This window comes from Pelodiscus sinensis, chromosome 1 (genome assembly GCF_052426305.1).
Source record: "Pelodiscus sinensis isolate ZL-2025 chromosome 1, ASM5242630v1, whole genome shotgun sequence".
NCBI classification, from domain to species: Eukaryota; Metazoa; Chordata; order Testudines; family Trionychidae; genus Pelodiscus; species Pelodiscus sinensis.
The window spans coordinates 134541856-134684832 of NC_143052.1; the positions used below are offsets into that span (position 1 = coordinate 134541856).

Below are 142977 nucleotides of genomic sequence, written 5' to 3' on the forward strand. Positions count from 1 at the left end.
CAATTGCAGTACTATGCCTGTGCAATTATCCTATTCTTTCCTGAAAACCCCTTACATTATTTACAGTTAATTTAGGTCTGACTATTAATCAGGTCACAATCCCAGCAAGCCGACTCTGGGGTCTGTTCTCTTTCAGCGTTACTGACCTTTTCCTTCAGTTTCTTCTTCAACACAGTTCCTCTTTTTTACATACTTCCTCACCAACTTGTACTCTTCACAACTTTGACTTGTCCCGAGGCCAACGTGAGTAACTGTAAAAGATGAGTGAGAGAGAGAGAGAGAGAGAGGAGTGGTTAGAATATTTCTCTCCTTCTTGCCATCTCTTCTGTACATCGTGACTTCCTCCGGTGTTAACCAGAGACAGCTTCTCCATTGCTTCCTTTAATGTCACAAATGCCATCAGAAACCTCCCCAAGGAATAGGATAGGACAGCTCTCGGGTTCTGTTATCCTGGATGCACAAGTGCATGCAGCTTAGGACTGGGCTGCAGACAAATTCTATGTCTAGACTGCAGAGTTTTTCCGGGATTTCAGAGATATCCTGGAAAAGCTCTGCCACATGCAGGGAATGCGTCTGCTTTTTTGGAACAGTTTCTGAAAAAACAGGCACATTCTTTCAGCATCCCTGTATTCCTCTCGGTGAGAAGAATAAGGGATGTTCTGAAAGAGGAGGTTTTTCTGAAAATTGGACCCATTCAGATGGGCCAAATTTTGGAAAAGCCTCTTAAAAAAAAAAGCAGAAAAAGATATGCAAATTTCGAACCTCAATTTGCGTATCTTTTTCCGATAAAACTTTGCAGTCTAGACATAGCCTAATTCACTCATGTATTAATAGAAATCAAAGAAATATAAAAAAATATTGCAGTGTAATCAGGCCAATTCACTTTGGCTACGTCTAGACTGGCCACATAAGATGGAATAGTCATGCAAAGCAGGCAAGTCAGAATAGGGAAATCCGCGGGGGATTTAAATATCCCCCGCGGGATTTAAATAAACATGTCCGCCGCTTTTTTTCCGGCTTGGGGAAAAGCCGGAAAAGAGCATCCAAACTGGCGCAATCCTCCGGAATAAAGCCCTTTTCCGGAGGATCTCTTATTCCTACTTGCAAGACTGATGTAGTGATCCAGGAGTTCACATTTATTACTGGCTTGGTAAAATTGAAATATAGATTATACCACTAGTTTGGAGTGCCTGCTTTGTTTTCTGAAGGCCTGACCTGGAACTGGCCCTTACCAATGTGTACCACACCAGACAGTATGACATAGGGAAAACTGTGAACTTACAGCTTGTCCAACCCACCCCCTATCCCTCCCTCGCCAGCCCCATGCAGGACTATTCCTTTCAGTATTAGCTCCAGATTTGTCCAGATCCGGGGGATTGGGTTCCCTCTTCTCTTCTTTCAGAAGACTCTTCCACAGCCTTAAGCTTTGTCTACACTTGCAGCATTTAACACAACAGTGCTCTCCTAGTGCTTTAGGAAAACCACCTGCATGAGGTAGCTCCTAATACTTGGGGCCTGTCTAGAGTTCCAAAGGACCACTGGAACGTGATTCTTCATACCCCTGAGCCAGAAAGTGTCAGCTCAGTAACTTGTCAGTGTAGACAAGTCCTAACTGGCCTCCTCACTGTTAGGAATGTTTCCTGGTCCCCAGCCTCCACTGATCATCTTTTCTGTCTAGTTGTTCCCCATCCTCTTTGAATAATCAGTCCATTTGAACTTACCAACCAGGGCAATGAGAAGAGAGACAGCCAGCAACAGCAACAGTGCAGCAATCAACCATGGGAGCCACCGGTTGGGCTTTTGGGGAGTGCTCTTCACTGGGTGTGCTAAGGGTGAAGAAATCCCATCCCAGAACAGTTAGATCTACTCATATCAGCTCCTGACTCTTAGGGTTTTGCAACTGCCTGAAGATTTTACTAAAGTGTGGACAAGCCTAGACAATCATAAATAACTACTGCTGTTGTTGCCCTCTATTGACCCTTATTGAGAAGTTTAACATGCTGTTAGAGATGAGAATACTTTGGAACACTGGGTCCCACTTCTGACATCTGCAGATCAGATTTAGAGCCAAACGCTCTATCTCCAGCCCATCTAATGAGCAAATATGCAGACCTCAAGTGTCAGAGCATGAGAATTAAAGAAAGTGTGAGGTAATGGGCTCACATCTCATCAGAGCAAGCCTGGTGCTGCTAAAGGTCATGTTAGAACATAAGAACAGTCATACTCGGTCAGACTAAAGGTCTATCCAGTGCAGTATCCTGTCTGCCAACAGTGGCCAATGCCAGCTGCCCCCGAGGGAGTGAACCAAATAGGTAATGATCCTGCCATCCATCTCCACTCTCTGACAAACAGAGGCTAGGGACATCATTCCTTATCAATCCCTGCTAATGGTCTTAACCTCCATAAATCTATCAAGTTCTCTTTTAAACCCTGTTATAGTCCTAGCCTTTACAACCTTCTCAGGCAAGGAGTTCCACAGGTTGACTGTGCACTGTGTGAAGAAGAACTTCTTTTTATTTGTTTTAAACCTGCTGCCCATTAATTTCATTTGGTGGCCCCTAGTTCTTATATTATGGGAACAAGTAAATAACTTTTTCTTATTTACTTTCTCCACACCACTCATGATTTTATAGACCACTATCATATTCCTCCTTAGTCTCCTCTTTTCCAAGCTGAAAAGTCCTAGTCTTTTTAGTCTCTCCTCATATGGGACTCGTTCCAAACTCCTAATCATTTTAGTTGCCCTTCTCTGAAACTTTTCTAATGTGAGTATATCTTTTTTGAGATGAGGAGACCACATCTGTATGCAGTATTCAAGATGTGGGTGTACCATGGATTTATATAAGGGCAATAAGATATTTTCCATCTTATTCTCTATGGCTGTGTCTAGACTGCATCCCTTTTCCGTAAAAGGGATGCAAAATTAGACATATCGCAATTGCAAATGAAGCAGGGATTTAAATCCCCCCCGCTTCATTAGCATAAAAATGGCTGCTGCTTTTTTCCGGCTTGGAGCTTTGCCAGAAAAAAGCGCCAGTCTAGACGTGAATCTTTCAGAAAATAAAGCCTTTTCCGAAAGATCCCTTAAAATGAGGGATAAGGGATCTTTTGGAAAAGGCTTTATTTTCCGAAAGATCCGCGTCTAGACTGGCGCTTTTTTCTGGCAAAGCTCCGAACCAGAAAAAAGCGGCAGCCATTTTTATGCTAATGAAGCAGGGGGGATTTAAATCCCCACTTCATTTGCAATTGCGATATGTCTAATTTGCATCCCTTTTACGGAAAAGAGATGCAGTCTAGACACAGCCTATGGGTATGTCTACACTGCCACCCTAGTTCGAACTAGGGTGGCTAATGTAGTCATTCAAACTTGCAAATGAAGCCCAAGATTTAAATATCCCGAGCTTTATTTGCATGTTCTCGGGCGCCGCCATTTTTAAATGTCCCATAGTTCGAACTACCTGCCTGCGGCTACACACGGCATGGGCTAGGTAGTTCGAATTAAAGCTCCTAATTTGTACTACCATTACTCCTCATTGCAGGAGGAGTAAAGGTAGTTTGAATTAGGAGTTTTAATTCGAACTATCTAGTCCGTGCCGCGTGTAGCTGCGGGCAGGTAATTCGAACTACGGGGCATTTAAAAATGGCAGCGCTTGGGAACATGCAGATAGAGCCCGGGATATTTAAATCCCGGGCTTCATTTGCAAGTTCGAATGACTACATTAGCCACCCTAGTTCGAACTAGGGTGGCAGTGTAGACATACCCTATCTCTTTTTAAATGATTCCTAACATCCTGTTTGCTTTTTTGACTGCTGCTGCACACTGTGTGGACATCTTCAGAGAACTATCCAAGATGATGCCAAGATCTCTTTCCTGTTTAGTTGTAGCTAAATTAGCCCCCATCATATTGTATGTATAGTTGGGGTTATTTTTTCCAATGTGCATTACTTTACATTTATCCACATTAAATTTCATTTGCCATTTTGTTCCTCAATCACTTAGTTTGATGAGATCTTTTTGAAGTTCTTCCCAGTCGGCTTTGGTCTTAACTATCTTGAGCAGTTTAGTATTGTCTGCAAACTTTGCCACCTCACTATTTACCTCTTTCTCCAGATCATTTATGAATAGGTTGAACAGGATTGGTCCTAGGACTGACCCTTGGGGAACACTACTAGTTACTTCTCTCCATTCTGAAAAATTACAATTTAGGCCCCACAGTCATGAGAAGGGCAAGCGAGGAGGTGGGAGAGTGGATCTCACACTAAAAAGGAAGGATGGGAGGACATTCCCTGAGGGGCTGGCTGCTCCTGGTGGCAATAAGCAGGAACACTTTAGGAATATGAAAGTGTGGGTGAAAAGGGAGGGCACATTAGGCAAGGCAGTTGTGCTAGTTACAGGTTCAGGAGAGGGGTAAAGGGAGTAGAGTTCTGCTGCTGAGGGAAGGTTCCTGGATGGCTATAATTATTATTAGAACCACAAAGACACAATTTCCACCTGAAGGCTGAAAGGCTCTGGAGCACAGTCCCTGATCCTGCTGAGCTAGTCAGTGCCTCTGACTTGGGACTGCATGGGAACCAGTGTCACATAGCCCATCCCCCAAATTCCTTGAGCCCATTCCCTTAAATAGCTTGTTATTTACCTGTGGCCTCTGCAGGTGGTGGTGCATTCTTAAACTTCACGTCGGCATAGATGATCTCTGATGCCATTCCGACCGTGTGGACTGAGTTCTTTATATATTTTAAAACCTGTCCTTTTAATTCCTTAGAGCCAACGGGTGATACTTTCCAGTCACAAGTTCTTCCTCAGGAAACTGTGCCACCCCCCTCACAGCATTGAGGGGAAAGAGAGGCTGGGAATGGAAAACCTCTGAGCCAGGGAAACACACTGGACAGCTTACTGGCTTCTGCCACTAGAAACCCAGCCTGAGGTTTCCAAAAACAAAACAGGGAAGCTAGTGGCTAAAAAGGAAGTTGCATCTGTGATGCTCCCCCACCCCTACCTTATAAGAATTGGCTTGTGAATATGAATATGCATGACTCAAAGATGCTCTATGCAATAACAGATTCTGTAACATATCCATTTTACAGTTAGTCTGCTGAATCTGTATAGCTATTTTTGTGCATCTATCGTTCTTGTATGTGAAAGAAATATAGAGGGTGGATCTGTTTATAGTTCTTAATGTGTTAATGAGGGCCATTATTGGCACCCCAAAAATGTAGTGATCATATTTACAATCTGTAAATGGTCTTGTTTGTCCTGTAAACTCAAACCATGGTTGGTCCTAGGAAGACATCTGATCATCCCACCTAGTCCTGGAATCTGTTCTGAACTTGGTATTTTTCTATGGGAATGGGGATGCCAAATAAAGAGTTCCTACTCTGGGGCAAAGTTTATTTAAGCAACAGGAAGTGATCAGTCTTTGGTCTTCAGCTGGCTTTTGAAACTGGTTGGCACACGCACACAGGAAACAAAGAAGAAACTGTAGAGCCAAATCAGTGTAAAAAATCAGGTCTGATTTGAAGTTATTTTACCTGCGATAAGAACAGCTGTTTAGGGTAAGAGTTAGCATGTAACAAGTTTCTAAGTGGATTAGAATTAAGTAAGCGTTTTTGTTCATTTTATTTGGATAACTTACTTTGATCTTACTGTTTTCACTTGCAACCACATAAACCATTCTTGTTAGATTTAATACAAACTCTTTTGTTTATTATTAAGTCCTGTGAAAATAATTGTTACTGGGGGAACAACCATTGTGCATAGCTCTCTTTCACTGATGAAGAGGGCTGTCCATATGAGCTTTCCCTGTGTAAAATATTACAAAGAGCAAGATAGATTTATTTGGAGTTTTGATCCTTTTGAGGGATTTGTTTCCTGGATGCTAAGCCCTTATAGCAGAGCCCTCTTGGAATTGAACTGGTTCAGCATCTGTGTTGCTCTGCAGGGGGCTGTAACCCAACTCTGGACCTTGTCTGTGGAAGACCAGAGGACCTGGCCCAGCAGAAAAAGGTGATGGGGAGCCCCAGAGAGCAGAAAGGCATGTGTCACTGGCATGATCAGCACACCAGGAGGACAGCCCAAAAGGACTTCCATGATTGCACCCCATGACAGCATCCTCACCTGTAATAAAAATAATGAGCTGTCTTGTGGGACCTTTGAGGCTAGCAAATTTATTAGGCCACGAGCTTTTGTCAGTAAAACCTACTTCATCAGATGTACCATATGTCATAATCTTGAGTGCAGCCATGGACAAGCAGTCAGCTCTGGCTGAGACACTATGGTTAAGACCTTCCACTAAGACAAAGGGCAAGAACCCATTATACCCTAAGGCTATGTCTACACTGGCATGATTTTCCAGAAATGCTTTTAATGGAAAAGTTTTCCGTTAAAAGCATTTTCGGAAAAGTGTGTCTAGATTGGCAGGACGCTTTTCCGCAAAAGCACTTTTTGCGGAAAAGCATCCGTGACCAATCTAGATGCGCTTATCCACAAAAAAGCCCCGATCGCCATTTTCGCAATCGGGGCTTTTTTGCGGAAAACAAATCTCTGTTGACTACACTGGCCCTTTTGTGCAAAAGTTTTTCGGCAAAAGACTTTTGCCCGAATGGGAGCAGCATAGTATTTCTGCAAAAGCACTGACAATCTTACATGAGATCGTCAGTGCTTTTGCAGAAATTCAAGCGGCTAGTGTAGACAGCTGGCAAGTTTTTCTGCAAAAGCAGATGATTTTGCGGAAAATCTTGCCAGTCTAGACACAGCCTAAGGGTACGTCTACACAGCAGCATTATTTTGGAATAACTGACATTATTCTGCAATAACATAGTGCATGTCTACACTATCAGCCTTTATTTTGAAATAATGTTGAGCTGGAGGACTTTTTACTCTGATTCCTAGTAACCCTCATTTCTCAAGGAGTAAGTGAAGTTGAAGGAAGAGTGTTTTTCCTTTGACATCCAGCTGTTTAGACAGCACCAAAAGCCGAATTAATCTATTTCAACTTAAGCTACGCAGTTGACGTCGCTGAAGTTGCATAGCTTACTTTGACTTTTGCTCTGCTGTGTAGATGTACCCTTATTCTGGGCTAAGGGTAAGATTTTGTTGTTGTTGTTTGTTATGCTTAGCCCTCTTAGGCTATATCTACACTGCACTCTAAACACAAAATGAGATAAGCAATTTGCACTATGCAAATTGTGTACTTATTTTGAGTTTATTTTGAAATAAAGTGCTATTTTGAGCCAGCCCCTAACCCTCATGGAACGAGGGTTGCTAGGATGCCGAAATAATGCATCTGCTATATTTCAGAATAGTGGCCACATTTGTGACGGTCTGGGCCGGGTCTGGGCACTGCTGAGGGCATCCGCTCAGGGCGAATTGCTCAAACTAGGGGCTCCTTACAGCCCCCAGACTAGAGACTGTTGGGATTTTGTGGTTCCCAGAGAGTCAGGTGCTAGGCAGAATCAAGGGTCTTCGATACTTCAATTCAATTCAATTCAATTCAATTCAATTCAATTCAACAAGACTTTATTCAATGTGCACAAAGGGAGAGCCCCTGGTATTAAAATCAGCCAGAGCCCCTCGAGCAAGAAGCCCCTCCCCTTTCTGTTTTATAGCACATGGCAGTTACATAACAGGTTACATAAGTTATATAACACAAACCTCTAAACCAATCAGATTCAACCTTTCCAATATGGCTTTGTTTGTCATATGCTTGTACTTCTCCACTCTACATGTTGAGTTCACCCCCCTCCCCCTTGGCCTTTTCTAGACTGTTTCTAGGGTGGTGAGCCACAGCATACTTCTTTATGCATAACTACTTTCCAAACCACATTTTGTTTAAAATGAACACATGCATACTCTTCAAGACCTTCCCAAATAAGTCACAAACCAGTCCCACAGAGCACTTCAGTTGCCTGCCTGGCCAGCTTGAAGCCTCATGAGCAAAACCCCTCTGACACCCAAGCTCTCTCTGTGCCCCAAATAGCCCCGGGCCTGCCCACAGGTGAGGGGTTTTAAAACCCAATCTCACCTACCCCGAACAAGTTCTGTCCGGTTCCAAGAAACCAGACACAGATCCCAGGTCAATTTACCCTCTGGATCTTACCCACAAGACCACGCTGAGCCAATCCTTTAGAATCTAACATCTAAAGGTTTATTACTACCAGAAAGACACGCACGAGAGTAAGGTTGTTGAAGTATCATACATTATATGCATCAAATCTCCCAGTTCTCGATGCAGCAGAGATGTTATAAGTGCTGATTTAAAAGTCTTCGGTGTACATCCTATGTCAGGATGGGTCCACAGTTCATTCCAGCTCCTCAATCCCTGCACTCTTGCCTCTCGGATGAAGAGCTGAGCTGAGCACCAAGATGGAATCGGCCACATGGCATATTTATATCCCCTCCTGGCTTCTTCCAAGCTGGGGACAGTCACATGGCCAGAGGCCAGGTGTGTCTTTGGCCTCCAAAGGTCCATTGTTCCCTGGAGCTTTGCTCATTAGCATGGCAAACATTCCCAGCCCATTGCTCTGCCTCAGACAGAGAATCCTTCAGCATCAACACAGAGTACATATTTATAACTTCACACACAGACATTATGCAATTACATGACTAGCATATATAGAATCAGAAGAAAGTAAGCTTTCAGTTGACACCTCCCATGGCCCCCTTTGTACCAACTTTTGGGGCAAACACCCCCCTCCCATGGGTACAGCAGTGATCTGGCTGCTCCCCTCAAAATCCAGTAATGTGACAACATTCAAAAAACATGGGGTAGATATTTTGGGATACTTCTGGTATCCCGAAATAGCTCTGATGTATAGACATACCCTTACAAAATGACATATGCTAAGTTAGAGAAAGATTCTCTTAAATCAGAATAAGAGTGTTCCCAAAGGGAATTATACCATTGTAAAACACTTTAAATTCATATTGTATCTGATTCTGGTATAATTTACAACAGAGACAAGCCCTCACTTGAAAAATCTGTCCTTTCTCTGTGCTTCTCATATCCAAGTATTTGAGTCTCTAACGCAAGGGACCTGAGTCTTTTTTCCTTTCTCTTCTGGTAAGTATGTCTTTCAGCTAGCATGAGACAGTGGCCATAATTGTAATAGTCTGTGGTTTTACAGCAGCCCCTACTGCTCACACAGCACTTGTGAATATGTATCCTGAACAATAATTATGAGAGTTATAAGGCAATAATTATTCCATAATATCTATCTGATGTACTGCTTAACCCTTATCTACACTCCAGGTATCACCAAGCTAGAAGGGCCAGTCATAATAGCAACATCTCCCAGCACTGTTTCTGCAGGGCTGCATCTTTTTTATTTTAATTGTGTGCTTGTCTCCATAAGAAAACTGTGCTGAATTAAATAAATGGGGTTTAGACGCCAATTGAGTTAACTTGGGGCAGCCCCCTTGATGCAGACACTTTTATTTCTATAGAAAAGTGTCTCACTAGTTTAGCTTAGGGCAGTTTTTTACTGACTTACATGCCATTGACTGAAGGCTGGTGTCATAAAGAACAATAAAAGCCTCTGCACAAGGGGGTTGTACCAATTTAATGGCTCCTGCGCAAGAGGGGTTTTTTGCGCAAGAAGGAGCAGTGTAGATAGTTCCTTCTTGCGCAAAACCCCCTACCAGAAAAATGGTGGCTCACTAGGTATGCAAATGAGGCACAGTGATATTCATCCCCGTCCTCATTTGCATATCTTCTTGCACAACAATGTGCAGTATAGAGGTAGCCAGAGTTACTCTAGCACTTCATGTGGTCCTTGCTAAGGCTGGGGGACTCTATAGGCAGGGCAGCTTGGGAGAGACTATGGAATGGAGAGGCTACGTCTACACTATGAGTCTCTTCCACAAGAGGAAATGCAGATGGAGTGCTCATTTGCATATGACGCATTCTCATTTACATTTCCTCCTCATATCATTTTTTTTGAGGAAGAATAGCTCTTGCGCAAGAGGGGGGGTTTGCACAAAAAGGAGATGTCTACACAGTGCTTTTTTGCACAAAAACCTCTTGCACAAAAGGGATCCTAGGAGGAAATGCAAATGAGAGCATGGTGTATGCAAATGAGCACTCCATTTGCATTTCCTCTTGCGGAAGAGGCTTGTAGTGTAGACATAGCGAACTTCAGCCCTGAGGTGAGGGGGAAGAGGAAGAGGCTAGGTGGGAAAAGGGCCAGAGAATTGCAGCAGCAACTATGAAAGGAACCTACACATGGCTGCTATTTGTAGGGACCCTGAGTTGAGGGCCTGGGTTCCCCGACTGGCAGCGTGACCAAAGCTCGGAGAAGGGGATAAGTTTTGTGTGGCAGGTCAAGCATAAGGCTGGAATTGAAAGGGCTTTAGGTTGGTGCTGAAAGCCAAACTCATTTAACTATGTTTCCCTGGGGACTGAAGTGAATGAATGACTTGGCTAGAGCCTCAGGACTGCTAAAAGCAGAGGCCTCAGGGAAAAAGCTGGGGAGAACTGTTCCATACCAGGTCAGGGAGAATTTCCAGTTAGCCTAGAAGGTACAAAGCCCAAACCCAGGACTGTGGATACCAGCCAAAAGCCAGTGATAGGCCCCATTGGACTTCCATTGCCAGGAAAGGGATTCCTTTATATGTGTGTGACTGGGCCCACCTGATGAGGTGAACAGCCAACAAAGAGCCCTGGGAGTAGAAAGAGTAAGGGTGTGAACTTGCACACAATTGACAGGTGGAATTGATGAGAGTTGAATGCATCTTATCACAGTGGTAAAGAACATGGGACTCCACCATGCCCTTTTACAGCACAGTCCCAAGAGGAGGGAAGGAGAGGGAGGCCCATTGTTATTGACAGTAGTGTGTAGTATCACAATATGTAGCTTTTACCTAATTTCCTATTTTCTTTGCAGGGTAGCAGGCTGAGAGTGTGATCCAATTAGATCTCACCGGGGGGGGGGGGGGGGGGGGTAGATGAGGTTATTAGTAAGATAGGAGACTGTCAAGGAAGAACCAAGCTGCTGCAATGAATGCTGTGGGTGGATCCATAGCTCTTCCTGACTATGTCTAGACTGCAGAGTTAAATTGGAATAGGATACACAATTTGCAGTACGCAAATTGCATATCTTTTTTTGATGTTCTTTCGAAAGAAACTTTCCCGAAATTTGATGCATCTACACAGCACCAAATTTTGAAAAAAAACCTGCTCTTTTGACAAATCCTTTATGCCTCATAGAATGAGGTTTACAGGAATATAAAAGAGTGTGTCTGCTTTTTCAAAAAAAAAATTCGGAAAAGCAGACACGTTCCTTGGACATCTGCAGTCTAGATGTAGCCCCTGTGTTAGTACTGATGTCAGTGCTTCTGTGTGAGTCAGAAGGTGGATTGTACTGAAGAATGACTAATGACTACATGTAAGTGGGATCTACTAGAATCATAGAATACTAGAACTGGAAGGGACCTCGAGAGATTGAATCCAGTCCCCTGCCCTCACGGCAGGACCAAGCACCATGTAGATCATCTCTGATAGATGTCTATCCAACCTGCTCCTAAATATCTCCAGTGATGGAGATTTCACAACCTCCCTACGCCATTTATTCCAGTTTTTCCTAATGTCCAAGCAAAACCTCCTTTGCTGCAGTTTAAGCCCATTGCTTCTTGTCCTATCAGCAGAGGTCAAGGAGAACAATTTTTCTCTCTCCTCTTTGTAACACCCTTTTAGATACTTGAAAACCACTATCATGTCCCCTCCTGGTCTTCTCTTTTCTAAACTAAATAAGCCCAATTTTTTAGGCTCACATTCCCTAGACCTTTAATCATTTTTGTTGCTCTTCTCTGGACCCTCTCCAATTTCTCCATCTTTCCTGAAATGTAGTGCTCAGAACTGGACACAATACTCCAATTGAGGCCTACTTACACAGAGTAAAGCAGAAGAATGACTTCTCATGTCTTGCTTACAACACTCCTGTTAATGCATCGCAGAATCATGTTTGCTTTTTCTGCAACAGCATCACACTGCTGACTCATATTTAGCTTGTGGTCCACTATGACTTCTAAATCTCTTTCTGCCGTACTCCTTCCTAGACTTTTGCTTCCCATTCTGTATGTGTGAAATGGATTGTTCCCTCCTACGTGGAGTACTTTCTGTTTGCCCTTATTAAATCTCATCCTATTTACCTAAGAACATTTCTCCAGTTTGTCCAGATCATGTTGAATTATGACCCTATCCTCCAAAGCAGTTGCAACCCCTCCCACCTTGGTATCATCTGCAAACTTAAGAAGTGTACTTTCTATGCCAATATCTAAATTGTTGATGAAGATATTGAACAAACTGATCCCAAAACAGACCGCTGAGGAACCCCACTTGTTATGCCCTTCCAGCATGACTGTGTACCGTTAATAACTACTCTCTGAGAATGTTATCCAGCCAGGTATGCACTCACCTTATAGTAGCCCCATCTAGGTTGTATTTCCCTAGTTTATTGATAAGAAGGTAATGTGAAGTTATATCAAATGCTTTACTACAAGGCTACTCAACTTTGGAAGCCCCGGAGGCCACAATGATACTCACAGCACATGCTGAGGGCTGCAACTTAAGTGTGGTTACATATACATGCAAATATATATGTAAATATATACAAAAATAGCTTCTTTCACACTGATGGGCAAGAATGTAAAGCACTTCCCACAATGCCCCGGTGCTCCTGGCACTTCCTTCCTGGGGGACTAGAAATGCCGACATCCTGTACCCGTCTGTTCCAGCCAGCCTGTCCGCTTGCATCTTTCAATGCTCACCCCATCTGGGAGATGCATCGCCATTGTGGAGCTTGTTCCCAGTGGAGGCCATGTTTAGAGGATCCCACCCACGTGCCACATGTTGAGCCTCACATAAACCCAAACTGCACAGCGGGCCGCAAACAAATGGCCCACGGGCCGCATGTTGAATAGCCTTGTTTTACTAAAATCTAGTTATACCACATCCACCTCTTCTCCCTTAACCACAAGGCTCATTATCCTATCAAAGAAAGCTATCAGATTGGTTTGACATAATTTGTTCTTTACATATCCATGCTGGCTGTTCCCTTTCACCTTATTATCTTCCAAATGTTTGCAGATGAATTCCTTAATTATTTGCTCCATTATCTTCCTTAAGCTTACTGTTTTATAGTTTCCTGGGTTGTTCTTATTTCCCTTTTTATAGATGGGCACTATATTTGCCCTTTTCTAGTCTTCAGGAATCTCTCCCGACTTCCCAAAGATGATGGCTAATGGTTCAGATACCATTACCTCCTTTATCAGCTCCTTGAGTATTCTAGGAGTATTCTAGCATTTCATAAGGCCCTGGTGACTTGAAGACATCTAACTTCTCTAAGTAATTTTTAACTTGTTCTTTTCCCATTTTAACTTCTAAACCTACCCCATTTCCACTAGCATTCACTAGATTAATCATCCAGTCACCACCAATTTTCTTGGTGAAAACCAAAACAAAGAAGTCATTAAGTACCTCTGCCATTTCCATGTTTTGTTATTGTTTCTCCCTCTTCATTGAGCAATAGGTGTACCCTGTCCTTAGTCTTCCTCTTGCTTCTAATATATTTGTAGAATGTTTTCTTGTTACCCTTTATGTCTGTAGCTAGATTGAGCTTGTTTTGTACCTTCGCCTTTCTAATCTTGCCCTTACATGCTTGTGTTATTTGCTTCTATTCATCCTTTGTAATTTGACTTAGTTTCTACTTTTTATATTACTCCTTTTTGATATTTAGATCATGTAAGATCTCCTGGTTAAGCCAAGAAAAGGCTTATGACAGGGCACCACTAGGACTTGAACCTAGGATCTCCTGTTTACTGGGCAGGCACTTTAGCCAGCTAAGCCATGGTACCCTCCTCACATAACAAAAACCAGTGCTCCAAGTGAGGCTACAGGGAGCTCTGGTCCACTGGCCATTGGGAAGAGTACCATGCACAAGTCCCCTCCCTACTTAATCCACTTGCTTCCTTCCTGTCTCCTAGGAAGCACCAGGAATATAATTCCATGTGACAAACAGCCAATCTAGTCCCTTGAACTCCAATCTCTTTCCCTCCGTCTCCAGGCATTGGTATGACTTCCCCTGGGGGTTCACAACTAAGCCTAGGATGTAGTTTAAGCTCTCACAAAATTTTCCCATTGACATTAAAGAGGAGTTGGACTGGATTTTGTTCAGCTTTTCTGTCTAAATCCCAAACCTAATGACACCTGCTGCTTCCCAGTACAGCCTGAAGTGATTTGAAGCTGACCACCAACATGGGCAAGAGTAAGGCTCTCTTGTAGCCCGACTAGCTGAGGGAGCCCATCTTTGCCCTTATGCTGGGTGTGTGGCATACACAATGGCTACGTCTAGACTGGCATGATTTTCCGGAAATGCTTTTAACAGAAAAGTTTTCCGTTAAAAGCATTTTCGGAAAAGCGCGTCAAGATTGGCAGGACGCTTTTCCGCAAAAGCACTTTTTGCGGAAAAGCGTCCGTAGCCAATCTAGACGCGGTTTTGCGCAAAAAAGTCCCGATCATTTTAGCCATCGGGGCTTTTTGTGCAAAACAGTACTGTGCTGCGTACACTGGCCCTCTTGCGCAAATGATTTGTGCAAGAGGGCTTTTTCCCGAATGGGAGCAGCACAGTATTTCTGCAAGAACACTGACGATCTTACATGAGATCGTCAGTGTTCTTGCGGAAATTCAAGCGGCCAGTGTAGACAGCTGGCAAGTTTTTCCGCAAAAGCAGATGATTTTGTGGAAAAACTTGCCAGTCTAGACACAGCCAATGAGTGTTACTGAGAACATACAAAAGGTTATGACTTTTTGCACTTGGTACATGCATGACATGATTCCAATGCTCTTCTGTGCTAGCTAGCTAATCTATAAAGAAATGCAGTGAGGACTGGAGAGAAGCACACCATGTGTAAGGAATGGCGTGCACTTGTCAAGGTGTAAGGAACTCATGGACTGGACTAGCAGTCTGTGCTGCAGGTCAGGAATGAGGCACATCAGCAGAGCTGTGAGGGGGATTCCAGGACTGGAATAGTGGGGAGATGACTATGTAAGAGTTAGATGTAATGGCAAAGCAAGGATCAAGTACATGGGAACAGTGAGCGAGAGCAGTGCTTTCTGTATGAATGAGAAGATCTATTTCATGCAAGATTTCATCACAGCATACTGAAGTTCTCTGTGTTCATGAGAAATTAGGTCTTGGTGCTTGAGAATTAACTGTATACTTCCCATTCCATGTGCAGGGCCAGGTAGCAGGCAGAGCTTCAGAGTCTCAAAGCATGAATAAGATGACAGTGTAGAGAGGAGGGGGTTAGATTTATTAGGAACTGGGAAAACTTTTGGGATGAGGGGAGCCTATATAGGAAGGATGGGCTCCACCTAAACCAAAATGGAACCAGACTGCTGGCACTTAACATTAAAAAGGTCGTAGAGCAGTTTTTAAACTAAGGGCTGGGGGAAAACCGATGAGGTGTGAAGAAGCACATGGATCAGACACAGACATCTCTTAGGGGAGGTCTATTAATAGAGATGCTCTATGTTCGAGTCAGGAGGAGAGGAGGGAAATATGGGTCAGATAAGATGAGACAATAAAATGAAAAAGGGTCTTAACACATCAGGAAATGGTAGACAGAGAAACAGTGACAAATTATTGAAGTGCTTATACACTTTATGCTAGAAGTCTAAATAGCAAACTGTGAACTAGAGTGCCTAGTTTTAAAGGAGGATATTGATATAATAGGCATCACGAAAATTTGGTGGAATGAGGACAATCAATGGGACACAGTCATACCAGGTTACAAAATATATCGGAAGGACAGAACAGGTCATGCTGGTGGGGAAGTGGCCCTATACATGAAAGAAAATGTAGAATCAAATAAAGTTAAAATCTTAAATGTGCCAAAATGTTCCATAGAATCTCTATGGATAGTACAGGCAGTCCCCGACTTACGCGGATCCGACTTATGTCGGATCCGCACTTACGAACGGGGCTCTCTTGCCCCGGAGCTCACAGGCAGCGGTCAGCCACCTCGACCTCCGGGGCGAGAAAAGCTGCTCCCGGTGCCCCTGGTCTGCTGGGGACCGTCTCCAGCAGACCAGGGGCATCGGGAGTAAAGCCACAGCCCCGGCAGGTTTGCTCGCGGTGCCCCTGGTCTGCTGGAGATGGTCCCCAGCAGACCAGGGGCACCGTGAGCAAACCCGCAGCAGCGGCGGGGTCCCGCGCTTCTGAGGCTTTGCTCTAGCAAAGCCTCAGATGCGCGGGGACCCCGCCGCGGCTGCGGATTTGCTCCCGGTGCCCCTGGTCTGCTGGGGACCGTCTCCAGCAAACAAGGGGCACCGGGAGCAAAGCGGTCCCGCACCAGAGCAAAGCCTCAGAGGCGAGGCACCCCCCGCTGCCGCTTTGCTCCCTGTGTCCCTGGTCTGCTGGGGGGGGGGCACAGCTAGTGTGCCCCCCCAGCAGACCAGGCTTTTGTTGTGGACCCTGGGGCAGAGCAGCTGGGGCGCTGCCGGTCGGTCCCGCAGCGCCGCTCTGGGCACTACTGGACCAACCCGGCAGCACCCCAGCTGCTCTGCCCCAGGCGTCCTGATTCAGCCGCTGCTGGTCAGTTTCAGCAGCAGCTGAATCAGGACTCCTGGGGCAGAGCAGCTGGGGTGCTGCTGGGTTGGTCCAGTAGCGCCGAGGAGCGGTGCTACTGGAGCAATCCAGCAGCACCCCAGCTGCTCTGCCGCAGACGTCCCCAAGTCAGCCGTTGCTGAAACTGACCAGTGCTGACTACAGGAAGCCCAAGGCAGAGTTGCTCTGCCCCGGGCTTCCTGGAATCAGCTGCTGATCAGTTTCAGCAGCAGCTGACTTGGGGTTCTTAAGTTGAATCTGTATGTAAGTCAGAACTGGCGGTCAGTTTCAGCAGCGGCTGAATCTGGACGCCAGTTCCGACTTACATACAGATTCAACTTAAGAACAAACCTACAGTCCCTATCTTGTACGTAACCTGGGGACTGCCCGTAATTCCATGCTCTAACAATAAGAGTATACCAGTAGGGATATATTATTGACCACCTGAAATCCTTTGACAAGGTCCTTCAAAGTCCTTTTAAGTAAAGTAAGTTGTCATGGGATAAGAAGGAAGGTCCTTTCATGGATTGATAACTGGTTAAAAGACAGGAAACAAAGGGTAGGAATAAATGGTAATTTTTCAGAGTGGAGAGAAGTAACTAGTGGCGTCCCCCAAGGGTCTGTCCTAGGACCAATCCTATTCAACTTATTTATAAATGATCTAGAGAAAGGAGTATGGCCATTCCTATGTTCTTAGCTGTACAGCTGGGTCAGTAGATAAGGGTAATCACAGAACATTTATAATCCTTGTGATTAATCTTGATGATAGTGGTAGACCAATGAACCATATTTAATATCAGAGCACAGTAAATGTACATAAATCTGAAATTTTTGTAGTCCTTGCAGTGCCATCTGGTGGGTAAATATAACAGGTGCAGTTTTCCTACAAATATTTATCCCTTGTTGCTGGCCCAGATCCTCAAAGGTATTTAAGGTATTTAAAAATTAATAGGATTTAGGTGCTTAAATACTTGAGAATCTGTGCCACTGAGCCTATATTCAGCCCTGTAGCAACAAAGAATGCTCTGAAGACAAAGGGGTGATTAATAGTGCAATTTGAACTCATATAAGCCCATAACAAAGAGGAGGAGCAGCTACGTCAGAGCACAGGACTAGAAGTCCAGAGATTTGCCTTCTCCTAGATCTACCATTAATTCGCTTGGTTTAGTCACTTCCTCTGTCTCACTTTTTCTATGTATAAAATGGGGTAATGATACTTACTTCCCTCACAGGGTGGAGATTGAGTCTAAAGGAATTAATATTTGTAAAACACTGTAAAATCGTTGGATGGGAAGTGCCGATGAAATGCCAAGGATCATTCTTATAGCAGGCCACAGTATAATTTGGGCTCCCCTAACATTACCCTGCTCCCCCATTCACTTCCACAAAAAATCACATTTTTTTCCTCTATGAATCCAAACTTCATGGACTGCCCCATCACTGTAATTGACTGTAATCTCTGAGGTAGGGTATGGATTTGGTCCAAGAAGGGATGTGGTAGCAGTAGGCAACCATGATCAGTGTTCCCTCTAATTTTTTCCATCCATGTGTGGAATAATTTTATGTGCACCAAGGCATGTGCAGATGTGCATCACCAATAGAAACACAAAACCTAGTGTTGGCACTCAGCTAATTAGCTGGGTGGCATTTGAATTTCTCCTGAGTGGCCACACAACTGCACAGCTTATAGGGGGCAATAAGGTCCTGAATGATTGGAAAAAGGCAAATGTAGTGCCCATCTTTTAAAAGGGGAAGAAAGAGACTCCTGGGAACTACAGACTGGTCAGGCTTACCTCTATCCCTGGAAAAATCATGGAGGGAATACTCGAGGAACCCATTTTGAAGCACTTGGAACAGAGAAAAGTGATCTGAAATAGTCAACATGGAAATACCAAGGGCAAGTCATGCCTGGCCAACCTGATTGCCTTCTACGAGGAGGTAACTGGCGCTGTGGACATGGGGAAGGCAGTGGACGTGATACACCTTGATTTTAGCAAAGCTTTTGCTATGATCTCCCACAGTATTCTTGCCTGTAAGTTAAGAAAATATGGATTGGCTAACTGGACTGTAAGGTGGGGAGAAAGCTGGCTAGATTGTCGGGCCCAATGGGTAGTGATCAATGGCTCAATATCTGGTTGGCAGTCAGTATCAAGCAGAGTGCCCCAAGAGTTGGCACTGGGGCCAGTTTTGTTCAACATCTTTATTAACGACCTGGATGAGGGGATGGTTTGCACTCTCAGCAAGTTGGCAGATGACAATAAGCTAGGAGGAGAGATTGATACGTTGGAGGATAGGGATATGGTCCAGAGTGACAAACAAATTGGAGGATTGGTCCAAAAGATATCTGATGAGGTTCAACAAGGACAAGCGCAGAAGCCCCTGAAGAAAGCAGTGCCAGATGAACATTTTGCACGGTCCCAAGATGCCCTGCTCTCAGTTCCAAGGCCTAGAACACCTAGCAGCAGATGGTGTCACCAGACACTGTAGGATACATACCCACAATGCATTCCTCCCACTGTCGACATGAGAGTTTAACCATGGACACAATCTGTGTAGATGGAGGGAGCAAGTGTAAACACGCGTTGAGGAGGTTTTTTGGGCAACTTCTGCACGTCAACATTAGCTTCCTCAACAAAACTTGGTACTATGAACTACCCTCAGAGTAACTTCTTCCCACATAACCTCTCTTCCTACATTTTCTTCTGGAAAGACAGAAACTCTGCAGGCCAGTGTGGTTTGCATATAGGAGGAAGGTTAGTCTGAGTGGAGTTTCTGAGGTTGTGTACCGTGTAACAGTGTTTTGCTTGCTGGCTTTGAATGCCCATTTCTTATCAAATTAGGGGTGTCGTGCCCTATTTGTATTCTGACTAGTGAGAGAGAATGACGCAGCATATACCTCGCCCAAAGACAGACATAAAATGAAGTGGCTCCCTGTCTCCTCAGCAATGCCACCCCAGCTTTTGTCACACCGTCAAAAAAGAGGAACCGAAACAAGCACACGACAATGTTTCATAAAAATCGAGAATTTGGGATGCTATGGGTTTCATATGATTGAGGGAGAAAGGAGGGATGGCTCTCCTGAAAGGTTGTTCAGATTAAGGATGTTAATTAGCGTTTAATTTACTAGTTGAGTATTTCCATTTTCCGCTCCTTGACTAGTCGACAGGCACTTCCGCGTTCCGCCTTTGAGATGTAAAAGGGCCCCAGTGGGGGCTCTTGTGCATTTCAAAGTAGGAACACCATGTGGCGCCCAGGGCCAGTGGGAAGTCCCGCTGACCCCGGGCTCCATGTAGGTGCTTCCACTTTCAAATGCACAAGAGCCCCAGTGAGGGCTCTTGTGCATTTCAAAGCTGGCACTCTGCATGGAGCCCAGGGTCAGCTAGGGACTCCTCAGCTGATCCTGGGCTCTGTGCAAAAGCAGCAGCACCACTTAGAGCCAGGATCAGCTTGGGACTCCCCAGCTGACCCCAGAATCCATGTGGCACTCCCACTTTTAAGTACCCTCCCCTCTTTTCCCCCTCCCATGCCACCTCTATCTGATAGAGGCAGCAAGCGGGGGAGTGACCTGTCGACTATCCAGTGGTGCTCAATCTTTTATAATTCGCAACCCCCAGGGCCAGTAGAATTTTGGTTGAGGGGAAAAAAAAAAAAAAAAAGCCACCAACATTTTTTTGTGGCTCCTTTAAGTGCATATATTAGGCACGAACTGGGAAAACAAAATGACAGCTGGCCCAGCGCTGCAACCGCCCAGGAAGACAGCTATGACCCCCTTGCACATGAGTTATGCACCATGGACTATCCAATAAGCATTTGCTTATCGGATAGTTGACTAGTCTTTTACATCCCTAGCTCAGATACATGTTCCCAATTCTGCGTGAGATGTTCCATCTTCTTTTTCTCTGTAATGCGCACTTCAATTCCTCATCTCTACCCTCACACATGCTCTTTTGTACCCCAATTATCCTCTTCCTCCGATGTCTAATCTTTGTACTTTTCCTGTTCCACTCACATCCTTCCTCTCAGGGTACATCTACACTGCAGCGTTTTTCTGGAATAATGGCCATTATTCCAGAAAAACAATACTTGCATCCACACTGCTACTGTGTTCTTCCGACAAAAAGTCAAAAGAATGGAAAGGTTTATCCAATGGTGGTAAAACTCTTTACACAAGGAAGAACGCCTTTTCCGAAAAAGCTTTTTCGGAAAAAGATGTGTGTGGATGTGGAAGTAGAAGCCTGGCAGATGGCAGCTGTGTGTGGCTGCTCAAAGGCCCTTCCCTCCTGGTTAGCCTCTGCCCTGCACCCTGGTAAGAAGGCCTCCCCCTTGCTCTCCAAAATGTTGTGGAGGACACAACACGCAGAGACCACCTCAGGAATGTTGTGCTCCCCCTCCCCCCCCGACGAGGCAGGTCAGGAGGCACCTGAATCCTGCCTTCAGCACTCAAAGGCGCATTCCACCTCCACATGGGCCCTGTCCAGGTGGGCACTGAATCAGTCCTTGCTAGGGTCCAGGTGGATGGTGTATGGCTTCATGAGCAACGGCATGAGTGGGTAGGCTGCATCCCCTATGATGCACAGTGGCATCTGCATGTCCCCACCCCAAAAGTCACACTAGGGGAAGAACATGCCAGCTTCCGGTAGAGGCTGGAGTTTCTGAAGATGCGGGCATCATGCGCCTTCCCTGACCACCTGACAAAAATATCTGTGAACTGTTTGCAATGGTCAACCAGGGCATGCAGCACCATCGAGAAATAGCCCTTCCTATTGATGTTCTGGGCAGCTTGATGTTCTGGGGCCTGGGTGGGGATATGGGTTCCGTCTATGGCCCCTCCACAGTTAGGGAACCCCAGGGCAGCAACTCTAGCCACAATGGGGTCCAGGTATCCCAGCTGGATGACTCTGTGCAGCAGGACAGAGTTGATGGCCTTCACCACCTGCAGGAGACAAACAAGCACACAAAAAACAGTACTCTTCCCCTCCCTCCCAGGGACTGCAGCCCGAGAGTGCCTTACCTCCAGGAGGAGGGCCCCAACAGTGGACATCCCCAAGCTGACCTGCTTGCCCACAGACCGGTAACTGTCTAAGGTGGTTACCTTCCAGAAGGCGATTGCAACCTGCTTCTCTGGGGGGGGGGGGGGGGGTGGCGGGTCACATCTGGGTATCCCGTCGGAGGAGGACAGGGGTGAGCCAGGCACACAGCTCCATGAAGGTGGCCTTCCTCATGAAGAAGTTTTGGAGCCAGTGCTGGTCATCCCAGCACTCCATAGATCAGCTGGTTCCACCAGTTGGAACTGGTGTAGAGTCTCAAAAACTGTCTTTCCACCGTGGGGTGTGGCTACAAGGGCCTTGCTCCTGCACACAGGGAGAGAGTCTCAAGGATGAGCTCAGTGTCAAGCTCCTGCAGGAGCATGAAGGCAGCCTGCACAAAGTGCTGCAGAAACTGCAGCATGGTAGTGTGAGGTCATCGCATGCCCAGAGGCAGCCCCACCTCCATGGCTAGGAGTATGCTATGGAATCCAAAAGCTGGGCAACCAGAGCAGGCACTGCTAAAGCTTTGATGTCCCTTGGAGATGTAGGCAAGCAAGCAGCAGATGCTGAGAAACGGCTGTCCAGAGGGGTCCCTTTAAAATGTGTCTCAGTTAGCCTTAGGCAACAGCACCCGGAAGCGACTGCTGACCTAATGCTCTACCTGAACTGGGTCCAGGTGGCTTTAAATGCGAGATAGTGTCCACAATGACTGGACGCTATCTTTCAAAAAAAGATCTCTTTTTCGTTGCACTTTTGCTGCGTGGATGCACTCTTTCGAAATAAGCTTTTCCAGAAGATCTCTTCTGGAAAAGCTTCTGCTGAAAAAAGCCTGCAGTCTAATCATATCCTCACTCATGACTCTCACCTGCCCCAAGTTTCCCCCGTACCTGAAACCCAACACAATATATCCCCTGAAACAAGGCCTCTTCCTTTCCCCCTGGAGCCAGTCTCTGATATTCCCTCCTGAACAAATTCTCATGATTCTCTTTCTCGTGCTCCATTAAATTCCCTGACTCAGTTATTTTCCTCCTTGTTGCAAACTCCTTCTCTATGACTCAATGAATTTCAATTCTCCCTTTACCGCTAAATATACACACAAAGAAAGAAACAATATGCCCCTACTCAGAGTTTGCAGCATCACTGTTATTAGTATTAAGTGGTTTGTGGTAGTAACTCCTACTGGCTCCAGTCTCTATTGCTGAAAATTGAACCAACAGAGAATAGCACAGGGGCCTTTAACAGAGGGAAGATCAGAGAGAAGGGAGCTGCTTTTTGCCGCTTTTGCACAAAAACTTGCCAGCTGTCTACACTGGCCGCTTGAATTTGCACAAGAGCACTGACTTTGTAATGTACAAAAATCAGTGCTTCTTGTGCAAATACTTCCATGCTCCCGCTCAGGAAAAAGCCCTCTTGCGCAAGAGGGCCAGTGTAGACAGGGAAGAATTGTTTTGCGCAAAAAAGCCCTGATGGCTAAAATGGCGATCGGGGCTTTCTTGCACAAAATCGCGTCTAGACTGGCCTCGGATGCTTTTGCGCAAAAGCACTTTTTGCGCAAAACCATCCTTTCCAATCTGGATGCTCTTTTGTGGAAATACTTTTAACGGAAAGACTTTTCCATTAAAAGTATTTCCGCAAAATCATGCCAGTCTAGACATAGCCCCAATGTCCGAGCCGGCCCTGAACACAGCTTGAGCTTGGCTGCACTTAAGTTTAAGCCATATTTAGTGCAGAGTCAGTTGCATCTGTGAAATGTAATTAGATCCCCATCAACCAGTGTAAGAATTTTATGACAAGAGCCAGGCCATTTGCACAGAAGACTGACCAAAAAAAAAAAAAAAAAAAAAAAAAAAAAAATACAGCCCCTTCGGTTGCCAGTAAATAAAAACTTTGATTCCAACATTAGTGTTAATATGTCTATCTTTAAACAAAGTTATAATTAAATATGAATACCTGTGTGGGGGGCAATCTTTAATGGGAAAGGTGATAGCAGTAACCTATAGCCAGCTTTGTGAAGTGTAATTTGTTGGAGGGGCAAGGTGAATGCTGATTGTGGTTGGTGGGGTTTTTTTTATAATACTTATATTTACAGAGGAAGGTTGATATGAACATCATTAAAAGCTAGATGGCCAGATCTGGCTATACTGAAACTGATCAGCAGATTGAGTCCAGAAATCACAAAATCCCACTTCTCTCAATTTTGCCTTCAGGATATTTTCAGTGGCATTTTAGAGCCAGTCTACTAGGTCAGTGTTTCTCAACTTTATAACAAAATAAATAAATAAGTAAATAAATAAAATATATAAGTAGCCCCAGTACCTACAGTTTTCAAACACAGAGGCTGCGTCTAGACTGGCATGATTTTGCGCAAAATCTTGCTGCCTGTCTACACTGGCCGCGCGTATTTGCGCAAGAACACTGACTTTGTAGTGTACAAAATTAGTGTTTCTTGCACAAATATTCCAACACTCCTGTTCAGGGATAAGCCCTCTTGCGCAAGTGTTCTTACGCAAGAGGGCCAGTGTAGACCACCACGTTAATTTCTTGCGCAAGAAAGCCCAATGGCTAAAATGGCCATCGGAGCTTTCTTGCACAAGACAGCGTCTACACTGGCATGGATACTTTTGCACAAAAGCACATACCAGTATAGACATTCTCTTGTGCAAATGCTTTTAACAGAAAAACTTTTCCGTTAAAAGTATTTGCACAAAATCATGCCAGTCTAGACGCAGCCACAAATTTTTTTTCCTACCATTGCAGCACATTTGTTTAAACAACTTAATTGTAGCTGATTAAATTTTTGGGTATGAAGTACAAAAATAAACAAAAATTCATTTTTCTCCAGCACAACTGAAATTTGATGTACCCTCCACCCCCAACTTCTTTCAAGTAGCCTCTCAGGGTACTCGTACCACTCGTTGAGAAACACTGCACCAGGTCAATGCCGGCAGCCACAAACAACGACACACACTGTTGAAGACTGCAAAATGACACAGCTTCCTGGAGGACTTTGTGCCTCCAACATCACTGATAAGAATGCTGTAGCTTGACTTGATTGAATTGCAGATGGTGCAGATTTCTAATAGTATTAAGCACAAACATTTTTCCTTGAAAATTTCACCATCATAAAAGTCTAACAGTGACAGCTTGGCAGTGTCACTTAAATTGCTCGATTCATTCACTGCAAGAGATGTACATTTGGCATTTTTAAAAACAGGAATGCATTACTCACAAGCAATCTTCAAATTCCTCCAGTCTTCATACAGATGTGGAATCAGACAGGTGACCTTGTTTCATGTGGTTCACAGTGTGATCGTTCTTTTTATGTCCAGGAAAAAGCTCCTCCAGTATGCTCTTTTCACCAGCTCGGCATGCTGGAACAGCCACTTCTTTTTAGCTAGTACCACCATTACCCCCAAAAGAAACAGCTGCTGCTTTCCCTGGTCCTGTCCCTGCTGTTTGAGAATGACATTTGAAGTGTGTCACAAAGACTTCAGCTTTTCACTTCTGTCACATATTGCAATTGTAACAATCCCAGGAAGACAGACCTTGAAGTTACTATGCTTTGATTTAAAGTGGCGCCTGCTCCCACTGATGATCTGACAACTGGATACAGTAGTTTGGCATACTGAGTGCAAACGTTTTGCGTTTAAGTGAGGTGGCATGATTAAAAGAAAATCCACTGTCCCATTTGGGTGAAAAGTTCAGTTTTCACTTTTGAATTTGTGACATTTACTCACTCATTCATTTCCGGCTCCATTTCCATACTAATGAAAAAATGGGCAGTCTCCTAGTTCAAGTGCGCAGTGCTTATTTTGTGCTAGGCCTGCCAGGGCTGAGTCTCCACACCTCTAGGCTTGGCAGTTCAAAGCCCTGGCACCTCTGTGTGCCTGGCCAGCAGCCATTGCTCTCCAGTCACCCAGCACAAAAGTAAGAGTAGCAATACCATACCATGGCATCCTGCCTTCTGCCCTGCTGTTGACAGGGGCACCTTAAGAGCTGGGTGCCTTGCTGAAGTTTATTTTTACGGACAGTATAGAACAAAATACAACCAGACTTTTTACAGACACTTTCTTACGTGATACACAGATGGCTCCAAGGACAAGAGTGAACGATATTCAACAGTTTTATTCACCCATCACAACAGCCACACCATTATGCTAGTTTAACCTGCTTCCTAGCCACAGCAATGTCCATACACTGTAGCAGCCACACTGTCAACCATTGCTTTAGTAGTTTTGCCTGGTCCATTTGATAGTCAATTATCCTTTCTACCTGCACAGGAGTGGACAGTTTATTTCTTCTGTTTATGTGACTGCCCCCCTGTGATTTACTGGTGGGAAGCCTGTGGGAGACTGCTGTATCCTCCTCCCACCATCAACCAACAGGAGCCAGCAGGGCCGTACGCTGCACACACGCCCCCCCCCCCTAAAGTTGCTGCTGTGCAGCTATTAGCAATGCCAAAGAGGAGTTCAAAGCAGGAGGCAGAGAAGAGCAGTCTTTGCAGGTCAGAGAGCCCTATGAGAACGCCCCTCTCCACCCCTGCCCTGGGAAACAGACTCTCTGGAACTCCCCCCATGGCCTAGGGGGAAGATACCAGGGACATTAAAAATCATTGAAAATAGTAACCATATACCCGCTACAAATCTTAGCGATTACAAGGTTACACGTGCTCCAGGCTCTACAGTAGAAAGCTGAGCTTAATACTGCAGAGTTCATAGCAAGGCTCTGCTTTGGCAGCAGGAGCTGACTGAGTTTAACTGATACCATTAACTGACAAGCTGATGCAGATCAGTTAATCGCTTAATTTATCATCCTTAGGAGAGACTGCTCAGCTCCACTGCACAACTCAGTGTGTTTTTTTTTGTTTTTGTTTTGTTTTGTTTTTTTTACTGTCTGATTAAAAAAAAGATTGTATGGACAGGTCCTATTTTAGGTCTTTTAAAACGGCCTGTCTGAATTTGACAGCTGGCAACCAGGCCTCCATAGAACATGTGCAGAATAGCAGGATGACATTATCAGCCACTTCTGATTACATGCTTCACACCAAGACTAAGGGATAGTCACTGCCCCGTACCTGCAGCCGTTCTTAGCCTCCAGGGCCAATTCCTGAAGTCTCTGTCATGAGTAACACTGGAGAAATGAGCAGCAAATGCTGTTTGTGGTATGGACATCTCTCCCACAGATCACTGAAATCCAAACAAACACTTTTCTCCAATCAGCAACTAGTTAACTAACCGATTAGCATAAGCTGATTGGATAGTCAACTAGTCCCTCAACTAGTTGCTTCTCCCCCACCTTGCTGCCTCTATCAGCAGCAGGAGCTGGTACTGGCTTAAAAGCTAGTTCCCTCCAGCACTGTCTCCATGGGGGGCAGGGGAAGCAGAGGGGTAGCAGGGACTGGCTCTTAATACATTTAAAAGGCTGGTGCACAGCAGGAGGGGGAACGAGACCAGTGCGAGCCAGGAATTAGCTGTCCTGGCTTGTGCAGGGTCTCCCCTCCTGCGCACCAACGTTTTAAATGTATTAAGAACCTACTGGCACTGGCCATTTTCAGAGACAGGATGCTGGACTTGATGAAGCAGCATGTGACCAAGTATGGCAGTTCTTAGATACAAACACAGGCCTTCAGACAACAGGACTACAGCCCAAGCACAAAATTCACTTTGTTTAGAGAAACAGAGTTCATTTTCCAGTTTTTCTTGTTTAATTACCATTATTGCACCAGTACATTTTATGCTTTATATACATATATCTTTAATGTATGCTTCTTCAGCTTTTCAAATACATAATATATTAGCTCCAGAATACTAGCTAAGAGACTACACAGAGGGAGAGGCTCCTGGTTAGTTGCTAACTTCCTTAGTTTTGAAATGACTGGACCTACCACTGATATGGAAGATTTGAGCCAATCACCAGGGCACGTGGCCTGGTGTACAGAACACTGGGAGAGGAAGGGGTTAATGATTTGCACCCATCCACGTAACAAATGCATAGGAAAAAGGGAAGCCTCCGAGACAGGAAGCTCAAAACAACGAGGTTCAGGAGCAAATATCAAGAAGGGAAAATATAGTGGAGGGGGGGAAGGGGACCGGAATAGGCAGCTAATTCAAATACATCCAACCAAGCCAGCAGTCTGGTCCCCACTGCCATGAGTGGAACTGCAGCAGCTTTAGAAAGATATGGCATTCCCACAAGTGCTGTCAAAATAATTGCTGCTTCCCAGAGAGATGCTCCAAGTGCAAATTGGCCTCTCAATGCCCATGGTACCAGCAAACCTGCAGAGGTAGTCTACAATCACAACAGGAGAGAGGAAAAAAGAGTGGAGACTAACTGGAAGTACAAAGTGTCCAATTAGCTGCTCCCTTTTTAAGAGTGCTAGCCCTGGTACTTTAAGGGTGGAGGGCAGAAACTCTACTATTCAGTTTTAATGCTTCCAGGGTTAAGTCCAAGCCTAGTGTTCTAGAAAGTGGATCCCAGGTACAGGAGGGTTGAGGAGACTGGCTACACTGCTAGGGACCCCACTGAAGCCCATACAAAAGAAGCAGGTAGGAGAGCCAGGATTCCCTGGGTTTTTCCTTGTTAAACTATATTGCCACGAGAGTCTACTTGCTTTCACAAGGAAATACTGCTGGGGAGTAGTTACAAAAGCAAGAGGCTTAAAGAGCCTCCCACACAGAACAAGGGATGAGGTACAAGATCTTTGCCTCAGCAATTTTGTATGCCCTGAAGAAGGGCTTGGGTGACACAGGGGAGTTCAAAGACATTAAATCATCATGGCAACTAAATCCCACCAGGTAGAAGGCTACAGGGAGGGAGCAGCCAGGCCCCAAAGGGCCCAACTGTTGTAGTCCAAATGTCATGTAAGACCAGACCCTAGTCAGGGTCCAGCCAGCTTCCCACCTGTAATCCAACAGAGTGTGGGGTGTCCAATGGGATCTGCCCCTTCCACACTGTCCCCCAGTGCAGCTTGAGCTATGTATGGGCACAGAGAAATTGTTGTAATTGCAAATGATTTCAGCACACATCACCAGCACTGCCAGATACAGGTGTTTCACCAGGACACATCCCAACTGAGGCTAGGGAGATGGGCAGGAAGATGAAGTGCTGATGGAGGTGGAATAATCCAGTTGCTAACCAGCCACACACTAGCATGACTGTACAGTTATAAAAACAGGCATTTATACACCCTTCCAGTTAAAACCGCTCAAAGGCATGTTGAGAGCTCAGTGGGGGAGGGGAGCAGGAGAGTGCTCTGGAGGGTAAGAAGCAAAGCAGCACCAAGATCAGCTTCTAAAAGAACAAACCAAGTAAGGGAACATCATAAATCATGAAGTGCCAGTCTGTGGCCTCCAGGCAGGTTGGTCTATCCATGGACTTGTCTCCTCTCCCAAAGCCACAGCAAACACCCTTCAAGATCTGCATATCAGAGCAAGGAGAAAGCACATGGAGGTGGTTATGGCTCAGCCACAGACATGCAGAAGGCAGACCACTCCAATCTCCTCGCTGTTCCTATGTTAGGGCTGTAGCAAATCCATCAATATAACCAGAGCACAAACACAGCTGCATGACATACTAAGAGCCTTCAGTCCTTCCAGCCAAGCTGTAGTGATTTGGATCTTTACTGTACAATACCTGTGGAAGGTTTTTAACAGTGGGAGGAAGCTGGCCCTAGCCAGAGGAAGCGTTTAAAAGCTCTTAGACACCTTCACCCCCTCCTCACATACCCCTCATTATGGATTCTTGATTTTCCTATACTGACAGCTCAGAAACAAGAAACGGGATGCACTGCTCAATAGCCAGGCATGTAGAGGATCTGTAACTCCCTTCCTCCCCCTGGCTATCACATAGCAAATTTTGAGATGTTCCCTCGATGTCTGGCAGTTTGACTGCGAGATCAAAACTCAGTCCCAACTGAAGTGGAAACTTTAGAAGGAAAGATTGTCCAGGATTTTTGACAGAAGTCTGAGAGGCTGGGATACTTCCCATCCCATTTGATGCCCTTAGACCCTCTTGGTCACTTGTTGGTTCCCACTCCACTGCCTTGGCCATTCAGAACTGGACCCAGTTGGACTGCTGAGGAGCCTGATTTGGAACAGCGCTGAAAGGACAAAAAGGCCATCAGAGGGGACAGTTCCAGTCCTGGGATTGCTCTCTCACCTATGCAGCTCTGCCAGTGCCCCCCAGTTCTGCTCCGCAGCCCCCTGCTATCCCACCCCTGGGCTCCCCTCACAGTCCTGCCAGTGCCCATCAGTCCTGCAGCCCCCTGCTATTCCAGCCCTAGACTCCCCTCACAGCCCTGTCAGTGCCCCTCAGTCCTGTCCTGCAGCCCCCTCCTATTCCAGCCCTGGGCTTCCCACACAGCCCTGCCAGTGCCCCTCAGCCCTGCCCTGCAGCCCCCTGCTATTCCAGCCCTGGGCTCCCCTCACAGCCCTGCCAGTGCCCCTCAGTCCTGCCCTGCAGCCCCTTGCTATTCCAGCCCTGGGCTTCCCACACAGCCCTGCCCTCAAATGCTCCCTTCCTTCTCATGTACTTGATGTTCTATCCACTTCCCTGCTTGTTACCTGGATGCAGTGCTGAAGTCCCCCCAGAGGTCTGTTGTGGCTGAAACAGCAGCAGGTGCCTTAGAGATGGATGCAGGAGAGTCCAAATCTAACAGGATATCTGAGGGCAGGAAAAGATAAATACACTCAAATACTATTAATAAAAGGAATTTACAGTCATGGAGTATTTAAATTCCATTATCTGCAAGGTCACTGCTATTGAAAGACACTAAGCATGTGTAGAAGCAATTGTCTCCAGAAGTTATATCAAAGTTCCAGCACTATATCACTAGGGCTACGTCTAGACTGCAAGCCTCTTTCAAAAAAGAGCATCTAGACTGCAAGCAGTACTTTCGAAAAAGCAAGCCGCAGTTCTCTTTCGAAAAAGCCCTGTTTGCATTCAAGAACGCCTTTTTTCGAAAGAACACTTTTGAAAAAAGGCGTTCTTCCTCGTGAAATGAGGAGTACCGCTGTTGAAAGAAAAGCCGCGTTCTTTCGATTTAATTTCGAAAGAACGCGGCTGTAGTCTAGACGCAGGTGATGTTTTTTCAAAAAAGTCTACTTTTTTCTAAAAAACCCTGCAGTCTAGACACAGCCTAGCTATTCTTGCTTGGTCTCCACCATGTTTCCAGCTGAGCTTTGCTGCAAGCATCTCAGGGTTGTGCCATCTTCGTGTCGCATTCAATCCTTATGCACCATCACAACTCTCAGCCTCATTATGGAGATTTAGGCCAAGAACATTAGCTTCATGGCACAGAACTGAGACCCCCACTTGTTGCATGTGTGACACCGAACCGAAGGGAACTACTTTAGATTAGGTGCGGATCAGGGCTGGCCTCAAACCAGTGACCAAATGGGCAACCGAGAGGGCTGGAGAGACTCACTAATTCCCAGGTCAGAATGGAGCATGGTTCAGCTAACCCACCCCCTTATGTAACAGAGGCCAGAGCGCTTCCCTAGGGGAATTCCTGTTTGAACTAGAATAAGTTGCCACAGGCTGGTGATCCCACCTGTCCATGCTCGGCACTTACCAGCATTACCCATGTTGCTGGATTTCAACACTGGTGGCGGCGTCACATGGTTGGAAATGGCTGTCGAAGATGGGGGAGGGACCAGAGGGACAGTGATTTTGCCACCTGGAGGAGGCGGGAGCAGGTTCAGCCCCCCCAGTCCAACTGCACGGGGTTTGAGTGCCCCTCCTTTCTTTGTGGGCATGTTCTGCAATGACAGAGAAATGGGCTGGAAGAGGGTTCTCTAGCAGAATATATGGTTTGGCACAGAGTTGGCTGGGCTGGGGAGATCCTTACCCCAATGCTTAGTTTGATGGTCTGTCCTTCTTTGAACCCTAGGTCCAGCTTGGGGCGTGTGTCAGTTTCCTGGAACTCCTTGGAAATTTCCGTCTCCTGCTTCACCCATCTGGATTCAAGGAAGGAACAGTTGAGAGTCCTTAACAAGTGGGGGCCTTAAAGGGGCCATCGGAAATTTGCTGCTGGGAACCATCTTGTTTGGCTTTACCCCTACCACTATCTTGAAGTGTCAGCACTACAGATGGGGAGCAAAATTCAGGCTACCATGTCCCCAAAAGGACAGACCTTTTAATACTACAGTACATCCCAACCGTCTCATCCTGCCCTGCTGTACAGCAATTGGGAGACTGCCACATCAGAGACTAGACAAGGAGTGGGGAATCTAAGGCTCAGGGGCCAGAGCTGGCCCCTAGCTTGTCTGGATCCAGCCCCTGAGGCTCTCTCTCCCCCCCCCCCCCACCAGCTTTGGCGAGCCCACACTGGTGCTTCAGCCCTCACAGAGCTCAAGTGCCAGTGCCAGCTGCCTGTTGAAGGGGAAGGAACCCTGAGCCTCATGGGCTAGTCAGGAAAGCCAGAGCCAGATCGGATCCACAGGCTCCACCTGACAGGGGAGGAAATGGCTCCATGCACTGCCCTTTCCCCTCCCCTTGGCTGGTGCAGTGAAGTGCTGCCTGGAGGCATTTCCACCACAAAATCCACTAGCCTGGGTCCTCCTACGCTCTGCTATACAAGGAGAACGTGTGGGGGGGGAGGGGAAATGTCTTTCTGCTTCTCAGCCAGGGGCCATAGCAGTGAGGGGTTTTTGTTTGTTTTTGCTTCTCACTTGTGCACGGCCCCCAACTGATTTTTCTGTGGGTCAGCAGTCCCTGACCCAAAAAAGGTTCCCCACCCCTGGGCTAGACCAACTCCATGACCCAGGTTAACTCTGAGCTCTTCCTTGAGAGACAGTGTCCTCAAGTGCAGGGCGGGCTACCCAAGGGAATCCTGCCCCCACAGCACCATGGGTGAGCACCCATGACATACTGAATATCAGTAGGTAGAGAAACAATGCCCATGGGGAGGTGGGACTCACTTGAAGTGATCCTGCAGGGAGACATTGAAGTCAAAAGCATCACCCCGGTCTGAGAAGCCGATGCCAATGAAAGCGCTTCGCCCTGGTAGGAAATAGCTGTCAGCAGCAGAGAAGAAGCCTTGCCAATTCCTTATTGGCCCAATGTATCAATTCCCTCTTTGCCTAGACATCACATACCCTCGCTTGCCAATGCGCCAACCCTGCACGGCCTACTGCAACCCCCCAAGTCTCATCCATGAGCATATAGCCCAGCCACCTCACCATTCCAAACACACACAACTCAGAGCAGCTAGCACCCATGTAATTCAGTTATCAAGCTATAGCCAGATCACACCTATAGTTCAGGGCAAAGGAGGACTCCTTCGGTGCTCCAACCCTGAATAGGGTTGCCAGGTGTCCAGTATTTTTGCCTCCTGTCTGGTAAAAATGTCCAGTATTTTGGTTTTTTCCCCCTGCCAGGAAGCAAAAATACTGGACACCTGGCAACCCTACGACACACTCAGCAACTGGGCCAAGCCCACGCCCCTCCCGCCTCGAACCCCTTGCTTACCTGGTTCCGCAGGGAAGCTCTCTTCTGGCTCAACCAAGAAAACAAGATGGTCGCCAGCAAAAAGCCTAAAGACCAGAGCAAGGGGAAGCAATGCCTTCCCTGGATCTTAGTGCTCAACCTCTCCTCTTCCTATCCCTATCCCGACTCTGCATGAACTTAAAGGGGCCATGCTGTTTTAATACTGTTTTGTTTTATTTATTTATTTTTGCTTACTAACTCTTGGGGATCTTTTGTTTTTGCTCAACAATTTTGGTCTTGCCCCCTTCCCCCCGTCCCACCCCCCCCCCCCCCAGATGGACGGTGGGGGGGGTGTTCTGTATTTTTGGTTAAACCATCTGGCAACCCTAGCCCTGAAGCACCTACAAGAAAAATAGCGGCACCCACCAGTGGCTAAATTCTCTCCAGGCGGCATGCCTGCGCAGGAGCACACAAAGAAATTTAATCCCATCCACCACCTCAGCAGAACTGCGGAGCAGCATTCACCTTCCTTGGACGTGGCGGGTAAGTGGTAGCCGTGGGCTGGGTGGGGGAGTGGGGGACCAAGGCCACATAGTGGTTGCTCAGCTGCTTCTGGGACAGGCTGCATGGCAGCCGGGCTGCGGTGCGACTGCTCCAGGGGCCAAGGTCGGGGTGTCCCATGTCCCCTGTCCCAACCCTTGGTGTATCCACACTGCAGTTCAGGCTCTAGCTCCTGCAACCACCACACAGAAAGGCTGAAGTTGGGGCCAGGGCTGCATGGTGGCTGCCCAGCTGCTCCTGGGGCAGGACTGTGAGGCAGGTGGCTGCCCTGTGTGCTGGGGCTGGAGCCAGGGCTGCAGCCCGGGCTGCAGCCCAGCTCCGGCAGCCCCTCAACTAGCTCTTCATGTCTCTGGTGGACAGGCCTCAGTGCCCATGCTTTGGGGGAATGCTTCTGTACTTAATGCTAGTTTTTGAATGCTCTCATCTTGACCTTTGGCATAAATCTTCTGAAAGTTCAAATTTTCTTCTTCTCTCTCTCTGTCTTTTGCTGCTCCCTTCTCCCACTTTGCTTTCTCTTCCCATATCTACCCTTACCTTTTAAAAAAAATCTCTTCTGTTTTCCTCTCTGGACACTCTTTCCTAACACATCTTCATTAACTGGTTGGTTGGCCTCAAACACTTATGACAACACTTCTTGTCCATTCACAGGTCTGTCTTCCATACGATATACCTCCTTGCTCTTGTCTTGTACCCTGTTCCATCACACTAAACATGAGGCCTCAGTGTACACACGACACTCCTACCTTGTTACACTGCAGCCCTGGCCCCAGGAGCAGCTGCACCATAGCCTGGCTCCAGCTCTGGGAGGAGCTGGGCAGTCACTATGTGGCCCTAGCCACAGCTCCAGCCCTGGGGAAGGGCTCTCACAGCTGAATGGACTAAACAGAGGTACTGAATCTTTAACAAAGAAATCCCTTTCCCAAAACGTTCATCATTAATTTTTTAAAACAATGTAATTAAAAATTAAACACCACAAAGAGCAAGATTTTCAGCCTCTTATTCTCATACTTGAAAAGTCTTGACTGTTTAAATGAAATAGCTGGAAAGGGACCTTCATTTTCTGTTCAGATCCTGTGGATGTTTAATTTATGCTTGGGGAAAGGTATGAGCTGGTTCTCAGACCAAGAAGTTGCAATTACCATGATTTATAACGAGGCCTGCCAAACAGGGAACAGATTTTTCTAAAAGTGGTTGGGTAGCTCCATACTGGGAACTAAGGCTACCTAGTAATGCGAGTGGCCATTGCAGCTTGGTTTCAGATACCCATCTGGCGGTCAAGGGGAAAAGGGGTTAGTATGAAAGCTAGAATATCATAGACATGAGTCATGTTAAAGGAAATAGGATTGTTCAAATAAAGAGGAAGAAAGGTAATGTGTTTTTTAGGTAAAGCTTACAGAAAAAGAACAGGAGACAAAAGCAAACAAATAAGTTAGGCACAGGTTAAAAACCAAAGGAAAAATTAGGTAGGGCTATCAAGCAAACACAAACACTAGGCAAGAGTCCAAAGGAAACTAAACAAAGATTCATGCACACAAGGGGAAATTAAATAGTAGGGAAGAAATTGCATATGGCATCTCTCCATGCCCTGTACAATGTCAGGTTAGATCCAACTCTTCGGTGCAGGAGACTGAGCTGACATGTGTAAAGTACACGAGACCACCACACACACACACACACACACACACACACACACACACACACACACACACACACCCCCCCCCCCCCCAAAGATTTATTGATATTTCTCCAACTCATCTGATGAAGTGGATCATACCCACGAAAGCTCAGAATCCTAAAATTCTGTTAGTCTTTAAGGTACCACAGGACTACTTGTTGATTTCGGATATGGTTAATCAATTTGTTATATTCAACTAAGGATGTTAAGTGGCATGTAATTCACAAATCAAATAGATGCATTTTTGCACTGACTATTCAATTAGTCGATGGGCAGTGCTGCCCCTTTGAAATGCAGACACTGAAAGGGGGTACTGGGTATGCACAGTCCTGGGCTTCGTGTGGCTCTACCCCTTTGAAGTACCCCCCTTTCCCCTGCCTCCGATAGTTGACTATCCAATAAGCATTTACTAGTTGACTAGTCCTTAATACCCCTATATGCAATGCAGCAGTAACTTGCTGAGCAAGTGATTTGCTCAAGTCATTGATTTGAAGCTTCTGTAGAACAGTACACGTCCCCATGCACAGATATGAGGCTTATAACAAAAGATGTACTGTAAAGCTGCCTAATTCATAAAAGCAATCTAACAAAAAAGTCATATGACACTTGCAAATTTCAATGGCTCCAATCCAAGCAAGAGCTGCCAGTCCTTATAGATGATTTTCAAGAAATGCAAGTCAGACATACAGGAAACACAGAGATGGAAACATTGTGTAATATAACCAAAGAGAAACCAAAACTAAACTAAAAATCTTCAAGGAATAACTCTCTCAGCACTAATTAGTAATAAATGCATTATATCACAGGATGAAACAGAACTGAGTAGAAACTTGGTGGCTCAAGAAGCATATTTGACCAGTTATGAATTTAAAAAACAGATCAAACTGTTACAACATTTTACAGAGTTCAACATTAACCTATCCTATCCAACTGAGTTCAGTCTCGCTCTGATATAGGAAGTGTGGGCTCCGGCCATTCTACAGATATGCAAAAGGTGAAGAACCACCAACTGATAGTCAAAACACATACTTAATAGAGCTGCGGCCAGGGCTGCGGCCAGGGCTGCATGGTGGTTGCTCCGTTGCTCCTGGGGTACCACATTGGCCACTAAAAATTCTCAAGTATTAGTTTTATTTTTACAAGCACACAAGACAAAACTCACTCCGCTCGCAGATGGAAAGTCTTAGGAGGGAACATTGACCAGCAGCCCTGTGGATCGCACCTCCTACCTGCTGATGGGCCTCTTACCCACCATGATCGGCTTCCTCAGCAGCAGTCCGGAGGAGGGATGTAATACTATAGGGCTACATCTACACTGGCACCCTTTTCCGGAAATGCTTAAAACGGAACAGTTTTCCGTTATAAGTATTTCCAGAAAAAGCGCGTCTACATCGGCAGGATGCTTTTCCGGAAAAGCAGTATTTCCGGAAAAGCGTCTGTGGCCAATGTAGACGTGCTTTTCCGGAAAAAAGCCCCGATCATAATTTTCACAATCAGGGCTTTTTTGCGGAAAAGACTACTGTGCTGTCTACACTGGCCCTTTTCCGGAACAGTTTTTCTGGAAAAGGACTTTTGCCCGAACGGGAGCAGCATAGTTTTTCCGGAAAAAACACTGACAATTTTACAGTAGATCATCATTGCTTTTCCGGAAAAGCAAGCGGCCAGTGTAGACAGCTGGCAAGTTATTCCAGAAAAGCGGCTGCTTTTCCGGAATAAGTGGCCCAGTGTAGACACAGCCTAGTCGATTAACCAATAGGCAAAAGCTTATAGGTTAATGCTACAGACTACACGCATTTCTCCCTATCCCTTGACAATAAATTTTTTAGCTAGCTGGCCAGCAGTCCAGCTCAATTCTGGCTCACACTGGGTCCTAGACCTACCCCACTGTGGCTCTGCATTTAAAGCGTATTAGAAGCCAGGTGGGCAGGCAGCCTGGCTCAGTTCTGGCTCGTGCCAGGTCCAGGAGCTCAGACCTCTCCCTCCTGGACAGGGGCTGCCTAGGGACTATAGAATAGTCAACTAACCGATAAGAATTCATGAGGTTAATCGATTATTCAATTAACTGATATTTAACATCCCTAGTCTGGAGGCATTGAGGGGGCGAGGGTTGTGTGAGGGTGGGGCATGCTTAGTGTAGAGGGCAAGAAGAGATGTGGTAAGAGTCAGAGGAGGGGCAAGGCCTTGGAAGAAGAGGAGGCCTAGGCCAAAGCAAGGGTCAAGGACCCCGGAGAAATAAATGTGTCTGGGCCCTGACCTACCTAATTTGTATTCACCTTTCCATAACACACCCTCTGCTGCACCACATGGCATCTTCTCTTTCTACTCACCATTCCCATCCTGAATTCGGATGACAAAGTACCGGCTGGAATCTGTCACAGTCTCCACTGCAATGCCAGGGAACTGGTCTATTGGAGCTTGAGCAAAGAGCTCCCCTGGGGGGAAAAGGGCAGGGAGTTAAGGAAAGGAACTCCATATAGTCTTTCCCATCAAGAAAAGTGCTATGCTGAGCTATTAACAAGCGTGCCCCAGCAGGGTAATTCAGAAGGGGCAGCCATAACTTCACACCCTCACCTTGCCTTACCTGAAACTTTATCCTCTAGCTTTATGTATGCTATTTTGCCTTTTGATGTGACACGGAGACGTCCTGTCCAGTCTGGTTGGTCAAGTTTCCAGTCAGATGCCCTAGAAGGAGAAATGAACAACTTAGAGAAGGAAACCACACTATAATCACAATTTACCCCATTCTGTTCCAGGAAAACAATGAGGCCCTCTGACATTAAACAGAGTATGATTAAAATGAACAGAAAGCCACACTTTCACATACTGTATAATTAACCTATGGATCTCTCTGCTGCAGGATGTTACTAAAGCAAACCAATTAAGGGATTTTAGAGAATGGATTACCGTATTTTCCGGCGTATAAGGCGACTGGGCGTATAAGACGACCCCCTAATTTTCTAGTTAAAACATAGGTTTTCGCCTATACTCGCCGTATAAGACTACCCCCCCTTAAGAGGCCAACCGGCAGCAACCCAGCTGCTCTGCCCCAGGGTCCACAACAAAAGCCTGGTCTGCGGGGGGGGGGGGGCGGAGAGCACACTAGCTGCGCCCCCCCCCCCCCGAAGCAGACCAGGGACACAGGGAGCAAAGCCGCAGCGGCAGCGGGGTGCCACGCCTCTGTGGCTTTGCTCCCGGTGCCCCTGGTCTGCTGGGGACCGTCCCTAGCAGACCAGGGGCACCGGGAGCAAAGCCGCAGCCGCAGTGGGGTCCTGCGCCTCTGAGGCTTTGCCAGAGCAAAGCCTCAGAAGCGCGGCACCCCTCCGCCTCCCCGGCTTTGCTCCCGGTGTCCCTGGTCTGCTGGAGACGGTCCCCAGCAGACATGGGGCACCAGGAGCCAAGCCTCTGAGGACGCCGGCAGCGGGACAGCCATGGCGCGTCTGGGCTGTCCCGCTGCCGGCTTCCCCTGAGACTTTGCAAAGCCGCGGAGGGGCTCGGGCAGCGGGGCAGCCCAGGTGCGCCTGGGCTGCCCCGCTGCCGGAGCCCCTCCGCGGCTTTGCTCCGCGGCTTCCTGGTCTGCAGACCAGGGAGACGCGGAGCAGCTTTTCTTGCCCCGGAGTACACGGGCGGCAGGACCGCGAGGTCCCGCAGTCCATGTCCTCCGGGGCGAGAAAAGCCCCGTTCGTACCTGCAAGTCAGGGACTGCCTGTATGTTTATACCCAGCGTATAAGACGACCCCCGATTTTTGGGGGATGTTTTTTAGTATAAAAAGTCGTCTTATACACCGGAAAATACGGTAGATATTTATATGGCCAGGAATAGCATCTGCAGTGACAGTTAAGATAAAAATTACTAGGGCTATCAAAACTTACACTTCATAGTGTAAGCCAGTCACACCAGTGACTTTAAGAAAATGGAGTTTGATAAATCATATCCTGCAATTCCAGATGATATAAGGTCCATCTATAGGTAAAGAGAAAGATTTGCTAACCAAGAATGTTAGATATTGATTATTCAACTAATCGTGTAAATGCATCAAAACCTAGTGGTTATTCAATACTCTCCAGGGGGTAGGGCCAGCAGCCAGTGCACTCCCAGCCCCACTCGTGGGAAGCCCCGTGCCATTCTGCACTGCTGCTTCTGTTTAAAGACTAGCTCCCCATACAGAGCGGCTCTCCCACCTGCCACCCGGTGCAGCTGCATCTGATTCCCCATGGACAGAGGTTGTGCCAGCGTCCCACAGAGCTCCACAGCAGCCTCCCCTACACACTGATAGAGAAGCAGCAGCACGGGGGGCGGGGGCTGGGTGATAAGCGGTTCTCTGGAAGTTGATACATGCGGGGAGCTGGCTTAAATGCCAGCTTTCCATGTGTACCGGCTCCCGCCTGCCCCCCTCACCCTCTGCACTGCTACCTCTCTATCAGAGGCAGAGGCATGGGAGGGTGGGGGAACAGGGGCTGTGCAGGATCTGGTGATAATGGGGAAGCAGACTTAAAAGTTGGCTCCCACCCACCCCCCTTTCTGCCTCTTGTATAGAGGCAGCGGGGGGAGAGGTGTGTCCATGTGGTCGATAGGATTTATCAATAAGCCCCAGCATATCATTTTATCGTGTAATTGTCTACACATGGACATCTCTATTGCTAACTACTAGCCATGGAAATTCATCCCAGGATGTGAGGTTCAAGATGAATTCCTTCTGGCTCATACACCACTATGAAAAGGCTCTGTGCAGGCGAAGCTCCGCTTTTAGCTAAAGTCCATTCTCTCTTGCTGTCAGAAGTTGTGCAGGTGTAACTGAGGACAGGAGTCAGGCTGGGAATTGAAATTATTTATTTTGAATCAAAACAATCTGTATAAGTTAATCCCCAAACTTCTGCAACAGGGAAAGAAGATTTTCCTCCATAAAAAAAAACAACAATGAAGCACATGAGGCAGGTTTCAGTTCTGATGCTCAGAGAAGCACAGCATCCACTACCCCAGCAGAAGCCAACAAAGATGCAAGTGCTCAGCATCCCTCAGCCAGACTCCACTGACTTGCTCAAAGAGGGTCGGTGGGAGGGCAGGTATTGTACATAGGAGCATTTGCTCTCCAGCCCTCTGCTTATCCAGGCTGAGCAAGTGGCTCTGACTCCAAACAATCCTGTGACAGCTCAAGAGCCCAGCTCCCTCTTCCATGGCCACCCCGCATCTGCCGGGATAATGGGAGGTAAAACACAGATGCCACTCAAGAGAGCAGGTACCGCATGACTCAGGGGCGCGCACAGCAGGACTGGTGAATACGGGGCCATTTTCCCTTCCCTTCCCTTGCAGCATCAGCCCCCCGATCCGCGCAGCGCCTGGACTCGGGCTGAGGCTGCGACACGGCCCGGCGTGCGGGCAGTGAAACTAGCCGGGCGGACGGGGAGGGGCAAAACGGCATCGCCGGAGCGGCCTCTGCTCCGCTGCCCATGTTGAGACTCTGAGGCGGGGGGAGAAACACGCGTCTCGCAGGGCCCCCCGCCCGACTCGCTTGCCGGGACCGGCCCCGCGCAGGCGGAGAACAAGGGCAGCGGCAGCCTGGCCCGCGTCTGCCAAAGGCGCCCGGGTGTCGGGCGGGCGGGAGGCGGCGGTTCACTTGCCTGGCGCCGCGGGGAGAAGGGGGGGGGGGCAGAGCGGCCCCCAGCCCCTGCGGCTCCGCGCCGCGCTTCCCCAGAGCGGAGCCCGGGCGATAGGGCGGCGGGGCTGCCCAGCAGGTGCCATGGCGGGGCCTGGCCGCCGCGCTCGGGGCAGCAGCAAGCGGGTGACGCTGCCCCATCCCGGGACAGGACGGGCGCGCCGGGCCGCTACCTGTATCCCCGGTTGGAGGCCCGCGGCGGGATGCGGTAGACGCTGATATCGGGCTTCACGCACAGGATGGACTCGTACTCCGCCTCGGCCGCCGCCATCTCGGATCTGAGACCCCGGCGGGCGGAGCGAACGGGGGGCGGGGGGTCTAGTAACCGGGGCTGCGTCTCGCCGCCATTTTTGTTAAAGGCAAAGGAAGCTCAATGGCAGATGCGGCCATGATGGAATCAGGCCCGTTGAAGTCGTGAGGAGCCATTTTACATCCGGGCAGCTTCACACTGGGAGCGGGCGTCCGTGTTGGAAATCGGTCTGGTGAAGCGCTGGCGGGCGCCATTTTGGATACTGGCAGCGCTGTTGCCTCCTCCCTCCCCTCCTGTAGGTGGGCACAGTGGAAACGGGCTGATGGGGCTGGGACAGTCACCATCTTTAATCTTGGCACCTCGGTCTTTTCGTCTTCCATTTTGGAATCGGGCAGCCTGGAGCAATCACAGGAGGCCATCTTGACTGCTGGCAGTACTGGCCTGGCCCTGTCTTTCTGGGGTAACCTCAGTGTCATGAGGGTGGCTGGTGCTGGCCCAAGGGCTAAAGGGGCTGGGAGATTTAAGGGGGCAGCGTTGAGGGGGAAGTTGTTGATAGAGATCAGGGGTGCAGGGAAGCATAGGGGTCTGCCTGGGGGCTTGGTGGGTCAGAAAGGGAGGCTGAGGTGCTGGTGTCCTAACCTGGCATGGGAAACTGGCTCCCACAAGGTGTCAGCTGCTCCTTGCCCCAGTGCCCAGTCTGAGGGCAGCACTGGCCCCCTAGTGATACTGAAAACAAGAGTGTAGTGCCCACACTGCCAACCCGAGTGCTCAAAATGTCCAGGCTGCCCCAGAAACCATGAGATTTTTCTTTTTAAAATAATTCTTTGGGGTTGTTGGTGTCCGCGCCTTTAGAGTGCACTGGCTTCATGTTTTCAGGCTTTACTCAGTAGCCCCAAGGGCTAGACACTACTGTTTGAAATTAAAGCCTGAATTCTGTTGTAATCATAAGAATCTAGGTGTCTTTCAGAAAACTCCCAGTGCAAGACAAGAGGTGAAAGTAAGGCTGGGCTGGGCCACTTGGGATGCTTCCATTCTGCTGCAGGCTGTGCTGGTGACAGCAGCCAGGTGGCGTAGGCAGCAGGCTAAAGGGGCCAGCAGACCAGGGACCTGTGGCAGAGCAGCTGGGGAAGGAATGCCCCACCCCCAGCCTAAAACTAGCCCACCCTCCAACTGGCTGGACTCACTGGGCCTTAGCTCGGACTGTGCTACAGTCAGTGCAGACCCTACCTGGCTCCTGTCGCAGCAGCCCAGCCTGATCCAGCTGCAGGGGGCTAACCCGATCCAGCTGCAGGGGGCTAGCCCCGGCCCCCAGCCAGCCTCAATCCAGGCACAGCCTGACTCTGGCGGTGCTCCTGTCGTCACAGTAAGGGAGGGGGAATTGGCCCGCATCCAGCCACAGCAGCCTGTCACCAGCTCCGATCCTGGAGTGGGAGGGCCTGGCGGTGGCCCCCATCTAGCTGTGGCAGCCTGACACAGTCCCAGTCCTGCCATGGCAGGGGGAGCAGAATTTGCGAAACTGGCCTGGCCTCCAGCCAGCCACCATGGTCTCGATCCTGGGGTAGACCCTGGGCCTGGCCCCATCTGCAGCAGGAGAGAAAGGCAGGGGCCCCCCATCTGGCCCCATCAGCCTGGCCTCAGCCCCAATTCTTTAGGAGATACCAACATCCCAGCCTCTATCCGGCCACAGTAGTGCTCCCATATAGCTCTAAGTTGTGGCCATGGCAGAGTCAGTAAACAGGAGCATTGAGGCAGGTACACCAGACAGGTAAGGTAACTGAGCCCAGGTCCCCCTTATCTACTTCCCCCCACTCCCACCCCCCTGCCATGACTTCTGCACCCCCCCCCCCCCACACACACTCCAACCCTCGGCCCAGAGCTCCTCATACATTCTACCCTGACTCTTACACCCTCTCACACTCCAACCCATCTTGAGCCTTTCCTCATCCCAGCTCTGATTCTAGCATCCTCCATGTTCCCTGACCTTTGCCCTGATTCCTGCACCACCCAATCCTCAGCCCTGAGCCTCTCAAGCATGCAACCCTAACTCCTGCATCTCCTCCCATGTCTGCAGCACCCTTCCCTGAGACCCCTTCACACTTACATTTTTTACAAGTACTATCATATTGCAAGCCCCCTGGACTTCCCTGAGCCCCAACCTCAAGGGGGGATGGATTGTGATAGGACAGTACCTATAAGAAATTTAAGTTATTTTCACCTCTGCACAAGACTCAATAAAAGTTGCAAGATTTGGCAACACTGATCAATCACAAAGAACCTGAGAGGAAATGGCCTGCTTCTTCTCCTTGACAATTGCCACCTGTCACTGTGATGAAGATGATGCATCCCAAAATGAACAAATCCAGACCATTTCTGCCCTGCAAATCTCTGCTACAAAAATCACCCCAATGCCTCCATAAAATGTGACTATCAGCTGCATTTCATACTATAGTCCTATTCTTCCTTACCCCAATCTTAGTCAGGGATCAGCTGAAGTCTTTCTGTTGTACCCTGCAGCCCCCTGCTATTCCTGCCCTGGGCTCCTCACACAGCTCTGCCAGTGCCCCTCAACCCTGCCCTGCAGATCATCTGCTTCTACACAGTTGGTCTCCTCACATATAAGGAAATAAAATGTTCATGCCGATTTCCACTGATTATTTCAGAACAGAAAACTACATAATTGAAAACAAATGCAGATTTATTTGCTTCCGAGCAGAGGTGGTGGGGTGGGGCATATGGGGACATGTACCTCCCTCGGTTAGCTGCTTGGTATGTACTGAGCACACTCAGCTGAAGCCAGCTGCCCTCACTCTGCCCTTCCTTCCTCAGCAGGAATAGTCACCCCAGCTTCCAAGCAATGGGTACAGAGCTTTATAAAATTAATTATATTTTCCTTTCCTCTTTTATATAATTTATTTCTTATGATAGGCAGGTCTTGACAAACCCTGGCGAGAGCTACTCACCAGCCCTGCACCGCGCATGCACGAAGCGCCGGTGAATGGGGCGCATGGAGCGACTGGCTGAAATCTACTCACCATGGGCAAGTAGATGCAACGGTTTGTTGAGCCCTGATGATAGGGAGGTATCTTTTAGGAAATTATACATTTTTATCCACAAAGATGGAAATGAGAGTGCATTGTGGTGATATGGGGAGAGCCCCTCATTTTTCATTTTCCTCAAAACGTGTTAAGACAAGCATTTCACTTCCCCTTGGTTGGCAGTCAAGATTCTGCTCTGACTTGAATGAAAGTCACTTGAAGATGTTAAAGGTATTTTTCGTGTGCTGTTTTCATTAGAACCTCATATGCTATGGACTTATAGATAGACAGATAGACAACAGAAATGCCACTGAGTTGAGTGAAAGTTTGTGCACAGAGAAATGCTGTTGAGCTGAGTATAAATCCCCACTTTGCTTAGCCAATTAATATATGTAACTTGCTGCATGATATTATTGAGGTAAAAAACAGAGTAAAAGTAATGAGATTTAACACCTACATGAATCTGAATGCTTCAGTGATGCTACCTGTGGGAAAAATAACTAAGGCTATCAATCCTCCTGCTTCAAGGTGAAATCTGATCATCAGTTGGGGGCTGGGATACACCTTTGCAGTGAGGATTTTGTGTCTTTTTGAGGTATCTGGCACTGGCCTCTGTTTGATCTCATTTGTGTATATCCCAACCTCAGATTAGATGTAGTTGGGATATAAAATTAGATGAATCCAAAATGCAGGAGATAGGAGACTAGTATGGATCAATAGTCAGATCTGCTACAGCAGAAAGTGGGATACCTGACAAAACAGACCAGTGAAGTGATGTGGTCCAGCAGGCTATGGGCTACTGAAATAGATGTAGTTGATCTGTGTTAGCAGGGCAAACAGTAGTGAATTTACCCTTGGGCCAATTGTTTCATAGGATCAGGCCCAAGCTCAGAAGGCCCCCCTGTATCTCTCTGTTCCTTCCAGCTACAGTGTGCAGTGGGAACCTGTAGGGCCTGATGGGAAGAGGGCTAAGAGAGCCCAAGGTACCCTGGGAGCTGTAGTTCCTTGGCCAGCTCTCTGCCTGGAGCAGAGAAGGGATTACATTCCCCTGCATTCCTGTGGCTGCTAGCAACAGGAACTCTGTGAAAGCCTTGCACAGCACTTACTGTGAAAGGTGAGCTAGCTGCTGGGGGGAGGAGGGTGCTGTGAGTAGGGAACATTTGTGCATTGGGGAGTAGTTCTGGCCCAGTTATCAACCTCAAAAGCGTTCCCCAGACTGGCTTAGGGATGCTAGTAACCTTGGTTCTCCGCCCCCAAAAAAGGAATTGGGGGAACTGAGTGGACAAATGCACCTCTATCTGAAGCTTAGCCAGGGAGGTACGTGGACCCCACCAGGAGAGGTTAATATGCTAAGTAAGGGAGGGAAGGCTCAAGTAGAGGGCCCGGGCAGCTTTAGGTACAATTCCTGGCATGCAGGAGGATTTGACTCTATTTTCACAGCAATGGAAGCAGAAATGAGCTTTTTTTTCAGATTTATCTGATACTCAGAAAGGGAATGTAGCACCTGCCTTCCAGATTTGGACAGGAGTGTTCAAGTATTATTTGGGCTGCTATTACATCATTTCTCCAAAACCAAATACTGATCTAGTGTCATTTGTTGTAGAAAAAGTAAGATAAAATTGGGCAACAGATGCTGGCATCTTCCCAGTGCTAACTGGGACTGGAGTTGCTATTTTCAATCACCATTACCAAGGTTTTTTTGTTTGGTTGGTTTTTATTTTTTAGTTTTCTTCTTTTAAAAATAAAACAGCAATATTGCATTGGTGATTTCCTCACAGAGTCCCACTGGTTCTGCACTCCCTGCGGGGCTTCTGCTTTTGAAAAGCCAGGGCTCTTGTACATCCCTACATCTCGGCTTGACAAAGCCCTGGTTGGGTTAATTTAGTTGAGACTGGTCCTGCCTGGGGCAGAGGGCTGGACTTTATGACCTCCTGGAGGTCTCTTCCAGCTCTATGATTCCAAAAGCAGAAGCCCCGCAGGGAATGGAGGCCAGCTGGGGAGGCCCCCTGGTCATGCATACTCTGCCAGGCTTCCTTTTGACATATACAAGAGGGCTCTTGTACATTTCAAAGGCTCAGGGGCCACAGGGAGCGTGGGGAGGCCCCCACTGGCCCTGCGTTCCTTGCGGGGCTTCCGCTTTTGAACTGTAGCAAGAGGCACAGTTCAACAGTTTTGACTTGTTCAAAGGTGGAGGTGCCCTTCTAGACTAATTGAATAGTTGATGGAAATCCCATCAACTATTTGATTATTTAATTAATCTGAATTTAACATCTTTAGGGTGACCTCCGCTGTCTTCTAGGGCCCCAGTCCCACAGCAGAGGGAGGTGGTGTGAACTTGTTGCAAAGCTGCTGCCCAGGGATAGGAACCTCCTGACACCACAGCCTCCAAAATCATTCAGGCTGCTCTTTCTTCATAGCTGTTTGCTAGCGGAGGGGTGCATAGGTATTGGGGGCCTCTGCTGCAAGTGACGGGTATCTCAGGTACTTAAAGCCATGGTCAGAGGGAAGCACTGACCTGCAGAGGCTACAGCAATTTAGAGCCAGCACTGAGGATGTAGAATCCCAAGTGCTGACATTGCAAGGTTCAAGCCTGCTCAGCCTTGGAATTGCCACTCCCCCTGGGGCAGTAGCTGCAGCTGTCTAAGGCAATTAGCAATTGGCCCCATGGCTGTAGCCAGAGAAGCTGCAGGTGGCTCTGTGACAACTAGGGCCATTAAGCTAGGTGCAGACAAAGAAAGTGGAGTTAACTTCAAGGAACAGTGATCACCCGTAGGAAAGAAATATCCAGGGCAGTGATGCCATTTAAGGGTGATTGCAGCCCCCCCGGCCAAGTTTCCTACTATGGCAGGACACTTTCTCCAGTTTCCCCTCTACCCAGGAGTGAGAGCAATGCAGGCAGCTTTTTGTTTACTCCTCTCCCCCTCTTGCTCACTGGAGTGAAAGGAATGCAGGCTCATCAAACACAACAAAAGGCCAAGCCTGGGTCTTTTGTTGTGCTTGATGAGCCTTGCCTAGCCAATACAAAGGGCTGCTTGGTCCTAGCTGAAATCAGGAGCAGCTGGGTTAGAATCAGGGATCCTGGTGCCATTATTCCATTACTGGCAAGAATAGAACAGCAGCAAAAGACAAGGGTGAGCAGTCAGCATGCTGCTTGCTTGCCTACTTTGCATCCTCTTCTCTCCTCACCAGCCAGCCAACAGCAACATAGTCTGTAGATTTTCCTCTGCAGGCTCTCACCCCATCTCCCAGGCTTAGCCACTCTGATTGAAAAGCTCTCCCTCGCCATCCTCCTTATTGACTATTCTTTGTGGAGTATCTGGCAGATTGAAGAGCAGGGCTGCGTTCTGCAGAACTATTTACAAATTCATTGAGGCAAGCAGGTTGAAGGAGGGGTGGGTGGGTGAGGAAGGAAGCTCAGAGGATGTTGACTGCAGATTTCATGATCTGCCCTCATCCTCATGAGTTACTATGTTAAAAAGGCTGGAAGGAAGAAGCCCTTTGTGACACCAGTAGCCACAGAGCTGCTCAGGCAGGGGAGGAGACTGCTGCTTCAGGCACATTCAAGTTAACTCAATTTTGGATGTTTCAGTGCGGCACTGCTAGAGTGGCAGAACTAAAGAATGACCATTAGGGATCTTTCCCTGCTGTCAAAAACAAACATGAGCTGTCGCACCACAAACATTGCTTCAACTACACTTCAAACTTTCCTATTTTCCCAACTCTCCAATTTTGGGGGAAGTGGGAATTGGCAGTGTCCCAGGGTGGCCACCTGTTCTTCCATTTAGTCCCACTTGTCTGTGAGCATCTTTCCTTGACTCCAATGGGTTTTGGGTCAGGTTACCAGGTAGGGCCATACAGGCTGTTACACATAAATGGCGATTCCTCGGGAGGGTTCCAATTGAACTTTTTAATTCTTTCTCAGAACGTCTTTTAAGGAGCTGCTGGTATTTTTACATGTACAGATTCAAACAAATGCTGCCCTAAGCAGCCAGCCAACTATGCATCTGCTGTGCTATGTGTCCTTCTCTTCCAACTGATAAGTCATTTTAGGTTTAGCTCATGTTTACTCGCTCTTTACTACAGTATTTCTGAAGGTGGCCCAGTCTCATGAACTTGAGTGCCTTCAGTGAACATCATAGAGGTGATCTTTATACTCTCAAATCCTTAGAGTAACACACTAGGAATCTCCTTCCAATCTGAAGTGTGGTTTGTTTCTCAGTAATATATTTACTTTTAGACACTCCTGGAAGAAATTAACTCTCTCATTCTCTTCACAATTTGGACCATAAGACATTTAAAGAATAACATTAATTGCTAGGCTAAGCAGTTTTTAAGAACATTTTCGTTATCGCTACAAAAGACAGTGTGCAAAGTATCAAACTTGTGTTATGGATCCAAAATTGGAAATATCTTGCTGTTGATTGTTCTAAATTTTAAATATGGCTTTAATTGGTATATATTTTTTCTTTATATAAGAATTAGGAACACTGGTCCTGCCAGTTAATTTCTAAGTTATCGTGTGCAAAAAAACCCCCAGGGATATGTCTACACTGCCCCGGTTTTGCGTAAAAAATATGCAAATGAGGTAAAATGTGGAATATCGGCATGCCTCATTTGCATAAGTAATGAGGCTCTGTTTTTGCACAAGAGGCTTTTGCGCAAAAAGAAGCTGTCTACATGGCTCCTTTTTGTGCAAAACCCCCCTCTTGTGCAAGAGCCGTTCTTCCACATTTTTTTCAGGAAGAACGGCTCTTTCACAAGAGGGGGGTTTTGCACAAAAACAGAGCCTAGTTAATTATGCAAATGAGGCACAGAGATAGTCCACACTTTGCCTCATTTGCATTTTTTTTTTTTTTTTTTTTGCACAAAATAGGGGCAGTGTAGACATAGCCCAGGAGTTTTCAGGTGCCTAAGTAGCCTGTGGAATGAAATCATGGTTAAAGCTGCCCCTCATTGCCCCAGAATCAGAAATGGCATTGCTGGTCAAGGGGAGAAGGGGAAGAGGAAGCAAGTCAGGCCTACAGGCTTACAGGGAGAGAAAAGCCCCAGCAGGCAGGAGAGCATACCCAAGGTAGAAGGAAAACAAGCCTGCAGAGAGGTGGTGGTGACCAGGTACTAGACCGGCACGTTGATGGGAACTGAAGGAGGAAAGTGGGTGAGTTCAGGTTGCCGGGTCTAGGTGCTCACTTTGGGAAATGGTGTTTACAAGTAGCTGACTCAAATGGCAGGATGGTGCTGGGGTAGGGATTTGTCAGAACTGATCAGGTGGCTGAGAAACTTTGTTGAGCTGAGACCAGGCCCACATACAGTGACTGGTAAAATCAGGTGGTCTTGGAGACATGGCTGTAGAATGTCTGGAGGAGGAAGGAGAGAAATCTGTGCAGAGTTTCCCTGGTCACTATGAAATCTGCTCACCATGGACACTGGTAAACCCACCTAGGTGTATGGCTCAATGAGAAAACTAGAGGCTGAGGAAGCTGTGAGCCTGTGTATGGCAGTACATACGATCTTGCCGAGATTTGTGATCAAAAGAAAGAATGCCTCTGAGATTCAGTACAGGCAGTCCCTGACTTACGCGGATCCAACTTATGTCGGATCCGCACTTACGAACGGGGCTTTTCTCGCCCCGGAGCTCGCGGGCGACAGGACCACCCAGAGCGCAGCGGTCCCGCCACGGCGTCCTCCGGGGCGAGAAAAGCTGCTCCGGGTCTCCCTGGTGTGCTGGGGGGGGACTCCCTAGCACAGCAGGGAGACCCGAGCAAAGCCGCACAGGCGGCGGGACCCTGCTGCCCGTGCGGCTTTGCTCCTTTGCCCCGGAGCAAAGCCGCACAGGTGGCGGGGTCCCCCGCCTCTGCGGCTTTGCTCCTGTCTCCCTGCTGTGCTGGGGGGGACTCCCCCCGAGCACAGCAGGGAGACAGGAGCAAAGCCGCAGAGGCGGCGGGACCTCTGCGCCTCCGCGGATTTGCTCGGGTCTCCCTGGTCTGCTGGGGGGGAGGGGGCGCAGCTAGCGCGCCCCCCCTCCCCAGCAGACCAGGCTTTTGTTGCGGGACGCCTGGGGTAGAGCAGCTGGGGTGCTGCCGGGTTGGTCCTGCAGGGACATACCCGGCAGCGCCCCAGCTGTTCTGTCCCAGGAGTCCAGATTCAGCCGCTGTTGAAACTGATCAGCGGCTGATTCCAAGAAGCCGGGGGCAGAGCAACTCTGCCTAGGGCTTCCTGTAGTCAGCCGCTGATCAGTTTCAGCAGCGGCTGAATCTGGAGCCAGGTCCGACTTACATACAAATTCAACTTAAGAACAAACCTATAGTCCCTATCTTGTACGTAACCCGGGGACTGCCTGTATTGGGAATACTATGGCTCTGCCACACCAAGCCTATACTCAAAAGGGACCAATAACAACTACATGGGGGCCACAAATATGTTTGGCACCAAGTCCACAAAATGTTAATCTGGCCTAGATGGCAAGAGGCAAGAGAAGATCATGTGCTTTGATCTCATGTGATGAGTCACATTTTTGTATGAAAACTTTGATTTGCAGTGGACAGAGCTATGCTCCCTAGTAACTTCTAGGTTTGCTTACTCTTCAGTCCCGCTTGTTGAAAGCACACTATCCTTGCCCATATGTTACTGTTGCATTATCTCAGCAGCATCAAGCCAGATCTTTTGCAGCTTGTATTATCTAAAATTGCAGGCATGACTCATTCTTGTCCTTCCGCTTGGGTGCAAAAAATCTTCAGTGGTCTTAAAAAAGTTAGTTCCTAAATTCACCTTATAAGTTGTTCTCTGATCAGTCCAGAGCCAGTGCATAAGACAAAGAGTGATTCTTGCTCCCCCGTCCATTGAGGATTCTGCTGTACTGGGGTATGTACAGAAGACAGACAGCATTCTGTCTTTCTGATCTGCAATTTCTCTTTACTGCTTTTCCCCTCCATCTATCACTCTTAAAGTGTCTCTCTATCCCTATCTTTGTATTTCTAACTTCCTCTTTCTTTTAGAGAGCTAGAAAACATTGGGTGGGAGAGTGTGACAGGACTCTCTAGATGGAGTCATCCAACTCCCAGTCTTGGAGCAGGATTGATTTCAGTATGTACAAAGCATCTTTTTACTATCCACTGTATATATTCTGAGAGGCAGCTTTATCATGTGGCCAGGGCAAAGTTCTGTCTTGGCTCCGTGGCGTATCAGTGAAAGAGGTTACTCCATAGCAGCACTCCTCTGGAAGGATAAGGGACCTGCTAGTGCAATAAAAAGAACCGGGGTGGTCTTTAGATGGAATAATAGTGACCTGTGATTTGGCCACTGCAGGAGCAGGCTGTTAGCCTCAGTGCTCTAAAGGGTGTGTAGTTTGTACAGTAACATTACCTCCTGCCTGCACACTTGGCATTTATTACTACAGGTACTTGGTAAGGAATAGTGAGCCTTAGTTTCTATTCCAGCCATGTCACTAACTCCCTGGGAATGTCATTAAAAGGGCATTTCTGCTCTGAAAAGTGGCATTGTGAGGCCCACATTGACCATCTCTCAAGGATTTCCATATCAAATGCACTCTGGTGACAATGAAAAACTTAAAAACCAACAAATAGTTTAGTAGTAACCTGTCACCTGAAGGAGTGGGCTGTGCCCACCAAAGCTCATGGTAGCATCTATATGTTTTGTTAGTCTCTATCTAAGGTGCTACTAGACTATTTGTTGGTTTGTAAGTTTTTCCTGTTACAGACTCACACGGCTACCCCTCTGAATCTGGGGACAATGTCCTTTTTTCTGACTCCCCACTTAGCAAACTGAAGGCTTGTCTTCGCGCACTGTGCTATACAGGGCACAGCTGCACCCACACAGCTGTGCCAATGCAGTGCTTATGGAAGATGCTCTATGCCAACAGGGGAGCATCTCCTACCAGTGTAGTTAATATATCTCCCCAAGAGGTAGTAGGTCTATTGGTGGGAGAAACAGTCAACACCAAAATCTAGGTCAATGGGATGATGCCACTCAGTGCTGGATTTTTCACACCCTTGAGCAATGTAGTTATACCAATGTAGGGCTGTAATGTAAACCTAGACTTGCTCTGGGATCTCAGAAAACATATCTCATATCAGTTCAAAATGCTACTTGTCCTGCAAAGTCTCATTGACCACGTCACCCACCTCCCCTTTGTTTCCCTCCATTGGCTTGTCCTTCTTCCATGTATCAAATATAAACTACTAGCAGGTGAGGTCCGTCGTTGACTGGGAAAAGTCATTTTGTATAGCTAACACAGGAAAATTCAAGAAATGAAATATGTCATAGAATTGTTTATTAATGTGCTTGCAAAAGGGATGTAAAAGAACAGTTTTATATTTGTAGGATTTCAACTTCAAACATTATTCATTTTATTGAATAATTACCACACATAGGGTATGTCTACACTTGCCCCCTAGGTTGGACTAGGAAGGCAAATGAAGCATACCAAAGTTGCTAATGAGGAGTAACAGTTAATTCGAGGGAGGGGTTTTGGATTGGACTACTGCGTCTACACACGGCAAGTTAAATTGGCGACCGGCCGCTAATATGCTAATCAAGTGCGGGATATTTAAATCCCGTGCTTCATTAGCAACTTCGATATGCTTCTTTGCCTCCCCAGTCCGACCTAGGGGGCAAGTGTAGACATACCCATAGTAAATTTGAATCAGAAGCTCATAAAGATTCCATTACTCTTTCTGTAACTAATTTGAATTATTTTTTATTTGTAACAGCAAACATTTTCTTTGCACTAAAATGGCAGTTGAACAGGTGACTCAATTTTAATTTTGTTAGCAAATATTTTTATGAACTCTAATCATAATAGTCATAAGTTTTTTGTGACGAAAACCAAAAATAATTATTTAAATCTTTCACCCAACATATTCTGGTGTAAAAAGTAGTGCTTTCAGCTAATTTAAGTGGCAGGATTGTTTATGCAAAATTTGGTATCTATAAGTAATTGTTAAGTATGGCTTTATTTTGCACAAACAATTCACAAACTCTTCAAAATATATAATAGACTACTCTTTATTTTGGCCCTCTGCTGCTTAGCCCTACCTTAAGAAGCCTTTATTGGCCATTTTCCTCAAGCACCTTTGTGCTTTTAGCTATGCTGCCTCTTATCTTAAGAGCAGCTTTCCAAACATAGTCCATATTGTCCCTACTTTAAACTCACCCTTGCTATGATGCCTAAAGCTCTCTTAACAATGATGGTGATAAGTGCTGTTTATTATATTAATCATTATTGTTTCATTGTGTATCTTGGCCTCCCTTCATTTGTGTTCCATCCATCTTTTGTCTCATGTTATAGACTGCAAGTTCTTTGGGGGCAGGGCCTGTTTGACAGGGCAGTCCTTACACATATGCAGAATATGCAGCTGTGTAGAGCACCCAAAAATCTGGGGCACCAGAGGCTTCAGTGTCCACCTACTCACCTCCTTCTGTCCCTGTTCTGTGGCTTATACTTCTTCTGGAAAGGATCTAGTTCACTTAAAAGTGAAAAAGCCTGCCAGAGCTATTAGCAGAATATTGAACCTGTGAAAGAGCCATTCAAGTGGTAATGCAGTCATTTAATAGGTATATATTGTAAGTTTCTGCATTTACTGTGTTAGTCTACAGGCGCTTAATTTAAAATTACATTAAAATATTTCATTAGCATGTGGCTGAAGGCTATAAAATCACATTAATAGTAGGGCTGCATAAATCCCAAGGATGGCCCTGCTGTTTGATTTTCATTGTGTGTGTCCCAGTGCCTGATTGGCGCTTAGTTGCTACTATAACAGAAATGTATAATGATGGTAATACAGAGTCTGTCTGAGTTCTCTCCCTTTCATGCTTCACTAGCAATAGTAAAAATGTTGCACTCTGAATTAGACCGTTAGTGATTGTAAAGCAACTTCACTCTCTGCAGGTCATGCCCTCAGTGATATTTCTGGGACCTGAGTCTCTTCATTGGTTTTGCATAGGTTTAACTGCCTGGAACGGTAAACTATTATGCTAATGCACAGGAAAGAATAGAAACAAGTGCCCTCTCACGAGTTGGTTTGAGTCTGCTAGGGCAATGTTTTTCAACCTTTTTTTTATAAAGTACCTCTTTAAAAAAATTACTCCCAGTGCCTACAGTTTTCAGACACACATTTTTTTTTCTACCATTGCAACACATTTGTTTAAACAACTTAATTGTAGATGGGCAGGCAATGAAATTTTGGGGTGTAAAAAGTACAAAAATAATAAATAATAAAGCACAGTACAACTTAAAACAAAAATTCAGTTTTCTCCAAATTTCAGTTCTGTTGATGTACCCCCCCAGACTTCTCTCAAGTACCCCTAAGGGTACTCATACAACTGGTTGAGAAACACTGTGCTGAGAACATGAGTAAGAAGCTGTCAAAACTATTTTAGTTATTAGACTGAGTAAATCTGAACACACCCAAGCATTGGGGGAGAAGGTGTTACATTGCTGCTTTTCAGAGTAAAACCATGCCTCTTTCTTCATCTGGAGATAATCATAGAACTGGAAGGTCAGAGGTCATCTAGTCCAATCCTCTGCATGCCTGCAGGACCAAATATCTAATGATAACTTCTGACTTATGTAAAGGTCTTTGATATCTCTTGATAAGAAGTACCAAATACTTTTATGACTCCATATTCCAACTTCTTTTCTCTCAATATCCTGCTTTTTTTTTACTACTCTTGTTCTATCCATCTATTTCTTGCTCTTCATTCTGTCTCTCCCCTTCCTTGGAATAGTAGGAGCTGGGGAGATGCTCGGGATTAAGCTGCATTGTCTAGAAGTGGGGAAGAAGGAAGATTTATGCAAGACTTTTGCTGGAAATGTCTCCTTTTGTATGGAATTGCTGACTCAGTCATTCTAGTTGTAACGTCATGGAAATAATTGCAAAACAGAGGCTCATGATAATACAAAAATTGCTTTCAAAGCATAAACCTAACTAACTAGTCAAGAGAGAAGAAACCATTTCTATTTTAAAGAAAAGAGGAACTTAGCCTGGGTTTTGCAATAAAGGGGAGAATTATATATATTGTATAAAAGCTTCAGAGGGGTTGGCGAGTTAATCTATATAGGATAAACTTAAAAAACAACAAATATTCTGGTAGCGCTTTAAAGACTAACAAAACATGTAGATGGGATCATGAACTTTCGTGGGTACAACCCACTTCTTCAAATGACCCAAGTGTTGGAAGTCCAGATCCAAGGATAAATAAGGGTTATTAACTACTCAGTCTTTAAGATGCTACACTGTTGTTTTTTAAGTTTTTCCTGTTGTAGACTCACTCGGCTATCCCTCTGAAGATTATCTACTCAGTCATTTTTTCTCTCCCCCCCTGGTTCCCCTTATTTATCCTTGGATCTGGACTTCCAATACTCCGGTCATCTGAAGAAGTGGGTTGTACCCATGAAAGATCATGATATATTGTATAGAGAGTTCAAAGGAGATGAGGGACATGAAAGGATTTAGGATGACCGGGAGTGTAAACAAAAGGTAATCTCTACTTGAGATAGTGCTGTTATTAAAGGCAATTTTGGACATAGGACAAGCTTAGTGCACTCAGACTTACACAGTGGCACTAGGTCCACCACTAGGGACGAGACCACATAGAGATGTGTGATTTTGTTACCGCCTTTGCACTTGTACAGCCAGGTCTTCCTGCTCAGGTAGGAGGAGAGACTTGGACTTTCATATTTATAGTCCCATATTCAATCTCCAGCTGACAACTCACACCAGGATGGCTTCTAACAAACATAAAGGGTAATCTTGGTGTTGGGCACAGATAGCTGGGAATGGGGTGTGTGAATGACATACCACATTATCATCTTTTTTATTTATTTATTTATTTATTTATTTAGCCACCAGTATCTAAAGATTATGTCTCCACTCCTGAGTAGTAACAGCACATACAAGACAGATGATGGTGCTGCTCTACAATATACACTCGAAATCATTGTTTCCCTCATTATCTTCATTCTCACATTTATCCTGGGCCTCCTGGGCAATGGCTTGGTGATCTGGGTGGCTGGCCTGAAAATGAAGCGGACCGTGAATACCATATGGTTCCTGCATCTTGCTATTGCTGACTTCCTCTGCTGTATGTCTCTACCGTTCTCCATCATTCACCTGATCCTCCATGAGCACTGGCCATATGGGTACTTCCTCTGCAAGGTTATCCCATCAGCCATCATCTTCAACATGTTTGCCAGTGTTTTCCTCCTCACTGCCATCAGCATTGACCGGTGCCTGATAGTGATGAAGCCAGTGTGGTGTCAGAACTACCGCACTGTGAGGCTTGCATCAGTGACTTGTGTTTGCATCTGGCTCCTGGCCTTTGTGATGTGCTGTCCTGCCTTCCTCTACCGTGAGACCTCCAAAGATGCATTTGGCAAAACTGTGTGTGTTTACAATTTTGAAGGTGATACAGATTATATGGATTATGGCAATAATTCAGTAATGAACTATGACTTTCTCCCAGATGATTATCCTAGGGAAGATCCAACATTAGTGGCTGCTGGAACTTATGAAGGCATCATTTTCACTCATCAGCCTCCAAATGAACATCCAGATTTCCGGACAGCTGTTCACACCAGGGCCTCTAGTGAAATTAACACAAGCGCAGCATCTTCTGTAGTATCAGCCATTCTCAGTGCCTCAGCTGACATGAGTTCATCCACTGATCATCCTGACTCTGAGCTAACTGAGACTGCTGTCAGCTCACCTAATGTTGGCATATCTAAATTGTCCAGTGTCCTCCACTCAGAGTTATCTGAAACTCCTGGTGGTTTCTCGTACACTAATCCTCCTGGCAGCCTTTACGATGGTACTGACTTACTAGAGAACTGGACTGATAACTTCTCCGCCAGCAGTCTGTCAACCACCAAACTGACCATCACTATTCCCAGGATTGTCTTTGGCTTCCTCCTTCCCTTTAGCATAATGGCAACTTGCTACATTCTTATTGCTACCAAGATGCATGGAACCCGGTTTACCAAGCCCCGTGGTAAGACCCTGAGAGTGATCCTGGTTGTGGTGGCTGTATTCTTTGTTTGTTGGGCTCCATTCCATATAGTTGAGGCATTGTATCTCCTAGCTATGCCAGGAACTAAATTCAGGGAGGCCGTGATACTGTGGGACCACCTCTCTACAGCACTGGCCTATACCAACAGCTGCATCAACCCATTTCTCTACGTTTTTGTGGGGCGGGACTTCAGGCAGAAGGCCCGCCAATCAGTGCGGGGCATCTTGGAGAATGCCTTCAGCGAGGAAGTTACACGCTCCACTTTCTATTCACGGGACAAGACCAAGAGTTCAGCAGAAAGGGAAATCAGCAGCAATATTCTCTAAAATGGGACTTCCAAGATAGCATTGCTAAGGCAGGGGGAGAAGTTTGTCCGTCCCACCTCCCCCTTCTCCATGGCTGTAACTTTTTGCTTTAGGATAGCAGAGCCATAACAATGTTATTAGACAATAACCTGTACAGGATACTCACAGGGACTGGGGTAGTACAGAACAGGTCAATCTGCCATTTAATAGCCTCCTGAAAAGAGGGGCATGGACATGCCAGAAAGGAATCTTCTGATGAGACACATAAGGGAGGAAGAGAGCTCCATACTTAAGAGAGAGAAACCCAGTTGTGAGAAGATGTGTGGTGGAATTAGGTAATTACTCCTTGACGGTACTAAATAAAAATATGGTTGTAACGTAGAGTATATATGTACTACATTTCTTAAGCATGTATCACATCATCGATATCACCTAAATTACAAGGAGAAGTTATTTGGCATTTCTCCTTGGAATTTGCTGTCAAACCTTTCCTTTCTCTTAACTCTGGGTTCACCTGGGACACTGAATCTTTTTCACAGCAGTGCCCAGCAGGAGTTGCATGAGTGGACTCAGGGAATTTTAGTTTTCCTCACAACAATGCATTGTAGCAGACACCCCTAACCTGCTCATCAGCACTGGAAACTGCCTTGCATGACAGTATTCCTAGAGTCTTTCCATTTCAGTTAACCATGGCCCTCCTCCCTACTATTTCTGTCTCCAAATGACCATTTCTATTATTTGTCATGGCAGCTCAAGGAGTTTCTTTATCTCAGCTAGTACATTACTGCACCAAATCAGTAACCAAGGTAGAAGGGGCAATTTTCTGAAAAACAACCCTCATGCTGGGGACATGGGTTCATTAGAAATACGACCCTCCTTTCTGGCTTTACGCTTGATATTATGGCCTGAGTTATACTGATGAGGAAATTAAGGTTGATCTCGCCAATCATGGAGCTGTCACTACTGCATCTAAAACTGCTGGACATGCAAGCAATCCGAGAGTGTCACCCAGGGGGTAACCCTGGAGCTGAGTCACCCCTTCTGTACAATTCCAGAAGTAAGAGAGCATGGAAAGCAGTTTGCCAGAATTCCAACTGTGTGCTTGTTAATTAGAAATGAGAAAAGACTGAGAGATATCGAGGAAAGTGGTCACACAAATACAGACAGTGCTAGAAATACTCATGCACACACACACACACAGGGCCGGCTTGAGCCATTCCTGTGCCCCGGGCAGCGGGCGCACGACACATGCGGCTCCGCTCTCAGGCACACAGCGCATGCGCAGCCCCGCCTTCTGGCGCTCTGCACGCTTTACAGCTGCAATCGGGCGCACGGCGCCTAATTGCAGCTATAAGGGGCACCACACGGCCCCCAGCGTGCGGCGCATGATGGCAGCTATAAGGGGTGTTGCGCATCCCCAGCCCTGAGTGCCTGATGGCAGCTATAAGGGGTGCTGCGCGGCCCCAGCCCTGAGTGCACGCACGAGCCAGCCCCATCCGGGAGTGCGGCGCCCCTTACAGCTGCCATCAGGCGCCCCCCCATAGGCTAGCCCCGCCCATAATCCGGCCATGCACACACACAACCTGCTGTTCCCTTCAGGGCCAGAAAGTTAGAGATGGGCTAAAGTCAGAGTTCTGATCAGATACACCAACGCTCAGAGTCTTCCAGATCTGGAATTCAGCTAGACATGCAAAGTAAAAGGTGCACATGGAAAAGTTTTAAAGAAAGGCCGCACTGTCTACACGCACCAGGTCTCCCACATCTCTGAGTGAAGATAAATAGGGCACAAAACAATGGTGACGTCATGGGTATGTCTAGACTGCATCCCTCTGTCAGCAGATTAGGCAGGTCGACATTGCAAACGAAGCAGGGATCCCTTATGCCTCCTGCAAGGAGGTTTACAGGATCTGTTAGAAAAGGCTTTCTTTCTTGACAGATCCCCCTCTAGACTGCCACTTTTTGCAGACAAAGTACTGAGTCAGCAAAACGCGACAGCCATTTTTATGCAAATTAAGCCCAGGATATTTAAATCCCTGCCTCATTTGCAATGTCGACCTGCCTAATCTGCATCCCTCTGCCGACAGAGGGATGCAGTCTAGACATACCCAATGATAGGAGGTATACTGTATACCACAAAGTAGGAAGGGGGTGGCTGAGGCATTTCTGGAACCACTAACAGAAATATCCAAAACATGAGTGACTGGTAGCAATGAGGGATTTTTAACTACCCACATATTTGTTGGTAAAGCTGCGAACCTCAGAATTCTCATAAAATCTTGGAATATATTGGGACATCTTTTTGTTTCAGAAGGTGGATCAAGTAACAAGCAGGGCAGCTATTTTAGCCTAGATACTATCAGGAGGAAGTTGTTGCAAATTTGAAAGTAGAAGGCAAATTGGGTGCAAGTGATCATGATATGAGAAATTGAATGATTCTAAGGAAAGGAAGGTGCGAAGCAATGGACTTCCAAAAGGCAGATTTGGATAAGCTCACAGAACTGGTGGACAGTTAATGTAATGACAATATTTAGAAAGGGTGTAAGAGTTGAACATGGAAATTGCAGGCCAGCAAGCCTCACTTTCAGGCAAAGTGGTTCAAACTAATTGTCAAACATACAAATGAATGTGCTGCTGGGGAAGAGCAAACATAGCTTTTGGAAAGAGAAATAATGCCTCACCACCAAGGTTCCCTGTAAGCTGCATGGCTGTGCAGCTGTTTTCTGAGCTCCATTGAGAGGTTCAGAGCTCCCGCTTCCTCTCTCCTCCGCCCTCACCACCTTCCTGCTTTTGCACCTAGCCTTCCAGTTGGGGAATTGTCTGGGCAGGGATCCCATTTTTCCCTGTGTTACACTCCCCTGCTGCCCACTCAGTTGCCTGTTGATTTCTATGCCTGCTACTTCACTCATTTTATCCAGTTTGCAGTCCTCCCCCCCGTAGTAACAAGACAGCCCCTCTATCTTCTCCTTCCACTGTGCTTTCCTACTTTCACCCTGTCTGCAATCAGATAATTATCTCCTCCAGTGACAGCAATGCCAAATGTCTCCCTGCACTGTCACTGAAAATGGGAAACACCTCCCCCACGCCCAGTTTCAGCCATGTCTGATCACTTTAGGGCCCCTCTTTTTTTTTAATAATTCTGGTAAGTTCCATGCTTGAAAAACTTCCCTGCAGGAAACAGGACATGCACAGTTTACATGTGCAGAGGCTGCAAATGGGATGGGAAAATGTTTTTTTGGTTGAATCGACATTTGGTAAGGATTTTGGGGGGAAGGGAAAGAACCTTGTGAGGAGACATTGTGAGAGATGAAACACACGCATAGTAGGACAAGATTTTGGAAAAAAGAGGAGGGTGATTGGGAAGCTATGTGTTGCCTTTGGAACAGTGCAAGCTGGAGCCCCTGGTAAATTTGTTCTGTAGACTTTATCTTAGGGGAGTTAAGGGAGAGGGGACTTCTTGGAGTTCTGTTGGAAAGGACCTGGGTGGGAAGGAGACTTGGTCTGTCTGTGTGTGCGCGCACACTTGCATTTCAAACAAAGTTTACATAGGTGTTAAAGAAAGAAAAAGTTTCTTTAAACAGAATTTTTTTGGAGTGATGTAAATATATAAAACTGATCTCAGTGATTTTGTTAAACTCCTGTGTTACTAATTAATACATGGTAAACTGTACTGTATTAAAGACAGAACTTTGCTATCTGGTAGAGTTCTGGCTCTCATGAGTCAGAAGGAGCAAGTATTAGGTGTGATGCTAGCTGTTTTGTAGGATGAAACCTTATTTGCAAGCTCTTTGAAACATGGATCTGTCTACAAACCCTGAAGCCATGTGTTAGTTTGCTCTGGGGCTTCTACTCTTTGAGCTGGTGACACACACAAGGACTGTGTCTACACTGGCATGAATTTCCGGAACTGCTTAAAACGGAATACTATTCTGTTTTCAGTTTTTCTGGAAAAGGAGCATCTACATTGGCAGGCTGCTTTTCCGGAAAAGCCCTTTTTCCGGAAAAGCGTCTGTGGCCAACGTAGACGCGCTTTTCCGGAAAAGAGCCCCGATTGCCATTTTCGCGATCGGGGCTTTTTTCCAGAAAAGACTACTGGGCTGTCTACACTGGCCCTTTTCCAGAACAGTGTTCCGGAATAAGGACTTATGCCCGAGCGGGAGCAGAATAGGTTTTCCGGAATAGCGGCTGATTTTGTACAGTAGAGCATCGTTGCTTTTCCGGAAATTCAAGGGCCAGTGTAGACAGCTCGCAGCTTATTCCAGAAAAGTGGCTGATTTTCCGGAATAAGTGGCCCAGTGTAGACACAGCCAAGGTGAAAGTTTCAAACCAGGAAAACTTGTTTTTACAGGTCTGTTTCACTTGTATTTGTATAATATGGATCCTAAACATTCCCCAGATAAATTGCATAAGCCAAAGAGAATGTCTTTTACCCTCCTTTGTAGTGCTATTAAATATTGAATTAATATTTGCAAGGAGAGCATGACTATTTCTGGTTGACTCAAAGATTTGTTTAGCATCTTAAAGCTGAGCTATGTGTGGATAATATGCATTTTGGTGTATTTACTAGCTTGAGTTGTTAGAAAGGATGATAATACATGTAATCCGAGGGCAGTGTTAATTTTCCTTTTATTCGACTTCATATTAAATAAACATCATAAACATTGCTCCTTGTTAATTATTCCTTATTTTAATATATTCCACACCTATGAACTTATATATATATAGGGTTTTTGTTTGTACTGGTGGGTGCATTATCCACACACTACCTCCATAGTGGTGTTGCACATAAGAAATTTTAACCCGCTCAAGGATGGAAAATGTTAGAGGGAATATGGCTCACCAATCTACTAGAATTCTTGGAGGGCGTCATCAAGCATATGGACAAGGATGATCCAGTGGCTCTAGTGCATTTGGACTTTCAGAAATTCTCTGATAAAGTCCCACACCAAAATCTCTTAAGCAAAGTAAGTAGTCATGAGATAAGAGGGAAGGTCCTCTTATGAATGTAAAGAAAGGAAACAGTGTAGGAATAAATGGTCAACTTTCAGTGTAGATATACTGGGGGGGCAATGTTTCCTATAAGCTGTGCGCTTATGTGGCCACTCAGAAGAGATTCAGATACCCATCTAGCTGATTAACAAAAGCACCCACAGCTAGGTTCTGTTTCCACTGGTGGTGCATATCAGCACATGACTCTGTGCACATAAAAATTTATTTGGCACAGAGATGGAAAAGACTAGGGAACACTGCTGGGGAGACCAGTGCTGTTCAACATATTCATAAATGATCCGGAAAAAAGAGTAAACAGTGACATGGCAAAGTCTGCAGGTGATACAAAAATCATTCAAGGGAGTTCACTATAAAGTTGACTGCAAAGAATCTCATAAAAGTGGGAGACAGGGCAACCCAAATGGCAGCTGAAATTCAGTGTTAATAAATACAAATGTAGCCACCACCAAGGCAGATTTGAACCTGGGACCTTACTCTAGGAGCCCCTACCCTCTGAGCTAAAAGCCAGCTGACTCCCAGCCCATGCTGTAGAGGTCTCTTGATCTTAACTGTTGCAGTGGTCTAGGTGCCACTTGCAGTACTCAGTAACCACACTAGGTGTGTGGGTTACATAAAGTTATGCACGTCAGCAACAGGCAGATAATTAAAAATGTAAACATTTCCCATGACATTTGGGGTACTTTCATACTGCCTTTCTGCTGTGCATAATGCAGACTGACTGGTCTACATGAAGTGTAAAGGCTCAAGAGTGCAGCTCTTCAACTAGTTGCTAAGACTACCTTCCTTGAAAAGGGTCTTGATTTCATATCTGACTTTTGTAAAGGCAGATACAATAGTTCTTCCTCTCTCCCACCAGACTATGCAGGAAGGTGCTAAACCCTTACAATAAAGTTGACAAATCTCAGAGGGGTAGCCATGTTAGCCTGTGACTTTAAAAATAGGACCACTCATTATTAATGAAGTTGACATATCTTGTTTCACCTCACCAGCTGCCACTGAAAAATAATTCAACACCAGCACTGCAAGGGTTAAACCTTAAACATTCACTTTTTGTTTTTATTAAGAAAGCATGCACAAAAATAAACTCGTGAGGCCACACCCCCTTTTCTCTCCCCTTGACACAAAGCATCATGGGCCACATCAAAGTGCAAGGGACTCCTCTCACTTGCAGGCTGATCTCTTGCCGACTGCATTCCTTCACTCCTGACAGACTGTCACCAGCTTGCACTGCAGTTCCAGCATGAAGCCTTTTGATTCCACATGTCCATTTTGATGCTATCCTGCCCACAAATGATGCACGTTATTTCAGGAGTGGGGCATGGCTAATTTGCACACTGACCAGCATATATTTACATATGCAAATGAGGCGCAACTGAATATGCAAACAAGGCAAATGAATATGCAAGTGAGGAGCACTTGACTATGCAAAGGAGCCATCTTGGTTTGTTTCCAGGGTTCGCTGAAAGGCCAAGTGGCCTTCTGAACAACTTGCATGGGCCCGACTCCTGGGAACATCCCCTGCAAAGTACTGAGTGGCACCTGGAGGGAGGTCATCTTTGCTGCTGTGTGCCACAGAAAACCACCCGTACATGGCTTCCTGGTCTTATCATTCCCATCCTGGGGCAGCAGAGAGAACTGCTGGCTAATTCCATGCTGAAGTTGGCTCTGGGATTCTCCACTCCTGTTGGGAATGCTCAATGATGACTCCCTACTTTAAAAAAAAAAATAACAAAAAATTGTACCCCCCCACCCGCCTCAAATCCAACGAGACTGTCCATCTTCCCAACAAAGATCCAATTGGTTTATCTCAACAGCAAATTAAAAAGCGATGCTAAATTATCTCCCCCGTCCTTGGCATGTTGAGTCCCCATGATGGTTTGCTTCCAACTTGGTTCCCCTCACCAATAAACAGGGGCTATGGGGTTACAAAATATAAAGAGGAAACAAGAGATTTGACAGAACAAAGCCACACTAGAAACAGGGGGCCATGGGACACAGCTAGGGGGAGGACAGCTCAGAACTCACTCCTGCCTCAACACCTCGTCCCCTTCCTGCTTTGCAAGTGCTAACTCAGTCTGGATTTTGGGATGTGCTACTTCTGCCTTCTCTCTCCAGCTGACCTGTGAAGGGTCTGATCCATCCAAGCCATTCCTCCCTTTGGCTGTGTAATTTAAGTATCTGCTCCACACTGCCTGTCTTGTTATCTGTGCCTCTGAAACATAACTGTGAAGCCTCACAACTCTTCACGTTAGGTGGTGAGGGGCACTCTCTACTCTGGAAGTCCTTAAATCAGAGAAGTGGCTGCTTCTTTCCATCCTTGGCTCGTCCCCCAAAAAGGAACCACTGACTGGGTATTTACATCTATGCAGTCAAGACTCCATCCTTACACCATAGGCAAGGACAGTCTCCAAAGAAATTAGGGGGGGGGGGGGCAGAATAACAATCTGAACAAGAACTGAGAAGATAGGGGAGTGCTTCTGAACTGGCATGTGTCTTCTCTGGATATGCTAATAAAAGCCTCACTGCATATTTTTAGAGAAGGTGACGGAAGAAAAAAGGGTGAAATCTAAAAGCCCCAGGGAATTCTATTTGATGTGTTGTGCCCGATCTCCCGCAATGCTAGGGCAAAATACGCCTGAGGAGCTTCCCTGACTTGATAGGTGGGCATCACATTCCCAGAGACTAGAAAAGTTAGCACAGAAAACAGGTCAGGATTCTCTCTAGATGCCTACAAATGGCAGTGTGCTCTGAGTCCTAAATGGTCTACCGGTACATATTTTCCTTTTGCTGGACTCGGTCTCCCTCTCCCAGTTCAGCCCAAATCCCAGCCGTATCTCATCCCCCACAGAGATTCTGCTTTTTTCATATTCAGGATTTTCTCTCCTTTTCTTGCTGTCCCCTGCTGGTGTGAGAATGTTCACAGAGCTAAAATCACCCCTCCAATGTCCCTTTGAACCCCTGACCTTTACAACATTTACGAAACAACATAATTACAGGCTCCCAAAGTCCACTAAGCTCTCTCACTCCAGTAGCCAATACAACAGATTCACGGACAAAGAGGGATTGTTAAACGCAAAATGAGGGAGGCAGAGAAAGATGCTCTGGAGGTTTCGGCCTTCCGAGGTCTTTTCATGGCACTGGGGAGCCATCTCTCCACCTTCCGCCCCACGCTGGGCACCACACAATGTGGGGGAGCCAATCAGATGTGTCCGAGGCCAGTGGGGGAGGGCCGTGCTCGATTACTGATGATGATAATAATAATGAACAAAAGAAAAAAGAAGGTAAAAGAGGACGCAAGGAAGGATTATCTTCGGCAGCATCTTGCGGTGGTTTCTCTGGCGCAGAGAGAGACTATATATCTATATACAGGCAAGGCAGGGAGGCCAAGGCAGCTGGACCTGCGACCTCTCACCACATGCCCCCCTTCCCTCCCAGGTCCCTCACAAGGGACAGGCTCTCGAGTCTGTAACGAGCTAGGTGATCAAGTCCCAGTCGAAATCGTCGGGGATTTCCTCATTGGCGCCTGGAGGAGGGACCGGAGGCCGGGGGACCAGATGATGAGCTGAATGGAGGAGGAAAAGAGAGAGAAGGGGAAAGAGATGGTCAGAGGAGAAGTCAGGCTCTGTCCCAGTGGGCTCCTGGGATAAATAAAAGGGGAAGGACTCAGGTAGCATGAGCTTCCACACAGCAATGGCCTGCCAAGACCCTGATTCCCCCTTAGGTAGCACGTGTTTCCAGCCCAAGACAATGCCCTATCAGTGTCCAGATTGGGAGCAGGGGGCCTAAGGGTAATTGCAGCAGTGAGAGCTTCCCTGAACTGTCCTGAACAGTCTCCAGGCAGCATTCAGCTACGGCCTACGGAGCCTGGTAAGCCCGGGCAGCATCCAGCTATGGGAAAGTGGTGAGAGTGGGCAACGAGATGGGGAGGTGAGAGAAGTCAAGCAACGGCGATTGCTCTCACCAGTGCCTCACACACCTCCTGCAGGCTCGGCTCCCTCAGCCCTATGCCACAGCCATGAGAGCAGAAGGGGAAAACCCTGCTAGGGGGCGGGGTGGGAATTTTATTTCACCCCTTACCTGGGCGATTGTATCCTGGAGAGTCCTGGGTGGAAATCTGGTACATAGGAGATGGCCCGGAGAAAAGATGGGGAGGCTGTGGCTGACCATAGGAATTCACTGCCAAAGGAAATGGAAAAGCCCCATCAGTGATCCACATACCCAACGCGCCTGTCACTGATGGGACATCACAGCTCAGCCAGAGCACAGACTGACTCGCGTTCCAGGCAGAATCAGAAAGCGTTCAATGGACACCTCTTGACAACGTGATATAGCTCGGCCACAAAGCCAAAACTATATTGTTATTTGACTGCATTAAAAGGGTCGTTTTGGCTCACTGCCCTCTCCCTAGACATCTCCAAATTCTGTCAAAATCAGGCTGCAGCAAGACGATGACTTCTCCGTCCCACCCTTGTCAGCTCCTCCCAGAACAGCGGCGGGCATGATACAACCCGTGGGCCGGATTCAGCCCACCAAGCCTTTCAATCTGCCCACAGCCCACCCTACTGGGACCCTCAAGCAAGGAGCAGTTAGATGCTTTGAACAGCCGGGGCTGCAGCCCCACTGGGCTGCTGGCCAGGAGTCACCCAAGTAAGCGCCTTCCAGCCAGAGCCAGCCTCTGGTACCACATACCCTCTCACATTCCAATCCCTTGCTCCAGGTCACCAAACCCTCTGCACCCCACTCCCGAAGTCACAATTCCCTCCCAGACCCTCACCCTCTGTACACCCCTCCCTCAATCCAGAATCCCCTCCTGCACCCACACCTCCCTCCTGGACCCTGCACCTCAAGCCTCTGCCTCAGGTCACAACTCCCTCCTTCACCCAAACTCCCTCTTAGACCCCACACCTTCTCCTGCACCCCAATTCCCTACTCTGAACCCCCTTCTGCACCCAACCCTTGTTCCAGACCCCACACACCCGCCATAGAAAAGTGCAGCCCTTGACCACTTACCACAATCTTGGCTAGCCCCCCATCAAATATTATTGCCCAACCCTATCATAGAGCATCATCCTACTCTTCCCTACCATGGGATCTTCAATGCCACAGTTTTCTTCTCTACAACTCTTGCCATCTGGAACAGCCTCCCTGACACCTCTCCATGTGCCATCGACAGATGATATCTCACCCCCTCCTGTTGCCTGTGTGCTTTCCAATTGCTTTCTGCCTGGGTTACTGGCCTTTCAACTAGGGATGTACAATCCCATTTAATTAGTTAATTGGTTAAATGTTAAGGATGGGGGGGAGGGCTGCTCCAGCCCGGCTGTTTCCAGCCTCGTGTGGGGTTGCTGCTTTTGGCCCTGTGCAAGGCTGCTGGCTTCCAGCCTGTTTCCGGCCCTGCACGGGGGGTCAGATGAGGCTGGAACGGCCCTCTGCTCATGGCGGGCCACGGGGGGGGGGGGGAGTTGCTCTCTGGGTACCAGTTAATAGTTACTTAGTAAGCATCACCTGTCAAGGTCTTATTTGGTATGCATGGCTGAAAGTAGGGATGTTAACGAGTTAACTGGTTACCCATTAAGATCCCTATTTATATCCATACATACCAGATAAGACCTTCACATCACTATGTGCAGTGTTATGACCACACCTTTCCAAAACTAAATTCTCTGGAGCTGGGGGAGGATCGGTGCTTAACTTGTGCTGGGCACCTCTGATACATCTGTGACCAAAGTAAAAGAACTGCTGGGGCCCTGGCACCTCTTTCATTACAAATTAAGCAATGGGTGGGGCATGGTTGGTATGAAAGACACTGATGAAGATGGGGTGGTCTGGAGCAGTATAGCTCTGGGCTGTTCAGTGTCATGGTGCTTGGTGTGGTGAGAAGCTGTCCAGCACATGTACACAACTACACAACCCTCAACCTTTGCGTGGCATTCTAAATCCCTCTGCTGCCCACCCTGCTGGGTACCTTGGTTCATGGACTGCTCCTGCTTGCCACTATTCAGAGCACAAGAATCAGAAATTCGGGGGGGCTGCTGAGGGCCCCCCAGGTGTGGGAGCTGACCAGTCTGAGTGAGAAAATGATTGAGGGAGTCACAGAGGTTGGCAATGTGGTGCTGATCCAAGGTCCAGTTCTTCCGGTCAGCCTGGCGCAGGCTCTCCATCAGCTCTGCAAGGGCAAGGAGGGTGTATGTGAAATCCAGTCACTGCACGGATATTGCTCCTTTGCCTAATCCCTAGTCCTGTGGGTACCCCCCTGGGAATCCTCTCAGGCTCACGATGTCACTTTGCCTAATCCCAGTGGTATTCCCCCAGAGAGTCCCTTTCTTTACACTCAGGGCATCTCCATCCCACGTGTGCCTCTAATCTCTGCTGCACACTCTCTGGGGAGCTCCCTTTTTCCATCTGCAGGGTATTTTCTCTGACACACGAGTAGGACAAGCAGCAGCAGGGACTGGGAAGCCATCCATCTATCTCCTCACGGCCCCCCATCACCACCACAGCTGGTGGCCTAACGATCTTGACTGGATTTCTCTTCACCACAACCCATGAGGCAGGACAGTGCTGTTATCTCCATTGTACGGATGGGAACCGAGGTCCACCAACAAGGAGTGACTTGTTCAAGGGCACACAGGAAGTCTGTGGCACAGCGGGGAACTGAACCTGGGTCTCCCACTGGGCCAAGCAAGAGGTGGGATGTGCCACTGACCTGAGAACTGGGAGTGTTCAATGCTAGACCAGTTCAGCCGGTTCACCATCTTGAAGCTTTCCTTCAGGGAGTCAATATTGGAGCACCACTCAGGGGTGAATGCTGGAAAGCAAGGCAGACAAGGCCGTTACAAGGGAGTAACACTCCTCCGCCCCCACCACTGTGAACCAAGTCAACAGAACCTGGCCCTGGCCCTGATTTGCCAAAAGACCCTACCACTGCCCTCCACTCCCATTTCCGCACCCCGTGCCTTGTGTGGCTAGATCCACCTCTGCTGGAGGTGACAGGGGAAATGCAACTTCCAAATGCACTCAGACCTGGGAGTAATCCTCCACCTTCCCGCTGTACCTTATCTGCTGTCATGCACGGGGCACTGCTGCAAGGGACCTCACCGCTAGAGTCCTGGGCATCCCCCTGAGCCCCAGCACTAGCTCAGCCCCCTCTTCTCCCTCCAACTCCAACCTGCAACTCACCAAAGCCAGCGTTGTTGATTGAAGCCTGTGATTGCTGCTGCTGCTGCTGCTGGTGCTGCTGGTGTTGGTGCTGCTGCTGCTGTGGGTGGGTGTGCGGGTGGTGCTGCTGGTGCTGGTGGTACCCTCCATGCTGCATTGGGGGTGGGTGCATCGACATCACAGGTGGGGGACCATAGCCATCGCCACCCTGCTGCTTGCCCCCCTGGGGTGGACAGCCCTCTGGGCTGGAGGTGTGGAGTGGGGGAGCAGCTCCCACTGCTGAGGGGCCCTGCTGCTGCTGGTACATGTAGTAGTTGTGATTGGAGGGCTGCATGTCGCCAAGGAGAGAAGAGAAACCTGCAGGATGCAAGTAAGAAGAGTCAAGAGATGCGGGTAAGGTGCCTGCCCAGCTCAAGCACCTGCCTGAGTGGGACCTCATCCCACTTTCCTACTGATGCACTCACGTGGCAGAATGCCCCCCACAGGGTCACACAGACATTGGCCTTTCACAGTCCACGTCATGGCCACAGTCCTGGTTAAAGTACTTTTACCAAACTGAACTAACCCTCTGAAATATCACACACATGCTGTCGGGCTAGAGGAGACTGTTGCACAGAGTTAGAACAGTTTGAAAAGTTATTTAGAGGCTGTGAGTGTTGACATGTCAGGTCTGGTTCCTTTTCCCCCTAAGCTTTCTCTCATGGGTGTGTGGTTTGGGGTTTGGTTTTGGGGTTTTTTCGAGTTTGTATCTCAAAAGCTCTTGGACTAGAAACTTTGCTGCCTCTCTAATGTGAATAACTGGAGGGTTGCAACACTTTGTTATTTCTGAAGGCTGAGTGTGTTGCACACATCAAAGGTTCCTTCCTTTCCTCCATAAAACTCCCGGTGTGCCATTCTCCCATCCCCTCTATTTCAGAATTCTGAAACTCTTCCACATCATTTCCCATTCTGGGGGGCTCTGTGTACCCCCCTGGTTTCATTCCTCCACTTGCACTTTTTCCCAACCCCTCGCCCAATGCTAAGGGCTCTGTATTTCCTCTTCTTTCTCTGTGGCCCTCTGTTCTCCCCCACACTGGAGTCAGAGGAAGATGCAAAGGTTACTGCACTACTGCCAAACACCCTAACATAGAAGTGCTTGTCATCAAACTGAACGTGAGGTCTTATTTTGATTGGCCAACAAGCAAAACACCCCACCCATTTCAATTACTCAGGCTCCTCTAGAACACTGTAAAAGTAACAATAAAAAGGTACATGCACATATGGTTTTGCCTATATGGGTCACTTGTAAGTCCTTGTTATGAATGAATAACCTAGTTTTCTAATACTACTCTGGCACCTTTCATCTTAAAGTGCTCTACAGAGTTCTGTATGAAGGTTACTCTCACAACACTGAAATGCAGTTGCCTTTGGGGGAAAGCAGCAACAGTTTAACTGTCACTCAACACAGCAGTGTACAGCAGGAAGAAAAGAAAAAAACTGTCTTCAAATGAAGCTGTAAAAGGAATGTTAGGACAGCACAAATATGTACCCAGCAGTAATCTGTCCTGGAGAACTGAGATCACACTCCTAGTCAAGATTTTCAAAACTAGGTAGCAAAAGTTGGGCTATGTCCTTGGCTTGCTATCTAAATAATGGTGTGACAGTCCCCCCAGGTTTTATGAAAACTGGCTTACGAATATAAATATGCATAACTCAAAATGCTTTCATCAAAATCCCTCATGTAACCTACCAATGTTAACGTTACAATCTGCTGGATCTGTATATCATATTTTGGTGCATGTATCATTCTGGTATGTAAAGTTAGTAATACGAAGTATGAGTCTGTTTGTAGTTTTAAATGTGCTAATGAGAGCCATTACTGATTCCCCTCCCTCCAGCCTTAACAACTTAGTGATCAACTTAATGACTTGTAAACAGCCTTGTTTGTCCTGTAAGTCCAAAGGTGATTGGACTAATAAGACATGTGACCGTACCACCTGGTACTGGGATTCCATTTTGACTCTGGTAGTTTTCTATAGAAAGGGGGTGTATATAGAAAAAAGGTTCCCGCCTTAGGGGAAAGACTATTTAAGCAATGGGAAGCTATCAGCCCTTGGAAAACCCTGGAAAGAATACAAGGGGCTAGGGACCCAGGTCAGGGTAAAAGAGTCTCTGACCTGAGGATTATGCCTACAGCAAGAATAGTTCATTAGGCTGTGAATCTGCTTGCAGTAAGATTTTTTTTAGTGAATTGAACCAGCTATGTGTTTTAACTTAGTAACTTACTTGATCTGTCTGTTTTCACTTCCAACCACTTAACTCCTAGGCTATGTCTACACTGGCAGCTTCTTGCGCAAGAACATCTTGAGTAAGGGTTCTTGTGCAAGAAGACTTGTGCAAGAAAACATCCACACTGCCATGTGTGAGCTGTACTTTTGCGCAAGAGCTCCCATGGCAGTGTGGACGCTCTCTTGCGCAAGGAAGCTCTGATGGCCATTTTAACCATAGGGCTTTCTTGTGCAAGAAATCCCTGCTGAGCATCCACACTGCCCTCTTGCGCAAGAGCTCCTGCACAAGACGGCTTACACCTGATAAAAAAGAGCATACCTCTTGTGCAAGGAGCCCTCTCTTACCATGCCGTACTGTAAATTTCCTTGCACAAGAGCCGGTGGGCAGTGTGGACGCTCTACAAATACTTGCGTAAGAACAGCCATACTTGCGCAAGAAGCCGCGAGTGTAGACATAGCCCTACTGTTTGTACTTGAAGGAAGCTGTCAGTATGATCAGCACACAGTGAACAATCTCAAAGGATCTTTTCTGACCACACCACATCATAAATGGGTCTAATTTTCAGTAGACTGAGCATCCAGCAAGTTCCACTGATTTCAAATACCTTAACTCGAGTGAAAAGGGAGTTTAGTCTCTCTGGGTGTGCCTAAACTACATGGCTCCGTCGACGGGAAATGAAGTGGTGATTTAAATAATCGCCGCTTCATTTAAATCAAAATGGCCACCGCGCTGTGCCAATCAGCTGATTGTTGGCATAGCGCGGCAGTCTAGACTGAGATCTGCTGACCCCAGAACTCTTCGTCAGCAGATCCTTTATGCCTCGTGAATCGAGGCTTACAGGATCTGCCGACGAAGGGCTCTGGGGTCGGCAGATCCCCGTCTAGACTGCCGCGCTGTGCCGACAATCAGCTGATCGGCACGCTGCGGCGGCCATTTTGATATAAATGAAGCAGCGATTATTTAAATCGACGCTTCATTTCCCTTTGCTGTCCTGCCTAATCTACATGGATCAGTCGACAGAACCATGTAGTTTAGACGTACCTGCTGGTTGGTTCAATCCTTTAGTTCTCAGCTAACACTGCCAGGGAAGGAAGGGTTAATTGGTTTTGATGATGGGAGTAAAACTGAGATGGGGCAGACAATTCATATGAACAACAGTTGTTTTTCAGTCGATACTGACACAAGCTGGATTTGAGCCATCTAAATTAAAAGGCCAGTATCCCACTGCAAACCCCTGAGCTGTTCATTCCTTGTCATGGGGCACCTTAATCACTCATCAAAAGTAGGCCTTGATTTTATATCTTAGCCACAAGAACCTTGCTCAGAGCGCAGCACCCCCTAGCTGAGCTCAGTACTGACTTGGAGGGCAAAGCATGCTAGCTGAGTCACCAGCACAAAGCCATGCAGCATCATGGGTTTTTCTATGGTGGCCAAGTACTGACAAAATCTGACACTGCTTAGCTTCTGAGATCTGGGCTTCCAACACATTAACAGGCTGGACTTTGCGTATAGCACCTAGCACCATGGGGCTCCCGTCATGACTAGGGTGTTATGGTAATTCATAAAATACATTATAATTACTGGTATCACAGAGGAGTCCTGCTTGTTTGACCCGGCAGGGTGGAAAGACTGACCTGCTGAAAATTGAGTGATTACTGAAATATGGTAGCTCCCGATGTAATATTGCCCTCCCCAAGCCAGACAAACTGTCTCTCTTTAAATACAGGCCCAGCAAGCAGAAATTGTTCTAGGTTTTGTGTCCCCTGTTCTTGTCACAAACGTGACACTGCCCTCTGGTGGCTGCTCTCTGAATCATCTAATGCACAGAAATCCGAGAGGAGAATGGATTAGCTGGTTGATTATATCTTGTCCCCTCCACCCTCTCCCTCCTCTACAGTTATTTCCTAGGGCTTTGGCCAGTCCTACTTTTAAGTGACCCGAGTGATGGGAACTTCCACCACTCACTTTGGAGAGACCTTTCCATAGCTTCATTCCATTCCACTATTTCGAGTTTATGCCAAGCATCTCTGGATGATAATCTATGGTCTCAGACTCCCCATATTTCACTTTTCAAGCATTTTTTCACAATTGATCCCTCTAGCCCTTATTCCTTCTGGCTCAACATCAGCTATTTTAAAAAATCATGGTTGGTTCTACAGAAAGGCAGCAAAGGGCTGACATGCCGAGAAAGGAGAATTTCTGGACTACACACTGCATGTGAGCAGGGAGAAGCTAGAGCATTGGAAAGCAGGGGAACCCTCTTTTCACGTGCTGCTAGAAAGAGGAAGGGCCTGAGAGATGTGGGTTGGGGCATCACTAGGGAATACCACAACAGCACACATACCCTGCACCATGTGCCTCGGCTTGGAACTTACCGTGCTGGGAAGAGGATGATTTCTCCAGCATGGATTTGTAGAGGTTTCGAAAAGACCAGCTCAGATCCTGAAAGTTGATCTCAGAGTAGGAGAACTTGAAGTCGTGGTTAGTGCTGTAGAGTGGGGGTGGCACATCTGCCCCTTCCCGGCCCTGTCCCCCCGCCACAGTAGCTGCCACATCCACGGGCCCAGTGCCCTGCTGAAGACCAGACAATAGCATGAAAAAACACCTCTGTACATTGTTGCTTTGAAAGGTCAGGAATTTGAGGAGAAGGTGGGGGGTTATTCCCAGAAAAAAAACACAACCAACAATCTCATATCACTTGTCTGTTTCCCCCTCAAAATCCTCCCAACTCCTCTACCAGAATGGGGGATTTCCTTTGTCCTCTCCCCAGTCCACACAGACTGGCTCCAGCCCACCCTTCAGCCACGTCACATCCCTAACAGCTTTATCCCTCCTCCATCCACCCCTTTCCCCTGTTCCACTTCCTCCCCACGTCCCTTCTGGCCACTGACCTCCCCTCTTCAGCCACTCTTCCCTATAGCCCTCCCCATCACAGAGTCACTCATCTCCCTTAGCCAGTCTCTCACTTCGCCCATTTCCTTTTCCTCCGCTGCCACTCACCTGACTGTAATTGGCAATGGGTGTGGTGCTCTGCAGCGATAGCTGAGGGGTGGCCTCTGGGGGGAGAGAGGATTCTGTGCTGACTGGGACAGCCCCTCGTGGGCTCTTACTTGCCTCTTGTTCTGGGGAGTCCTGTGATAACTGTGGGCAGAGGGAGAAAAGAGGGGAGGAAATCAGAAACCTCAAAAAGGGAAGCTGCAGATGAGAAGCCAGCTCCCCCATTGGATGAGCCCTAGGAAAGCAAGGTACTGGCTGTAGTGGAAGAACATTCAAAAGGACTGGAAGATACTAGGGGGTGATGGCAATGGAAGTCACACGGTGGGGACAAGAGGTAAAATTCAGATTTCATGTTCATCTTGCCCTGGGCTTCACCTCCCCACAGACACACCCTGTTTCCTTGATGGGTCCCCAACCTGGCCTTGGAATGCTTCTGGAGTAAGAGGGGAGTTCAACCCTCTCCCTACCCCCATCTGGCCCTGGACAAGAATCACACTCACATCATCGTCTGGAGGGTGCCGCCTCTTGCGGGAGATATCTGGACAGGTATCTATTGTCCAATAAGAACCCTGGAAAGAAAACACAACATCGAGAGGAACTCTCTGCTGCAGGATGTTACTGAAGCCCACAGTGCACATCGACTGATACATTAATGATCAGGGCCATCAACATGCATGCTACAGCACATGCACCAATGCCAGCTAGGCATTATGATATAGAAAAGAGACTCACAGGCCTCCTGCCTACATATTTACATTAATAATATCCAAAATTGGGGTATTCAGAGATGCAGCATGGGCACTTAACTCTTCAACCCCTAACGAAGGTGCAGAGGTGTTGAAGATTAAGCTGAGTGAGTTTTTCTTACAACTGTTTTTGGGCATTTGAGTTTAGTGGGTGGTAACAATTGTTTTTAAAATCCAAAGTTACAAATCAGATTTAAACAAATATCAGTTCTGCTCTCAGTTGCATGGATATTATTTCTTTGGTGTCTGCTAATAATCCTACCAGTTTTCTGGTCTCCGTGACATCTTTCAGGCAGAACAAGTTAATAAAAGATCTGCATTTCTAATATTAAAAAAAAAAAAAAAAAAAAAAAATCTCTGAAAAAATCTTTCAATCTAAGTAAAGGTTACAAGGCAGGAGGAAAAAAGTGGGCTAAACCCTCTTTCATTGCTTTGCAGATCCTTTAAGTGAATGGTTCTGGAGTCATCAAACACCGCAGTGTATCTCATTACTTTAACAGATATGCTACATATTTAAGAATTTCTGCCACATGGGTAGACAAGGTGACACTGACTTATTCCCCACAATTTAAGTCATGTATCCAGGAACAGGTTATTTACTTACCTTCCCAGGATCGTCCCTCGGTCGAGGTACCTTCCGAAAACATTTATTCAGAGACAGGTTGTGGCGAATGGAGTTCTGCAGAGGGACGGATAAAGGTAAATAATTGCTACATTGGAAGAATACAGGCTGCAGGGGAAACAGAAGACTTCTATGTATCCCCAGGACTGGGAAAAAATAGTAGAGGGACAGAGGTCACTCAAAGCGAAATCCACCTGTGTACACACGCTGGATGGACCAGGACAGAGGCTAAGGGAAGGAGAAGGATGGACAGTTCTGGAGACCAAGGCCTTCTGGGTATGCCTACAAAAGTTACAGTAAGGATGCTATCTGGGCTAGGAAGAGATTGGCAGAGAGTACTTTTGTGGGCTCTTCTAAATAGGGAGGTGGTCCTTCACATGTATAAATCAATCAATTCCGGGGAAATTAGGAGTCATCTGGTCCAGCACTTCCTCCAGCTAGTAACCCGACATTGCCTTTACACCTAACTCTTTTCTTTGGCATAGCAGGGACGTTCTGTATCAAAGAAAGAAATCATGCTCTCTTAAGAGGTTGGAGAGTCTGCTCCAACCACAGCCTTCCTCACCTTCCACCCGATGCCAGCGTTTTTATAATAAGGGAAGTTGTCGCAGATCCAACGGTAGATCTCGCTGAGTGTCATCTTCTTGGCAGGTGAAGAATTGATGGCATAGGTAATCAGAGTAGCATAGCTGTAGCGTGGTTTTCCATCCTGGTGCACTGCAGCCTCATCCTTACTCAGGGTGGCATTGGGGTCAGTGGGGGAACCTGGGGGGCACTTCCGGGCAGCCCCTGGGGGCCCCGCCTGCGAGGACCCCCCTAGTTTCTCAATAGTAGCACGCAGGGTGAGCTGGGGGAGCCAGTCTATGGAAGTGAGACTGCTTTCCAGGTCAGAAGCCATGATTCCAAAAGAAGGAGTATCTGTTGAGGAGATAGGAACAAACAGGACTCCTGAGACACAAACAAAATGTCCCTTGCTAATGGAAGGGAAAGATGAACGCCCCCACATCAGCATGCTTTTGTGAAGAATAACTTGCTCACTGGTTACAGCCAGGTATAGTTGTGTTACCACAGACCTGGGACTGCATCCCTGGGAGGACTATCTTGCTTATAAGGTCTGTCCTGGAATAGCAATCTCAGGGACACAGTCCCGCTCTGAGTATCCCAGTGAGACGCAGGTAAGATAAGTAGGAGAAGAGAGGGATCTATCCTGAGGCGTGGAGCCATTCCACTTCTGTATCCCTGTCACACAACATTAGCATCATCTCAGTAAGTCAAGATGGGTATGGTAAACAGGGGGACCATCCCTCTCATTATCTCCAGCTGCAGCCTAATAAGGTCAAGATTGTAGCCAAGTCACAACTAAATAAAATCACCTGTAAGGGTCAGCACTGGCAATGTATTTATTGGGAGTGATGAAAATAATTTCCCCCCCCCCCGTCAGAAGTAATCTCTCCCTGCATCATATCATATTGTATCCAACCCAGAATGTAAACTCCTTAGGATCATAAAAAATCCTCCACGTGCCTGCCCGTAGTGCTATATACACACATCATTTTGTCAATCACAGCATGAAAGAACTGAGACTAGACTGAAAACAGAATCACTAGAATTAGATTTTGCTTTTCTTTAGCCCTTTTTTCCTACGGATTTCAAAGCATTTTGCTGAATTAAGCCTCATTAAATGTAGTCAAGTATTATTATCCCCAACTGAGAGAATTGAGACACACACAGTGGAGAAGTGACTTGCCTAAGGTAAGTCTGTAGCAGAACAGAGAACAGAACTGGGGTTTCTTTATTCTGATTCTTGCCTTAGTCACATGATCATATTTCTTCTCTCTAAAATAAAAGACACCTGCTTAATGTGAGAAGTAATTAAACCCAAGCATTCAATTCAAGAGGCCACATTTTTACAATAAACCAATATGTTTGGTAACCTGTGTGAAATGGGCAGGTACCATCTGAGTTCTAGGGGGTCAGGTCATCATAAAAACCACCATCACAACTGGCATTAAATGACTACACCAAGAATTGAATTCTCCTCTCATCCCTGCCAGTGATGGTCCCTCTGAGCCCTCCCTATATCTGTTTTGGTGATAAAAAGGGGAATTCAATCTTCAGGTAACAGATTAATCACACATACACAGCAAGACAGAGAGAGAGAGATAACAAACTAACATGAACACACCCTGCTCAGGAAAACCCCATCAGATGGCAGGCACCTCCTACCAAGTGTATCACCCACACTGACTGGATTGGCTGAGGCAGGGAGACACCCATCTGAATGAGTGTAACCAGCAGATATCCTTTCTAAATATAGATACTCCAGGATGACACGGTGTACACACACAGATCCAGACATGCATGTATCCAGCACTTTCACACAGAGATACAATTCCCAGCTTCTTTCACACAGCACCCTACGCTCACACACCACAGTATTCTTAAAACATAAAAGCACCCAACGGTCCTTCGCTCCCAACAGATACAACCCAGAGCTTTCATGTACCTACACACAGGGCTTGCATTTTCATATACACGCTCACTCACTCCATAGAATATTTAGGGCTCAAATCCCCATGCACATGTACATACAATAAGACCCAGCACTCAGACTCACATACAGAGCCAACACTGTCTTATACATCCAGCACTCAGACAACATCTTTCTCATTCCACAACCAACATACACACACACACAAAAGTGAAACTATGCCACTGCCATATCTAGAGCAGGGGGAAGCATCCTGCTTTTGGAGCAGAGGTGAGGAAAGGAAAGGCCCAAGGGCAACTTACTTACGTTCCTGCCCATCTCCCAGCCATGACATCAGAACAATAATGATGAGCTAGAGTAGTACAGAAAACTTGATAGGTAACCATTGCAAAAGGCCTTCCACTGCAAGCCCATAACTTATTGAAAATACCTCCTTTCAGGCTAAAGCCTGAAACTAGTCTAATCCCAAATATTTTATTTTTAAATCTTGAGCAGACTCTAACCACCCATTTTTGAAATTACACAAGAGTGAAATAACATTTTTTCCCAGTGTAAAAAACCAAGCAAGTAAACAAAATAATGGTTTCGGTGTCTGTATAACTCAAAAACAGCCAAACTTCAACAGTATGTAACTTTCCACATTGTCTAGCCTCATTAAGGACTAGTCTCAAGCCCAACTTGGGAGAAAAGAAACACCAAATAAATAGCAACTAAATATTCCATTTTGTAAGTGTGCATTACAAAATATCAGTCATGTTAATATGTACAGGACTACAGAATAACAAAAATAATATGGAGTTGTGATTTCATGCTGCTATTTTACTATGAAAATGAATATTTGTGTGAGATTTTAATTATGCAACTCTGGAATTACAAAGTAAAATGAAAACAGAGCTTAACATTTTTTTCTCTCTTTTTCAATCTTTTACTACCTTAAGATTCAAATTTGAAATTCTGTCAGAGGATGTTGTGAAGACCAGACCTTAACAGCATTCAAAAATAACTAGATAAATTAATGGAGATTCGGTTCATCAATACTTATTAGCCAGAATGAGTAGGAATTGTGTCCCTAGCCTTTGTTTGACAAAGGCTGGAAATGGATGACAGGAGAGGGATCACTTTATGATTACCTGTTCTGTTCACTCCCTCTGAGGCATCTGGCATTGGCCACTCTCGGCCACTGGTCTGATCCAGTATGGTCGTTTTTTATGAAATACCCAAAATTCAGGAAATGCAAAAGTTACAGTTTTCACAGGATTGGTAATTTGTGTTACATAATAATCCAGACTACTCAATGTGTGCATGTAGTTAAATATAAGGTTAATATACAATACAGGTTGAACCTCTTTAATCCAGGACTGCGAGCCACTAAGGGAGTCCAGCAGAGGGGAACCCCACCATCAGACCAGTAAGCCCCATCCCCAGAGAGCCCCGTTTCAGTGAGGCAACAGTGGGGTCAACAGTAGCGGGTGAGCTCTGTCCCTGGGAAGCTTCAGCGTGGCGCGGCAGCAGCGGAACCTAGTCCCTGGGGAGCTCCAGGTGGAGCAGAAGTGAGGTCACGGCAGCTGGGGAGCTCTGTCCCCGGAGAGCCCCTGCGGACTGACGGCAGCGTGCTGAGCCCAAGCCCTGTAGCAGGAGGGCTGGAGCCCAGTGGCAGTGGGGCTGTAGCAGAGCTAGCCAGAGGGAAGGGCAGTATCCCTGATCCGGCCAATTCCCTCATGAGGGACTGATCATGTCCCGAGGGTTTCGGACCAGGGAGGTCCAACCTGTATGCTCAGAAATGCAAGCACAAGAGACCTTGACTTCATTGGGAGATATATGCCAGGATAGATTTGGATTATATGCACACTGCAGACATAGGATAAGTATCTGAACTTTTGAGAGTTTTTAAAAATATATGACTTTAATATTACCCTGAAGCTGAACTGAAGTAATTCAAGTTTTGAATGTATATGTACGCAAGAATCACCCACTGCTTAGCCTAGGGATGTTAACTAATGTGTATTTGTGTAAGCTTATAACCACTGGATTTTTTTAGCGGTTACATGTTTACCCACAGGGGGAGGGGGAGACGGGAGCCATTGCTCACTGTGAGTTGGCTTTTAAGCCTTTTAAGCCAGCTCGCTGTGAGCACCTGCTCCTGCCAGCCCATCCCGCCTCTGCCTCTGATAAAGAAGCAGCAGCACAGGGGAAGGTGGCTCCATGGGAGCCAGTACATGCAAGGAACTGGCTTGAAAGCTGCTTCCTGAGTGTGCCCCACCCTCTGGGCTGCTTCCTCTCTATCAGAGGCAGCAATGCAGGAGGGGAGGGACAGGCGGCTCCACTGGCACCGGCGTGTACTGGCTCCCTCCTGCCTTCTACACTGCTGCTTCTTTATACAGAAGTAACAGTGTGGGGTCTGGGGAAGGCAGTCGGCTCAGCAGCAGCTGGCTTGAAAGCTGGCTGATTGTGTGTACTGGCTCCCGCCTGCCTCCCCCGTCCTCTGCGCTTCGGCCTCTCTATCAGAGGCAACAGCACAGAGGGGAGCGGGGAAGGCAGCTCCGCAAGATCCGGCTCCCTACGGGCACTGGCCCCTACCTCCTCCACCTTGCTGCCACTGTGCAGTAAGGGATGTGTGTGCATGTACGCAATATAAATAATAATGAGTCCAGGTTTATCGGTTAATCGTGTACATGGCTATACTCTAACATCTCTAGCTTAGACTCAGCTGGCTTTAGGGTGAAACACAACAGAAGTACACAGCCACACTAAATAAAAGTTTAGGATGGGAAGAGAAGAATTCTGTATCCAACAGAAACTGTATAGAAAATGTTGGGGGAAAAGTATAATTTTTTAAGATGAAGCTAGGTCACAGTGCTAGATTTATGGCTCTGTCTTTTATGAGAGGTGCTATGGGATATTTAATGACAGGAGCAGTCAGGCTTTCAATTTCACAACTGACCTTAACATGGCAACTCCAGCAGCATAGTAACTCTAAAATCAGGCTGTCCTACTAATTCACTGAGGACTTACAAGGAAAAGTGCTCTCTATTCATTCTAGGCAACACAATGGGTTTGCCTTAGATGTCTCCTATCCAAACAGTGAACCGGCTCGAGATTGCAGAGCATTTAGCATGTGACATCACAGGCCAAACCAGAACTACACCACCACTTCTGGTTCTTTCAACTTCCACTTCCCAGTCAGGCATCTGCTACCCCCACCCTGACTACAGAAAACCTGCTACCACAGAATGAACAGGATGAATCCAATCACTATGTTGTCAAGGGCCCTACTACATTATTTAGCCAGATGGAATTAACTTCTAGCAATAAAGAAGAATTGAAAATGAAACATCAGAATTTGTAAACATCAGTGGTCCTAAGCCTGTGGATGGCGACCCCAAAGTAGGTTGGGTTGCAGTTTTAATGGGGCTACCATAGCTGGTATTAGATTTGCTAGGACCTGAGCTAGAGATGCAAAACCCAGTTTAATTAAGTAACCGCTTAAATGTTATGTTTAACCGATCAACTGATTAAACAGGCGTGGGCATGGAACAGCTCTTTCACCTGCCCCACAGCACGGACAGGGGCTGCTCTGTCCGGCTGGTTAGAACAGCCTCTGCTTGCAGCTGGAGGCGCTGAGGGCCGCTGGGCCTGCCACAGACAGGGGCTGCTCCTGGCTGATGGAAGCAGCCCCTGCCTCCTGTGGGAACCACGGGGCTGGAGCTGCTCTAGCCCTACCAGTTAATTCACATCCCTAATCTGAGCAGAAGCCCAAGCCCCATGGCAAAATCCCAAGAGCTTCAGCCCTGGGTAGTGGGGCTCAAGTCCCCTGCCTGGGGTTAAAGCTCTTGGACATGGGCTTTGCCTCCTCCCCGCCATCACTGAAGCAGGGCTTGGGCAGGCTCAAGTTCTTACAATTCTTACAAGAATTGCAAAGTAGCAGGACCGGCTTTGATCCCACCTCCTGGGGTCATGTAATAATTGTTGTTGTCAGAAAGCGGTCACAGTAAAATGAATTGTAGGAACTGTTGTCCATTTTAAGGACAGTCAAATATCTACACTACCACCATTCACAATGCTTATAGGCACCAATGTGAAGATATATAATGATATTATCAGACAGGCTTGGAAACAGGATACAGACTCTTTCACCTCTTTGGCACTTGTTCCAACATATCCCCAGGTCAGGAAGAGTCAGGTAGATGGGGTCTAGAACCTTTGGCTTCTAGACAGTGCCCATCCAAATCTGTACTTAAGCAAAAAAGAGTTTGCACAGTTCAAACAGAGAGTAAATGACTAAGAAAAACCCTGTAATCAGCTGGCACTTAACTGCAAATTCACTCAGTACAAGTGATACTCTAAGGCAAGTCAGCAGCTTGGCCAGAGAGCAGTAACAAACATCCTGGGTGCAATGACTGACCTGTACGCTCGACCTAAGGCTGAAAATGGAAGCTGGCCTCCTCCATCTCAGATTCCCTGCACTACACACACCACTGACTAGCTGGCAGAAGAAATCATTATTTTGCTAGTCCTGCTACTTTGCAAAGTTCTTCCACTCAGTCAGTCATGCCCCTTCCTGCACCACTGATAACTTCACGTGACAAGGTTGAAAAACTTATTAAAGGTGTATGTAACTTTAGGAACTGAATAAATGTGTAATTACTGCTGCTCTATGGTCTGGACTATTTGTTTAAGGATTGTCAAAACTTTAGAATCAGGTGTAGCTGGAGTGAAAGTATGAATAAAATGAGGTTGGGTGTAGTTTTGAAAGGACCCCAAACTGCACTAATCAGATACTTTAATTTTCATTTTGATCCCCTGAAAATCATTGGCCAAAATGTTCAGTCCTAAAGTTACGCTGCCAAGCTCTATTTTAGGCACCTAAATGGAACTGACCTGATTTTTACAGGTGCTGAGCACTGCGTATCATCCTGAAGTCAATGGGAACTAAAGCTGCACAACACCTCCAAAAATCAGGCCACTCCTACTTAAGTGCTAAAAACAGTTATAGGAGCCTAGGTTTAGGCTCCCTGGTTTGATAACTTTTGGTTCAGGCAGTGAAAAAGGTACAGTTGGCTTCTGGGAGAAAAATCAATTTTGACAATGCCAGAGTCACCAACTCTTTGAAAAGGCAAGATGATCAAAGCAGTGAAATAAGAAACCTAGAAAAATAAACAAAGAAAAAGATAAAACTGGCCATGTACTGAAATCTAGATAGCTTCTACTCTGATGAAAGAATTGAGGATTTTTAAGTTTATGTGAAAAGGAATATTTTATACCAATAACACTAACTTTTCTTAAGTCTGGCTATAAGAGTCATTGCCAGTTGTGAAAGACTTGTTTTCCCTCAAGAATCAGGAGATACGAATAAGGGAGACTAGAATGAAATGTTTAAAAATATTATCTACCTTAAACAAACTTCCTCACACGAAAGAGAAATTTCAAATAAAAAAAAAACAGACAAAGGTAAAGCATATCTGATTCCCTGGGTAGTCCCAAATCACGATCTACAATCTGTAATATTGGTAACTATTGTGAGACTCAAGACATTGCGTCCATTGTTTCTGGAACTAGAAATCCAGAATGAAGAGAGACATTACTGAATATTGTTCACAAATGAAACTTACCCTGGAAGGAGTGGTGCACATGCTACTGATATCTGAGTCAAGTCAAAAGAAAGCACTGCAGTTTGAGAATGCACTTCTGCCTACAAGCCACACGGAAAAAGGAAAGCCCAACCCACAAGGCAAGGATTTGACAGAAGTCACTGTACCCAGGAATTGGTGCTTCCATTATTTGGGACCAACCCAGAAATCAGAATATTATTCCAACAAGCTGAAGAGCTGGCTATGTAGTTACAGAGGACATATAGCGTGTGCTGGTCATAATCCACAGAAAAGAAAGGAATTTGACAAAAGGAAGTTACTGTCACCTGAAAGCGTGTAAGTACAGCAGACAGCACATAGAGAGGATCCTGTTACAAATTCTGAGCCTGTCCATAATAAGACGGCTATTTATACAGTGCAAGACAAAAGTGTCTCAAATGTTTTATTTTGTCTTAGAAGGGTAGCCGTGTTTTTGTGGGTCAAAGCCACTTCATCAGATGCATGTTCCTGTAAATGGATAAAATTGATGCAGTAGTTTTTATTTATTAACAGGAAATTTGCTAATTTTACACTAAGAGAAACTAACATAGCACTTAAAAGCTATAATCAAGGGACAATAAAAGTTTTAGGGTGTCACTTGTTTGCTGTTACTATTGTTATGTACGGATATAGATTGCCTCTAATTGGCACAAACTGGCTCAAGAACATAAAGTGCACCACAAGTTAGATCTGGTGGTGAAAAAAAAAGAAAAATAATTTTGGTACAGTCATGGTTTTAGTGAAAGATATAACAATACATTTTTAAAAGGCCAATTTAACATTTCTTAAGGCTCAACTGATATCTTATATTTTGTGAGAACCTGCAGAAAGGCATTTAGAAGAACTGAACCAGGGAATAATTTCTTCTGATGTGTTTAAGTGAATATGCTGCACTGTCTGTGTGTGTTCCTGAATCTAATTAAGTGTGAAGATGTGTGGGGACTATAAAGTCACCATAAACCCCAGTTTGGAAATAGATCATAATCCAGTTCCAAAACCACAGTATTTATGTATGAAATTTGTCAGGAAGGGCAAGTCTACAAATCTTGACCTACCTTAAATATATCAATAGGTCATGTTAGAGACAGATTCTAAAATATCCTGGCTATGGAGACAAGTAAAAGGTTATATAGGCACAAATGGTATCATACAGAGTAGAAACTGACTTGTCAGATTAAAAAAAATGCATAGACCAAGTTCACCAAGATTTCTATTTTATAGTTAGCTATTTAGACATATGGGAGAAATGTCAAGGAATACTCCAGAAATGTTAAGGGGATTCTGAAAACTTTCAAAGAAAGTGGTTTTAAAGATAAGAAAAATACCAAATTGCTTATTTCTGGCCTAGCATAGGTTCAGGGAAAGACAACACAACCTTTATAAGAAAGAAGTACAACTGAGAACTAGGAAAGTTAGATGTCATGTATTTTAGTAATTGTGTAGCCGCAACCATTTTTAGCGGTTACACAGTTACTAAAATGCGCACCCAGTCCCACTCCCAGGGAACCCCCTGCTTCTCTGCGCTGCTGCCTGATACAGAGGCAGAAGCACAGGGTGGCAGGCTGAGATGGTCAGCAGGAGGAAACAATTTTTAAACCTAGGCTTATCGGTTAACCGTTTAAATGGCTATACAATAACATCGCTATTGAGAACATGGCTCTACCTAAAAATGTTTAGCAAATGAGGTCATTTTTAACTTTGTTAACATTACTATAAAAGTTGTATCCCAAATATATATACACAATAAGCCTAAGGTTACAGAAAAAATACAAAATGATTTGAACCAAAAATAGAACAAAGCTTTTGAAGATGTACATTGAGGAGTTCTACGATGATGGTACATTTTAATCCAGAGCTTTCCTCACTGTTACTAAATGATGCTTTCACCAGTAGAGGTAGGAGTTGTAATTTCTCACACATGCAAATATGAGCAAGAGAAATCCACTGCATTTGCTTCAAAACCATTAAGGTGCTGCAGGACCAATCATTGTTTTTTAAGTATTAACAGAACTATTAATTTTATACTGAGAAAGAGGTATTGGGTATTAATTTTGGAGTAACTTGATATGAGTACCTGTATTTATTTGGAATGAAATTTATTCAGGCCTCTGATAGAGAAAGTAATTCCAGAAGATATTCCAGGCCTAGAATGATCCAGGATGCAGAGACTGGTTTTAATATTAGCTGCATATCAATATGACATCCATTGCAAACCTTCAATATAGTTTATACTAACACTGATACACCTTTGAAATTAGAGACAGAATCAGAATTAGATTAATGTTTAGAATCACAAATTCAGAACATCTGCCCATTACTCTAAAAAAGAAAAAGATCTATTGGGTTAAAATAATGTAATATACTCTCTGTAAGACTGGTCGTATAAGAGAAATTTTATCTTAATTCCTCTAACGAACCTGGATTAATCAGTGGAAAATTATACTTCACTATGGGTGAATAAGAGGGTTATCAGAGAGGGTGTGGGGCCCTTACTGAATGAGGGAGGTAACCTAGTGACAGATGATGTGGGGAAAGCTGAAGTAGTCAATGCTTTCTTTGCCTCTGTCTTCAAAGACAAGGTCAACTCCCAGACAAATGCACTAGGCAACGCAGTATGGGAAGGAGGTGAGCATCTCTCGGTGGAGAAAGAACAGGTTAAGAACTATTTAGAAAAGCTAGACATACACAAATCCATGGACCCGGATTTAATGCATCCGAGGGTACTGAGGGAGTTGGCAAATGTCATTGCAGAGCCTTTGGCCATTATCTTTGAAAAGTTGTGGAGATCAGGAGAGATCCCAGATGACTGGAAAAAGGCAAATGTTGTGCCCATCTTTAAAAAAGGGAAGGTCAATCCAGGGAACTACAGACCAGTAAGCCTTACCTGAGTCCCCGGAAAAATCATGGAGGGGATTCTCAAGGAATCCATTTTGAAGCACCTGGAAGAGGGGAAAGTGATTAGGAATAGTCAACATGGATTTACCAAGAGCAAGTCATGCCTGCCCAATCTGATTAGCTTCTATGATGAGGTTCTGTGGACATGCGAAAGTCAGTGGATGTGATTTACCTTGACTTTAGCAAAGATTTTGATATGGTCTCCCATAACATTCTTGCCAGAAAGTTAAGGAAGTATGCATTGGATAAATGGACTGTAAGATGGATAGAAAGCTGGCTAGACTGTTGGGCTCAAAGGGTAGTGATTAATGGCTTGATGTCAGGATGGCAGTCAGTTTCTAGTGGAGTGCCCCAAGGATCGGTTTTAGGGCCGGTTTTGTTCAACATCTTTATTAATGACCTAGATGAGGGGATGGATTGCACCCTCAGCAAGTTCACAGATAACATTAAGCTAGGGGGAGAGGTAGATATGCTGGAGGGCAAGGATAGGGTCCAGAGTGACCTGGACAGATTAGAGGATTGGGTCAAAATAAATCTGATGAGGATCAACAAGGACAAGTGTAGGGTCCTGCACACAGAATGGATGAATCCAAAGCATTGTTACAGGCTGGGGACCAACTGGCTAAGTAGCAGCTCTACAGAAAAGGACATGGGGATTACAGTAGATGAGAAGCTGGATATGAGTCAACAGGGTGCCCTTATAGCCAAGAATGGCATAGTAGTTTACATTAGGAGGAGCATTGCCAGCAGATCTAGAGAAGTGATTATTCCCCTTTATTTGGCTCTGGTGAGGCCACATCTGAAGTAGTGTGTCCAGTTCTGGGCCCCCCATTATAGAAAGGATGTGGATGCATTAGAAAGGATCCAGCGGAGGGCAACCAAAATGATTAGGGGGCTGGAGCACATGACCTATGAGGCAAGGTTCCCCAATGCTGGGAGGGAGACCTGAGCCTCGGGAGCCATGTCCAGGCAGGCCAGGGGCTGGATGGGCCTTAGGTTCCCCACACCTGCTCTAAACCATTCCTCATCTTCCCGGTTGCTTTGTGGGTTTGTCTACTTCTCCAGATTTTTTTTAATTCTCCTCCTTGATAAAGGAAACAGGGAGGAAGGATGAGAGTAAGAAGCTGATAATATGAATCTGATGAATTAGTTTAAAAGTATGTAAATACATAATTATATGACCTCCACTGGCTCCTGCTTGGTCATTAATGGTTGGCAGTTCCAGAAGGTATCAAAGTAGAACTGACCTGACAAGATATTTGAAGAAGGATAAGTTAATGACTTTAGGAACTGACAAGAGGGAAGGCATTCCACATGCGTGGTGTGGAACTAAATACATGGGATGTTTGTGGAAGAACAGAATAAGCAAAAGGCCACATTGGTCATTTAAATCAGCTTCTGTACTAGGAATGTTAATGTGTAGCCGTCTATCAGAGGCAGAAAGAGAGAGGAGGCAGAAGCCGGTGCCTGTTGGGAATCAACGCATGCCAACTCCCACGGAGCCACTTGCCCCCTCCCCCATGCTGCTACCTCTGATAGAGAGGCAGCAGTGCAGGGGGTGGGCAGGCAGGTGGGACCTGGTACACAGGAGAAGCAGCTTTCAAGCCAACTCCTTGTGCGTAACAACTCCCATGGAACCGCCTGTCCCTCCTCCCACACCCCGTGCTGCTGCCTCTTTATCAGAGGCGGGGGTGGGGAGAAGAAGCAGGAGCCAGTGCTCACAGAGAACCAGTTTAAAAGCCAGCTCTATATGAGCAATGGTTCCTGCCTCTTCCCCCCCCCCCCCCACATGTAAACATGTTACCACTAAAAAAATCCAGCGATTACACATTTACACAAATATATGTTAGTTAACATCCTTATTCTGTACTAGATGACTGGAGGATAAGCTAATGTAATGCCAACTTTTTAAAAAGGGCTCCGGACATGATCCCAGTAATTACAGGCTGCTGAGCCTGACTTTACAGTACATGGCAAAATGACTGGAACTATAGTAAAGAACAGAATTATCAAACATAGATTAACATGATCCAGAGATGTCATTATTCCCCTTTATTCGGCTTTGGTGAGGCCACATCTGGAGTACTGTGTCCAGTTCTGGGCCCCCCACTACAAAAAGGATGCGGACGCATTGGAGAGGGTCCAGCGGAGGGCAACCAAAATGATTAGGGGTCTGGAGCATATGACCTACGAGGAGAGGCTGAGGGACTTGGGTCTGTTTAGTCTGCAGAAGCGAAGAGTGAGGGGGGACTTGATAGCAGCCTTCAACTTCCTGAAGGGAGGTTCCAAAGAGGATGGAGAGAGGCTGTTCTCAGTAGTGACAGATGGCAGAACAAGGAGCAATGGTCTCAAGTTGTGGTGGGAGAGGTCCAGATTGGATATTAGGAAAAACTATTTTACTAGGAGGGTAGTGAAGCATTGGAATGGGTTACCTAGGGAAGTAGTGGAGTCTCCATCCCTAGAGGTGTTTAAGTCTCGGCTTGACAAAGCCCTGGCCGGGTTGATTTAGATGGGATTGGTCCTGCCTAGAGCAGAGGGCTGGACTTGACGACCTTCTGAGGTCTCTTCCAGTTCTGATTCTATGATAAGGGGATGGTTGGATGAAATAACATGATCTTGGTAACTAATTGACCATTCATTTCCAGTTGGAAATAGGTCAATGGAGGGATGATAGGAGTTGCTATAGGGAACTTTCTGGGTGTCTGGCTGGTGAGTCTTGCCCACATGCTCAGGGTTTAGCTGATCGCCATATTTGGGGTCAGGAAGGAATTTTCCTCCAGGGTAGATTGGCAGAGGCCCTGGAGGTTTTTCGCCTTCCTCTGTAGCATTGGGCACAGATCACAGCTGAAGGACTCTCTGCATGTTGGGGCCTTCAAAGTATTGGAAGGCTTCAATATCTGAGACATAGGTGAGAGGATTATTCTAAGAGGGGTGGGTGAGATTCTGTGGCCTGCACTGTGCAGGGGGTCAGACTAGATGATCATAATGGTCCCTTCTGACCTTAAAGTCTATGAGTCTATGAGTCTATGATTTGTTGGGGAAGAGTCAACATTATTTTTGTAAAGGGAAATCATGCCTCAACAATCTACTAAAATTCTTTGAGGGGGCCAACAAGCATGTGGAAAAGGGTGATCCAGTGGATAAAGTATACCTATATTTTCAGAAAGCCTTTGAGGAGGTTCCTCACCAATGGCTCTTAATAAAATATGTTGTTATAGGATAAGAGACATAGTCCGCTCATGGGACAACAACTGGTTAAATGATAGGAAACAAAAGGCAGGAATAAATGGTCAGTTTTCACAATGGAGAACAGTAAATAGTGGTGTTTCCCAGGGATCTGTACTGGGACCAGTACTGTGCAACATATTCATTAAATGATCTGGAAAGGGAGTAAACAGTGAGGTGGCAAAATTTGCAGATTATACAAAACTACTGAAGACAGATTAAGTCCAAAGCAGACTGCAAAAGTCTACGAAAGGATCTTGCAAGACTGGGTGATGGTGCAACTAAAGGGCAGATGAAATTCAACACTGATAAATGCAAAGTAATGCACATTGGAAAACATAATTCCAAATATACATATAGAGTTATGGGGCTTGAAGTAGCTGTTATCACTCAAGAAAGATCTTGGAGTTATTGTAGATATATCTCTGAAAACATGCACTCAATGTGCAGGGTCAGTCAAAAATACTAACAATATAGGGAATCATTAGGAAATGGATATATAATAAGACAGAAAATACTGCTTTTATATAAATCCATGGTACACCCACATCTTGAACACTGTGTGCAGTTCTGACTGCCCTGTCTCAAAAAAGAACTGGATTTGGAAAAGGTTCAAAAAAGGGCAACAAAAATGATTCAGTGTATGAAACATCAGCCACATAAGGAGAGATTAATAAGACTGGGATTTTTCAGCTTGGAAATGAGATGATTAAGGGGAGATATAATAGAGGTCTATAAAACCATGATGGGTAGAAAGAAAGTAAATAAGAAAATGTTAGTCCTTCTCTGAACACAAGAATTAGGGGACACCAAATGAAATTAATAGGCAGGTGGTTTTTAAAAACAACAGTAAGTATTTCTTCACAGAATGCACAGTCCACCTTGTGCAACTCTTTGTGAGAGGATGTTGTGAAGGCCAAGACTATAATTGGATTTGAAAAAGAATTAGATAAGTTCATGGAGGATAGATCCATCAATGGCTATTAGTCAGGATGGGCAGGAATGTAAAATCATGCTCTGAAACGTCCCTACGGTACAGCCAATCTTATGTTGGCATCAATGATGCCACAGAGGGCAATGCAACAGGTGACAAGGGAGGATTAGGGATGTAAGTGACTAGTCAACTATCAGATAAGCATAAGCAAATTGTACCAACTATACGATTAGCCTGATAACCGCATTTTAACTTCCTTAGGGCAGATAAGAAGGGAGCTACAGAAGTGCATTAAGGGAGGACAAGAAGCTTGAACATGATGGGGTGGACAATGGGGAGCAAATGGATAGATTTGAAGAGGAAGGTGACATGGAGAGAGCAATAGGCCAGGAAGATAATCTTAATACCTGTGTTCTGCAGTGATTGGTGCTTGTGTCAGGTAGGGATGTAAGAGTGTAGCTATTTAAATGGGTAACCAGTTACCCAAATGAACAGCAAGTTTACCTGTGTGGATTGTGAGAATGGTTGAACTTAGGTTAAGGAATAAAAAACAGTAGGATATAGACACAACCTCCAACTGTGGGACAAGAGCGAGAGGAGTTAGAAAGGATACAGAGATTGTGAGTCTGGGTGATTGAAGTGTGGCAGTGTTATAAAGAAAATGATGGGGGAATGATGGGGATGGTTTCAGAAGGAAGTTCACAGTTCCGTTTTGGCTATGTTCATTTGGTACTGAGTCATTCACAGGAAAATGTAAAAGAGATAGACTAAGATGTATGACTGAATGGAGGAAGACTGGTCAGGAGTGGAGAGGTAGATTTGCAAGTCATTGTCATAAACATGGTAGTGAAGCCACCTGAATAGATAAAATCCCCAAAAAAGGTGTATGTAGGAGGAGAGGAGGAGTGAGTTAAGGATGTAGCCCAGTGGTATCCTTATGGTATGATAGAGAAAGGAAGAGTCATCCTAGTGAAAAAGACACTGAATGAATGACCAAAGCAATTGGGAGGGAACCAGGAGAGGACAGACCCACAAAAGTCAAGAAAGTCATGACTTGGCCAAGAAAAGGGGACTGTATAGTTTAAGGAGAGCCAGGCTGTCTTTGCTTAGGTCATTTTTAAACATATTTAAAAAACAACATGTAAACTAGCTTAGTTTTAATTTACTTTAGTTTAAAACAACTTAAACAACTTAAAATCACATTGACAAGATCTGGTGCCTTTCAGCTTATAGATGATCTGCTAAGGAAAAAAACTGGGTCTCTGCCCTCTGCTCCTTCATGACACATAAGCCAGGTCTGAAAGGCATTTTGTTTTTTTCACAAAGCTAGCTTAGATAGATCTGGAATAATAATACACCTAGCTCTTAGGCCAGGTCTATAGTAGGCCTGGGAGTAGGCTTAAGGTACGCAACTCCAGCTACGTAAATAACATAGCTGGTGTCAATGTACCTTAAGCTGAGTTTGGCGCCGTCTCCACAGTGGAAGGTTGACAGGATCAAGTGCTCCTGTTGACTTCCCTTGCTTCTTGCAAATCAAAGAGTACCAGCATCGACTGGGGTCGCCCTTAGAATTCGATTTAACAGGTCTTTTCAAGACCCGCTAAATCGAACGCCAGAACATTCATCTTCAGTGCAGTAAGCAAAGACACGGCCTTAGATAGTACTTTTCATCTTTACATTTCAAAGTGCTTTTAAAAGGATCTGAAATGGATATATTTTACTGATGAGGAAACTGAGGTGCTGAGAGGCAAAGTGATTCGCCCAAGGTCCCCAGCAGATCAGTGACAGAGCTCAGAGGAGAATCCAGGTCTCCTGAGTCTCAGTCCAGTGCTCATGCACACTAGGCTTATCTTTTCAGTGGAAAGGAGGGTTGTAGGTAAGAGACCTGGAAAAGATTTTTAAGCAGACTATTCAATCTCTTCTGGGGGTTTTTTTTTTGTGTGCAGGTGGTTGTCATGGTGGGGAGTTGAGGGTTTTTTGGTTAATAAAAAATTAGAAGAATTGGTTTTGTGCAAAATTCAACATCCTTACTCCTTCAGTGAAGATCTGCAAAAGGTGCCTATTCCATCTCAGTTATTCAGATGTCACTGCCTTGATAGTTACATTATAATCCTACTAGTTCTACAGTTATCCACAGAATCTTTCACATGCAACTGTGTAAATGAGACCTGAAATTCTAATGTAAAAAATAAGCTAAAAAATAAACCTTTATTTGGGGGAATTAAAAAATCCCGACTTGATTCTCCACAAAAAAAATTCAGACTCCAATATGCGCAGAGAGAAGCAAAACAGAGCACAAACCTACTCTTTTTTTCTTTGTAGTTCACTGGTTCCAACTCAGCCCTTTATCGGGAGAACTGGCTGGCTCAGGGCAGTCAGGAACCTTGCACTTGTCCTTAGCTTCTAGGGTTCCAATCCAAGCATCCTGAAGAGCTGGAAGGAATCAGGGAGAATCACAGGATATAGTGTGGGGCCTTTTAACACTAGATCAGCAGCTACAGCACCACCACACAAGAGGGGCAGGGAGGGGCAGTTAAAGAGGAAGGGTGGGAGACTGGATGAGTCAGAGGGATTATGGAGCCTTTCACCTCTAAAACACTACTAGCCAAGCCCATGCTGGCAAAACTGGATAGTTCAGGAGAATCAGAAGATCATTCATTATACAGCTGCATTAATGGACATGGTATCTGACCTAAGCCAAACAAAACAAAGTCCCTATCCCCACAAGCTAACAAAGGCAACCCCAAGCCAGGGTCATAACACACGTGTGGAAGACGACTGATGAGTAGGGGCCTACCAAATTCACAGCAATGCAAAACACATCACAGACCATGAAAACTGGTGTCCTCCTGTGAAATCTGGCCTTTTGTGTGCTTTTACCCTATACTATACAAATTTCACGGGGGAGACCACTGTGCCTTCAAATTGGGGTCCTGACCCAAAAGGGAGTTGCAGGAGGATCACAAGGTTATTTTAGGGGGGTCATGGTACTGCCATCTTTACCTCTATGTTGCCTTCAGAGCTGGGCAACTGGAAAACAGTGGTTGTAATGTTGGCTAGGTGCCCCGCTCTGAAGGCAGCACCTCACCTTCCAGGAGCAGTGCAGAAATAAGGGCAATAATACCATACCCACGTAACCCTTACTTCTGCATCGCTACTTTCAGATCTGGATGGCCAGAGTGTGGCAGCTGATGAGTAGGGGCCCAGCTCTGCAGGCAGCAGCGCAGAAGTAAGGGTGGCAATATTATACCATGCCATCCTTAGTTCTGCACTGCTGCTGGTTGTAGCTCTATCTTTGGAGCTGGGTTCCTGGACAGCAGCCATCGCTCTACTGCTGTCCAGCCCTGAAAGCAATGCTGCTGCCAGCAGCTACAGAGAAATAAGAGTAGCAATACTCTACAATTATAACACCACGAAATTTCAGATTTAAATATCTGAAATCATGAAATTTGCCATTTTAAAAATCCTATGACCATGACACTGACCAAAATGGACCATGAATTTGGTAGGGCCCTGCTGATGAGGGGTCCAATACATTGCAGCTAAAAAAGATTCCTGGAAGAAACTGATCTTAAGGTGCGGACGGAGGAAGCTTCGCATGTGAGGACAGGAAGAGTATCCTAGGCATACAGGGCAGCAGGACGGAAAGCCCAAAGAAGAGTGGAAAAAGAGAGATGCTGAGAGTAGTAGAGAGAACTTGTAGGACTGCAGGAGAATGGAAGGAAATCAGAATAGAGACGTAGGTGGGCCTTAAAGGTGCAGAAGTGGAACTTAAATTTGATGCAATGACAGACAGGAAATCACTGACGGAATCTGAGGAGAGTGCTGACATGGGAGTGAAAATCCGCAGCAGCAATGGGATACTGAATCTTTCACCTCTAGGGCACCAATCCCACCCTTGTGATGGGGGAATGGAGGAATGGATAACAGGCCTTTCACATGTTGATAATGTCCCAAGAATTCCTTAAGAAGCTGGTCCTGAACTCTGCTACAAGGTCTCTTGATTGAGCCATTCTAGATATTCTGCACTAGCTTCATTTACATTTTGAAATGGAGGTTTTAAAATGAGTTAAATATGAAAATGAATAGTGTGTTCAGTACTGTGTTACTCATTTGGACATTAAATGCATTTTATTTTCAACTGTCTCCTCATTTTCACTCTTAACAAGCCACAGACGTTTGCACTCACAACGCATAACTGTATTGTAGATGTTTTCAGAGTGCTAGCTGAAGATTTTGTGAGCAAGATAGGGACCAGTTGGGGCCATTGACACCGAGGGAGGTGTAAGAGGCCATTTGGGAATGGGGGAAGCACATTAACTGCATGCTTCTATTAAAATAATTGGCAGTGAAATAGTTAGCAATTACTGACATTTGACATTTAAAGGTTATCTTTAGATTTCCAGGATAACATTCAATAGAGCTGAATGGGGCAGTGCACACTTCTCAGAGCTTGAATCAGTAGCTTTCTGCAGACTCAAATGCTTGATTCATGTTTTCAAGGTTATCGTCAAACTACGAGGCCCAGAAATATGTATTTTAAAATGAAAGCTGAGATTCTGAAGCAGTGTCTGCAGCAGTAGAACTCACTGGGTTCTACTATCAGGCAATAGTTACAATCTGGCCCTAGGTTAGATGGACTGGATGATTGCTAGTCCAGTTCTTCATGGATAGATACCCACATAACAATCAACATTAATAGGTCTTCCTGCTGACATTCTCAACAGAGAGGCCAAAGGTCTGAACGGGTCATGGAGACTGAAATCCCCACTACAGCTCACTACTGCTGTAGTGGCCTGAGATCCACTGGTTGAGGGTGGGGTATGGAAAAGGCCTGCATTGCTCTGACCTCTGTGGTTGATTAAAGAGAACTTTCCTAGGGTCAGCCTGCAGCATTTAAAATCAAACTGAGTATATGAGTCCCACATCCATGAACTCAATAATTTTCACAAGAATCAGGGATTGTAACCAGATTCCAAAGTAGGTAATAACATTCAGTCTCCTTAAATTGACTCTGCTAGTTCAGTTCGATGTGGTATTGCTCTTACCCTGATCCCAGACACTGTTCATAAAACAAAATCCAAAGGACTAACATGACATGCAATGAGACCAATGTCATATGCTAATAATGCTATCATTCCTTTAGGTAGCTGTTGTTCTACCAGACCTCGTTAGCCCCTCTCATTTAATGGGAAATCTTATTTTGTGCCTTATTTGGTGCACCCTCAACTCTCATTGATTTTCTTGGAAATTGAGGGCACTCAGTACCTTAAAAGGATCAGACTCCTTATACTGTAAGCTGAAATTTTTAAATACAGGAGCCTGAAGGCAGGCTTCTGAGTCTGTATTCAGGCAATTAAATAAGTACTCTCATTTTCAAACTACTGAGCACTTAGCAGCTCTCACTCAACTCAACTGTGGGCTGATGGACACTTACAAGAATCAGGTCATTTATTTATATAGACCAGCGGTTCCCAACCTTTTCCAGAGGGGATCCATTTTGACAATTCAGGAAGATTTGGTGACCCAGGGCAATTCAAAAAAATGTGTGAATGGTTCCTTAAGAGTCACCTGGGGAAACACCTGGCGACCCTTTTGAAATGTAATGGTGACCCATATTTGGGTCCCAACCCATAGGTTGGGAAACCCTGACATAGACCTAACTTTGACACATAGATATTGTCTTGGTTAAACTCCTTGGGACACAGAACTGTTATCTGATTTGTCTGTAAAACACCTTGCACATTTATGGAAATAAATCATATTTCTCCCTTCCCCTGCCAGGAACACCTTTATGTAACGCTATTGGTGCAGCATTCCACCCCAGAGGCAGCTGCATTTCAGCCTTGGGTAAACAATCATAAAATTGTAGAATCACAGGACTGAAAGAGACCTTGAAAGGTCATCTAATCCAATACCTTGTACTCATAGCAGGATTAAATATTATTTAGACCAGTGGTGGGGGACCTTTTTTCGATTGGGGACCACTGACGCACAGAAAAATCAGTTGAGGGTCACTCACTGATCTGGCGCCTAACAAAAACACACACACACAAAACCCAAAACAAAAGAAAACCTAAAACCCTGGCTCCCAACAAGCTCTGGCCTTCGCTCACGCTCCAGCCCCATCTCCAGCTTACTTGGATTTGGCCTGAGGGCTGAGCCAGCATTCACACTGCAGCCCCATGGCGAGGGGGGGGACACCAAGACTTGCCTCTAGGCTGTAGCATGAGCTCAGACCGTGGCAGGAGGAAGCCACGAACCTAATTGCAGTCTGGTTCTAAGTAGATCAAAGGCCAGATCCAACCCTTTGGCCTAGGTTCACCTGATCTAGACCATCGTTGATCCAATCCAAATAAACAAGTAGCTACACCACCACCACCACAAAAAACAAACAAACAAACAAACAAACAAACCCCAGCAAACCATACACTCCCTCCCCCTGGATTTATCTTCTGTATATGTATCTTTTAGACTGCAAGGGCAATGATTGTCTTAATTTGTGTGCCTAGAACAGTACTGAATACTCTGCCAATAATTAATAAACAAACAAAAATTAAGGACAGGCCTCATACACCATTCCGCCTTGCAAAACTGTCATATTTACCAGTTCAGCCACAAAATCTAAAAACCCATCCTTTATCAGGATGATAAACAAGAATGAAAACACAAATCTTTTATACATGCTTTAAAATATTACTTGCTGTGGACACGTAGAATTTTGCAAGGCTGGCATGTACATTCAGTAAAGTGCTTTGACATCTGTCTGAACCAAACGCACTAGAAAAATGTCAAGTCATTATTGTAAGAACTGGGGCAGAGGAAGGTAAATTAACCCCAAGAGCAAGAAGAATCAGTGAACCCCTTTGAGCTTACAAAGGCCAAAATGCCTGTTATTGCCTTCCTCAAAGCAGATGAATTGCAAAACTAGGGAGCAACAAGTGAGAGGGCATCTTATAGCATCTCCAGAACATAAACATTATGATTTCAGTCTTCCTCTGTAAACTCACCATGCCACACTAAGAACTGGAGAGGTCAAAATGCAGTGGCAAAGGTGAGGTGGGGTGATCTGAAACTCCTTCGTCTAAGTTTACTGTCCAGTTACACCAAGTCTCACAGAAGTAGCTGTGTTAGTCTTTAGCTGCAAGAACAAGTAGTTCTGTGGCATTTTAAAGACTAACAAATTTATCTGGGCATAAGCTTTTGTGGGTAAAAACCATTTTGTCAGTTGCATCATGGGTTTTTACCCAGGAAAGGTAAATAAATCTGCTTCGCTTAAAGGTGCCACAGAACTCCTTGCTGTTTTTGCAGTTACACCAAAGAATCCTTCTCTATGCCCATTGTTGAATTCTCCCGTAACTGTATATTTTCTTACTGGAGTCTGAGCTGATATCTGTCACAGCAAGTGATCCTTTAGCCTTTGATTTACTTTCAATTGTCTCTGGAGAATGAATTTATGCTAGTGTCCTGAATGGGGAAAGGGATACCTCAGACTGGGATTTATATGGGGTTGTCTTTGGGGTGCTACATCTGCTAAAGAGATCTGCATTAGTTGTTGGGTTTTTTACATGAAGTCTCTTCTGGACTTGATTTCCCAGGGAATGACCTAGGGCAACTGTTTTCTGGGGAAGGGGAAAGAGCACTGTGGTAGAGTCAAAGATTCCTTGGTGTGGGATTTAACTATCCCCATTTTCATAAGGCAGGGGGGGCCTATACTCCAAGACACAAGCATCAGGATTCATATTCCCAGCCCTTAAAAAGACGAGGTTCCACATGTGATGGATACTAAGCAATGGAATGGAGCCTCTTTTCAGAGTGGTTTCCACCAGTACCATCACTGAGATTTTCATTCCTAGGCTCCAGGGAACAATGGGTACCCAAATATACCAATGCCAGGACTCATTACAATAGCCTCTGAGTACAGTAGGATCTACGACCCAGAATATGAATAATGATTTTCATACAACTCACAAGCACAGAGGGTTTCTGCAACCCAGAGGTCACTAGCAATAGGATTCACACCCCTAGTCTCATGGGCACTGCATGATACACACCCCTCCGGCACCAATACACAGATTCATCCTCCCTCTTCACTTGCCTTTGCCCCCTGGATGATAGAAATATATTTCATGTCAGTGATAATAAAGGCTGAGTTCACAATATAGTCAATACACTAATGACTGATGGTGGATGGGAAATGGCAGAGGGACTAGGATACAATTTCATGAGGCTACTACGCTCTCTCAAAAGCAATGCACTGGAAAGAAAATCAGGACTGTTCCTTTTATAATGAATAAAAGGAGACAATTAATTAGAAAAATAAAGATGGAGAAAGGCATAGAGAAAAAGGGTGGGGAAAATTCAGAAATGGGCAGACAGAAAGAAGATGGAGAGAGCTACAGTCAGAAGAGAAAAGAGAGAAGAAAGGAGAAGGACAGAGAGGAATACAGGAGATTAGGGGAAAAGAGAGGTGATATAATGTGGCCACTCACTTTGTCTGGAAGATTTTCTGCTGGAAGGGGGGAGTTATCTCCGGTGCTGGTTTTTGAGGTGCTGCCCTTCACACTCCTCCTGTGGACTCCATCCTTAGAGCATTGCTGCCAGGCTCCAGCTATTCCAAGATATTTGGGAGATTTTGAGAGTGAGGGTATTGTGGATGAAGTCAGGAACCTGAGAGATAGAATGATCCACTTGGGACTGTCTTCCCCCTCCCAACCCCAGACTACTGGTATTATCCTAGGATGGGTATTTATCTCCTCCTCTCTCTCTTCTTTAGTAGCTAATTATTTAAGGTGTACCACTCCTGGGAGATATTGTTTTCTTCTCCTCTCTGGTTATATGGGAGATCAATCCCCCTTTCTCTCCCTAACTGGAGATCCTTTTTCTCTTCCCTTAAGATTCACATCCCTTTTGGATAGGCAAATCTTCCCTTTCTCTGGGGGAGTTCCTCTTGCTAACTGCAGATATTGTGGGCAGTCTCTTTTCTTTCCCCTATCGATGGCTAACAGGTGTGTCTTCCCCCCTTACATGGGATATTTGGGGTCAGCTTCTTTATGGGACTCGTGAGATATTTCCTTTCAGTGGGGGGTGCTCCTTGCCAGATTGGTATCTAGAATCCTGTTATCCAGGGGTGTCTCGCCCCCCCCCCCCCAGCCTTGCTTACTTGCTGGGTACTGACTGGGTGCTAATTAATTACTGGGCAACTGTTTGGGGTTTTGCTTCTTTTGGGCTAAGTATTTGTGGGCAACCTCGATGGATATACGGGGACTCTCTCTTAAAGGATCCCACTGCCTGGATTTGGGAGAAACGGGGGTGGGGTATCTCGTTGTCTATTTTAGATATGGAGGGAAGGGGGAGGGTTCCTCTGCACCCTCAGACGAGATAGTGGGGAGCTAAGGGTGTCTCCACGCCGGATGGCTATGGAGTTGCAGGAGGTCTCGCCCCGGCAGATACTGGGGTTGGGGTCGGGATCTGTCCCCGGGGCTGGGTGCCAGGGAGCTGCCTGTGAGGCTCTCTGCCCACGGCTAGGTTTCGGAGTCTCTCCCGCGGCGGGGGACGGAGCTGTCACCCTGGGCTGGCTGGTGGCTGTCCCTGGCTCCCCCAGGCCCCGGCTCCTCTCGCCCGGGCCCGGCTGCCACTGGAGGCCGCGGCGTCTCTCGGGCCTGAGCGGGGCTGGGCGGCCGCCTCCGCCGCCTCCCGCCGGGCCTCGGGCTCGTCCCTGGGGGGCTCCCCGGGCTCCTTGCAGGGGGCCCCGGCCAGGCAGCGCTGAATCTCCCCGGGCCCCGCCGCTCCCACGGCTACTGCTCCGGCTGCTCCGGGCTGCGGCTCCACTGCAGGCCCCGGCTCCTCCCCGGCCTCCGCTCCGCCTCCCCCGGCTCCCCCCGGCCGTGGCCGCCCCCGCCTGCTCGAGTTAAGGAGGCTCCTAGAGAGGGGGATACCCAGCCAGCCCCGGGAATAGCCTCCCGTACACCAGTCTAGAGAGTAATCCCCTGCACCCACCTGGAAAAAGCCCCCAACCTGTTTGGGGAGTGACCCCCCTCAACCTGCCTGGAGCACAGTACTGCAATTCATAACCCCCAGCCCGAATCATATTCCCCCGATATGATCACTGCTCAATAACACACACATCCATACACGAGAAGTGGGTCTGGCCCACGAAAGCTCATCATCTAATAAACCATCTTGTTAGTCTTTAAAGTGCTACATTGTCCTGCATTTTGCTTCAGCTACCCCAGACTAACACGGCTACATTTCTATCACTACCATACACGAGAGTAACCCCCCCCCCCCCCGAGACTTTCTTAGAGTTTGATTTAATGATGTTCACTTATTTTGACATGTGATGTTGACAATTATTAATGATTATAAAGCTTTTAACTTTTTTCAATCTCAAGAATCTATTCTTATTAAATATTGTCTGACCCCCCCTTCCCATTGCTGTGAATTTTTAAATAGATACAAATATAGAAAAATATTTAAAATAAATATTCATGTTATCAACATTATAAAAGATTATGCAAATAAAACTCTGCAAACCCTAGAAATAACTTTCCCAAGATCATTTATATTCCCTTCCACATATGACAACTTTCCTACAATCCCACATCTGATAATGTCTCTTCAACCCAGATAATTTTATCTCAATGAGATAATTCAAATGTGTGTGATAACCTCTCTTAGCCCATGTATTTTATGTCCCAGTTAATAATGATCTCGTACCATTCCTGATATTTCCCCAATCTAAAAACCTTTTAATTTTATCTTGCAATTATCTCCCAAAACCCTTCTTCAAACCCCACTGAGAATCCCTACCATCTATTTGATAACCTGCTCCCAACTTCCCACCTAGTGTCTCAGTTAGACAATCTGTCCCATGCTGTCATGGGGGGGCTTCAACTCATATAATCTCCTCCTCAGGACAAATTATAAATTTCCTACCTACTTTTGTGGTTATCCCTGCACCAAATCTCAGCCAATATAATCTTCCTTTATTCCCAGACTCAAATGTGCACAGTACCAAACAAAGATTAAAAATATGGTCTCTGCACCCCAAAGAATTTACAATCTAAGGCTGTGTCTACACTGGCAAGTTATTCCGGAAAATCAGCCGCTTTTCCGGAAAAACTTGCCAGCTGTCTACACTGGCCGCTTGAATTTCCGGAAAAGCACTGACGATCTAATGTAAAATCATCAGTGCTATTCCGGAAAAACTATGCTGCTCCCGTTCGGGCAAAAGTCTTTTTCTGGAAAACTGTTCCGGAAAAGGGCCAGTGTAGACAGCACAGTAGTGTTTTCCGCGAAAAAGCCCCGATCGCGAAAATGACGATCGGGGCTTTTTTGCGGAAAAGCGTGTCTAGATTGGCCACGGACGCTTTTCCGGAAAAAGTGCTTTTCTGGAAAAGCGCCCTGCCAATCTAGACGCTCTTTTCCGAAAATGCTTTTAACGGAAAGCTTTTCCGTTAAAAGCATTTCTGGAAAATCATGCCAGTGTAGACGTAGCCTAAGTGTTAAACAAGAGACAACAGATGGAGTCAGAAAAAGAACAGAATAGACTTTATACAAATTATGTTATATTAAATTTTACAATGCTCCTACATTTTCAAGTTGTCACAGTAGAAAACACTTAACTGAATTGTGAATATATGCAGGAAAGCTGGAGAATTTGACAGATGGATAGGCAACAGTTGTGGTTTCTGGTTTCCAGAGGTGAGTGTGTGGGGGGGGGGTTACTTTAAGGGGCAATCAGGACCCTACAACTTTGTTAGTGAGGTGGTGGTTAATTTCTACATACTGGCCAACAAAGGCCTATTTTCTCATTACCTGTGGTAAAGGGATAGTTTAGTAATCTAATGTAACTTGCAGATACCCTAATATTTTTATCTCATCGACTATAGTTTTTAAAAATCATGTTTCTCTAGGTTTTATTTTACTATTTCTGAAAAAATGTACAAATGAAAATGTCCTAAATACCATGTCTCCCATATCATTCTTCCTTCTTAAAATTTCATACTACCATGTGAAAATACAAAGTGCACAGCCCTATGTAATAAATTTGCTAGTATCTGCTGTTCCTTATATAATAATCTTGATCAAGATTTTTAGAAATAGGAGCCTAAAACTGTGCACTTTAAATCTGTGTTGAAGTACTTGCTTGATATGCAAAAATGATAACCATCCAACAGGTCATAGTGAAGTCAATATCTAAATATGCATTTAAGAACCTAATCTGAGGGCCCCATGTCTCCAAGAGGCATCTCTCACCTGTAGAATTTATTGTGTCTCAACACAGTTTCACATGACGAATTCCTATATACCAATGTGCTAAATTCCTTTCCTTTTGTGCAATACATTCTCCCATGTGCTAATCACTGTAAGAGCAACATATCCTGATTAATAATTTCACAAACAATACCTTTCTGGCATGATGTATCCTAATTGCTAAAATTTTGTAATTTTGAATTTTAAAATTTAATATACTTATTTAAAATAACCAATATAGTTTTAAAAAATAATCTCATATGCATTTAAATAATTCATGACCCCTGTGATTATGTCCTATTTTCCAGTGAGGGAATTTCATTTTCAGTGATAATGCCCACCTGAAATAATCTATATCCTCCATACATGATAATAAAAAATCAACACTAAATAATATGATCATGTAAGAATATCTCCTCCAAAAAAAGAACCTCCCCACAATACTGTCCAAATGCTTTATTTTCTACAACTGACCATCTCACCAAAATGTGATCAATTTACATTTTCCTGCTATATTTCATATGCACCTGTTATATGTGGTTTCATGTCATAAACCTATGCATTACTCATATCTCCAGGAAAAATATGTAGTTGTTTTAACCATCCATAGTTGCATAGACTCATATTTTCAACCATGGAGTAGCAAAGGAATTGCAGGGCAGGGCCAAGGCACTTCGATCAGGCTTTATGGGGAGACCAGGGCTGGAAAAGCAGGAGGCAGCAGGGCAGGACTGAGGGGCACTGGCAGGGCTGTGTGGGGATCCCAGGGCTGGAATAACAGGGGGCTGCAGGACAGGGCTGAGGGGCACTGGCAGGGCTGTGAGGGGAGCCCAGGGCTGGAATAACAGGGGGCTGCAGGACAGGGCTGAGGGGCACTGGCAGGGCTGTGAGGGGAGCCCAGGGCTGGAATAGCAGGGGGCTGCAGGGCAGGGCTGAGGGGCACTGGCAGGGCTGTGAGGGGAGCCCAGGGCTGGAATAGCAGGGGGCTGCAGGGCAGGACTGACGGGCACTGGCAGGGCTGTGTGGGGATCCCAGGGCTGGAATAACAGGGGGCAGCAGAGCAGGACTGAGGGAGGGGCACTGGCAGGGCTGTGTGGGGAGCCCAGGGCTGGAATAGCAGGGGGCTGCAGGGCAGGGCTGTGTGGGGAGCCCAGGGCTGGAATAGCAGGGGGCTGCAGGGCAGAGCTGTGTGGGGAGCCCAGGGCTGGAATAGCAGGGGGCTGCAGGGCAGGGCTGAGGGGTACTGGTAGGGCTGTGAGGGGAGCCCAGGGCTGGAATAGCAGGGGGCTGCAGGGCAGGGCTGAGGGGCACTGGCAGGGCTGTGTGGGGAGCCCAGGGCTGGAATAGCAGGGGGCTGCAGGGCAGGGCTGAGGGGCACTGGCAGGGCTGTGCGGGGAGCCCAGGGTAGCGGTACAGTGTCAGGTGAGGGAGCAGCAGGGCTGGGGGAGGACTCTGGGGGCCGCACTGCTGGACTGTGCGGCCAATTGCGCGGCTCCACCTTAAGGAGCGGACTCAGTGCCCCACGCACAGCCCAGGCGGCTCCTCCCAGCCCCGTGTCGAGCCCAGCCTGGGAACGTGTGGTTGAGCCGAGGAGCCGCAGGGGGAGCCACCCGGGAAGCGGCGCGGGGCTGCGCGTTGCCCGGCTCCCAGGCGCTGCTCCCCGCCCGCTCCATTCCCGGAGCCAGGGGAGTCGCGGGACAAACGCCGCGGCCGGGCCTGGCTCCGCCCCCTGCACGCAGAGCGCGGGAGCCCCACCAGGCTATGGGAGCCCCGCGCTCTAGACAGGGGCCCGCCCGCGGCCATTCTCTGCCCCACCTCCCTTCCGCGCTTCTAAAGGGGATTAACCCTCCCCCCAGCCCTGTTCCCGCTACCTCCTTCATTTCTCTACGTTCATTGGAGAGAGGGTGGGTTTGTTAATTCCACCTCGGTGACTGGTTGGCTGGTGACCCCATCCATCAGCTAGCGGAAGGAGGGGAATTCGCGTCTGCAATTGGTCAAGAATGGGGAGGATGCGGTCCTGAGCGGCGAATAAAAATGAGCTCCCCATTGGTTGCCAAGCATCTGTCAATCAAAAGACGTAGGAAACGTGTCCGCGCGGCTTGGTTGTGGCGCAGGGGGCAGGGTCCTGGGCTGCGGAGGGGCCTGCCGAGCCGTTGTTTCTAAAGGGGGCACTTCCTGTTCTGCGCGATCACTTCCGGTGACCCCTGAACAGTGGGGGAAGGGAGCGCGCGGCAGAGGGCGCGTGTGGCCTCCAGTCCGGCGGGGAGTTTCCTCGCGCTGCGTGTCAGGTGCCGGGCCTGGCGTCACAGCCGGGCGCCGCCCAAGGCCGGGCTGGTCACGCGGGCGGAAGCCCCTTGGCGGGCCGGTGCACGCGGGGAAATGCGCAGCGTTGCTGGAAGCAAGGGGGCGCAGCAGCAGCACGTGCCCTGCTCGGGCGGGGGTTAAGGGAGCATCAGGCTGGTCCCCATGGGCGGGGTCATAATAGCGGGTCCCTGTGTTCAGTTGGGCAGCAGGGAGGTGGGGCTAGCATGGGGGAAACGGGCCTGCCCTGTGCACTTTTGTGTGTGCGCCTGCTGGAAAACGAGGCCCCCCTCAATGCAGAGTGCACCCTGGCACTGTGTCAACTTCACTCCCTTGGCTGTCTCTCTCCTGGGGGTGTATTACAGGGGCCCAGGGGGCAGTGTTCCCTGAAAGCTGAGCACTTGGGAGAGCTTCAGATGCTGCCCAGCTGATTACCAGAGCACCCACAGCTGGCAGCATGTGTTTCTATGGATGTTGCACATCTGCACATGCCTCAGTGCACAGATAACATTCTGCACATGAATGGGAAAAACTTAAGAGAACACTGATAGGATAGGTCTACACTGGCGGGTTCTTGTGCAAAAAACATCTCGCACAAGGGTTTTTGTGCAAGAACACTTGCGCAATAACATGTCCACGCTGCCATGTGCTTTTGTGGAAGAGCATCCATTGCAGTGTGGACACACTCTTCTGCAAGAAACCCCTGCCCTGCATCCACACTGCCCTCTTGCATAAGAAGACTTACACTTGTTAGAAAAGAGTGTAGCTGTTGCGGAAGAAGCCCTGTCTTCTGATGCCGTACTGTAAATCTTCCCGCACAAGAGCGGGCTGGCAGTGTGGATGCTCTGGGGGTTTGGAAAAAGCTGCAAATTGCCAAGACTGAATATGTTTCCCAAGCCTGAAAAGCTCTGTGTAAGCTCAAAAACTTATATCACCCAATAGAAATTAGTCTGATAAAAGATACTGCCTCAACAGCCATGTCCGGCTACGTCTACACGGGCATGATTTTCCGGAAATGCTTAAAACGGAACAGTTTTCCGTTATAATTATTTCCGGGAAAAGCACGTCTACATTGGCAGGATGCTTTTCCGGAAAAGCCCTTTTTCCGGAAAAGTGTCCGTGCCAATGTAGACGCGCTTTTCCGCAAAAAAGCCCCGATCGTCATTTTCGCGATCGGTGCTTTTTTGCGGAAAAGAAATCTGTGCTGTCAACACTGGCCCTTTTCCGGAACAGTTTTCTGGAAAAGGACTTTTGCCCGAACGGGAGCAGCATAGTTTTTCCGGAAAAGCACTGACGATTTTACAGTAGATCGTCAGCGCTTTTCCGGAAATTCAAGGGGCCAGTGTAGACAGCTGGCAAGTTATTCCAGAAAAGCGGCTGATTTTCCGGAATAAGTGGCCAGTGTAGACACAGCCTCCCAGTATTTAACATTGATGTTATTATCAATCTGTCTGTTGTGCTCTGACACTTTATCTGTGTGTCTTTCTCTGACATAACCTCTTAAATCAATAAAACATTTAACATGGGACCATCTGGGAAATTATTAGTCAAATTAGACAAGGTAGATGTTAGGACAAGGATTGCAAGGTCTGTATGACCGGAAAGGTGAGTGGGCCCCTGCTTTCAGGCAGGTGGGCGATGATGGGAGGGGAGAAGAGAGAATCAGGTGTGTTGGAGGGATCCCAAGTCCTATGGAGATGGGATGAGAGGGATCCAGTGACATGGGTGAGGAGGCAGGAGGGATCAGGTGCTGTAGTGGGGCAAGAAGGGGGTGGGGTTGGGAGAGATCTGGTGCACTGGGGAGAGAGACAGAAAGGGGAGGGAGCATGGGCAGAATCCAAGGGCCTGGCAGGAGAGGTGGTGGGACTTGCTTCCCCCCACTATATCCCCTCATTATTCAGCAGGCTCTAGGACACTCCCATGGGATAAAAGGGGGTCCCACCAGGGCTTGAGCTCTGCCCACTTGCTCCCAACCCCAGCTCAGTGTCTGCCAGGCTGACCACATTGCTCTGCTGGTGCTGTGCATTGCTGCCCTGGTCTCTGGCCCCAGTGTTAGCCCTACCTAGATTGGCCTCCATAGGACTCCCTTCTCCCATCACTAGCCTAGCGCTGGGACTGGAGTCCAGGATGTGGCTGGACTGATGGATAGCCAGTTGGGGTCAGGAATCCCAGCCTTTGAATTCAGAGTGCTTCAGGCCTGATTTGAGTGGGCCTGGATGCTAAGTGAGTGGGTCACAGCCCACTCAGACCCACCCATAGTTGTGCCCCTGCTAAAGGGATTTGAGTAAAGGGGTAAAGGCAGTAGGTTGTTCTGAAAGATGAATTATCAGACTGGAGGGAGGTAACTAGTGGAGTTCCTGAAGGAACGGTCTTGGGACTAATCTTATAATATGCGAGCTAATAAAATTTGATGATGCTACAAAGTTGGGAGGCACATTAACACAGAAGAATATCAGAATGTTATGCCATAAGATTGGTTCACTTTGAAAGCTGAAATGACAGAAACTGGAGGAAATTTAGTAGGTTAAAGTGAAAGTTCAGGCACTTGGATTTAATAAGAATTTCCACCACAAGCTGGAGGCTCATCAGCTGGAAGAAAGAGAGGGAGAGAGATCTGGGAGTGTGGGTAGATCACAAGATGACAATGCACCACCAATGTGGTATGATCATGTAAAACGCAAATGCAGTTGTATCAAGTGAGCCATTTTCAGAAGCAACAGAAATGTATTATTAATGTTATTTGTGAAGACATTGGTAAGACCTCGTTTGGAATTCTGTGCACCATTTTGGTCTCCTGTGTTTGAGAAAGATTAATTTAAACTGGAACAGCTGCAGAGGAGAGCTTGGCTGTTTTGGCAGAATGAAGGCTGAAAGGGGGATATCATTAGGAGTGGCAATAAACAGCAGGAAGGGTGGAGAACTGTTAAAAGGACAGTGTTGGCACAAGAAGAAATGGGTATACTCTAGTCATGAAAAAGATTCAGGGTGTAAATCAGGTTTCTAGCAATCTGAAGAGTGAGGTTCTTGAACATAAGAAAAATGATTTGGCGTTTAGAATGGGTGCCATATGAAGAGAGATTAAAAAGACTGGAACTTGTTAGTTTAGAAAAGAGGAGACTAAAGGGAGATATGATAGAGGTCTATAAAATCAAGACAAGTATGGAGAAAGTCTAGATGGAAATCTACTGGTAGATCTTGGAGTCTCTGACGGGGATTTGGCCAAGAAGCTATCAAGTGCCAGCACCTCAGTTGCCCCTCCCCGCACTGCTGTATATCTCCTGCCCTTTGCCTTGGAGCTGACCCCTCAGGAGCCTCCTCTTTCTGGGCAGGGCAGCAGAGGAGAGGAGAGGTACTGATGTCAAGGTGCTTCCTCCCACTCTATAACCTTTTTCCACAAAGCAGAGAGGGGGCACAACAGGATTTGGGGTGGAGTATGCTGGCTGCTTTAGGGAACAGTACAGGGCCAGGGCAGGGGTGAGCCTGCCTTAGCCTCACTGCACCACCACTCAGGAGTCACCTGAGCTAATTGGTACCCAGCTGGAGCCCACATCCCAAAACCCTACCCCAGTCATGAACCTCAAGCCCCTGCCCAAACCCTGAGCACCCCTGCATCCAAACACCCTCCCAGAGCCTGCACCTCGGACCTCCTTCTGCACCCCAAAGGCCTGCCCCAGGCTCAGCTCAGAGCTCCTTCCATGCTCCAAATCCATTAATCCAAGACCAGAGCCTGCATCCCATTCCTCTGCCCAAGCCTGGTGAAAGGGAGGGAGAATGGGGAAGAAGGGAGGATGGAGTGTGCAGGGGCAGGGCCTTGGAGAAGGGGTGGGAAGGAGGAGGGGCAAGGGTATTTATATTTGAGGTAAATCTTGGATTGTATTTACATTCCAAAAGTGATCTTGTGCTTAAAAAGGTTGGAGACCACTGGGCTAGATGGACCTTTGGTCTGACTCAGTTTGGCCATTCTTATGCTCCCTCCCCCACTTCCCTCTTTTTCTGCTTTATATTTGACCTCTGTGCCTCTTACTCCATATTTGTCATCTGAAGAGGTGTGTTGTGCTCACAAAAGCTTTTTTTTAAGTCTTGAAGGCACTGTGGGACCATTGTTTTCTCAGGCATGTGGCTAGTTGGGTTTTGCTCACACTCTCAGGCTATGTCTACACTGGTGGCTTCTTGCGCAAGAACATCTTGTGCAAGAGGTCTTGCGCAAGAAAATGTCCATATTGCCACCTGCGAGCTGTGCTTTTGCTCAAGAGTGCCCATGGCAGTGTGGATGCTCTCTTGCGCAAGAAAGCTCTGATGGCCATTTTAGCCATAGGGCTTTCTTGCGCAAGAAATCACTGCTGAGCATCCACACTGCCCTCTTGCGCAAGAGCTCCTGCGCAAGAGGGCTTACACCTGTTAAAAAAGAGCGTAGCTCTTGTGCAAGGAGCCGTCTCTTACCAAGCCGTACTGTAAATTTCCTTGTGCAAGAGTGGGTGGGCAATGTCGATGCTCTGCGGATTTTTGCGCAAGAACGGCCGTACTTGCGCAATAATCCGCCAGTGTAGACATAGCCTCAGGGTTTAACAACTGATCACCATATGGGGAGTAGGGAAGGAATTTTCCCCTAGGTCAGATTGGGAGTGATTTCAGATGGGGTGGGGATTGCCTTCATCATCAGCTTGAGGTGTGATTTACTTGCTGGGAACATCTGGGTATATCCCACCACCTAAGTTTGTGGATACAGGCTTTAGTCTGGATCAGTCTTGAAGACTGTTTTCCAGGAGGAACAATGTTAAACTGCCTTCTAGTTTTGTAATTAGGAATGGGCTGCTGCATGACAAGTTGCATTTTGTATTGCTCTTTATGGCTGTGTCTACTCAGCAAACATAACTGATGTTATTCTGAAATAAAAAAGGGTGTGTCTACACTGCAAGCCTTTATTTCGAAATGATTTCAAGTTGGAGGACATTTTGTGAGGAGTAAGGAAAGTCGGAGAAGGGTGTACTTCCCTTGACTTCCTGCTGTGTAGACAGCGCCGAAAGCCGAATTAAGCTATTTTGACTTCAGCTATGCAATTGACGTAGCTCAAGTTGCATAGCTTAATTCGACTTTAGCCCTTCTGTGTAGATGTGCCCTACGTGTTAGGCAGTGCTTGAATGATGGCTTTGAAAATGTTATGGCACCTCCATGGTGGATTTAGCCAACTATCTTTCTGTTTGGAAGCCTAATTCCATTTAAAAATCTGGCCCATAAGGACTTATTCAAAGCTCATTGAAGCTGGTGGAAAGATAATAGCACTTCCTTACCTCACAGGGGTGCTCTGAGGACAAATACAATAATGATTGCAATGCACTTGGATATTATTGGGATGGGAGTCACATAAGTATTTCAGATTGATAGTGAGCTGTAGGGCCCAAAAGTTTGCTGAGATACAGTTGTGTATGGTCATGTCTACACAGCAGCGTTATTTCGGAATAACTGAATTTATTCCGAAATAACAAAGCACATGTCTATGCTGCAAGCCATTATTTCAAAATAATGTTGAGCTGGAGGACTTCTTACTCCAACTCCTGTAACCCTGATTTCATGAGTAGTAAGGAAAGTCGAAAGAAGAGTATCTTCCTTTGACTTCCTGCTGTGTAGAGAGCACCAAAAGCCAAATTAAGCTATTTCGACTTCAGCTATGCAATTGACGTAGCTGAAGTTGTGTAGCTGAATTTGACTTTTGCCCTGCTACGTAGACATGCCTGTGAGATCTGCTCAAATAGCATATCTCAGATATAGACTAGTTCAACAAAGTTAAAATGTGTTCCTTCTTTCAAAAGTTACTATATAAAAGAAAAACCTTTTTACTCAGCAGATAAGTCTGTGTTCTGACTAATCTGCTGATTTGACTAACTATAATAAATATTGTTTTTATGCCTGTTTGCCTTGTAGAGACAAAATAACTCAGAGAGAAGCTGACTTGTATTCCTTCCTGTGCAACTTCAACAGAATTGTGTGCTATGTTTCAATCAGGTATACCTGTGGAAACTCATTGAAGATCATGCAGTAGCACAGGTGTTGCTGAGGGCAGATTTTGTCCTGCAGACGTTTTGTTGCTGTCAGTAGTACACAAGAAGGAAATGTTGATGATAAGATCCAAGGCAGGGCAGAGTAGTAGAAAAATCTTGGTTTTGCTTAAGCAAATCTGATTCGGGAGTGGTTGTGAGACAATGAACATAGGCTTACACTATGCAATATTTACAGTCCCTTTTCAGAGAAGAGCCACACTTCACAGACACTAAAACCCAGTAGAAACCAATTTACAGTTGTCTATTCACTTTGGAGGCAACCAATCTGAGAATGTAGGCTGGACATAACATATGATCACAATAGCTCAAACTATTGCAGTCCTGCCATTTAATCATGAACGAGAGGCAAGCACACCAAAAAGTAAAGGAAGTGAAATCCATTGATTTTGCATATATGCTACTTAAAAAACAATGGGTATGTCTACACTTCAAAGTTAGTTCGAACTAACGGACGTTAGTTCGAACTAACTTTCATAGGCGCTACACTAGCGCTCCGTTAGTTCAAACTTAATTCGAACTAACGGAGCGCTTAGTTTGAACTAGGTAAACCTCATTTTACAAGGATTAAGCCTAGTTCGAACTAGCTAGTTCGAATTAAGGGCTGTGTAGCCCCTTAATTCGAACTAGTGGGAGGCTAGCCCTCCCCAGGTTTCCCTGGTGGCCACTCTGGCCAACACCAGGGAAACTCGTCTGCCCCCCTCCCGGCCCCGGACCCCTTAAAGGGCCACGGGCTGGCTACAGTGCCCGTGCCAGGTGCAGGCCTGCCAGCACCCAGCTAGCAAACCCTGCACCTGGCACGGCTCAAGCCAGCCACCCGATGCCCCCCAGCCCTCCCCCTCTTCCCGGGTGGCTCCCGGGAGCTTGCCCGGGACCGCAAGAGGCGGGCACCCGCCTGGTCTAGAGCGGACATCGTGGACCTCGTCCACGATCTCCGCACTAGGCACAGGAAAGTGTGGGCAGGATAGCTGCCAGCCTGGCCACCCAGGAGCTGGTGTGCATGAAAAACAAGGGGGTCCACCGAGACCCCCGACCCTGAGCTTACAATGGCCGTCCTGGGTCAGACCAAAGGTCCATCTAGCCCAGTAGCCTGTCTGCCAACAGCGGCCAACCCTAGGGACCCTGGAGGGGATGGACCGAAGACAGTGACCAAGCCATTTGTCTCGTGCCATCCCTCTCCAGCCTGCCACAAACCTTGGGCAGGGACACCACTCCTACCCCCTGGCTAATACCACTCCATGGACCCAACCTCTATCACTTTATCTCACTTCCCTTTAAACTCTGTTCTAGTTCTAGCCTTCACAGCCTCCTGCAGCAAGGAGTTCCACAGGTTGACTCTTTGCTTTGTGAAGAAGAACTTTCTGTTACTAGTTTGAAGCCTGCTACCCATTCCTAGTCCTTCTTTATGGGAACTAATGAAGAACTTTTCTGTATGCACCCTCTCCACCCAACTCCTGCTTTTAGAGACCTCTATCCTGTCCCCCCTCCGTCTCCTCTTTTCTAAGCTGAAAAGTCCCAGTCTCTTTAGCCTCTCTTTATATGGGACCTGTTCCCAACCTCTGATCATTGTAGTTGCCCTCCCCTCTCCCAGCCTCTCTCTTCCCCTCTCCCACCTCCTTTTCCCAGTCTCCCCCAGTTTTGTTCAATAAAGACAGATTCCATTTTGGAACACAATTGTCCTTTATTTTGTACATCAAGAAAAGGGGCAAGGGAAGGGTAAGTGGAAGGAGGTGAGGGAGGAATGGGGTACAAGCCCCCGATGGGGAGGACTGGGCTGGCTCTGTGGGCTTCTGGGGGTGGAAGCTTAATCCTCGTAAAATGAGGTTTTCCTAGTTCGAACTAAGCGCTCCGCTAGTTCGAATTAAGTTCGAACTAGCGGAGCGCTAGTGTAGCGCCTATGAAAGTTAGTTCGAACTAACTCTGTAGTGTAGACATACCCTTAGAGACTAACACAAATATATATAGTATCATGAGCTTTCATGGGCAAGCTCACTTCAGATGAACGAGGGTGGAAAGAACAGGAACCCAGAATTTATGGAAGTAAGAAGACTGTGAAAGAATTAGTGGGTCTTCTGAATCACCAGAGGTTAAAAGGAGCAAGTAAAGAAGATAAGGCTATAGAATCATAGAAGATTAGGATTGGAAGAGACCTCAGGAGGTCACTGAGTCCAGTCCTCTGCTCAAAGCAGGACCAATCCCAACTAAATCATCCCAGCCAGGGCTTGAAACCCTCTAACAATGGAGATTCCACCACTTCCCTAGGGAACCTATTCCAGACCTCCCCCACTGTAACTTGAGACCATTGCTCCTTGTTCTGCCATCCATCACTACTGAGAACAGCCTCTCTCCATCCTCTTTGGAACCCCCCTTCAGGAAGTTGAAGGCTGCTATCAAATCCCCCCCTCACTCTTCTGTAGATTAAAAAAGCCCAAATCCCTCAGCCTCTCTTTGTAAGTCATGTGCTCCAGTCCCCTCATCATTTTTGTTGACCTCCTCTGGAGTCTAGACATTTGATCACATGCTACCTGTAGTGGGGGGTCCCAAACTAGATGAAATACTCCAGATACGTCAAATCTAAGTGCCATATAGAGGGGAATAATCACTTCCCTCAATCTGCTGGCAATGCTCCTAGTAATGCAGCCCCAAATGTCTTTAGTCCTCTTGACAACAAGAGCACACTATTGACTCATATCCAGGATGACAGCCATAGCATAGGTGCTGACTCTGTAGGTGTTCGGTAGGTGCTAGAGCGACCACAGGGAAAATATGGTGGGTTCTGAGCTAATGTAGCTATCCTATTAGTTCCCTCCCCCAGTGCCTCCTGCTCCACAGTGGGCCCCATGGATCAGTGCCTCTCCCTCCCTCTTCACACCTCCTGTCTGCCATGATAAGTTGTTTCACAGCTTTGTGAGGCTGTGGATGGAGGAGCGATGATGCAGCACTTTTAGGGGAGGGGGCGGAACTGGGTGGGAAGAGACGGGGGTGGGAAGAGGTGAGATGAGGCCTGGGAGGAAAGGAGGGAGTGGGGGCAGAGCCTAGGGCAGAGCCGGGGGGCTGAGTGAGTAGCACCCCTTGGGACTTTTGGAAATCAGTGCCTGGAGCCATGTTGTGATCCATGGAGTGGCTAATGTATTTTCTGCAGATGAGCACCCAGTGTGGCAAAAAGAACAAATGCAATCCTGCAGTGTATAAACAGGGGACTTCCGAGCAGGACAAGAGAGGCAGAATACTGTGTCCAGTTCCAGTGTCAACAAATTAAGAAGGACATTGATAAGCTAACCAATTAGCCCATCATAAGACGGGATTTTCAGGTCTCTCCTCCACATCGGTCTTCTCTCCTGAGCCTCCGGTCTCTCGCTCAGTCTCTCTCTCCTTCTCTTGCCTCCTCCTACTGCCTTCCCCTCTCTCTCTCTCTCTCTCTCTCAGCTCTCCTCTACCTCCTGCCCCTCTCTCTTTTTCTCTCTTTCTCTTCTCCTCCCCCTCCTGCCTCTCACTCAGGGGACCGCGGAGCCCAAATGGCTGTTTGAGCTCCGCACTCCCCGTGCTGCATGAGGAGCACAGAGCCCAAACGGTCACTTGCTCCACTTGCTCCCACGCAGCAGCATGGCTGAGTGGCGCAGAAGTCAGCCGAGTGCTACAGCGGGAGGCGAAGGGGAGCGGGGCAGTGACATTCACGGCCAGGGGGTGGGGCCTGGAGCTGCTGTCACGCCACACGTCACTGCCCCGCCCCCCTTCGCCTCCTGCAGTGGCACTCTGCTGACTTCTGCGCCGCACAGCTGGGCTGCCATGGGGGAGCAAGCAGCCATTTAGGCCCCGCACTCCACATGCAGCATGGGCTGCCCAGAGGGAACAGCCAGCATTTCGGCGTTTCAGACTCTCAGACACTGGGCTACTATATATATGATTGGAGAGGGTTCATTATAGAGAAAAGCCACTACAATGATTAAATGATTAGAAAATATGCCTTATGGTGATAGACACAAGGAGGTCAATCTATTTAGTTTAACAAAGAGACATTTAAGGGGTGACCATAAATATCTACATGGGAACAAATATTAAGCAATGGCTTCTTGAAACTAAAAGACAAAATCATAACATGATCCAATGGCTGGAAGTTGAAGCTAGACAAATCCAGAGTGTAAATAGGACTAGTGTTTTCATAGTGGAGGTAATTAACCATTGGAGCAATTTACCTAGGGATGTGGTGGATTCTCCATCACTGACCATTTTAAAATAAAGATTTCAAGGTTTTCTAAAAAATCTGCTCTAGGAAATTATTCCGAGGAAGTTCTGTGGCCAATGTTGTGTACAGGAGAGGAAACGAGACAATCACTGTGGTCCGTTCTGCCCTGGAAATCTATGAGTCTATGACTCAAATATTCCTAGAATCATAAAATCATAGAGCTGGAAGAGACCTCAGCCGGTCATCAAGTCCAGCCCCCTGCCAAAAGTGGGACCCAAGCCCAACTAAATCATCCCAGCCAGGGCTATGTCAAGTCAAGACTTAAAAACCCTAAGGACTGGAGATTTCACCACCTCCCTAGGGAACCCATTCCAGTGCTTCCCCACCCTCCTAGGGAAATAGTTTTTCCTAATATCCAACCTAGACCTCGCCCACTGCAACTTAAGACTATTGCTCTTTGTTCTGCCATCTGCCACCATTGAGAACAGCCTGACTCCATCCTCTTTGGAACCTCCCTTCAGGAAGTTGAAGGCTGCTATCAAATCCCCCCTCACTTTTCTCTTCTGCAGACTAAATAAGCCCAAATCATAGAATCATAGAATATAGGACTGGAAGGGACCTTGAGAGATCATCGAGTCCAGTCCCCTGCCCTCAGCCTCTCCTCATAGGTCATGTGCTCCAGCCCCCTAATCATTTTGGTTGCCCTCTGCTGACCCCTCTCCAACCCTCTCCACATTCTTTCTATAGTGGGGGGCCCAGATCTGGACGCAATACTCCAGACAAATGTGATACAAAATAAGAATAGTGTGGCAACCTTGTTCTTGGTGAAAATAAAGGCGAGGGTCTGGGCAAGAGCCTTATACACAGAATAGGTTTCCTGGAATGAATGGAAGAGAATGAAGTTTTCTAGAGGAATTGATAGGAAAGTAGAGAGAAAAATCTTTGTATTTCTTCCAGCTATTCCTCCATTAACCACCAGGTGGCAATAAGTATCTATGTGAACTCAAGGACAGTCACTGGCAAGGCAAAAGATTTATGAGATCTGAAGAAAAACCTGAGTATTTCACCCACTTTGCTGGATGAAAAGACTCTTAGCCGTGCTCTACACTAGGGTGTTATTTCAAAATAACCCCACTTAGGTTGAACATAAGAACTGCCATAATGGGTCAGACCAAAGGTCCATCTAGCCCAGTAGCCTGTCTGCCAACAGTGGCCAGTACCAGGTGCCCCGGAGGGGAAGGACCGAAGACAATGATCAAGCGATTTGTCTCCTGCCATCCATCTCCAGCCTCTGACAAACAGAGGCCAGGGACACCATTCCTACCCCCTGGCTAATATAATATAGGTTGAATTTATAAGTGGAGCGTCCACACTACCAAGGACATTATTCAAAATAACAGGCTGCTTATTTCCTTAGCAGGAATACCGCTAATTTTGACATAGAGTTAATGTGGACACTCTGCTGCTGCTAATTTGAAATAATTGTCCTCCGGAGGTCTCTTGCAGGGGCAATTCTGACCACTCTGGCCACACCCGGCATCTCCACTGCTCCCCTCCTCCTATGGAGCTTAAAAGTCCTGGCAAGAGGATAAGAGCTTGTGTCACGTGGCCAGCTGTGAAAGGCTCTTGAGAGACACAGCAGCAAGTGAAGTAGCCATCAGCAACCCCAATGTTCCAGCACACCCTCCCATGGCTGCCAACACTCCTGCTGCTCTCACAGCAGCCACTGCCCAGAAACGCAGGAGAGCTCCAGCCTGGACTGGTGTAGAGATCCTGGATCTCATCAAGGTCTGGTGGGAGGAGACTAACCTCCAAGATCTCCACACCAGAAAGAGAAATACTGAAGTCCATGGCTGGATCATTGCCAGCCTGCCCGAGAAATGCCACACCTGGACACTCAACCAGTGCCGGCTGAAAATAAAAGAGCTCTGGCAGGCCTATCACAAGGCCAGGGTGCAGAGTGGACACTCTGGGGTGGCACCACACAGCTGCTTCTATTATGACCAGCTGGATGCCATGCTGGAAGGGGGCCAGTCATGTCCCCTGCCATTGTGGAGTCTGGCCAGGGCACACTTGGCATCAGCCTCCAGGAGGGCAAGGTGACAGATGAGGAGAAGGAAGAGGCCAGCCAGGCAACCATGCCCACCAGCAGGACCTGCTTCCTCATCCTGGAGCCAGTCCCCTCTCCCAGGACGTCTCCCAAGCTTTGGAGGAACCCGGGGAATGCATTTCAGGTGAGTTCCGTAACTTTCCCTATATGCACGTGGGGGCAGGTGACGGGCTGCGAGGTGCTGCACGCTCCTTTCTCAGCCTACTCAGTGTGGGGGATCACACAACAGCCTGTTCACATGAGTGCACATAGAGCACGAGTCTGGAGCACTCAGTCCCATGATGCTCTCACACAGGAACCCCTTGCTCCTTTTCACAAGGTTCCTGGAGAGGCTTGCCTTATGCCAGCCTCTGTGGTAGGACACCTTCCCATGACAAACCATTGCCGTGGAGTCTGGGGTCATGGAACACACAGCAGTACTGCACACGAACCAGGCTCATGCCCACACTCAGGCAGCATCCATGCTCGGTCAAGCACATAGATTTGGAGGATTCTGATCCCGTGCATGGGAACCTGCAGAGGGGAGGAAGAGAAGGGGAACCCAGTAACACTTTCTCCAGCAAATGGCATTTGCTGCTCACACACACCTTCTCCAACCTGCCCCCTCCTCCAGTGGACAGGAATTGAAGTTCTCTCTCTGTGCCAGACCCGGCGTGTGCAGGACACAGAAGAAAGCTGAGGTGCCCCATCCCCGCCTCCCAGCTGCCGGCTCCTGTCCCAGAGGGCACCTTCCCATGCCTGCTTGTCCCTGGGCTGTGGGTATGGCCATGCTTCCCTGGGACATCTGCGCCCCTGCAGGAAAGTGCCTGCTGTCTAGGTAACATATGGCCTTACTTGAAGTACATCACCATTGTTAGAATCAAGACCTTCGGTGTTGACTCAGAGATTAGGGCAGGACTGGGCAATAATTTTAGAGGGGGGCCACTTCAGAAATTTTTGAAGTGGCCTTGGGCAACCCCAGAAGGGGCGGGGCCTCAGGCAGAAGTGGCAGAGGCAGGACACTTCTGTGCTTTCCTGCCCACAGACCCGGATTGGCCTGGGGATAGGGAAGCAGGCAAAGAGTTTGTCCCTCCTCCTCCCCCCCCCGAAGAGAACCGTTAGCTGTTCAGAAGAGCTGGTGGTTACCTCTAGGTGCCCCTGTCAGCGGGAGGAGACTTTGTGTGCTCCCTCTCCAGCCCCACCACCCTGGTCAATTAGGGCCTGGGGGTGGGAGGAACGCGGGAAGTCTTTCACTCCCTGCCACACACCTCTTGCAGGGTGGGGGCAGTGTGGGAGGAGGCTTTGTGCACTCCCCCCACCTCTAGGCCCTGATTGGCCTGGAAGCAGAGAGAGCATCTGAAGCCTCTCACTCCCTGCCCCTGCCCTTCAAGGGGCGCATGGCACTTAGAATCAGCCCTGGCAGTTGACTCTAAGCACTGCGTGCCCCTGTCGAGGCAGGAGACTTTGCATGGGTCCCCATCCCCAGGCCCTGATTGGCCTGGGGGTGAGGGAGTGGCAGGGCTGGATCAATCAGCTTGGTGGGCGAGATTCAGCCTACAAAGGCCCTTTTACCAAACTCTGGATTAGGGCTAAGCTTCGTACACAGTGTCTCCTGGGATGACTGGCCTTGAAACTTTTCTTCACAGCTGGGCCAGCTGGGTCTCCTACCTACAACACCATCTACCCAACTCCGTGAGATCCACAGGAGGAAACACACCCACGAGGGCCTGATGCACGAGTAGATGACCTGCCTGCAGTCCCTCATCCAGGGGCTCGAGGATGAGCACCAGGAGCAGGCCACTGACTAGGAGAAGTGCCGAGCTGACCTGGAGGAGCGCCAGGCTGACTGGGAGCTAAGGAAGGCCACCTGGGACCAGCTGACGAGTCAGAATGATGCCATGTGCTTCTCACTCACCTTAGTGATGGAGTGCATGACAACGTGCATGGAATGGGCCACCAGCCCTCTCCCCACCCCAACATAGCTTCCCCTCTTAGTCTTCCCAGGGGTCACCAGGGCCCCAGAACATGGCAAATGTCCTAGAGGGGAATTCCTCACAGGAAAGCTGTGGATGTTGCTACATCTCTTGTGGAATGAGCTCTGGGTGCTCCCGGAAGTGGCTTGTTCAGATGTTATAACATTGGGTAATGCAAGACACTATGGCTATGTCTAGACTACACAGAAGATTCAAAAGAGGATATGCAAATTCCGCATTTTTTTGACGACCCCCCGTTTTTCAAAAAGCTGTGTAAACCTCTTTTTGCGGAAAAGCAGCTTTTAAAAAAAGGGGAGGTTGCTGAAAAAAACGTGTATAGACTACTTTCACTTTTGAAAGCTCCGCTTTCGAATCTTCTGTGTAGTCTAGACAAGCCCTAGGAGCCTAGAAATGCGTTACAATGAAATTGGTTCACCTTGGCGTTCTCTGCTATGGAAACTAATAATCGTTGCAACCTGCCGGGACACGTGTGGTTTAGGGTAAAAGGATGGAAGAATGATTGGCTCATTGACGTGGAAGTTGGAATGAAAGAAGGGTGAGGTCGTAATATTACATTATCCTTATTAAATATAGTATATGGTAGTACTACCATGAGGGCCGCAAGCTTGCTGACTCTGCAGGTGGATGTTATGGAGAGCAGAAAACCCACCTTGATGATCATTATTAAGAATGGACACATAAGGTACGTCTAGACGACATGCCTCTGGCGACAGAGGCATGTAGATTAGGCTACCCGGCATAGGAAAATGAAGAGGCAATTTAAATAATTGCTGCTTCATTTAAATTTAAACGGCTGCTGTGCTCAGCCGATCAGCTGTTTGTTGGCTCAGCACGGTAGTCTGGACGCTCCGCAGTCGACATCAAAGGCATTTGTCGACCTCCCAGGTAAACCTCATCCCAGGAGGTCGACAAATGCCTTTGATGTCTACCGCGGAGTGTCCAGACTACCGCGCTGAGCCGACAGACAGCTGATCGGCTCAGCGCGGCAGCCATTTAAATTTAAATGAAGCGGCGATTATTTAAATTGACACTTCATTTTCCTGTGCCAGGTAATCTAATCTACATGCCTCTGTCGCCTCTGTCTAGATGTACCCATAGCTACTGATTCGAATGGGTGTTACGTAAGTGTGTCCAGAACCATTTTAAGGTTCCACACCAGTGGTGGTGTCCTGTGTGGCAGAATAAGGTTGCACAAGTCCTTGATGAACCTCTTTGTGTTGGGGTGTGCGAATGCTGAAAAGCTATCAAGAGGCAGAAGGCGGTGATTGCTGCCAGGTGGACTTTAAGGGAGGTATGGGCTAAGCCCAATTGTTTTAAGAGAAGGATATATTCTAAAATTTCATGTAAAGGTATTGAGTATGGCTCAAGGTGTTTGTTATTGCACAAGGACACAGATGATCTATAGCATTTTTTAACGCAAGTGGAACATGTAGTGCGCTTCCTGCTATGCATTAACACTTCTTTAATGTTTGAGCACAGCATTTTGAATTTGTGGAATCAATGAGGAGCCAAGCTATCAAGTATGGAACATGGGGCTGAGAATGTAGCAGCGTTCCGTGATTCTGGGTCAACAGACCATAAAATCATAGAGCTGGAAGAGACCTCAGGAGGTCATCAAGTCCAGCCCCTGCCCAAAGCAGAACCAATCCCAACTAAATCAACCCAGCCAGGGCTTTGTCAAGACAAGACTTAAAATCCTCTTGGGATGGAGATTCCACCACCTTCCTAGGTAACCCATTCCAGTGCTTCATCACCCTCCTAGGGAAATAGTTTTTCCTAATATCCAACCTAGACCTCCCCCTAATATGGCAATGCTCCTCCTAATGCATCCTAATATGCCATTAGCTTTCTTGGCTACAAAGGCACACTGTTGGCTCATACAGTGGCGGATTTGGGGCAGGGCGAGAAGGGCGGCTGGCCTGGGCACTGCGCTTGAAGAACCCCGCGCATGCGCTGTGGTGCCACGGCGCATGCACCGTGTCAAAGGAGGGACCCCGCGAAATTGTGCTGCCCGGGGCCCCGCAGCACTCTCATCCGCCCCTGGACTCATATCCAGCTTCTCATCCACTGTAATACCCAGGTCCTTTTCTGCAGAACTGCTACTTAGCCATTCAGTCCCCAGACTGTAACAATGCTTGGGATTCTTCCATCCCAAGTGCAGGAGTCCTTGTTGAACCTCATCAGATTTCTTTTGGCCCAATCCTCTAATCTGTCCAGGTAACTCTAGTCCCTCTCCCTGCCCTCCAGCATATCTACCTCTCACTCTAGCTTAGTGTCATCTGTGAACTTGCTGAGGATGCAATCCATCTCCTCATCTAGGTCATTAATAAAGATGTTGAACAAAATCAGTCCAAGAACAGATCCTTGGGGCACTCCACTAGAAACCGACCGCCAACCTGACATAGAGCCGTTTATCACTACCCGTTGGGACCATGGGGCACTTTCCATGTAGCAAGAAAAACAGGATCAGGCCCATACAAACAGGCAGGTAACAGAGGGTATGTCTACACTACCCTCCTAATTCGAAATAGGAGGGTAATGTAGTCATACCGCAATTGCAAATGAAGCCCGGGATTTGAATTTCAAATCCCGGGCTTCATTTGCAATTGCGGTATGACTACATTACCCTCCTATTTCGAATTAGGAGGGTAGTGTAGACATACCCAGATAGATTGAAGGCCTTGTGGTAGAACTGAGAAAAAGGCAGTAAGTACTGGAAATCTAAATCCTTAAAACAATACTTACAAGAGTAATATCTGAAACAAGGCCAGTTTTTTTTGTTTTTAGAGATAAGAAAGTGTTTTAAGAAAGAAAACCCACAGAGAATTTAACTCTACAGAGAATGGAGAGAATTGAGCAGTTGTGCAAATGCTAAAATGGTGTAGATAGCAAGATTGTGGTTCCTTTGCAGCCATTCTGAAGGAAAAATGGGCCCTTTTTCCAAAGGAATGTCTGTAAATAATCCAGGCAAATTTGACTCAAATCTGTACATTTGATTAGAGAGACTGCTAAAAGAACTCTATAGGGAGGGGTTTCTATTGAAACTTAACTACCCCAATGAATAAAAGGGAATGTAACTGTTGTACAGCTATGTAGAAATAGTGTAAGAAAGATTCAGAGAGAATGTATGTATATCTGTGTGTAAATATACATATATATAGTGTAAATAAATGAAGTTTTCAAGGTTCAGTAATCTTGTTTGTAGGTTTAAAACAAATTGGTTTGGTTTACTTTCAGTAAGACCATTTCAGTCCAAGTTGTTTAATGAAGGTACAGGAAAACTGTAAGCATAAAGAAAGAGTTACACTCTATACAAAGTTTAATGTGGCTAAGTAGTGTTGTAAACAAAGATTGCACATTTTCCTGTGACATGCCATGTATATTGTAGAAGGGATAAAAACTGCAAACAAATTAAAATGGCTGTGAAGGCTCCAGGAGCCACAACAGCTTGTAATTTCCTTTGTGATGCAAATGCCCTAGCTGGCAGCACAAAGAAACTTTGCAGGTAATAGCTAAGTTTGATCAGCAAACTACCTGAGATCAGAAAGTTCAAATTGTAGCCCTCCAGAAAGAAAGAAAAAAAGGAGGTATTGGTATTGCTATTTTAGTCCCAATAGGAGGTTGGGCATACTAGAAAATGTTTAAATGTAAGCAGTCTTTTAAGAAGACTCCCAGAGAGAAGACTGAGGGTATGTCTACACTACCCCCCTAGTTCGAACTAGGGGGGTAATGTAGGCATACCGAACTTGCTAATGAAGCCCGGGATTTGAATTTCCCGGGCTTCATTAGCATAAAGCCGGCGCCGCCATTTTTAAAAGCCGGCTAGTGCGAACCCCGTGCCGCACGGCTACACGCGGCACGGACTAGATAGTTCGGATTAGGCTTCTAATTCGAACTATCTGTACGCCTCGTGGAACCTTTGTTAAATCTGCAAAGGAAAATTAGGGATTCTACTGAAACTTAGTTGGGTTAACTGCATAAAGGAATGTGCTCTATACTGTAACTCAGTGGTCCCCAACCTTTAGAGGCTGCCAGGCACCAGGGGGCATGGCTGTTCGCCTTCTGGGTGCCAGAGGGCGGGTACACGTGCACGCCCGGGGGCGGACGGCCCCCCCCCCCCATAGCCGCGTGCTCGGGGGCCCCCCGCAAGCGCCATGCTCCCGGGGCCAGGCCCCCTCCCTGAAAGCGCCGTGCGCCGGGGACCGGCGCCCCCTCCAAATGCCGCGCGCCCAGGGCCGGCACCCCCTTCTTCCCCAAGCACCACGCGCCCAGGCCGGCGCTCCTCCTAAGCGCCGTGCTCCTGGGGCCGGCGCCCCCCCAAGTGCCACGCACCCGGGGCCAGCACCCCCCACCGTCCAAGCACCGTGCGCCCGGGGCCGGCACCCCCCACCCTCCAAGCGCCGCGCGCCCGGGGCATGAGCGGCCAATTCACGGCGCTTCCGGGGCCAGAACTTACCATGCACCCGGGCCGGCTCCGGCACGATGCATGCACCACGTGCCCGGGGCCAGGCCAGCCCCGAGCACTTGGCACACAAATGGCCATGGCGCCGCGGGCACCGTGTTGGGGACCACTGCTGTAACTCTATTTTGTGAGTTTCAAATGAACTAGTTTTATTTTGTTTTCGATAATGTCCTCTTGCTTAAAATTGCAAACAGAGAAAGACGCTGGCCACGCCAAGTCTGGAACGCAGGGGTGAGAATTATACCTGCTAGGTGTCTATTTTGCATGCATTTAATAAGAGCTCAGAGAACCAAAGGGGTTTCATGGTACCTGTAAGTGACTTCTTAGTGTAATTTCTGTCCTGTCCTTTGTAGTGGCTGTGTTATCTGTAACACAGTAGTAGCATTTAACAGCTAAGTTTACCCTGTAACAATAAAATAGTAACTGTTTAAGCTTTAACCTGACTCCTTCAGTTGCTGTAACAGAACCAAGCACAATTTAAAAGAACTTCAGCCGGTCATCAGGGACAGGTATAGGGAGAGCTTGGGCATTTGGATTTGTGTCACTCCCAGGTGACAGGTCCGTTGGGGCACCTCTCAGCCTCCCCCAGGCTGCCCGCTGCGAAGGAATCACGGATTCTAGCAGCTAAAATCTGAGGTGTAATAAGCTCTTTCTGTAAACTTATTGGGGCACCCGTCAACCTCCCCCAGGTTGCCCACTGCAAGGGACCCCGGTCTCAGCAGTTGAAGTCTCAGGTGTATAATACACACACACACACACACACACACACACACCACTCACTGCCCTGACCGTCAGTTGGCAGAATTGGGGCGCCCGTCAACCTCCTCCAGGTTGCCCGCTGTAAGGGACTCCGGTCTCAGCAGTTGAAGTCCTGGGCGTATAACACACACACACACACACACACACACACACACACACACACCCTGCCCTGACCGTCGGCTGACACCTGTCGACGTAGGTATGCTGTGACCACTGCGAGTGTCTTTGAGAACACCTTGGGTGCAGACGAGAGGCCAAAAAGTAGGATGCGATACTGGGAATGTTCTGATCTCACTGTGAATCGAAGGAATCGTCTGTGAGCAGGATGGATGGTGACATGGAAATTGGCATCTTGTAGGTCAAGGGTTGCGAACCTGTCCTCTTCATCCAGCACTGTGATTATCGATGCCAGGGTAACCTATACGAACTGCTGTTTGCGAAGGTATTGGTTGATCTTGCAAAGGTCGAGAATGGGCCTCCAATCACCTGTCCTTTTCTGCATGAGAAAGTAGTGAGTGTAGAAGCCTTTGCCTCTGAACTAGGAATGTTAAATATAGGTTAATTGAATAGTCAAGTAACCTCATGAATTCTTAGCGGTTAGTCGACTATTGTATAGTCCCCAAGGGCAGGGCCAGCAGCCACTGTATCAGAGGCAGCAGCGTGGGGTGCCAGGTGGAAAATGGTCCATAGCAGTATGAGGTGGCAGCAGCTCCTATCTACAGGGGGATCTGAGCTTCCAGGCCCAGAATGAGCCAGAACTGATCTGGGCTGCCCGCCCACTTGGCTCCTAAATGCAGAGGTGCAGCAAAGGTAGGTCTTGGACCTGGTGTGAGGCAGGACTGAGCCGGCCTGTTGGCCAGCCTGCTAAAAATTTACTGGCAAGGGATGGGGGGAAGGAAAAGCATGTAGTCTATAGCATTAATCTATAAACTTTTGCTTATTGATTAATCGGTTAATCAACTACGCTATTACATCCTTACTCTGAACTCATCTGGTACCCGATGGAAAGGAGCCGATGGACGTTTCGGTTTTAGTAGGTATTTGTGAGAGGGAGCCCTGAAGAGGGATGGGGGTGGGAGGGAGATTGGGGGAAAGGATATAAATGGGATGGTGTAGCCCAATGCCACAATCTCAAACACCCAGCGATCCGATGTAATGGTGGCCCAATGATGGTAGAAAAGTCTCAAGCAGTGATAGAAAATGGGAAGCTTGTCATTGCATGGATGTGCAGTGGGGAGATCTTGCATGCCCTCGACCAATATCTCAAACCTGCTACTTGTTTGCCTGTTGGTTGGCGTATCGCCTCTGAGGCTGCTGTCTTGCCTTGGATTGGTCGAACCCCATTGTTGATATTGGGAATACGAGAAGTCATAGTGCTTCTGGTATGGTGTATACCATTTATGGTGATGTGGTGGCATGTACATACCTAACATACGTAAGGTTGTTCTCGAGTCCTTACTTGTGTGGAAGACCTCATCAGTCTTCTCCGCAAATAAATTTTGTTGGTTGAATGGGAGGTCCTCTAGTCTGCAGCTCCCCAGGATCCCTGCATTTTGAAGCCAAGAGACACTACGCATCACTACTGAGGTTGCTTTGGAGTGTGCTGCTGTGTCGGCAACATTGAGGGCCATTTGGAGGGCCATTTGCGAGGTAGCTAGCCCTCTTGAATGATCGACTTGAAGATTGGCCTTTTATTGTCCAGTAAATGACCCATGAGGCCAGTAAATTTGGAATAGTTATCAAAGTGGTTCGCCAAGAGGGCTGAGTAATTTGCGATGTGGAGCTATAAGGTTGATGCTGAGTACACTTTTCTTCCAAGAGGTCCATTTGTTTGCTTTCCTTGTCCGCCATGACATTTTTATACTGTGGTAATTTGGACCTCTGTTGACCAGCATCCACCATTAGTGAATTTGGTTGGGGGTAGGAGAATAGGATGTCCATGCCTTTAGCAGACCCAAAGTACTTTTTGTCTGCCTGTTTGTTGGTGAGGGGGCAGAAGTTGGGGTCTGCCAGATCTCATTGGCCACTTCCATAATGGCCTCATCATTGACTATGTCTACACTGGCAGGTTGTAGCGCCAGAAGTATGCAAATGAGGCTAAGCGTGGAATATCGCCAAGCCTCATTTGCATGCCTAATGAACTGCCATTTTTGCGGAAGAGGCTCTTGCGCTAGAAGGAGCTGTCTACACATAATCAGTGTAGCGGCATTGCGCAAGATGGTTTTTCTTGTGCAAGAATGGGCAGTGTAGACAGCTCCTTGTAGTGCAAGAGCCTCTTCCGCAAAAATGGCGGCTCACTAGGTATGCAAATGAGGCTCGGCAATATTCCACGCTTAGCCTCATTTGCATACTTCTGGTGCAACAACCCGCCAGTGTAAACATAGCCGTTGGGTAGTGTGATTTTGCCTCATTGGGAGGGTTGGAGGTTTTTGAGGAAATGGTGTTGTTTCTCCTGTAGCTGAACTGCCTGGCTAGTAGCCACTCTTTTAAACAAATTCTGAAACTGTTACAATTCATCCATAGATGACACCCACCCTGGGATCTCTGGACATATCCGGCTGCTGTTTGTCAGGCTTGGATATTTGCCCCTCCTCTAGCTTGGGTTGTTGGGGAGGGGGAGAGGTACTCAGATGGGGTGGTGAGGTGAGTTGCTTGTGAGCCAGTGTAAAAGAAACTGCAGACCGGTGTCTGGAGGAAGCAGCATGGTGACCAGTGTCTGGAGTAGGTAGGTTGGTAGTTGTACTCTGTCATCCAATGGGGTGGGTGTTGTAAGAATGTCTCCATCTGTACTGCCTGTAGTGTGATCTTATGGGGGAGGAATGTCTGGAGGAAAAAACACTCCTACGATCCCCATGACAGGCAGTGTTCATTGATAAAGTCAGAGACAGAGTGGATCTCACTGAACCCCTTGAAGAAGTGGGAGGAGATAAGGACATCTGTCTAGATGGGGCACCATGGGAGGATGGTGCTGGAGGTAGTGGGGAGACTGATCTGTGATGTCTCCTATGACGATGCATGTCATGTCTGGCTGTGGAGTGCCTCAGAACTGGTGAAGGCAGTGCCAGCGATGGAGATGACGGTGCTGGCAAGAATGTTAACAGTTCTTGAGTGGGAGCCCTGACTGGTTTCTTATTGGTCTTTGCACGGGCTTTGGTCAGTGCTGGTGGCTTGCTCAGTGCTGCCAGTGCCCAGGTAGGAGGCTCTGCTGCCGGTTCCCGTAATCTTGCTTGAGTCGGCACAGGTGCCGGTGCCAGAAGCTGTGCCAAAGTGTCGGTGGTGGGCACCCATGATGTTCTGTGCCATTACTTTGGTTCTGCAGCACCCTTGGGCTGTGTCTAGACTACATGCCTCTGTCGGCAGAGGCATGTAGATTAGGGTTGTAGGCAAAGGTAAATGAAGCCGCGATTTAAATGATCGCGGCTTCATTTACATTTACATGGCTGCCGCGCTGAGCCGTCAAACAGCTGATCAGCTGTTTGTCGGCTCGCCGCTAGTCTGGACGTTCCCCCTGTCAACATCAAAGCCCTTTGTCGGCAGCCCCGGTAAACCTCATTCCACGAGGCATAACGGGGCTGCCGACAAAGGGCTTTGATGTCGACAGGGGGAACGTCCAGACTAGCGGCGAGCCGACAAACAGCTGATCAGCTGTTTGACGGCTCAGCGCGGCAGCCATGTAAATGTAAATGAAGCCGCGATCATTTAAATCGCGGCTTCATTTACCTTTGCTGAATAAACAAATCTACATGCCTCTGTCGGCAGAGGCATGTAGTGTAGACGTACCCTTGGAGTGAGAGGTTGCGGTGCTGGATGTTCCTAGCTTGTCCCTGGTACAAACACGACTCAAAGAAGTTGGTGGGAGAGAATGCACCAGTGAGGTCCATTTCTTGGCTGAGGAGACAAGGCCTGGAGAAGTGGCTCTCCATTTTTTGGTGGCTCTCCATTTTTCGGCCTGGTAGGGTCCACCTGGGCAGTTGAAGGTGCCGAGTCAGATGGTTGAAGCGCCTTATCAAAGAGAAGCATGTGGAGCCAAATCTTCCTATCTCAATGCACTCTTGCCATCAGCTTGGAGCAGTGGGGGCATTTTTGAGGCATATGTCTCATCCAGGCACTTAATGCATGATGACTGTCTGTCTGAGGCGGGCAATGGGCTGCGACAGTTGTACTTTTTAAAGCCTGACAATTTTAGTTATTTCAGAATAATTTCTTAGTGTAGACATGGCCTTAGTGAAGCTAACCAGATGGGGACCCAGGCACAGGGGTTGTTTCTGGGCAGTAGTGAAGTGTATCATCAGAGATTTGTGAAGGCCCAGTGGAAATAAGTAGTAGGGGGTTACAGGACAGGACTGATATGCATCTGTAAAGCTGTGTGGAGAGTTCCAAGACCGGAATATCAGTGGAAGCTGCAGGGCAGGGGATAATCCCAATGATCCCCCTAGATTTCATCATCTGATTTAAACTAATTTGCTCCTGTGTCATCGATTGTCATTTTGACCTCCAGCCAGTCAGATGACTCCAGCTGTTGCCACAGCAACCATGCTTGCCCTTCCCTCTCTCCATTCACATTAAGCCCTTGGGAAGCAATCGGCTATCAGTCAAACTGTATGTGGGGCCCACTACCTTCTCTGCCTGTCATTCTAGCTTCTGCAGCTCCTGCAACAGTCCCTGTTTTAGATGCCTAACTTGGGGAAGGCACTGTTGAAGCTCCCACTAAGCACCATTCTTCCTCTTCAGGCACCTCAGTGCCTTGGTAAAGCTGATCTTTAGGGACTGTCTGCACAGGAAAGTCAGAATGGTATAAGCAAAGGTGTCAATTTAAATAGCTCACAATAAAGGTGACTTTTCCTAATTTATCTTCTCTCACTTTGGAAGGGGTTAAGCTGAACTGAAAAAAGGCACTCTGGGATGGAACAAGAGTGCCATATGGGTAGAAGTGATAGAAGCAAAGACAACCCAACAAAAAACATCTTGGTTCCTGTATTACTGGAAGGGATCTCTTTCTGGAGACCAATATTTCCTCTGCATCTCTCCAGCAGAGTTTTGTGAAGAAGGAAATGGCTCAGGATAGTTCACCAAGGCCCAGGATCCATGGGATGGGATGATGGAGGTTTCAGTGACCAATGATATTGAAGGCTCTCAAGGTGGGAGAGGGTTGATGCAGTTAGGAACGGGGTAGGAAAGGATGTTTACAAAAGTGATCGAGACAAGTAGATGTGTGCTAAATTCTCCAGTCCATTCTAAAATGCAAGGAATAAACTAGAATCTGGGGTCCAATCTCCACGGCCTCACACCTTGTTTAATCCTTTAGGGTATGTCTACACTACAGCACTAATTCGAACTAATTTAGTTCAAATTAGTTAATTTGAACTAAGCTAATTCGAATTAGCGCATCTAGACTTAAAAACTAGTTCGAATTAGCATTTTGCTAATTCGAACTAGTATGTCCACACTGAGTGGACCCTGAACCGAGGTTAAGGATGGCCGGAAGCAGTGCCGGCAGGGCATCAGATTAGGACTTAGAGTGTGGAGCTGCTGTCTCAGGCTAGCCAAGGGCTGTGCTTAAAGGGACCCGACCCCCACCCGGGACAGACAGTTCTCAGGGGTTCCCCGCTTGCAAGCAGCCCTGCCTTGGAGTGCCCTGAATGCCCACACTCGGCACATCACAGCACTCGGCCATCAGCCCGGCTGCACTTGCCGCAGGCTGCTATCCGGAGGGGGGGGTCAATCAAAGGGCTTCAGGAGAGTTTCCACACCGAGGAGCCCGCAGAGCCAGCCCAGTCCTCCCCATCAGGGGATTGTATCCCATTCCTCCCTCACCTCCTTCCACTTACCCCTCCCTAGCCCCCCTTCCTGATGTACAAAATAAAGGACACGTGTGTTCAAAAATAGAAACTCTCTTTATTGAACAAAACTGGGGGAGACTGGGAAAAGAAGGTGGGAGAGGGAAGGGCAACTAAAATGATCAGGGGTTTGGAACAGGTCTCATATGAAGAGAGGCTAAAGAGACTGGGACTTTTCAGCTTAGAAAAGAGGAGACTGAGGGGGGATATGATAGAGGTCTATAAAAGCATGAGTGGTGTGGAAAGGGTGCATAAAGAAAAGTTCTGCATTAGTTCCCATAATAGAAGGACTAAAGGACACCAAATGAAATGAATGGGTAGCAGGCTTCAAACTAACAACAGAAAGTTCTTCACAAAGCAAATAGTCAACCTGTGGAACTCCTTGCTGCAGGAGGCTGTGAAGGCTAGAACTAGAACAGAGTTTAAAGAGAAGTGAGATAAAGTCATGGAGATTGGGTCCATGGAGTGGTAATAGCCAGGGGGTAGTAATGGTGTCCCTGGCCTCTGTTTGTGGAAGGCTGGAGATGGATGGCACAAGACAAATGGCTTGGTCATTGTCTTTGGTCCATCCTCTCCAAGGTACCTAGTGTTGGCCACTGTCAGCAGAAGGCTACTGGGCTAGATGGACCTTTGGTCTGACCCAGGACGGCCATTGTAAGCTCAGGGCTCAGGGTCGGGGGTCTCAGTAGACCACCTTGATTTTCATGCTAACCTGCTCCTGGGTGGCCAGGCTGGCAGCTATCCTGCCCTAGATGGCCACTTTCCTGTGCCTAGTGCGGAGGTTGTGGATGAGGTCCACGATGTCTGCACTAGACCAGGCGGGCGCCCACCTCTTGCGGCCCCGGGCAGGCTCCTGGGAGCCGCCAGCCTGGTCCCGGGAAGAGGTGGAGGGCTGGGTGGCAGCGGGTGGCTGGCTCGAGCCGTGCCAGGTGCAGGGTCTGCTTGCTGGGTGCTGGCAGGCTTGCACCTGGCACGGGCACCGTAGCCAGCCTGTGCCCCTTTAAAGGCTCCGGGGCCGGGAGGGGGGCAGACGAGTTTCCCTGGTGGTGCCCAGAGTGGCCCACCAGGGAAAGCTGGGGAGGGCTAGCCTCCCACTAGTTCGAATTAAGTGGCTACACAGCCCTTAATTCTAACTAGTTAATTCGAACTAGGCGTTAGTCCTCGTAGAATGAGGTTTACCTAGTTCGAATTAAGCGCACCACTAGTTCGAATTAAGTTCGAACTAGCGGTTTGCATGTGTAGCGCCTATCAAAGTTAATTCGAACTAACATCTGTTAGTTCGAATTAACTTTGTAGTGTAGACATACCCTTAGAGAGTGCTAAATGAGTATAAAATGCTACAAAGACAGAATTTGTTACTCACAGCACGCTGGAGTATTGTGTAAATCTGCCTTATGCTAGTAACAGTAACTATCCATATGACTGCTGCTGCCATAACCTTTCCTGTATACTAGCAGTGGATCATTTATTGCACTGTACCTCGGTACGTGCTTTAGATACACCTCCCCGATAGTGCCTCCCCCCCCCATGCATTACCCCACTGTGTAGTCAAGACCTTAGTACTCAGCAAGCTAGCTTGAGGTAGATCTACACCCTGGCTTGCCATGCACAAAATGTTCATATAGATGGAACCCTGCGGCACTGAGACCATTGACAATGGAGGGTAAGTGCTCTACAGCCTTAGCTGAGAGACAGTTGGTTTTTAGCTCCTCCAGGAGGGAATGGGGTGGAGTAGTGTGGGTGACTTCAAAGTTATTAACAAAGGGCATGGGGAGTGTCATTGAGTAGTGGCAGGGGAGCGTGGCTTGCTCTGCAGTCTCTGTCAGGGCTAGGCCTAGTCTGCACCCTGGCCTGGCTGGCTGTGCCCACTAAGTCCCAGCTGATGTCAGGAGTCTTACTTGAGGGGTTGTTCAGGGAGGTGAAGAGTGCATGTGGTACTAGCAAAGTAAATGCATGTGTGTAACAGGGCCTAGCAGGGCAGTGATGGAAAAAGGGCAGTGTTAAGAGTAGGTGGGTCACCTTCACTGCACGTCATCTGGTTTGCCAAAGTTCCCATTTTGCTGATGCTAAGGTTCTGAAAGGAACAACATCTCAGCGGGCGATCCTATTTTTTTCCCTTTTGTGAAGAAAAGCAGAGGAGGCCCTGGATGCCCATTGCATATGACTCAGCTTTCAAGGCCAACCTCAGAGAGAGCTAGTGGGAAAGGAAACAGTGAAAATACTCATCAGCAAAGACTCCTTTCAAACAAATGGATCCCTCCAACCTGCACTGTGAAAGGGGGGAAGAGCAAAAGAAAGCAAGCGAATGCCGTTCTCTAAGGGGAGAGCTTTCCTACCTCCATCCTGGGTATCTTTATGATAAAGGTGAAAAAGAAGAAAAAAAGCCAAATGAATTCTCAGGAAGAAGCTAGCAGATTTCTTCCCCAGAGCGTGAAGGTTGTTTTCCATGTAATCCTTCCCTTTATAGTGAATTCTTTCCATTGCTCTGAATTCCTTCTAGTAACAAACTCTAGTTCAGGCTCCAGAGTCTAAATAGGCTTAGGCTTTGAGGAGTGAGGGCCATTTCATTCCCCATTCAGATGAGAAATCTTTGCTTTGCCATGTGCCCTGGCCACCTGCATGTGTGGGTGTGTGCTGTTCACGCTCCATCCATGTTTCCAGTCTCCCTTTCCACAGATTCCCACCCCAGGGAGAAAGGCTCAACGCCCAGTTCTATGGTTCTCAACATATCCAAGTGTCAGTAACATTTGGAAACCTCAAAAAGATCTGGCAGCCTCTTGCACTTCCTGCTCCCCTTGCCCAGGGCAGTTCAGTTGAGCTGCAACCCGGCCCCTCTGACTGCCTAGTTTAACATCACAAAGGGGCCGTGGGTTCCTCCAGTAATCAGACAGTGCAAGCCTGCAGGGGCCCAGCTGCAGCAGTGGCCTGGCCTGCCCCTGCCAAGCAGCTGGAGAGGGAGGATGCAAAGCCTAGGGTGTAACTGAGCTTGGGGCCAAGCTGCCAGTCTGGGCAAACGGCAATGGGTGCGATGTAGGTCAACAAGCACACTGGCCCCAGGTTCTAGGGCATGCTTGGGGGATGGTGAGATGGCAAGGCCAAGGCCTGGGACTTCACAGTGTGGATGCAGATGGAGCTGCAGATGGAAGAGAGAATGGCCAGGCAGCGCAGGAGGTGTAACACAAGTGTGAAAGCCGGCTGAAAGAAAGGTTGGCATATCTCAGAGGGCTGTTGGGAGGAGCAGGCCAGGCCTGAGGCCATGAAGAGAAAGTGACAGCGATGTACTGTGTTTCAGCTGGTTTTTCTTCCCTAATGGGTCTGTTCTCCCCCAATGTGTTCCTCCCTTTGTGAACTTGGCTAGCTTAGCCGGTGGCACATGAGACTTTTAATCTAAGGATTCAAGTCCCTGGTCAGGCAGGTGTGCCTTTCTCCCTGTGTCGCAAGCCCCTGGGCATTATGCAAGACATTCCTTCCCCCTGCTTTTCCTTTTCAGGACCCAGCCTTCCCTACAAAGGCCCATTTCCTGCCTGCTACTCCACGGGCTACTTCCTGACATGCTCACTGGCCTCCTGCTCTGCAGGCACAAAAGGCTTCTAGGATCTCTGGGCCAGAGCCACATCTGTGCTGTGGACCCAGCTGAGCTCTTGAGCAGATGCTGGGCTGGCTGGAGACCAGACAGAGTTGTCAGTGTGATACTGTGCAGGTCAATGTTTGGGATTTATGCATCTCCTCATTTAGTCATAATCCTGAAGTTCGTGCCTATTAAAATGCATATTTCCCAGCCTCTCGGAGCTGGCATGTCACCATTTTACACGAGGCAGGCAGGGTAGGTGCCTCAGCTTAGAGGCAAGAGAGCAGTGATCACTGGGATTGGAGCTGGTGAATCTGAGCAAGCTCCCACTGGTCCCAGGAGGGCTGTCTGACTCAGACAGGCTTGGCACAGCCAGGCTCCAATGCGTTCAACCCAGGCTGCTTCCAACCCAAGGCCCTGCTGCTGAGGTCATCTCAGCCCCTCTGAACCCGGCCTAGGGGGGTGCAGAGCTGGACCTGTTATCTCATGGGGGCTAGATACAGATTGGCCCCAGCCAGTCTAAGCAAGCCCCAGACACTCCAGTTCAGGCTAGTTACCCCAATGTAACCCCGCCCCCTCCTCATTCCCCACCCTGCCTCGCAGGCTGGACTGCGTGAGGACTGGCCACTGACATTAAAACATCCCAGGACTTACCTTTTATTTGCAAGGGTGGAGCCTGTTGAGGTGCCCAAGCTATAAATACTGGCAGCTGCAGCCCCTACTCCTCTTCCTCGGGGGCTCAGTGTGGGAGGGGAGCACGGCAGAGAACAGGCCCCAATCCACTTTGGGTGCTGGGGGTGGATCACCCCCTTGGCTCCTGTGAGGAGAAGTGGGGGTTGGGGTGGGGTTGCTCTGGTGGTGATGGGAGGGATCAGGGAGCCCTAAGGTGTCCTGCCCGGGGTGGGAAGCAGCTGCCAAGGGGAGAGGTCCAAGCTGCCAGCGCCAGCTGCTGTGATGATTCTCCTTACAGGTATGTCTACACTAGCCTCCTAGTTTGAACTAGGGAGGCTAATGTAGACATTCGAAGTTGCAAATGAAGCCCAGGATTTAAATATCCCAGGCTTTATTTGCATCTTCCCACCCGGGAGCCATTTTTAAATCCCCCTAGTCCGAACTAACTGCCCGCAGCTACACGCAGCAGTCAAACGTTAACTCGAACTAAGTCCTTAGTTCCAGTTAACTGTTACACCTCATTCCTCATTCGCGCCACGGCGGGAGGAGGAGGGGCCACCCCCTGGCCGTGTATGTCAGCACCCCGCACCCCTTGCCATCCCACCGGGGCTTAGCTGAGCGGTTCAGCGTCAGCGCCACTCAGCTGGGCTGCGGTGGGGGAGCAAGCAGCGGCAAGCATCCGTTTGGGGTCCGCACTCCCCATGCTTGGGGAGCGCGGATCCCAAACAGCCGCTTGCTGCTGCTTGCTCTTCTGCTGGGGCTCAGCTGAGCAGCACAGCGCGCCACAAAGGGAGGGGAAGGGGGGCAGGGTGCTGACTTACACGGCCAGGGGCATTGCCATGTACGTCAATGTTACAGACGCACAGACAATGGGCTACTATATATATGAATCATTATGTCAATGATCAATAATATTGTATATTTTCAGTCATGCAAATGGGCATTCTTATACAGCTTTTTGTTGACCAGTTGGTCTGAATTTTGATGTAGTTTGGTTCTTTGGTTTGAAAAGTTTGCCAGCCTCTTCAGTAGAGGCACATGGGTTTAGCCCTTAAGTTTCCAGGTTCAAGTCCATCAGCTCTGTAAGTGGGGGGCTCCTCCAGGATGAACTGATGGGAGATCTCTGAGGCTCACAAGTTGAGGCACCGGAGCACTGAGAAAGGGAGAGTGAACTGTTCTACAGTCTTAGCTAAGCGGCCGTTGACTTTTAGCTCACATGGTAGAGGGACATGGCTTTAGCCCCTAAGGTCACAGGTTCAATCCCTCTTGCTGATGACCCAGTCTGTCAGTTCTACATAGACAAAGCCTTAGTCTAGTGCCCTAAGCATTGGACCATGCAGTCATTAATGAATATGAGTCATGCCCATCTGATGTATGTTGGGAAGGTCAGTGTGAAGTGAGTTGGTGAGTCTCAGTCTGGTGTCCAGAGGGATACCCACACCCACATCATAAAATAACAGTTTGATTTCATCATCATTCTCCTTGCAATCAGCACTACTGAATTGCTTGTTTCAGCTACAAAGCATGGACTGAGCTTTGGAGACTGAACTCCCCTCTAACTGCTCCAGGGCAGGACTGACGCATGTTAGTTGGGGCGCTGAGGGAGATTGCTTTGCTTCTGCCCAGGATTCTGTACTACTTTGGCAATTAATAGAGGATTCAGTGTCTGTCACCTTTTGGCAGGAACAAGTTCACTTTAAAGAAGGGAGGAAAAGGAGAGAAAGAGACTCAGGAGGGAGATGGGACATAGTGGAGGAGCAAGATAGAAGAGAGGGAGAGATGGGTCAGGCTAAAAATTAGGCAAAGTAGGTGAGGTAATGTCTATTGATTAATCAACTTCTGCTGGTGAAAGATACAAGCTTTCAGCTACAGAGACACTTATTCAACAACACAGTGAAGTACAGAGGTAGTTACATGACTGACATGATGTAGCTGGGAGAGTGAGAAAGAGGGATGCCATGAATGGAATTTACTCTCCTTCAAATATGCCTGGAATTTCCCCCTCTCACCTTGTTGCACATTCAGGCCTGACTAGTCAACTTCCTTCCCTGGTGGGATTTTACTCTGTGTTTTCTGATGCTAAGAACAAGCTCACCTCCATGCACCAGAGCTGCTTCCACACACCTCTTGGGGGGGGCCTCAATTTCTAGCCAGAGGAGAAGAGGATTGAAAGTGTGACTATGCAGGATCTCCAGACAGAGGTGTATCTGTGTGGAGAGCCTAAGATTGACAGGGGGCTGCAGGCAAGACTGAGGGGCATTGGCAGAGCTGATGAGGAGGCCAGGACTGAAATAAGGGGTGCTGCTGCAGGGCAGGATTCAGGGTAGGGCTGGCAACTTTCTACTGGCACAAAACCGAACACACTGGTCCTGCCCGTTCCCCAAGACCCTGCCCCCTGGGTAGTTCACTGTCCCCCACCTTCACTCATTTTCACTGGGCTGAGGCAGGGGATTGGAGTGCAGGAGGGCCAGAAATGAGTGTGGAAGGATGCTCTGGTCTGTGGCAGGGAGATGAGTGCAGGAGGGGATGAGGCATTTGGGAGTCAGAAATGGGCTCCAGCTAGCATATAGGGCCAAGGGGTTTGGAGTGTAGGAGGAGGCTGGGAGTTGGGGCAGGAGGTTGGAGTGTGGGAGGGGTGAGGGTTCTGGGCTGGGAATGAAGGCTCTGGAGTGGGGCCAGGGTTAGAGTTAGGAGTGTTGGGGGGCTCTGGGTTGGGGGAGTCAAGGCTAAGGCAGGGAATTGGAGTTGGGGTACTTCAGGCTTACCTTGGGTGGCTCCCAATCAGCTGGTTCCCTGCATGTCCTGGTTCTTTGCTGCACCCAGGATGTGGCTATAGTCATGCATAATCACAATTTTAATCCTCTTCTCTTCTGGCTAGAAATCAGGGCTCCCCTGAGAGGTGTGTGGCAGTAGCTCTGGTATGTTCATGTGAGCTTATTCATAGCATCAGAAAACACAGAGTAAAACCCTACAGGGAGAGGAAGTTGATGAGCAGATTTGGCTCCTAAGTAGGGGGCAGAAGGGAAGGAAGCTCCATGTGCTGCTCTCACTTGCAGGCACCGCCTCTGCAGCTCCCGTTGGCTATAGTTCCCAGCCAACGGGAGTGCAAAGCCAGTGCTTGAGATGCAGGCAGCATATGGAGCCCCTTGACTCCCCCACCTAGGAGCCGGGCATGTTGGCCACTTCTGAGGTGAGTACAGAGTGAGAACAGGCAGGGACTAGCCTTCTGTGGCTCTGCAGTGATGCCGACTAGACTTTTAACAGCCCAGTCATCAGTGCTGACCTGAGGCTCCAGGGTTCCTTTTTGACCCAGTCAAAAACCAGACACCTGGCAACCCTAATTGAGGAGCATTTGGCAGAGCTGTGTGGGTCAAGAAGAGACCCTTAGATCTTATTTAGCTTATCAATAAATAAATAAAAATGTATGTTTTATTGTTACTTCCTTATGTGTAGTACAGTACTTTTCATTTTTCTTTGCTGAATTTCATTTTGATTTTAAACCAGTTCTCCAATTTACCAAGATCATTTTGAATTTTAAGACTATTCTGCAAAGTACTTGGATCTCTTCCCATCTTGATATCATCCGCAAAATGTATAAGTGCATTCTCCATACCATTACCTGAGTATGAGACCCCAGACAGACACCTATGATACCCCACTAGATATGTCCTCCCAGTTGGACAGTGAACCGTTGATAACTACTCTCAGAGAATGGTCTTTCAATTACTTTTGCACCCACTTTATAGTAATTTAATTTAGAGCTTATTTCCCTGGTTTGCTTATATAATGAGTCAGGTGGCACCTTGAAACAGACTAACACGGCTACTTCTCTGACAATAGTTTGCTTATGAAAATAGTATGTCAGATTGTGTCAAAACCTTACTAAATTCCTGATATATCATGTCTCCAGCTTCCTCAGTTCTCCTGTCAAAAAAGAAAATTATGTTGGTGTGGCATGATTTGTTTCTGACAAATTGCACTTTATTATCCTCTGGGTTTGAGTAAATGTATCATTTAATAATTTGTTTCAATATCTTTCCAGGTATCAAAGTAAAGTTGACTGGTCTTTAATCCCCTTGCGCCTCCTTTTTTTACTTTAGACGATAGGAACTATATTTGCCCTTCTACAGACTTCTGGGACTTCACCAGTGCTCCATGAGTTCTCAAAAACAATTCCTAATTGTTCAGAGATTGCTTTTGCTGGTTCCTTATGTACTTTAGAGTGATTTTCATCTGACCTTGCCTATTGAAATACACCTATCTCATTTCACTATTACTTATCATGTTCTTCTCTATTTTTGCCTGAGATCCTTCCCTGCTGTTAATGTTCATTGTGTTAAACATCTGGTCACAATTAACCTTTTTAGTGAAGACTAAAGCAAAAAAGGCATTAAGCACTTCAGCCTTCACTGTGTTATCAATTAATTGCTGTCCTTTCCCATTAAGTAAAGCACCTACGCTTTCCTTTGCTTTCTCTATATGCATATCTTGTCTTTATTGAAACTAGAAAACTCTCCTTTGAGAATGATTCTTCATTGGCAACTACTTTTTGAGATAATTTTTGGGGGGCTCTGTCTTTACCGGTTCTGAACTATGAATGATTTTATGAAACTGCAGTATGCAATTACTGTGTCATGGAAAGTCTACATGGATGTGGCTCTCCCGTGAGTTAGCAGAATTGTGTCATGTCTGCCCGATCAAAGACAATTGTGAGTGATCAGTAAAACACCTTGGGACCATGAGTTTGTTCAACCTAAAAGAAGACACTTTCTCCTCTTGTCTGAAGGATTGAGAGTAGTGGAAAGTGACCAGAGGGAGAACAAAAAAAGTTAGTGACCCTATCAGGAGTCTGTAAGGAGCTTAGGGTATGTCTACACTAGGGTATGTCTACACTACCCCGCTAGTCCGAACTACCTAGTTCGAGCCCCGGGTAGCCGCGCTGCACGGGGTTCGAACCAGCGGGGTTTTAAAAATGGCGGCTCCCCGCTTATGCAAATGAAGCCCGGGAAATTCAAATCCCGGGCTTCATTTGCAAGTGCGGTATGCCTACATTACCCTCCTAGTTCGAACGAGAAGGGTAGTGTAGACATACCCTTACAGAGTAAGATATTTTTTCCACCAGATTAATATAAGGCAGGCTGCTGCTGGGGTCAGACAGGCAGTGGAGTGGAGGGCCCTGCCTGCCAGCTGATGGGATACTGATGATTCCCCAAGAACTCCCAAGGGACAGATGAGCTAATGAGGGAAGTTGTGTTCAGGATGTGTGAATGTTTTGTATGATCTGTACTCTCTGGTGCCTTACATGATGAAATATAAAAGAGCATAGAGATATTATACAGGGTAATCTGTGTGTATATGTTGATTGCTTTACAACCTGTGTGTGTCCCTGAGAGCTAAATTCTAAACCAGAAACTTTACACCTTTGCATGGAGGAGTGGGAAAGGGTGTGTTTAAATACAGAGAGCTAGGCAGTTGGACAGCATGTTCCAACACTCGGAGGAATGTGCCAGATAGAAGATCTGGGCCCTCAGAGTATGACTAGGGATGGTGAGATTGAGGTAGTGGCCTGGCTTGGTTCACCTTCCAGGGACTTGAAAGATCCAGAACACAGAGGCTTGAATTTCCTCACTGCCATTCAAGTGAATGGCTGACAAAGGGATCACTGGGATTTGTGATTGCCCCATCTCCTTTTCAGAGTCACTGCTTTCCAGGATACAGTCTCCCATTTATGTCGGTATGGCCTGCGGTCCTTGTTCTTAGATTATAACTTTGCATTTGGATATATTAAAACGCATTTTGTCTGAGGGGTCCAATCCAACCAGATCAGCCTCTATGACTGCTTTGTTCTCATCATTATTTACCACTCTGCCAGTCTTTGTGTCATTACTAGTTTTATCAGCTGCAATTTTACAGTTACTTTCAGATCCTCAATGAATAGTGTTGGGTCGAATACCAATGGCAGTGGAACCCCACTAGAAATATCCATACTTGTTGAGGATTCTCCATTGACAATTACTTTTGGAGATCTGCCCCCTTTCCAGTTATTTAATCTATTCTGTGTGTCCTCTGCTCATGTTATATAATGCTAAGTTTTAGTCAAAATGTTTTGCAGTGCAAAGTTAAAAGCCTTACAAGAGTCTAAGTATATTACCTCTGCAACACTATCTTTATCAAGCAAAACTGAAAGCGCTCCAAAGAATGAAAGTAGATTTGTTTGACAAAATCTAATTTCCATAAAACCATGTTGACTGGCATTGATTACATTCTGATCCTTTAATTATTTACCATCTGAATCCTATTCCAGTTTTTCCATTATTTTCCCCAGGACTGAGGTCAGGTAAACTTGCCTATAATTATCTTGGTAATCTCACTTGCCCCTTTGAACATTGGCACATTAGCTCTCTTCCAGTCTTCTAGATGTCCTGGAAATTCTAGGATTTATTAAAAATTAACTGGGCCAAAGATCCTCTTTGTAAATAATCCAGGCCTGCTGATTTTAAAATGTTTATATCTTGGTGTTGTTTAACATCCTCTTTTCTTACTGATGGACTGAAAGTGCTTCCTTATCCTTCTATGACTTTGGGATATCATCCTATTTTTTATAATACACCATCAAATATTTATTGAAAGTTTGAAGCCTTCTCTGCACTACTATTAACAACACTGCCATCTTTGTCTGGTAATGAACCTATACCATCATTAGGATTTATTTTCTTTGGAATATACTTTAAAAACTCTGGAACATGGACCAACGTTTCATAGATCCAAAGCTAACAGTCACACAGCCAGTAGTTCATCCCAGCATGTTCTGCCTTCTTTCTAATCATGATCATTGGTCAGGCGGGTTCTGTAACCATACCACTAGAAATTTCCTCTCCTTCATCTCTCTTTCAAGATCCATGAAGTTTTCTATAATTCGTGTAGTGTCTTTTACTCTTGAGTTATTAGTTCCAATGTGTATCATTACCAGTGGAGAGTTGCCAGACAACTTTGTAGTCCTTTCCAATCTTATGGTGACTTCTTGTATTTTTGCTAGAGTGAGATATTATGTTGTCCCATTGTCCTAGTGTCCTTTGCTAAATTCTCTGTTCCTCTCTTCTTACTTTGTAGTTGCTTATGAGAATTGCTGGCTTTCTTAGAATGGCTGAAAGAACCCTCTTCACAGTTGCTTGCTCCATACTTCAAGGAGGCCCATCACATAGGTCCCTTGTAACTCTTCTGCTGTAGTTCATCAGAGACAGGGTCTTCCATAGTTGACTTACTGAGACTGGGAGG

The 142977-nt window shown here is 47.0% G+C and overlaps 4 protein-coding genes across 11 annotated transcripts in view; 1 reads left to right on the top strand and 3 right to left on the bottom strand.

The window, feature by feature from the left end:
* The window catches only part of LOC102463538 (C-type lectin domain family 4 member D-like), a 13049-nt gene extending 8255 nt beyond the window's left edge, over nucleotides 1–4794 (bottom strand). Inside the window, exons 1-3 of the mRNA XM_006116660.5 lie at nucleotides 4638–4794; nucleotides 1722–1826; nucleotides 147–251 (exon numbers count right to left, since the gene is read on the bottom strand). Of these exons, the coding sequence (XP_006116722.1) occupies nucleotides 147–251; nucleotides 1722–1826; nucleotides 4638–4704 (277 nt within the window). The 5' untranslated portion in view covers nucleotides 4705–4794. The remainder of the gene's footprint in view (nucleotides 1–146; nucleotides 252–1721; nucleotides 1827–4637) is intronic.
* A 22516-nt stretch (nucleotides 4795–27310) lies between these two features.
* On the bottom strand, nucleotides 27311–41314 carry NECAP1 (NECAP endocytosis associated 1). Of its 3 annotated transcripts, none has more exons than XM_089771506.1 (9): nucleotides 41117–41270; nucleotides 39472–40478; nucleotides 37874–37974; nucleotides 37620–37724; nucleotides 32549–32630; nucleotides 31477–31585; nucleotides 31201–31387; nucleotides 30191–30290; nucleotides 27311–29045 (listed from the first exon to the last, which is right to left on the bottom strand). In XM_089771506.1, exons 2-9 carry the CDS (start codon nucleotides 39657–39659, stop codon nucleotides 29039–29041), a joined length of 879 nt encoding a protein of 292 aa, XP_089627632.1. In that variant the 5' UTR covers nucleotides 39660–40478; nucleotides 41117–41270; the 3' UTR covers nucleotides 27311–29038. The 3 variants fall into 3 exon arrangements, with proteins under 3 accessions (XP_089627632.1, XP_089627625.1, XP_075757929.1); XM_089771499.1 differs by having other exon boundaries at nucleotides 27311–29727; nucleotides 41117–41269; XM_075901814.2 differs by lacking the exon at nucleotides 39472–40478 and having other exon boundaries at nucleotides 27311–29727; nucleotides 41117–41314.
* A 9157-nt stretch (nucleotides 41315–50471) lies between these two features.
* On the top strand, nucleotides 50472–63070 carry C3AR1 (complement C3a receptor 1). Of its 2 annotated transcripts, none has more exons than XM_006119921.5 (2): nucleotides 50472–51086; nucleotides 56096–63070. In XM_006119921.5, the coding sequence occupies exon 2, from the start codon at nucleotides 56108–56110 to the stop codon at nucleotides 57575–57577; it is 1470 nt and encodes a 489-aa protein (XP_006119983.2). In that variant the 5' UTR covers nucleotides 50472–51086; nucleotides 56096–56107; the 3' UTR covers nucleotides 57578–63070. The 2 variants fall into 2 exon arrangements, with proteins under 2 accessions (XP_006119983.2, XP_075757994.1); XM_075901879.2 differs by having other exon boundaries at nucleotides 50682–51086; nucleotides 56089–63070.
* Nucleotides 63071–63591: 521 nt separating this feature from the next.
* Nucleotides 63592–101396, bottom strand: FOXJ2 (forkhead box J2). 5 transcript variants are annotated; one of them, XM_006119925.5, is made up of 12 exons: nucleotides 100019–101395; nucleotides 78102–78190; nucleotides 76920–77272; nucleotides 76337–76411; nucleotides 75487–75555; nucleotides 74990–75130; nucleotides 74365–74563; nucleotides 69743–70078; nucleotides 69270–69371; nucleotides 68529–68729; nucleotides 66641–66739; nucleotides 63592–66125 (listed from the first exon to the last, which is right to left on the bottom strand). In XM_006119925.5, the coding sequence occupies exons 3-12, from the start codon at nucleotides 77250–77252 to the stop codon at nucleotides 66037–66039; spliced, it is 1644 nt and encodes a 547-aa protein (XP_006119987.2). In that variant the 5' UTR covers nucleotides 77253–77272; nucleotides 78102–78190; nucleotides 100019–101395; the 3' UTR covers nucleotides 63592–66036. The 5 variants fall into 5 exon arrangements, with proteins under 5 accessions (XP_006119987.2, XP_006119988.2, XP_075757973.1 ...); XM_006119926.5 differs by lacking the exon at nucleotides 78102–78190 and adding an exon at nucleotides 93832–93959; XM_075901858.2 differs by lacking the exon at nucleotides 78102–78190 and having other exon boundaries at nucleotides 100019–100137; nucleotides 101095–101394.
* Between the last annotated feature and the right edge of the window lie 41581 nt (nucleotides 101397–142977).

Coding starts and splice junctions, on each gene's coding strand:
- NECAP1 (XM_089771499.1), bottom strand. CDS start 39,659: ATGGAAAGCTGGCATTTAAGCCAGCTCCCCGCATGTATCAACTTCCAG. Junction 37,725..37,873: donor GCTAGAGGATAAAGTTTCAG/GTAAGGCAAGGT, acceptor TTTTCCCCCCAG/GGGAGCTCTTTGCTCAAGCT. Junction 29,728..30,190: donor GACTTCAGCACTGCATCCAG/GTAACAAGCAGG, acceptor TTGTCCTTTCAG/CGCTGTTCCAAATCAGGCTC.
- C3AR1 (XM_006119921.5), top strand. CDS start 56,108: ATGTCTCCACTCCTGAGTAGTAACAGCACATACAAGACAGATGATGGT.
- FOXJ2 (XM_006119925.5), bottom strand. CDS start 77,252: ATGGCTTCTGACCTGGAAAGCAGTCTCACTTCCATAGACTGGCTCCCC. Junction 76,412..76,919: donor ACGCTGGCATCGGGTGGAAG/GTGAGGAAGGCT, acceptor GTCCCTCTGCAG/AACTCCATTCGCCACAACCT. Junction 68,730..69,269: donor TGAACACTCCCAGTTCTCAG/GTCAGTGGCACA, acceptor TTGCCCTTGCAG/AGCTGATGGAGAGCCTGCGC.